General features: G+C 32.9%; 3 protein-coding genes across 3 annotated transcripts; 2 read left to right on the top strand and 1 right to left on the bottom strand.

Annotated features, from left to right (window-relative positions):
- Positions 1 to 17536: 17536 nt before the first annotated feature.
- Positions 17537 to 80641, top strand: LOC107844381 (glycine-rich cell wall structural protein 1-like). Its single transcript, XM_047397719.1, has 2 exons — positions 17537 to 17603; positions 80391 to 80641. Exons 1-2 carry the CDS (start codon positions 17537 to 17539, stop codon positions 80639 to 80641), a joined length of 318 nt encoding a protein of 105 aa, XP_047253675.1.
- Positions 80642 to 93430: 12789 nt separating this feature from the next.
- Positions 93431 to 94618, bottom strand: LOC107844380. The gene is made up of 2 exons (XM_047397718.1): positions 94327 to 94618; positions 93431 to 94218 (listed from the first exon to the last, which is right to left on the bottom strand). Exons 1-2 carry the CDS (start codon positions 94616 to 94618, stop codon positions 93431 to 93433), a joined length of 1080 nt encoding a protein of 359 aa, XP_047253674.1.
- Positions 94619 to 129437: 34819 nt separating this feature from the next.
- LOC107845888 lies at positions 129438 to 131206 on the top strand. The gene is made up of 2 exons (XM_016690383.2): positions 129438 to 129847; positions 130453 to 131206. Exons 1-2 carry the CDS (start codon positions 129683 to 129685, stop codon positions 130960 to 130962), a joined length of 675 nt encoding a protein of 224 aa, XP_016545869.1. The 5' UTR covers positions 129438 to 129682; the 3' UTR covers positions 130963 to 131206.
- Positions 131207 to 136721: the final 5515 nt, after the last annotated feature.

Here is a 136721-nt window from a genome sequence, read left to right as displayed (position 1 = left end):
AAGGTACCGTTCTTTCCTAAATCATGCACTTTTGATAAAAGTTACAGCAGTTCAGCTGTCATTTATTATGTGTTCAGCTGTAGTTTCTTAAATTTATGCATTTTATGTTGCATTCAGAGTGAGAAACGATGTGGTGATGAGTCTAACAAATGGTTTCAGCTGTATGCTCTATTCCCTATCTAATCTTGGCATGTCTAGCGTCATTCGAGGATGAATGTTTCCAAGGGGGATGATGTAATACCCCAGGAAATTTTTAGTTGAAATTTTGTGCGTAAACGTGTTGGGTTCTATCTTCTAGAATGAATTATAAATTTTTTTGTGCGGAATGTCTTAGATTATGACCCACCATTACGTAGAGTATCGAATAATATTTCCAACGATATGTGGATCATCTAAAACGGACACCCGAGTGACGAGTCATGAACAATCTGATCGAACCATGAATAGTAGTGAACAGTAAAACATGCGGGAAAAAGTACTGAGACCTGACGTATTTTTGCTCCAAATTTAAACGATCATAACTCCTTGTACATAATGATCTAGGTGATCTACTATATATCAATGAAAATCTCTGTGAGTCCTCTTTCCAATGAAATTGGTTTCATTCAATTTGTCTATCGGAGCAAAAAGTTATGGTTGATCTACTTCAGCCAATCAAAAGTGAATTTTTGGGTCAACTTCAAACTATCATAACTCCTCGTACACAATGATCTGGGTGAGATACTATATATCGACGGAAAGATATGAGAGTCCTCTTTCTAATGAAATTAGTTTCATCCAATTTTTATGTCGGAGTAAAATGTTATGATTGATCTACTTCAAACTATCAAAATAGTCCACCAAAAGACAGATTCGAGAATTATTTGATTTTTTGGAGCGTTTTGGTCATTCCCGCTCACCCAAAATCCGTCCAAACCCTATATTAAAGCCTATTAGAAGCATTATATGTTATATTTCATCAAATTCCCTAAAAAAGAAAACCCTAAGCTCCTACATCCAACTTCAAGAACCTCCAAAGTTCACCATTAATTCTGTAAATTTATTCAAGATTCCAAGTTCCTAGTTCAAGAACTTCAAGAACCTCCAAAGTTCACCATTAATTCTGCAAATTTATTCAAGATTCCAAGTTTCTAGTTCAAGAACTCCAAGAACCATCATTCAAAGGCACGATTAACATCTCAAAAACGGGTATCAATCTAAAGTTCATCATTCAAGGTATGTGAGGTTTTTCAACAAGAACTCTCTTTTGTTCTTGTGCCCAAAAGTACTTTTCTTTACAAAGGCATGATTTTTATTTGATTTTTACAAATTTGAAGCATGAACCCATATCTTATGATGATTATTATGAAATCTTGATGTTTATGATTTTGAAAAATGAATTTACATGTTTGGAGATATAAAGCATGAATCTTGAACGATATTTATCATGATTTTGATATTTGGGTCGTGAATCCCATTGAAAATTGTATTTTTTTAGAAAGTGTATGTTATAAGCACGTTGATGTTGAATATTTGAGATATTTTGAATGATTTGACCTTTTGGTCTTAATGAAGTTGTTTTGAACTCGAGTGTGAAAGAAATCCACAACATGGTTGATTTTGATAGATGGGAAGCACGATGGCTCCCGATGTATATTTATATATTACTGAAATTGTTTTATTGTGGATTATCTTTGAAATGATCTGAGCTAAGTCCGAGAGAAATCTTTAGACCGAGTGGGAGGTATAAAGCGACCTTACTTCCCTAGAACTACGTGCCCCCGTAGGAGTGAGCCTGCGGCTGATTTATATAGTAATCACTAGTTTGTGTGGATTTTATATCAATAGTCCTACTCCGATGGCAAAGATAAGATGGCTCTCCCCAACGTGGGTTGTACGTTGGACTCCATGTAGCTCACATGGTTTATGTCGGTTATAGGATGTCCTAGTGTGTGTGTGTTTCCTTGTGTCTATGGTGAATAGTGAAGTGATTTGAAAGTGGAATTGTGAAAGTTATTCTTTCGAAAGATTTAAATGATATTTACATTATGAGAATTGATATTCTTGATGAACTGAAAGTGATTGACAAATTAAATGATGACTCACATGTGTTATTGTACTTATTTCATCCTCTCATGATTATGATAATTTTCTTTAGGCTATGTGAGTCTTTCATACATCCGACATATTTTTTATAAATATTTATGATGATGATATTTATACAGCTGCATACACCCCCATATACTCGGTTCCTTTCCATGGTACTGATCCACATCTTCGGATGTGGAGTACATTTTCTTAGAATGTAGGTTCAGGTGCTCAGTTCCAGGTACGACAGTGATTCTTCGGGCACGCTGCTCTACATCCTCTGTTGTGGTGAGTCCTTATGTTCCGAGGATGTGATATCTGATGTTGGTTTCATGGAATTGTTTACATTTGATAACTTAGTATGAGTCAGTTGGTACATGTCTCAATGGCTCGCTGGTTTTATTGATTTTCTTAGAGGCTTGTCACACTAGTATAGATGTTGGGAGTTGACTAATAAGTCGTATTTTATTATCTTTTTGAAATTCTTTTATTCTTGGATGATGATTACTCTGTTGATATTTGAGGGTTATTTATGGAAACCCCGTTGATTTGTGTTGAACTGAATGAAAATGACTCAAAGGGTTAGCTTGGGGCTACTCGTAGCCTCAAGCACCGTGTGATGCTCCGGGACCCATTTTTTGGGGCGTTACATATACCCTAGGGGGTGAATGTGACTGTATATAAATTCAAATATGTTTTTAGTTTTGAAGATATCACAATCCACCTGCAAAAGAGGTAGAATAATTAAAAGATTAATTATCTCCAAGTTACTATAATAAGAAACATGAATGAAAAAATTTATTCAAGCATAATGAGATAACATGCTATAATAAACTAAGAGTTTATTGCTATTAATACAAAATTCATGTCGCAGTAAATAAAAAGTTTACTAAAGTTAAAGACACATGTCATACTAATATTGGAGGTTACTACTACAAATAAGTTCATAAGTTGACATGAACGATTATGACATTCCAAAGATGTGAAAATTAAGTATTAAACAATTATTGAAGAATTAGAAAATTCTTCATGAACTTTTAATGTTGCCTGTTCTCATGATAAGTTGATTGGACCAACTAATGTTAGGGTTGGATCCCCTAAATTCTGAAAAGTATAAAAGGTGAATATGGGCCTATTCATCTGTCATGTGATCTATTAAGATGCATCATAAAAGATGATCACTTGTACATTTATTGTCAACCTGCAGTTTGACATACATAAGTTGTTGCTCAATAAAATTAAGTTACGAGCATAATTTTCAGATTGTGTAATCAAGATAATTCATCTTGATAATGCCTGTTTGACATTGAATGCCTTCGATAAATAGATGAACCACTGCTAATGAGAACAAAAGCTTCATGTGTTGGTTTGAAATGTGATATATTACATACAAAATTACTTATATGCATCAAAACCAATAAATTCTGATTAATTCCCCCTCAAAGGTGGTTCTGAGTTAGGAACCACACGTTGTCCATATAATAGTTTTGATGTTCGGTATATGATTAATATATATACCATAATGCACAAAGATAGATTCCTCAAAAAAGATGAAGGATGTATGTTAGTTTTCCTGACATAAGGGGAGATTATAAGCAGCTATGAAATATGTTAGGAATTATCATCAGATCCTCATTCAAAAGATAGTTCAAGTTAACTGCTTAAAGCATCTCATATTTAAGCTGCAAGTGCTCCTATTTTATGTCCCTAATTGACAAAGTCTATGCATGCATGAAGCATGGTAGACCAATCGGTTCCAAAGAAAATAGTCCTTAAAAAGATAAGGAGCAAATAATCATAATAAGAAGGCAATGTGCTCTTGAAGATCCTACGATACAACACTTCATGAAACCTTATGAGAGGTTTAGGTACCTAAAAATAATGAAGTGATGAAATCTCAAAATGATATTTCGCATTGTGAACCAATACGAAAATGATATATTATAATATCTTTGATACAATATTGACGTAATACTATAAAAGATTATGAGGATCTCATTTCTACTTTTATTTAAGCATACTGTCGTAAAAACGTTTATCACATGACGTGAAAGGATGCATCTTGGTAAGCATAAAACTTATTTGATTTCAAGTCCAAATACTTGAAGATGTCACTCATAAAATGTTAAATATTGTCACTTGACAAAATTTATATGAAAATATTGTTAAGGATTTAAAATGTTTGAAGCATATAAAATTTTTTGAGAAATTTATTTATAATCCTTATACTGTATAAGATTATAGCTTGAAAATTATTGGAACTCTTGGAGAGTTTTCAAAAGCAATAGATTATGTGCAGAAATAAGAAATATACCAATTTGGATTGGTTATGAAGTACCATATCTTAGTGCAATTATTGCACTCATGTATCTTGAAAATACTATAAGGCCTAATATAGTTTTTTCGATTAATTTGTAAGCAAGGCATAGTTCACCTCCTACTAGGAGACACCGAAATGAGATCAAACACATATACGGTACCTAAAGAGACTACCGATATGATCTTATTTTTCTAAAGATTGAAATCTCTATTTTATTGGTGATGCTAATGTTGGGTACTTATCTGACCTGTTCATATGTGGTGGTACTGCCATATTTTGGAGATCTATAAAGTAGTCTATCGTAGCCACATAATCAAACCATGCTGAGATAATAGCTATTCATGAAGCACGCTGAGAATGTATGTGGTTGAGGTCCATGATACATCTCATTCGAGAAAAATGTGGTTTAAAATGTGACAAAATACCCATAATTTCACATGAAGATAATCCAGCATGCATAGAACAACTTAAGGGAGGATTCATAAAATGAGATAGAACAAAGCACATTTCGTCAAAACTTTTCTATGCACATGAACTACAAAAGAAGGGTGACATTAACGTGCAACAGATTCGTTTAAGTAACAATGTGGCTGATTTATTCACCAAGTCTCTTTCAACTACAACTTTCAAGAAGATGATGTACAAGATCAGGATGTAAAGGTTCAAAGATGCTCTCATTTGGGGAGTTAATACCTGTTGTGCTTTTTTTCTGTTATGAGGTTTTGTTCCACTGAGTTTTCCTTGTAAGATTTTTAGTGAGGCAGCCTACTACGTATTATTATAAATGTGTACTCTTTTTCTTCACTAGATTTTTTCCCACTCGATTTTTTCTAGTAAGATTTTAACTAGGCACATTATCTAACAATTAGACTAACTAACAATTAGACATTCAAGAGGGAGTGTTATAAATGTATTTATATTTTAGTGAATGTCTATAAAGAATATAGATAAGATCCATTTGATATCTATCAGGATATGAAATATCTATCTTTTAAAGAGAAACTAGGAGTAATTTTCTCCATAAATAAAAGGGTTTCATCATTGTAAAAGATACCAAGAGAATCTCTCAAGAGATAAGAATCACTTTCTCTTCTCTCTCTACCCTTGTTCTTCTCTACTTTATTTTTCATAACAAATAAGTTATTTTAACATTTAAAAATAAAAAAAGTAACTTATATTTTTAAACTGTTGTTCTTGATGTTACAAGCTTACAAAATTGCAAAATTGTTACAAGCTTACAATATTATACTACATTTATATAAAAATGTCCAAAATCTTTACTTCCTCCATTTAAATTTACTTGCTATTTTCTATTTGATTTTCACTTTTAGTTGTCATTTTTGACAAATCAAGAAAAGACAATTCTTTTTCATGTTTTATCCTTACCATTAATTATTTATTCTACAAATTATTTTTCAATACCTATTACTAAACGTCAATTAATAGGGTTAATATTGTAAATCACTGTACCAATTATTGTTTTTTTAAAAGTTGTGCCAAGTCAAAATGTGTCAAGTAAATTCAAACAGATGAGGTATATTTTTAATATTTAAAAATAAAAAGGTAACTTATATTGATAAATCTCCCTCACATAATCACTTTATGTTGAAAGTGCATTTAAATAGAAATTATTTTTTGATTATTCAAAATAAAAATTACATAATTCAACTTATTTATGGTGTTTAACAATCTTAATGACATTTAAGTCATTTTGACAACAAAAAAACACTTAATAGCATTTGTTAAATTTATAAGCACTTATCTGCTAAATTTATAAGCACTTATTTTCAGCTTTTAAGCTGAAAAATAATTTTTTTAATCCTATCCAAACAGACTCTTATTAGATACTAAACCTCCTTTGTTAATATCTTTATTCTTTTTCCTTTTGATGTTATATTTATTTACAAGATATTTTCACAAATTATATTATCATTAAGTGTTGTTAATTGGTTCAAATTTTCAATTAATTTCATAATTTAACATTAAATTAGTATGATTATCATGTGTCAATAAAGCTTTAACACTTGTTTTCTTATCTACAATTTTCATAGACTATTTTAACACTTTTGTCTTCTCAAAAGAAGTAACTATAAATTGAAATGAGAAAAGGGAATAAAGGAGGGACTCTGGAGCCTAAAGAGAAACAATTTTCATCAAAAATTTAAAAGGGCAAGGAAGAAACGATTTATTCAAAAACGGCAAAGTCGTACCCTCTTTCACAACTTATATAAAAGTATCATTGGAGGAGGGTGGAAAATGATATTTTTCATTGTCTTAAATTTTCTCTCAAGTTTATGGATCATTCTTGTGGCTGGTTACTTGGAACTTGATCTTTGCTATATGATCCCATAGACTCCATTTATTTTTAAGTGCTGTTTTTTTTAAGTGCGTCTTTTGGGATGGTCACGCCCTTTAACAAACTTCTTACTCCTAGAAAAATTAAAAGTAATTTTACAAACTTATCCCAAATTAGATACCTTTAAAAGAAAGATTTTCGTAAAAGATTTTGTAACTTGGAGACTTGAACTTTGCTACTCCCCCTGTCTTACAATAGTTGGCATATTTAGAAGATTAAGAGATAATTAACTACTTTTTTCAACTATATCCTTAGTAATTAATTCCCATATAAATTGAATAAGATTCATGTATCAACATTAAATAGATAATAGGGTCTTATTAGTCAATTTGCAACGCTTATTAACTTTTTCTTAAGAGTTGTGCAAAATCTATACATGCCAACTATTTTGAAACAAAGGAAGTAGCTTATTAATTCCAAAAACTTGTATGATTATATAGTAAATTGAGATTACTAATCCCATATGATTATTAATTTGGGATTATTAATCCCATATATGTCAAAACCCAAAATTCAGGCCCTGATGGCACTTATCGCGACTCACTCTTGATAAAAAAGACCTAATCCCAAGAGTTAATAAAATTCATAAACAACAATAAAAGAAATATCTAGAACAAAGCCAGTCCCTAAAGCATAAGACAAATCAGAAATCTAAAAGACATACACAATTCAAATACCAAATCATGTGTCATAAGTACAGAGTATCTAATAATACAAATGAGTTTGAAATGTGACATCATCCTCCGAAGTGACTAAAGACATAAATAAACATGGGATGAGGCCTAAAAATGTCTCTGGACGCCTAGAGTATGCCAATCCCTCAAGTCTTCAACTTCCTCAAGCATAAACTTATCCATCTCATGAAGTGCTCGTACTAGGATATACATCAAAAAAAGGCATGATAGTCATAAGTAAGGTCTACTCAGTAGTTACGATAGACCGACTGAGAAAAGCAGAAAATAAGATAAGGAAAATATACTATGAGTATGTCTCCTGCAAGCAGAAAATTCCCAAACATTAGCTCACACCGTCTCCACGAACAGTCCTAATATATATAAATACATAAAAATTGAAACACGCACGCACACACACATACACACACACATATATATATATCTATGAAAATACACTGAACTAAGCACAATTCAAGAAAAATAAGGAAAATCAAGCAAGATGCGTAGAAAAATGTAATGCAATGCAATATGGATGGAATGAATGATGAATGATGAAAGCCATCACATGACTTTCTGTGTATAGCCGCCGAACTTATAGCTATCGAGTAGGACCCATCGGCGATTTGCAATCCATATACTATATCTCAATTTCAACTCACTTCTTCAACTCATGTTCACAAAGAGGTTTTTCATAAAAGTATCTCATTTTCTTTCAAAAATAATGTTTCTTAGTGGTAACAGTATCTCATGAATGAATATGTATGAAATAAAGATGTAATGTTCACAATCAACTCAAATAATGATATCCAATCCATCCACCACCACCCCACATATATATGTATATATATTATAAGTACGTGATCCTATAAATCAACTCAATAAGTTACAATTCATGATCCAATTAGGCACCATCAGAATAAATATGCATATAAAACATTATTAATATCATATAAACCCTTAACTCGGGTAATTTTTATCATGATAAAAGAAACCAATTCTTAAATAAGATCTATACTAGCAAAATATCCCCTACACGGGCATCATATATAAAATAAAGGCATTTAAATACATAGATAAGGCTAATGATGTCAAATAAAGCCCCCATATGGCCAACACACAATATCAGATACTCCAAACCAACCACAAAAGAATATATGCCCACACAAGCATGAAACAGTAAAAATAACCTCTAAATCTAAGCCCCATAGTAATTCTTCCCAGCTCTATCTGAAAGAAGTTAAGCTGTAACCCGCCTCAAAATGGTGAAATCTCAGCCTAAAGTGCTTTAATTTGGAGTTTTCCTCTTATGAACGACCTCATAATCTACTACAATATTTAAAGATAACATATACACACTAAAAGAGAGGTAACGATACTCATATTACCCATATTTAGACTGGGTCCAAAATGAGTTCAAAAATAAAAGAAGTAAAATTGGAATTTTATTTTTTTAAAAATATTTCCTAGAGTTGTAAAAGTCTACAGGAGAAAGTCCACGTGAAGATGGGTTAAAAATGAGGTAAAAATCGAAGAATTTTTTTTTTTAAACTTTACCGGTAAAAAATCTAATTTCCTATATTGAAATCATGATTTAAAGTTTTCTTTATGACATAATCGATAAAAAATAATGGGAATAAGGTTTTGGAGCTTACCCAAACTCAAATGGTGAAGAAACCCTTAAAATTTACCCAAATTCAAAGCTCAAAGGTGTAAAAATAGAGGAAATTTTAAAATGAATTTTTATATCAACCTAGCTCTGGACACTTAAGCAGTCAAATAACCACTTAAGAAATGGGTGATGGCTTAAGAGGTTTGGCCTATATGGCTAGTCCGCTAAAGCGTTAGCCCTTCTGCTAAAGTGGTCTGTGCTCGCTTTAGCAGTAGGCGATTAACAAGCTGGATGATAAAATTATACTTTTCTACTTAAGAGGACACCACTAAAGTGGTAATTGGGCCGCTAAAAAGGTTGCCCAACAACTTTACTAAGTTGTAAAGTTGTTGTTCGAACCCTCTGAATTCGATTAGAATCTTGAGAAAGCAAACAAATAATGCTACTAGGATAATTTTGACTTTTCAGACTCAATGGCGACGTTGAATTTTTCAAAAACAAGTTCTTTTACCAAAATTTACCGTCGGGACTCCCTTTTCACTATTTTTTCAATAGAAGGGTTAAAATGAGATATAAAGGTCCTAAAATGTAGCCAATCCAACTACTAACTCAAATTTTTCATACTATATCTGTAGGAGCAATCTGTTTTGCCATCCGACATTCGAATCATGAAAAGTTAACCAAGTCAATTATATGGCTTCTCTAACCTCTAAAAACTACAAACTCACACAACTTGTTTCTGATAGCATTGGAAACGTGCCAACCATCCCCGAACTCCAAAATTAATATGTAGCAACCTCAAGGAGGGGAAAACTTATCAAAATATATAGAAATGGAAAACTAACAAATTCTGGTCATTACAGCATCCACCACTGAAACTCTGGTTTGTCCTCTAACTAAAAGGCAAAGAAATACATAATTCCATAAAAAGGTGAGGGTAACTACCATGAATGTTAGACTCGGCCTCCTAAATAACCTTTTCGATAGGACAGTGTCTTCACTAAACCTTAACTACAGAAATATCTATAGAACGCTACTGTTTGACATCCCTGGCTAAAATTGACATTGGCTCCTCAACAAAGGTCAATATCCCATCAAACTAAATTGAGTCCCAACAAAGCAAACTCATCTGGAATATAACGCCAAAGCATAGATATATGAAAATTGGATAAATAGTTGAAAAGTCTGGAGGTAAGTCCAACTTATAAGCAACTCCCTCAACTGTTCGAAGAATCTCAAAAGGTCTAATATACTTGGGGCTAAGCTTTCCCCTCTTCCCAAATCTCATCACTCCCTTTATGGGCGACACTCAAAGAAAGACTCAGACACCAATCTCAAACTTTAATTCATGAAGCCTACTGTTTACATAACTCTTTTGTCTTCTGTATGCTTCTCGAAGTGTATCCTGAATCATCTGAACCCTATCCAAAGACTTACAAAGCAAGTGATACCATAGGGTCTAACCTTTGAAGTCTCAAACCAACCAATAAGAAATTGACAACGCCTACCATACAACACCTTGAAAGGGTACAAATCAATACTCTAATGGTATCTATTATCATAAAAAGACTATGCCAAATCCAAAAACTGCTCCCACAGGTCTTCTCAGTCCATAATGCATGCATGGAGTATATCCTCTAAAACCTAAATAGTCTGCTTCAAATGACCATCATTCTAGGGGTGAAAAGTTATGCTAAGGTCAACTCGAGTACTCAACTCCTTCTAAAAAATTTGCCAAAAGAAGGAAGTGAACACTGAGCTTCTGTCTAAAATAATTGACATGGACATTCCATAAAGATAAACTATCTCACAAATATAGATATGGGTCAACCCCTCAGTACTAAAGAAAATTTAAATAAGGATAAAATAGGCTAATTTTACCTACCGATCCACGATGACCCAAATAATTTTAAAACCATGAGAAGTATGAGGTAACCCAGTAACAAAGTTCATAGTGATCCGCTCCCACTTCTACTCAAGAATGAGTAATCTATGAAGTAAACCGCCCAATGTATAATGATCGGCCTTCACCTGCTAACAACATTAGCAATAAGCTACAAAATTAGCCACATTCTTCTTTATTCAACCCCATCAGTAAAGCTACCTCAAATCATGATACATCTTGGACATGTTTGGATAGATAAAATATTTAGAATAATGTGCCTCCTCAAAAATTAGTCTCACCCATCCACCAACTTCTGATACATAGACTCGACCTTCAATCCTTAAAACTCCATCAGAATCAAGATATGTCTCCTTAGCCTCTCCACTCAGTACCTTATCTTGATTCACCTTTAAATTCTAATCATCAAACTAGTTATCTCAAATTTTCTCCATCAAAGAAGACCTAGCATCAATAAAGGAGGCTAAAATATATTTGGGTGTCAAAATATTAAGCCTTACCATTTGGTTAGATAAAGACTTAACCTCCAAGGCTAAAGGCCACTCTTGGGTTAAGAGATAAGTTAAACTCCCTATACTAGTTTACTTTTGAATCTAGGCATCTGCAACCATACTGGCCTTTCTTGGATGATACAAAATAGTGAGATCATAATCCTTAAGGAATTAAAGTCAGTGTTGTTGCCCCATATTAAGATCTTATTGTTTGAAGAAGTACTAAAAACTACAATATTCCAAGGAACTCGATACAAGTAATGATGCCGTAAATTCAGCACAAGCACTATGGCTGCTAACACCAAATCATGGATAGGGTAATTTTTGTTATGAGGCTTCAATTTGTGAGAATCATAAGCAATCACCTTACCCTTCTGCATCAATATTGCACCCAAACCAACACCTGAAACATTACAAAACACGATAAACCCATACACTCCTTGGGCAAAATTATTATAGGAGTCAAATTCAACAACTCTTTGAGCTATTAAAAGCTCTTCTCACATGCATCTGGCCATTGAAAAAACACTTTTGAGTCAAATTGGTCAAAAAAGCTGCAATAAATGAGAAATCCTCTACAAAATATCGATAATAACTAGCTTTAAACCAAGGAGAAATTGGATGCGTTGGAATGATAATCCAATATAGACCTAAATAGTTATAGCTATTTTACAAAAGCACTGTCAAACTATTAGATTTGACGACCCCAAACTACGATCAGGAACCCACGATCGTGGTTAGATTCCACGATTGTGGAATGGTCTCATATGATCAAATTCAAAGAGGTAAAAACTCCTAATAGAACCCACAATTAAATACCATAATTGTGGTTGGGTCTCACAGGCGTGGGAGGGCCCATTTGGCATCTAAAATCATATTTTTATGCAACTTTTTAGAGGAGTATTAAAGTTGTTTCCCATATTTTAACCTCCTAACATTTTTAAGGTATCCTAAGGCTGAATATAAAGCCTAAACTAATCCGAATCCCTCATACACTTCACAACACATGAAATTACTTAGAGAACATGCAATTTAAACTTCTCCTAAGCGAGAAATTAAGGTTATACATTTTCAAGCTCAAATCCTCCAAATTTTAGTTCAAGACTCAAAATTAATTAGGTATGTGGGTATTCAATGAGGATATATTTTCATCCTCACACTCAAATTATAGTTTTGTTTATAAATTTTATGATTTTATGAAGTAGGATTTTACGCAATTATGAACCCAAGCTTAAATTTAGTTCTCCATGATATATTTTTTATTCATGAGCATGTATTAATGACTATTCATGATTTCTTAGGATTATATTATATAATTCACATTCTTATTATGTCCATGCATGATTTACTTGATATTACATAAGATTTTAAGCATATGATCAAGCTACGTATGATGTATCAGTTTTTAATAATACTAAGCACTATTTATATGATTTGTTGGAATTCAGTATATATTAGTTTAGCATGACATGATTTCCCAAGAAATTTATTTGCTTTATAGACATGTCAGTTTATGGCTCCTCAGTACATTAATATTTAGTATTTTGGACTTATGCCATGAAATTCTCCTATTTCCTTACGACTATTGAATTATCATTATTTGTTGTATTCTTCAAAGATGGCGAGTTATGAATACCTAATGACCTATGGTTTCATGCATGTATTTAGGAATACTTATTTCTTTGATTTTCTTGATTTAGAATGCTTTCAGATAAATCATTTATACTTCAATGTCAGAACTTTAGTATTATTAAGCTATTCAGTATATCAACTTATATCCAGTTGTGAGTAGTACTTATCACTAAGCGGATACAAGAATAAAGGCTCGCCTACCAGTTAGGCTGAGAGATTTAGTAAAAGTACCTAAGTTCTAAAACTATGGCGCCAGCGTAGGTTCTAAAGGGTCACCCGTTAGACCAGGCTTGACACCTTAGTCCTTTGGGAAATTAATTTAGTGATACCTTATCAGATCATCCTTTCTATCATGGCAAGGTATATTGGGCCCTTTTCCACGTAGATTATACATCAAACTCCATGTTTAGCTCACATGGTTATATATCGACTAATAGTGTCTCATACAGTTCAAATTAGTTATTCCATGACCTTATAATCAATTTACTCAGTACAATATTGATCAGTTACATATTTATTTACTTGGTCCTCACATCAGTTTACATCCTACATTATAGATTCAGTATTCGTACATGGTCTTAGTTTAGTTTTACTTGCTTTTAAACTATAACTTTTTCAAATTATCATCGCATATTTGTATATGTGTAATTCATATAGGGTCATTATACTCAAGATAATTTCTTTATTTTTAGTTAACATTCAGTATGACTTTGCAATATGGTTTAGTTTAAATTATATCAAACATATACGCTTCTATATCTTTTTAATTTAGAAAAATATTCCATCTCATGATTTAGATATTTCACCATGCCTCTCAGCTCTTGAACTAAGGTGGATTTATGCACTTCAATGTTGTTATCCTAGCTTGTTTTGCCTTGTTTTAAGGATAACTCAAGTACTTAATGTGTTAATTATGATATAATTAAGAATAAAATTATTTAAGTATTGTATTATAAGTTTCATGGTGTATTTCAAATAAGTTTTTACTTAAATTGGTCACTTACAGTTCAATCGAGAAGACTAGTGTTACTAGCTTAAGCTAGGTGTTTGTTTGGTTGGTTCCGATGGATTCTACAGTGGTTAATGAGTTCCAAATAGTACTAATGTGAAATTGAGTTTGGAAAAACTTATTTATAATGATAAAGTATCAATTGAATCAATACAAGAGTCAAAACAATAAGTTAAAAAGCAATGTGGGCAAGCCTAGTCTTAGCTCGAGTTTCTAGTTCAGCGTTCTTGATATTGTGTTGTTTTGAGCTCTAATCCATGGTATATGAGATGTAGGATTCTTTGTGAGTTTACCATAGTGATATATTAATGTTTAAGAGAATGGAAATCATGTTGAAACACACCACAAAAGATAATTGCACAAGATAAAAGTGGACATTAAATTGTAATTTCCAGTGAGCCATTGTGTTGGAGCAGCGTCACGAACCCTATTTAACTTAAGAAACCAGTGAAGAATTACCCATTCTTGACTTTATCAGCCAACGCGATGCGACACATGCTCAACTTGACCACCCAAGACAGCGCGACCCTATTCCACACGACCAAACTTCATTTACTATAAATAGGACTTATAGTGTACATTGTGATCACTTTTGGATGTATTTGGCTTTGGAGGGTGGCTAATCAACACTTCTTTTAAAGTTTATTTCACTTTAATTTAGCTTTTTAGACTTGGATTACGGGTTTGTCCATTAGTGGCTAAACACCTCCTTTCCGGGGTTAAGGCCAAGAACATGTTTACTTTATCTATGAATTGAGTTTGTTTGGATTACTTATCATATTTGATTGTTTTTTCATCCTTTTTTTAAAACTATTTTGAGGATTCACGACCCTTAGAATACAAATATTGTCGACTTTGTCATCTCAGGGAGGGGGGAATAGAAACATATAACGTGAGATGAATAGAGTAAGGTTCTTATTCTTTTATGAAATAAGAAATTTAAATTACCATCTAGGATATGGATATAACTAGAAGCCTTGCTTGGTTCACATGTAGGATTATAGCTTCAATTATATAATTGGATTATTACATTCTCGCTCAATGATGTAGTTGTAATGTCCAAGTTAGGTAGACGATTAGCTGTTGGGAACCATGATCATGAAATAAACCCTATCAATTAACAACCAATATCATCAATCTAACGAATAAAGTTCAATAGCATAGTATGATCGTTTGTAGTGCCTTAACACTTGGATTACATCCATTGATTGTCTAAAGTCTTCACTTTTCTGCATTACTTTACTTTACCTATAGTTATAAATTTCAAACACTTTTGGTTACGCTCGCACTGATTAATCTCAGTAGTGAAACTAGGATTGGATAGTTTTTAGAATAAGTCTCTGAGGGATCGATATTCGACATTGAAAAAGGCTACTATATTACTTGGTAAGACCATGTACACTTGCGTGTGTGCTTGGGCACAACAAATTTTTGACGTCGTTGTTGAGGACCTGTAAATTGGAACCTATTATTGTTTTGGTTTTACTTTTTAGATTTTTGTGGTGCTTTACTCTTGTTCTTGGTGTTGAATTTGCAGGAAATAGGTTTACAGGCTAGTAAGATGGCAAGGGATAGGGAATTGGTTAAACCAAGCCCCAAATCTAAGACACGATTCCATTAATAAAGGAGAGAAGCAATACTTCTCCCCCATATCCTACAATTTCAAAAGGAATAAGATAATCTTTCTCTCATGGTTAAAGATCAACCAGCACACAGGAAAGTTAGAAAAGTGGCAATCCCACTTTCGATAAATTTGACCTCCCCTTTTCAGAAATTAGCTGCGGAAGGTAACTTTGAGATGAAAAAGAACATGGTGAAGATTTTTATCAGCAGTGGATAGTTTGCAAGGCTTTCACAAAAAGATCCACAAGTCCACCGATGAAACTTTTTAGAGATTAGTGACACATTCATCTCTACGGGTGTGTCAACTACTTATGCCAGGCTGATACTATTCCCTTTTTACTATTAGGGGAAACAAAGAAGTCGTTGAATGCTGAGCTGAAAAGTTCAATCACAACTTGGGATGACTTTGCCTGGAAATTCCTCATCCAATTCTTCTCCTATGGAAAGACTATGAGACTCCACAGTGAGATTTTGTGCTTCAAACAAAAGCCAGATGAGAATTTATATCATGATTGGGAGCGGTTCAAAGCCACTTCTTCAGGACTTTCCAAATCATCAACATTCCAATGAGGTACTAGCTCACACTTTTGGTGCGACACTTTATCATAACATAAAAAATTTTCTACATTCAGCTGCAGGTGGTCAAGCCTTGGAGTTAACGTATGATGAGCTTTATACTTTGTTGAATTGGATTGCTCAAGGGAATCCTGAGTGGCATTCAGACTTAAGAAATGCCACAAAGAAGGTTGTAGGTGTATTGTAGGTGGACCAGTTTACTGCCTTATCAGCTCAGCCTGTTGCTCTACAAAATTAGATAAGCAATATGAAGTTGGGGTTACACAACCTGTAGCCACAGTAATGCAATAGACTGTAGGTTGGTGTGAAGTTTGTGGCAATAGTGGGCATTTAATGGCTATATTGTGCTGCAAATCCTGAGTTCGTGATGTTTGTGGGAAATTTTCAAAGGCTAAATTATGGGAACGCCTACAACCTAAAGTGGAAGACTCAGACACCAAATCAAGAATGGAACATCCAACAACAATAATTTCAACAACCACAGGTTTAAGGGAACCAGGCCACAACTCAGACTAGCAATGTAGAAAAGATGTTAAAAAAACTTATAGCTGGTCAAGCAGAGTTGACAGAAGATGTGAAGAGTCAACAAGTAAAAACAAAAAGCCAGCAAGTGGCTGTAAGAAGCTTGGAGTTGTAGATAGGACATCTTGCAGCAGCACAGGACACTAGGCCTCAAGGTGGTTTGCCAAGTGATACTGAAAATCCTAAACAAGTAATGGTAATCACTTTAAGAAGTGGTAAGGATCTGAATGAAGAACCTCTAAAGAAAACTAAGGAGGCAGATGCATAGTTGATTGCCCCATAGGTATCCAAAAAAGTTGATAAAATTGAGGAAGTTTTAGTACTCGAAAACCAAAGTTGTTGAACAGGCGAAGCAGAGACTACCACTACCTTTCCCACAGAGGCTTAGAAAAGCAAAGGAGAATGCATGCTTCAAGAAGTTCTTTGACACATTCAGAGAGCTTTATATTAACCTTCCTCTTTTAGATGTTTTGCAGGGAATGTGCAAGTGCGCTAAGTACTTGAAGAATGTGGTCACTAACAAGTTCGAGCTACAGGATGTCGATACAGTAGCACTCACTAAAGAGTAAAACTTTGTGATAATATAGAATATGCCAAAAAGCTCAAAGACCCTGAGAAGTTTACTCTCATTATTTAAATTAGGAATAATTAGGTGGCCAACATACTTAGTGACTTAGGGGAAAGAATTAATTTGTTGCCACTTTGTTTGTTTAACACTTTGGGCTTGGGGAAACTGAGATCGAGCTTTGTGTTAATGCAACTGGCAAATGGGACTATAGCCTGCCCTGAAGGAGTCATAGAGGATATTCTCATCAAGGTTGGTAAGTTTATTATTCCACTGACTTTATTGTTTTAGATTTTCAGTCAGATAAAAAAGTACCAATCTTCTTGGGACGTCCATTCTTAGCGATAGGAGGAGCATTGATATATGTAAGAGAGGACACGCTCACAATGAGGATGGATGATGAAGAGGTGGTTTTTAAAGTGTACAAACCGCTCAACACACTATACCACTATAAATATTTATGCATGATTACTGTGATTAAAGGGGATAAGTGTGGGGTGGTGGAGTCTATTCCATAAATGACCTCTCCAGACTTCCTCACTAAGCTTCCTTAGCCTCCAATACCTAAGCTCAAAATGATTCAAATTGATGAGCTTGAAAAGGCTATTGTTGATAAAGTTGTTGACCTTGAGATTTCATACTCAAGAGGTCAGAAATAAATAAGAAAATGGCGTATGAGTGTAAGGAAGAGGATGAAAAAAATGAATAAGTTGTAGATTGGGTCGTGCCGCGACACTAAACTAGACACTGCTTGGGAGGCAGCCCAAGTTAAGGAAGATTTTATTTTCATTATATTTAGTTTTTACTTCACGTAGTTGGTGTTTTTGTTGAGTCAGGGGTTGATGGAAAGTATGAGTACCAAAAAACCTGAGCTAAGGAGCATGGAAAAGACTAAGTGTGGGGTCCATGGACCCCCTTGATGTGTAAAGATGCTACTAGCTGGGCCTAGAGGCCTCAGGAAGTATTTTTATATCTACTTTTTAAAGTATATTTTAGGGACAAAGTAGAATTTTAAGTGTGGGGTTGGGAAATTCCCATTATTAGGATAAATTTAAAATTTTTTGAGTTAGTAATAAGTAATATATTTTCTTTGGTGCTATATTTGACTACATTATGCAAGTGTTTTGGTTGAAAAAGTATGTTGATTATATGAATTACAACTTTTGAGACTCCTAGGCTCATGTTTATGACTCTTGTACTTGTTAGCTTAATGTTGAATTCATGATATTGTTTGGTTGAAGTCTATGATAATCCTACTTGAGTTGAACATATGCCATGTGTGTTTAAGGTTTTTGTATATTTCTTGTTATAAGTGATATCTAGAACTTTCCTGGCGTATGTGCAAAGCAAAATAAAGAGTGTGGGCTTAGGAGATGATATAGACATTTCTTTGATAGCCATGTTCACACCCTTCTTTTGACCTACCCTTACGTATAATCCTAGTTAACCCAATTGAGCCTTTATTTTTTTCTTTGGCAGCCTCATATGTAGCCTAATCCCCTTCTTTGATTGACCTTACTTTGATCCAAGCTCCTGAGCACTTTAGTGTAAACTTAATTAAGTTAAGGATTAGAAAATTCAAGTAGGACAAAAGGTGAAATTGAACCCCCAAAGTGATAGTTATTGCTGTGTAAAAATTTTTGTGTGGTGGTAGGGAGTTAGAGAAATTTATGTTAAATTCCCATTTTTAGCCCAGTCTTGTTACAATGAACCTTTTTTGGCCCTATTCCTCCTTGGACATTATGCACTTCAACTAAGAAAAATTGCTTAAGTTGAGGGTGACTATCATAGGGGTGTATAGTGTAAAGCGGGTGCAAAAAAGGGTAAAATTGAATGATGTACATAAAATCTCCCACCATAGTGTATGTGAATGAGCTTAATGAGATAGAGAAAAATAAAAGATATGTGTGAAGGTAGATGAGGGGAAGTGTGGTTATTAGGGGTGAATTAAATGAAAATATGTGATGTATTAATGCACTTAGGGAAGATAGTCACTATTACTAGATAGAATAGTTCCTACCCATCCCTTAGCCTACATCACAATCATTAAAGACCTATTTGATCCTAATCTTCATCATTCTAATATTAGTGGAGTACTACACTAAAGGCAAGCCTATGGTTCATTATGTGTAACTTGTGAATTCCTTGTGAGAGCGAGCGTAACTTGATTCTTGTACCCATTATGTTTTAAATACATTATTGTGAGTGATTATGGGTAACTCTCTTATTTTGAAGGCAAGTGTTTGATGAATTTTGGGTGATTTATATAATTTCTCATATTGAGAAATATGCATAAGTTTGCCAATTGGTGAGTCAATTCTTGATGTATTGGAGTAGTGTTCTTGAACTTTTAATTGTGTATAACATGCTTAATATAGAAACTCATATTTTGTGTAGTCTTTGTAGTACTAGCTTGAGTGTATTGCTTGTAGTAGAAGTTTGAAGTCACCTCAGATTATGATTCTTAGAGTAAATAGTTGTTCGTGGATGAACAAGGCTTTAAGTGTAGGGTGTTGATCTGAGGTGGATTTATGCACTTCAGTGTTGTTATCCTAGCTTGTTTTGCCTTATGTTCAGGATAAATCAAGTGCTTAACAATTTAATTATGATATAAGTAAGCATATAAGTGTTTAAATATTGTATTATAAGGTTCATGGTGTATTTCAAATGAGTTTGTACTTAAATTGGTCACTTAGAGTTCAATCGAGAAAACTAGTGTTACTAGGTTGAGATAGGTATTTGTCTAGTTGGTATCGATGGATTCTATAGTGTTTAATGAGTTACTAATGGTATTATTGTGCAATTTTGTTTGTAAAAACCTGTTTATAATGAACAAGGGTCAATTGAATCAAGCCGAGAGTCAAAATAATAAGATAAAGAGCAACATGGGCAAGCCTAGTCTTAGCTCGAGTTTCTATCATCATTCTTGATATTGTGTTGTTTTGAGATATAATCCATGGTATATGATGATTTAGGATGCTTTATGAGTTGTCCATCATGATATATGTATGTTTAAAATGCTGTAAATCAAGTGAAAACACACCACAAAGGCTTGGGATGAAAGATAATTGCATAAGACAAAGGTGGAAATTAATTGCAATTTCCAGTGAGCCATCACGTTGGAGACGCGTCGCGACCCCTATTTGACTTAAGAAACCAGTGCGTCACAAAACATGCTTGACTTTAGCAACCAAATTGACGTGAAACATGCTCAACTTGACCACCCAACGTGGCACAACCCTATTCCACACACGGCCAAATTTCATCTACTATAAATCTCAAAAACTTTTGGTTACGCTCGTGCTGATTAATCTCAATAGTGGAACTAGGATTGGATTGTTGTTAGAACAAGTATTCTAGGGATCGATATTTGTCTTTGTAAAAGGCCACTGTATTACTTGGTGAGACCACGTACACTTGCGTGTGCGCAACAACTTTTACATACAAACATGTTTTAGATGAATATTTCAACAAATAGCTTATGTACTCAGTTTAAAAGCATGTTTTAAGTTTTTTCATGACTAGTTCATATCTCACATACTTAGTATATTCCAAAGTACTAATCATATACCTCTTCTACCTACATTTTCAAAAGATGTAGATTCAGGTGTTTACTATAAGAATCATAATCAGGCAAATCACAACATCTAGCTAGTAGGCGATGAGTTCTCTTACATCGGGAACTCAAGTTAGTTGTAGTTCTAATATTTCATTTTCATATTTGTATTTATTGATTAGGGATAGTTGGGGGTCATGTCCCAACTACCTATAATTAGTATAAGTAGAATCAACCAATGTAATACATACATATATATATATATATACCATGCCGGGATAGGGAACAAGATTAGCATGAACTTTGAAATCATTAACCTTGGTTGTGCAGCATAACTAATTCGTCGATAGTCAGCCAGAGTTAACGAAATCACTATCTTTTTTTGTTCATATTACTCATGCATTATGCTAGTACCATGGGTTAGCTTGGGATTACGTGTGGTTCTAAGCACCGTTTTATGAATAGGGGGTAGTCCCAAATCATGACGAAATGGTATTAGAGCCAATCCTATGTCAGCCTTGTCAATGTGGGTAGTGTTTAAACTGAGTTTAGGAAAATCCCAATAAGGTTAGGCAAACCTCAGTTCTGAGTCTAGGAAAATGTCATTCGATGGGGCAAACCGCAGCGAGGATGCTAAGCCCATAAAAGGGTGTGTATGTAACACCCTAACTTAGGATAGAGTTTCGTATCGGCAAAACACAAAAGGAAGTTGGGTATATAAGTAAATAGGCCTTTCACTCTACTGATGAATTTTAAAGTCGTGTGGGTATAGTCCCAAAACAAGTAATAGCACTAGCTGTATGGGCCATTACAAATGGTATCAGAGCACAAAGTTCAAGGTTCCTAGGGTATCTATAAATTTATGTCTAGTAGAGTCCTACGGAATGATATGGAGACATTTATACTTTTCTTCGATAGGATACAGGGTATTTAGAAAATATTTCCCTTTTTTCAAATCTCAAATTCTGCAGTAGAGATGTTCTCCAAGAAATTTATACAGATTCAACCATTGTTCCATTCCACTAACTATATCTCATCTTTGGGGTAATAGAAACAATCAAGCTCAAATTTCTACTAATAAAGTTTTCTCAAATTATCACGATCCAAAAACTAAAGGTCATGATGGCACTTGTCGCGGTAAGCCTTGACAAGTAAGCATATCACCCAAATTGATATGAAATGGTAAAACAACACCAAATCCCAAGGCAAGCTTCTAAACTGAATCCGAACCACACAATTACAATAATAGTAAAAAAATACATAACAACAATACCATATATCACCCCAAAATACAATGTCACAGTGTAAGAACCAACTAAGTATATCTCAAAGTCAAAATATACAACTAATAGTCCAAAAGAAATAAAATTTGTCTCTGAATATAAAAATAAGACATAAGATAAACAAGAGGAGGTAGTAGATCAACTCTCAAAGCATAGACCAACCGCTACCTCAAAAATACTCCAAACACCGCCCAAATTATCTATTGTACAGTACACTCGTACTTGAATCTGCATCTAAAGGGTGTAGTAGGGATGGGTACAGTCCACTTGTACTCAGTAGGTATCATAGACCGACTGAACAAAGTATAAAATAAAAAATATAAAATACATATTATGGGGACATCACCTGCAATCAAAAAACATCTCAAATGATAGCCTATACCGTCTCCACTAATAGTTCTAAAATATACGTGTATACCAAATACAAGTATAAGAAAGAAGCACAAATAGATAGATATTCAATCAAGAACAAAAATACAACATAGAATGTGGAAAATAAATGAAATACAATGGAGATGATGATGACGTGATGGACGAGGTTATCGCACAATCTTTATATGCACCTACCGAGTTGTGCTCCCGAGGTAAGATCCATAGGGGGTTTGTCAATCCATAGATAATCCAATATCCATTACCAATCCAATATCCAAAACTCCTTTTTGGCACATACATCAGTACAGGGTCTTAAGACATGCCACATTTTTTGTCAGAAAAAAGCTATTATTTTATGGTGGTACCAATGTTTCATAGACATATATGATATGAGGATGTAATGCACACAACTAGCCAGAATAAGAATTTCCAAATCCAACCAATATACCAACCATGCGAGCTAAAAATGCACTCAATATGTCAATCAACAATGAATCCAATATAGTCCATAAACCAATAAAGTAAGATATACAATAATATTCCATTTGATACCACATAAATTCCAGCTTAGACATTTTCCACTAAGAAGACAACTAAATTATATAACTACCAAGCCAATAACATCATATAAAATCCTAAATGGTCATACACAACAGATAATGTCTCGAAACCCACAAAATAACAACAAGATAGGCCCTACATGGGCACAAAATAGTAATAAAGCTAGTTTCATGATTAGTTCCCAGTCTGAAGAAAGTTAAGTCATAACCTTCCTCGAATAAAGAAAATCAGGTTCGAAAGCTTTCAACACATAACCTTAACCTCACGAGCAACGTCAAAATCTACTAAAATAAATAAATATAGAATCTATACATTAAAAAATGCCAACGATACCCATATTGCCACTTTTGAGTTAGGGTCAAAACGGTCCCTCGAAATGAGTTTTTAGAAGAAAAATTAAAATCATAATTTTATTTTAAAAACATGTTCCCATAAAAATAGCAGTCTATAACTAAAAACTCATGCAAAAATGAGTTAAAAACGAGGTTTAAATTAAAGAAAAATTATTTTCAAGCTTTAGCGATAAAAACCCCCCGAAATCTATTTTGAAATCAATAATTTGAAGATTTTGAAGATGAAATTAAGAGGAAATGATAATTATAATATTAGAAACTTACTCATGGAAGAAATCTTGAAAACCCCTTTGTAATTGTCCAAATTCGAGCTCCCAAGCCACCAAAATGGTGAAAATAGGGTTTTGTTCTCAAATTGGGTAGGAAAAATGAAAAATAAATTAAAAGTTCTTCGTAAATAGGAGAAATGGATTTATAAATTTGTAGACAATGATTACACGAGAAAAACGCATCAAAGATTATCAAAATTGAAGTTTCCTAGCTCCAAAAATGTCAAAAATATGAAATGTGTTCGATTTAGGTCTCAACCATCAGCAATGCCATTAAACAGTAATTTGGCTACTAAATCAGCCTGGTCAAATAGTCAAAGGCAGCTAAAGCGATCGACCAGCTGCTTTAGAACCTACACCAGTACCAGCAACCTTTGAAACTTATTTTTGACCCCAAAAACTCATTTGAAACCCTATGAATATAGCCAATAGTGAAATTTAATTGTAAAATATGTTTCAGATCTAATGAAATCATTAGATTTATAAAAAAAAAAAGGTCATTATCACAAAATGAACTCCCAAAATCCTATTTATACTATTTTTGAACCAAGGGTCAAAATGGGATCTAAAATCCACGAATCGAACCAACCCCACTACTAACTTGAATTTGACATTCTGTATTTTTTGGAACGATCTATTTTTCCATCTGATGTTGGATCCCAATCTGTTGACCAAATTCAACTATTAGCTCTTAAAGTCCCAAAATGGCTTCAATTTCCCTAAAACCTTCTCGAAGGCCTTAGGAACCATGCCAAACATCCTCATAGCCCATAAATAACACAAAGTAACCACAATGAGGGATGAGATGATAAAATAAAAAAATGAATAATTCACAAAAATCACCAAATATCAAGTCATTACACAAATAGTACCTATAGGTAGTTATGAGATTGTACATGGGCTTGAAAGGATTCCATTAGTGCCTTTTAAGATTAGAAGTTTGAAAGAGTTTACTATTGTAAATGAAAATCGTGGAGTGAGCTAAATTCAGATGTTTTCTCAGATCCTTTCTCAAAATCCTATGGAAAAATGACCCAGAGTTAGGAGCATAAGCCTAAAAGTATAGTACCAGTAGCGTAGGGATAGATTTTATCTGGATTTGGTAGATGGAGTTATGTATCTTTGATCTAGTAGGGTGTTGTTATAATTTATAATAGCACTTTGAGAGAGATTTACTAATTAAGGGGACTTAGATTATGTCCATAGTTTAGTAAGGATCAAGCCTATTTAGTGACCAGAAAGATGGCGAAGCTTGTTAAGGTAGAGTATGTTCATAAAATTTTGAGTGGACTAGTGTTTCATAATTCTTATCTTGTAGTAATAAGTTAGTATAATACATGAAAAGTTATGAGGATATCTACCTAAGAGATAGAATTTAAGGTTGGATTGTGGATCATCTAGCTAATAGAGATGAGAGTTTTGAATTCTCAAAAAAAAAGGAGAGCTTAGGGTATTATGATACCTCAGGAGATTCTATGTTAGTAAGTGTTTAATTTATAGTATCATGACTATTGAGGCTAGAGAAAGCTAAGAGTTGTATCTCAAAAAAAAGTACTAGCAATGGGTTTTACACTTTCATATATAGTTTTAGGGAGAGTTTTGTACATATGAGTATATTTATATCCCAGCCACTAGAGTAAAGTGATTTCAAGTAAGTTTAGGGTTTGTTGAAGAGGTCCATAAACTTGGAATAATGGCTTAATCTAAGGGGGTATTATTGAACAAAGACCAATTCAGGTCTTAGGATTCTAGTAGAGATGCTAGTGGGTTCTAAAATAGCACTAGGAGAGGCAAATACCCGACCTATTCTTATCTTAGTATGTATCTTGTGCTACAATCATTATGAAACTCTACTCATACAATGCCCATCATCTTCACGATCATAAATCATATTCATATAGCTAATACAGAATTATATTCATTATTAATTTCTAGTATAAGGAGTAATAGTTCACTCAGTAGTACAAATCACACACCATGAATCTATGAATTCCTGTTGTCACACCCTTTTTTATTGAAAAATATTAATTTTTAAGTTTGAAAAGGGTTTATATTATTAAAGTGACAAAAGAAGATGTGTTTTGAAAAATGATTTTGCAATTAAACTCAGAGTCGCCACTTGAAATTACTTGGTATGTCAAGTCATTTAAATTTCTTTTCAAAAAATAGTTGACTCTTAAAAATGATCCACAAACTAAGATTCTAATTAAGGAATTATGTTGATCAAAGGGAAGGTGTTAGGCACCACTCAATCCCGAGGTTCGACCATGATCGCTTCATTGAGTTATATTGGCTAATTTGACACTACGGGATAGATAAAATTTACACAAAAACACATAAGCAAACACGCACACAAACAAATACAAGGCTCCAAAATATAATGTCCAGTCCAATTAATATATTCTCAAAATAAAAAATTACTAAAATGTAAACTTATACTACCCTACCCTCTAAACTATGATCAACCTGATGCCTCAGGACTTGATCAACAACATCCTCCATGTACATAATACTTTTGGGGCATTCCCCGGTGAATAAGTATAATTCATCTTAGGGAATCTCCTAATAAAATGAATACATTTTCAATTTCATGTAGTAAAAATAAAAAAATCTCAAGAACAACAATTCAATCACTCAGCAACCATAGATTTTCATAATTTGTCAACCCAACATATGATTTACATATGAATTCTCGACCTAAACATGATACTATCGAATTTAACAAAATTGAATCCTACTTTGAATTTAAAACCCATCAATGAATTAAAAAAACAATATTCACTTTTATCAATCTTCAACCCCCACTCTAATTTTATTCTCCAATCACATGATTAATTAATTGTAAGATGCAATCAAACATCCAAGGACACAATAATTAAAATTACTTAAATGCACTATGAAAACATATCACCAACCATATAAAAATCATGTAACCATAACATGAACATGCCACATTAAGGAAAAAATAGGAAAAAGATAGAGTTTAAGAATTGGACCTCAATTTCATTTCAATCCATCGAAATACTTGATTGAAGTTCTGACCAAAGTATTTGAAACCAAACCTGATAAACAAATCCGACCCCAACTCTATTTTGCGATTGGACGGTATTGGTCCACCGGTAGCTCACCCGTGATGGAACTTTATGTTTGTGTTTTTTTAGAGGTTGTATTTTTGGTTATTAATGGAGAAATTGGGGAATTTAATTGGTGTACATGGATGGTTGTTGTTTTTTTCTGATGAGGTAGATCTGGTGATATTTTGGTCCATAAATGGAGCTGATGGAATTGATTCATCGATGGAGATAGCATTTTGGTCGGCCCCGGTGGTGGATTTACTATCGAAATAGTGGCTCACACTGGTTGTTTTCTTCATTCACTCTTTTCTCTCTTGCACATCTCTCCCCCCTTTCTGATCACTATCTCTCTCTCTCGATTCACCCTTTTTCTACCTCAATTCTCACTATTCTTCCCTCAATCTTTCACTATTTTCCTTTTCTTTTCTTGTTTTCTATGTGTTTCTTTCACTATGTACGTACATCTCTTTGTGTGTATACGTTTTTGGTGTTAATGGAGAAATTTATCCATTTTCTTACTATTTTCTCCTCTTTTCCCATCTCTTTTTTAATTTTTCTATCGTCTAATGGTTCTCCCTTTCTCTCTATGTAAGTTGTCTTTATTTTCTTCACATGGTCATGGATCTTCTTCTCAATTCTCCTCTTTTTTTAATTTTTTGTGTATGTATGTAAGTGTATATTCTCTGTGGGTGTGTTGTGTGTACGTATGTGTGTGTATATAGCTTAGTATGTGAGTGTATGTAATGTGGGAAAAAAATATAAAGGGTAAAAGAGGGTGCCTAAGGAGCACGTGGAGATGAGAGGGTGGTGAGGTAAGGGTGAATTGTCAGCATTTGATAGGGTGAGGTAGTTATTTTGTTGTGTTTTTTTTAATTTTTGGATAAGGGTAGGAAAAGGTATGGTAAGATTGTTGTTTTTTTATTTTCTTGTGGGAAAATTATCAAATAGGGTGGGGTCCATGGTAAAGTGTTGTAAATGGGTAAATTTGACTTTTGGGAGGGTCAAATTACGCGTCTACATCATACCCCTCTTCGTATTTAAATAAAAAGTATTTCCAGACAAAGAAGTAGACAATGAGACAAAATTTGACCCGACCATTATTTTAAAGGAAGAAACAAAAGGATAGAGTGCAACCGAGTCTTGATTTTGGGCATCCTACCTATCCCAGGTTATGTGGAAATTAATTCACATGTAGTTTTTGGGGTTGAAAAAAGGAGAGGGACTACATCGAGTTGGAGAGTTAAGTGAGGTCGTGTCGAGGTTCTGATCCGCGGCTCTGTAAGTACATCAAAAATTAAAATAACAATTTATGAAGATAAATGAAATTACAAAAATCCTATCTATGCAGCTTCTCTTGACTCTTGACTTGAGTCTTCAATGCTTTCTCAAGTGATAAAATATCTACTTTTTTAGGTTAAACTTGAAAGTGTATTCTTTCTCCATGCAATATCTTGTATTGGAGATGAACTTGAAAATTGACCATGTTGTTCAGGTGGGACTTCTGAATTTAAACTTGCACTTGAAAATATTTAAACAATTCTCCAGGAAGGCTCCTAACATACAATTTAAAATCTTCACCCATTCTTCAGGCGGGCTCTTAACTTACAATTTAAAATCTTCACCCTATTCTCCAAGTGGGCACCTAACTTGCCATTTCTTTATCCTATTCTCCAAACAGGCTCCTGACTTGCAATTTCTTCACCATATTCTTTAGGCGAGCTCTTGACTTGTAATTTATTTACCCTATTCTTAAGGCAGGCTCCTGACTTTTAATTTCTTCACTCTATTCTCCAGGCGGGCTCTTGACTTTCAATTTCTTCACCCTGTTCTCCAGGAGGGCTCCTAACTTGCAACTTCTTCACCCTGTTCTTTAGGCGAACTCCTGACTTATAATTTATTCACCATGTTCTTTAGGCGGGCTCCTGACTTGCAATTTCTTCACCCTGTTCTTTAGACGGGCTCCCTACTTTCAATTTCTTCACCCTGTTCTCCAGGCGGGCTCCTGAAATCAAAATCAAAACTAGAACAGACATTATTCCAAACAAAGGTTATGATATAGAGATATCTCATTTTTTCAAAAAATAAAGTCTCATTTTTCAAGAGGGTCCTAAAGTAAAGTTTCAAATAACATGAATGAAATTTTTTTGCCTAAGTTTATCATCAAAAAACTTTTGTGGGTGTCAAACTCAATCACAACTACTTGCAAAATGCATAATTCAAAAGTGAATTAAGACTTCAATCAATAAATGCATCTCTTGAGGATAAAATTGAATGACCAAGACAAACAAGTGGGTTTTTTAAGAGTAAAAGTGAGAGACTCTGACTAAAATGCATCTTTCAAGATTAAAGAATCAAATAAAGAAGTGCACCTCCTAGGGGTACAAGATGAGTTTTACCAAAATTGTGATTACCAAACCTGTGTAACAACATTGCCTCTAACATTTGCAGAAGTGATGAATTTTAGCCTTTGATATTTAGGCATTGAAGTCCTTGATTTGAAGGTAACATGTGTTCCTGTATCGTACAAAGAAACTTGTGAGTTTAAAAACATGGTGATTGGCTTATGGCTTTAGCTTTTGAGGTAATTGCTCTTGCACTTGTCATATTTAAACTTTCTTCCAACTAATAGCATATGTCATTGACTTGTTGCACCATTAATCCAAACTCATATTATTAAGAGTGACACTGAAACAAATACAATATCTCTGTTTTGGTATGTCTCTCAGATAAATCCTTTGAATCTTGGTATTTCCATGAATCCCCAAAATTTGTTTGTTGACAACTTTCTGCATGCCTTGGTTCGGCTTACAATCGTGTTTCTTTCATGTGATGGCCTTTGGTCTTGCTTTGTGCAATTAAAGAAGTAGGTAGCAAGTTTTGAAATCCTTTCTCACTTTTTGACATAGACTTGACTAAAAAATATGAGAAAAATGATAAGAATTTTCTCTTTAGATAAAAGAATCAAAAGCACAAAAATAGAAATATAAAGAACAAAGAAAAGACAAAGTATGCCCCCTTTTAAAAATAGAGAAAAGAAAATTTTATCGGAAAATGACAGTCAACTCTAATGATTATGACATGTATTTGGATTAAAGTTCCTGCTCTTTTCATCCTAACTTTCCCCAAATGTTGTTGAGTTAATGACCCTGAAACTGAGTTACTTCCTTAGGACAATTGCACTCATAGACCTCATTCGGTTGGTGACTCCTTGAAGGGTTTTTGCTAACAAACATCTCTCATTTTTCTTTCTCTCAGCTCACCATTGCCCTAAAGTGTCCGTGAGGATTTTCACCAGTGAAACTCTATCATTTTCATTTCTCTCAACTTAGTGCCTGTGGGGATTTTTACCAATGAGACTCTCTCATTTTCATTTCTCTCAAATCAACATCGCCTTATAGTGCCCACAAGGGTTTTCACCAATAAAACTCTCTCATTTTTATTTCCCTCATCTCATTATCGCCTTACAGTGCCCATGAGTGTTTTCAACAGTAATACTATTATTTTTATTTCTCTCCCGATTCCAACCCAAAAGACAACGTCATATATTCATCGCGTGTTTAGCCTTAACATTCACAAAGATTAATCTAAATGTCTTTCTTTGGTTGTAACGTGGCTTTTGGATAAGGTTATAAAAAAGGATGGCATAAGGCTCAAATGGCACTTGGAATGGATGGGATTTACAATATTTGGAATCGACTCAAACAATGAAAATTAACTCTTTCCCCAGTTTCTTTGACTGGGTAATCCTAAATTATTTATTTGATTGGACCGAATCAAGAGTAGGGTTACCTATGTATCTTGTTATTGCAAGAATCAAGTCAATTGTAGTTCCGGCCACTTGTTCTTTTTCTTGATTTTGATCTCTTTTCTCATTCTTTATTTTCTTTGGGACCTTTCTGACTCAATTTTTTGTGACACTCTTATCTTTTTTTTTTTACTCGCTCTATTTATTTTTTAACTTTTCCTTATTCTGTTCTTTTGCTCGACATTTTTATTTTTAAACTTTCGTTGACGCTAATTTTATTTCAAAAGATAGGTGCAAAATAAAAGATAGAACTAAAGCTCAAACAGGTTAAACAAAAGATGAAACAATGTTTGGATAGCAGAATGAAATGTCTTTGTCATATCAATCGTTGACTCTGATTTTATTCCAAAAGAGTGGTGCGAAATAAAGGATAGAACTAAATCTCAAATAGGGTAAAACAGATGAAACAATGTTTGGATAGCATAATGAAATGTCGTTGTCATATCAATCCTTAAAAATGTAAGTACAAAATATGCAATATGAAAGTGGAAGATGAAGATCACTTATACCATCTTTTCCATAACAGAAACTTTAACTGAGCATGTGTGTTACTTTTTCTTCTAGGCTTGTCAAACATACAAATCAATTTTTTTGTACACATCTCATATTGGATGAACCATACTTTAGTAGAGAAAATTTTCCTTTTGTTTCTCTTGACAGAAGATCGTGTATCTACTGTTTGATCTAATTCAAAATGATTGAGATGTATCTTCAACTGATAACCAAGTTATTCCTGTGATTCTTGAAATGATTGTCTTAATTTATTCAAGTAAGACTTTAACTCGATCACCAAATGTCTTAAAACTCTATCTACTCTCTTATATGCCCTTTTCCTAACTTTAACATTTTGATTCAATTCATTATTATTAAACTGGATTTTAAGATCTGCCTAAAAATTCCACAAGCATGTTATATCACTAGAACCAATCATAAAATGAACAAATAAAGAAGACAAACAAACAACATAAAATAAAACAAAACAAAAAGGGACGCTATGTTTCATTGAAAAAAAATATAGAAGGATTTGAACAAATACAATAGAAAAAGAAAACAAGATAGATTCCAAACTACAACCCTAAAATAATTCAAAAAGAAAAAAGGAAAAAAGACAAACTACCAATAATCCCTTATAGTAAGGATAGGAGTGACTTCCTAATTGCTGAGCTTGACATCGTAGAAGTTGGTTTGCACATCAGCATGACTAGAGCTTCCACCACTGCCAAACACATGCCTCTTAACAAAATTCTAGATACCCATGTTTAACTTCTTTCTTCCTATGTATTGTGCGTTACCGTATGTTGATGAAGGATTCTGTATGATGCTTATAGTGTCAATGTCTTGCACTACAATTAATTTTTCTCGGATCATCCTTTCTAATTCTTTTTTTAAAGTATGACAATCTCAGTATTGTGACCCTGAACATTAGAATGATATACACATTGTACATTAGGATCAATTTCTTAAATAAGGATCAGGGGTATATCCAAAGAGAGGAGTAATCATGCCCTACTGTCTTAATTTCTGGAACAAACTGGTATAAGGTGCCCTAATTAGTGAAAAATGATCCTTTGACTTCTTTATCTTTGAAAACTCTGTCTTGGATTAAAACTTGGGCTTAGGAGTACCTTGGTAAATATGTGAGGGTCGAAGATGATTTTGAGGGATCGGTGCATTCCATTAAGGATAAAAGATGGATGGGTATATAGTTGTGCATGGTTTAGAGGATACTGAGAAAGAGGAATGGAATATTTTGGATTTTAGAGAAAGGAACCTAGTTGTAGGTGAGTATATAGATCTGATGTATAGGCTCGGGATTGAGGTTGACAGTATTGGTGAGGAGCTAGGGAATAAGTGGTGGAAGTATTGGAATGTTGCTTGCGTAGAGTAAATTTTGATACATGTTGTAGTGCATCAACAATAGTAGGAAACCGGGCTTGTGAGATTGGTAAAAAACTAAAGATCTTTGTAGGTTCAATTATGGGAAATGGTGAAGAAGGCAACCTTCTGACCCAATCTTAGTACATTTTTGTCATTTATTATCTTAGTCTCAAAATTTCTTGCTTTAAACTCTCATTTTTATGACTCTTATTCTGATCCATTATGTCACTCTTAATATCCTTGTTGGACATAACTAACTCCTCCTTGGACTTGGTGCAATATGGAGGACTAGCCAAAATGCCACAAACAAACAACCTTAAATAAACTGAACCATAGAGATAACAAATGTATTAGAGTTCAACACCTTTTCAAAGCTTCTCTTTTACTTTTTCTTTTTTTGAAAAGATCATCGAACCCTAGAAGGGCGTCTACGTATCTCACCTCTGAGAGATGAGAATCAGATGTGTGTAGTTTGGAAAGTTTTAACACAAAATAAAAAGTTTTCACAAGAAGTTATTGAAAGTCTTTTTGAATCTTTCAACTTTGAATCCTTATTAAAAATGACACCTATGATTACAAAAGGAATTTTTTTTGTATTTTCATATACATAGCTTAACTAATCTATTACCAAATGATTTTTTTGTATTTTCATATAAAAAAAATACGTGAAACAACTAATCCAAAAAGAATATTAAAGATTTTTCTTCTTTTCAAAAGATATTTACACAATCTTTCTAGTTTTTTAATTCTGAATTTCAAACAAAAATGAAACCTAAGATTATCAAAGGAATTTTTTTTGATATATTTCATATAAATCAACACGTGATAACAACTAATCTAAAATGAAGAACAAAGAATTTTTTTTATTCGTTTATCAATATTTTCAAAAGATATTGATAAAAATCTTTTTGAAATTTCGATTTTGAATTTCATACACAAACGAAACCTAAAACTATTAAAGGAAAATCTTTTTGTATTTTTTTAAAGACTTATATGAAACATCAGCTCTAAAATGAAGAGTGAATTTTTTTGGGGGGGATTTTTTAAATAAGATAATTCAATCCTAGAAGGGTTACCTATGTATCTCACCCCAAGAGAAGAGAATCAAGTGTGCGGAGTTTATCCAGATCAGACAATTAAATATTAACTAATAGATTGGACTCCCAACTTGAGACATGATAACAAACAAACAGTGAAACACACAAATAAAAATCTTTTTTGAGTTTTAGATTTGAAACTTCATATAAAATAAAATCAAAAGTACGAAAGAAAATTTTTTGTATTTTCATATGAAATTGTTCAAAATAAAGCACCGACATAAAAATATTTTTGAGATTTTAGTTGTAAAAAATATGAAGACACTAAAAGAAAAATCTTTTTGGCATTTGCATTATATAAAATGTACAACACTTTAAAAAAATCTTTTTGAAATTTTCAAGTTATGAATGCATGCTAAAGGAAACAAAAGAAAATTCTTTTTGATTTTTTCATTTTTTAAGAAAAACATGCAAAAGGTAAAAATCTTTTTTTATTAGGAAAACAAAAACCATGGAGAACTTCTGAAACTATGAAACTCTTTACATTCTTTCTTCTTTTCTCTTTTTTCTCTTTTTTATGAACTTTTCTTTGCCTACTCTTTCCCTTAATTCTAGCATATGTTTTCCTAAATCAGTTCATTAAATGACCTTATTATCCTCAAAGATGAAATAATTAGAACGTAGAGATGCTTAGGGGTAAGTCACCTACAAAGAATCAAATGGATCCCACTAGGTTTCAACAAGATGCAAATGAAAAATGACCTAAAGTTTGACCTAGGCTGGGGTTCAAATAATAAGGTTGTTCGGGGGAGCATATGATAGATAGTGACTGCGGTAGATTTCTACCCACTCCATACACCCAACGACTCCCCCTCTTAAAATACAGGTGAATCAACAAAGGTTTATGTACACATGTGTACTATGAGACTTGTTTCGAAAGAAATTACTCAGGATAATGCATATGAAGACAGATATAAAGTGGTAACACAAAAGGAAAAACTATAAACAAATAGCACGTTAGCACCCAACAATTATAAAGGATAACACAAAGCTCAACACGAAGCTCGAATTCTAAAATTCCTCAACAGAGTTGTCACACCCCCTTTTTACCAAAGAAAGATTAATTTTTAAGTTCAAAAAGGGTTTATATTATTAAAGTGACAAAAGAAAATGTGTTTCGTAAAAGGATTTTGTAATTAAACTCAGAGTCGCCACTTGGCATTATTTGGTGTACCAAGTCACCTTTTTTAGATTTCTTTTAAAAAATAATTGACTATTAAAATTGATCCACGAATAGAGATTCTGGTTAAGGAATTCTGTTGTCTAAGGGAAAGGTGTTAGGCACCCCTCGATCCCATGGTTCGGCCACGGACGCTTTGTTGAGTTATATTAGTCGAATTGACACTATGGAGTAGATAAACTTCACACGAGCACATAAGCAAACAAGCACACAAAAAAATAAAAAGCTCCAAAATATAACGTCTAGTCCAATTAATATAGTCCCAAAATGAAAAAAAAACTGAAATGTAAACCTATACTACCATACACTAATACTAAACTACGCTCTACCCGATGTCTCGGGTCTTGATCACGAACATCCTCTGCATACATAATACTTCAGGAAATTCCTCAATGAATAAGTACAGTTTATCTCGGGGCTTCCCCTGATAAAATGATTACATTTTTAATTTTATGTGGTAAAAATAAAAATAATATCAAGTACAATAATTCAATCACTCAACAATCATTGATTTCTAAAATTTGCCTACCCAACCTAAGATTTGCCTATCAATTCTCCACCTAAACATAATACTATCGAGTTTAACAAAATTGACATCTATTCTAAACTAAACAATGATCAATGAATCAAAACAAACTAATATTCACTTTTGTCAATCTTCAACCCCTACTCCAATTTCATTCTCAATCACATGATTAATCAATTTTAAGATGAAACCAAACATCCAAGGCCACGATAATTAAAATTGCTCAAAATTACTATCAAAACATATCACCAACCACATAAGAATCACATAGCCATACCTAGGGCTAGACATAAAATACCAAAAACTAAATTACCGAACTGAATAGAAAAATTTGATAATTGGTATTCGGTAATTTGGTATTTGATATGGAATTTAGGAGTAAAATTTTAATATTTTCATATTCGGGATTGGATTTGATACAAGATATTAATACCGTTTAGTATTCGATATTTATCGTATAGCAAATTATTTAATATATATACATATATATATATATGTATGTATGTATAATACGATATGTCTAACTAACCCAATAGACAATAATATTAGTCATTCCAAAGAATCTCTTGGACCTTGGTAATATATTCTTAAAAAGCACAAAAAAAAATATTAAATAGGGTTTTTATTAAATATACTTTTGAAGTTTAAACGTAATTTGCAAACCTCCAACTGTAATATGGTATTACCAAATACCGTACCAAATCGAATCTTAATTTATCGATTACCGAATTACTGAACCGATGTTTTAAAGTATGGTATGTGGTATCTACTCTCAAATACCGATTATCAAATTACCAAACCCGAACTTCAAAAATACCAAATCAAATATCGAACGCCGACCCTTAGCCATAACATTAATATACCATATTAAGGTAAAAATAGGATAAGATAGAGTTGAAGATTGGATCTTAATTTTATTTCAATATATCAAAATACTTGATTGGAGCTCCAACTAAAGTACCTCTAACCAAACCTGACTCTAACTTTGATTTGCAGCTGGATGGTGTTGGTTCAGTATCTCACTAATGATGGGACTTTGTGCGTGTGTTGTTTTAGAGGTTGGATTTTTGGTTGTTAATGGAGAAATTGGGGAATTTAATGGGTTTACATGGCTGCTTGTTGTTGTTTTTCGGCAGAGTGGATCTAGTAGTGTTTTCATCGGCAATCGAAGCTGGTGGGATTGATTCACCGATGGAGATGGCATTTTGGTCAACCCCAGAAGTGGATTTACCATTGAAATAGTGACGCATGCAGATTGTTTTCTCCGTTCACTCTTTTCTCTCCCTCGTGTCTCTCTTCCTCTTTCCAATCACTATCTCTCTCTATTCTCTTTTTTTCCCTTAATTCTCACTTTTTTCGCTCGATCTCTCACTATTTTCCCCTCTCCTTTCCCATTTGTTGTGTGTTTATTTCACTGTGTATGTATATCTCTCTATGTGTATATTTTTTTGGTGTTAATGGAGAAATTTTTCCATTGTTCTTAATATTTTCTCCTCTTTTCCCCTCTCTAGTTTTTTCTATTTTTCTCCCCTCTAATGGTTCTCCCATTCTCTCTATGTGAACTCTCTCTATTTTTCATATGGTCATGGAGATCCTTCTCAATTCTCTTTCTTTTTTTATATCTATGTAGGTGTGTGAGTGTATATGCTTCATGGGTGTGTTGTGTATACGTCTGAGTGTGTAAATAGATTGGTATGTGTGAGTGCGTGTAGGTGTGGTAAAAAGCGTGAAGGGTAAAAGGGGGAAGGTGCTACGGAAACGTGGGGATGGGAGGGTGGTGAGGTAAGGGTGAGTTGTCAACATTTGATAGGTTGAAGTTGTTATTTTGTTGTGGTTTTTTATTTTTGAATAAGAGTGGAAAACGGTGTGGTGGGATTATTGTTTTATTATTTTCTATTGGGGAAATTATCAAACAGGGTGAGGTGCATAGTTAAGTGATGTAAATGGGTAAATTTGACTTTAAGAGGGTCAAATTTATGTGTCTACACAGGTCTCACGTCATATAGCTCATGATTCTTGCACTCATATTTTACAGCATGCTCAGTTCCAGGTACTCATGATAAGACTTTCATGACTAGTGAGATCACACTACGTCATATATTCTTTCAAATCAAATCTCTTGAACAAGTTTCTTCCCATTATATTTTACTCCTCGGACCTTATTTGAGTATCAAATGTATGAAAATTTGTAAGTCAAGATTTCTCAATATTCCTCTTATTCTAGATACTCGTATTCTAGTTCTTCAGTGACGCTTCTCATGTTTTGATGGTGATGGTGATGGCAGTTAACAAATATTTTTAGAAAATATTTTTCTATTTGTGTAGTGAACACAAGAAAATAAGTAAGAAATAATTTGTTTTCCTATAATTTTTTTATATTTTATTTGGAACACATCCTTAGCATACACAAAAGATGCATTTACACTTTGTACTTGACATTGGTGGTCACGTTTCAAAACACCAAAACGAAATGAAATTTGTTACTATAAAAAATGAATTTGTTTACATTTATTTTGATCTACTCGTGTATTGATTTTCTTAAAATTTACATGAATTTAACAACTTAATATATTTATATGACATAATTTGTGAAAGATTAGCAGAAAAAAATTATTTTACTAACAATTATTGATAAATTTAATATTTATAATAATTAAAGCCATTTCGTAAACTTACCAATTACGATACACTACCACATCGTCAAACCAAACAATAAAATTGTTCTTAAACAACAGTGAATAATACAGTCAATCCAAACATTGTGTGTTACTATATTGTACAGTATAATAACAAATCATACAGTGACGTATATTATGAAACCATGACAAACCACCATCCAAACAAAGTGTAACAAAAAATCTTAGAAATTATCCTAAAAGTATCAATAATTCGATGCCAATTTTTTGGATCATTTGCATTACCCCAATTTACTTTAGGGCCTCCGAGGGTAACTAATAGGATTGATTCACTCTCCCCCCCCCCCCCCCCACCTTACCAAATGGAAAAAGGATCATATATGCATTGAATTTTGAGAAAAGGTTCATCTATGTTATCCGTTTAAAGTTTGGCTCATTCGTGCCATTGTTGTTACAAAAAAAGTTCATTCATGTCATTTTTTTAAATTGTTTGGTTTGTTGGTTTTTTGCAAAACCGTTTTGTACATGTTGCCAACAGTGATTCGTCCATGTCATTAATTAAATCAACCAAAGAAGAATTCAAAAAAATTAAACTTTATTCTAAAAGGTGAAATTGAAATTATGTTTTCCATAACTCACAAATTTCTGATACATCTGATTCTTCAGGTCATTAGAATCTTTAAATTTTGGTTTTAATTTGATTTTGCTTAAATATTCTTTGTTTCTTCTCTTCAATTTCACGGATTATAGAATTCTTCTGATTTTTACTTTAAGTACAATTTGCAAAATTGCTTCAAGTACACTTTTTAAAAAAATTGTATTTCTATAACTAATTGATTCTTTGTTGGAAATAGTTGATATCTGTTTGTTTGAATTGGACTTGGGATTTTCATAATTGTGTTCGACGATTTTGAAGGATTGAAAATCAATGAACTCTTTATAGTGCCTATAAAGGAGTTAGAAGCTCACCTAAACTTTGATTTAATACTCAGTGAATGTTAATTGACATCAAACATTCTTTATCTCATACTCTAGAAAGATCGATTATCTCTTACATGAACAATCTTTTCTACAAATGCATAGAAAGTTCAATGCAGTTGTATTCTAGCTGGAGAAATTGATATTTTCTTATTAGAATTTTTTTAAAAAAAATTGATTGATTTAATTGATGACGTGGACGAATCATTGTTGTCCACGTGTACAAAATGGTTTTCCAAAAAACAATAAACTAGACTATTAAAAAAATTACATGAATGAGTCTTTTTTGTAATGACAATGGCATGAATGAGCCAAACTTTAAACGGATGTCATAGATGAGCTTTTTCTCAAAGTTCGATGGAATATTTGAGCCTTTTTCCTTACCAAATTAAGAGAAGTTCAGATTGAATAAATTCATTCATATATTGGCCCCAAAAAATCATAGATACATGGAAAGCGTTCTTTTTTAAAAAAATTACACAGAATAGCCTTACTTTTAGCACCTCTAGCTATAGCCTAAGTTTAGAAAATTGCCATTCCTATCCAATGTATCAATTGTATGCAACGAGTTGTATCTAATCGCATACACCATAAATACATATTATTTGTGTTGTTAGTTGGGCAGCCATTGTATCAACGTATTTATATCAACGAATACAGGCATATCAGTGAATACAATTTTCTCTCTCTCACGCTCTCTTCTTCTTCTTCTTCTTCTTTTTTTGTATTTCATATTTTCACTCCTTTTTTTCTCTTCTATGTATTTGATATTTTCGCCTCTCTTTCTCAAATGTATCAAACTTATCATTTGTATTTGTATATTAACACTTATATGAATCATTTGAATTTAGATGGTTCAATTTGTGTCAACGAATACAATTTATATCAAACCATATAAAATATAATACATATTGAAACAGAATACAAAATACCAAATACGTATTGATTAGATACGTTTAAACTAAAACATGTAATACATATTGAAATAGAATACAAAATATCTAATACATACTAACTAGATACAATGAAACAAAAAATACAAATTCCTGAAAATAGAATGCAAAATATCTAACTCATATTGACCAGATACATTAAAATGAAAAAATGTATCTCAAATAAATGAGTGTTATGCGTTATATTATATATATTAATATGTATAACATTATTTCAGTTATATATGTACTAATAATAATTATGAATACATGTAATTTCAGCTATATCTGCCAGGGGAGGATCTACGTTGAAGTGAGGGGGTTCACTCGAACCCCTTCAACCGAAAAATTACATTATATATACATAAGTCCAATTTTGAATTATACAGCTATAATAGCTTTAATGAACCCCCTCAACATAACTATACGGCATAGCTCAATGGCTAAGGGGGTTCACTTTAATGCTAAAGTCGCAGGTTCGGTTTCCCCTTGGAGTTGTTGTTTTAATTTTGTGAGAGTTTTTCCCCCTCATCACACCTAGCTTGGGCTCTTTTCACTCTAATTGACAATTGGGCCTGATTAACACAAATTAGTTAGCCCATTTAATTCATTTGTGTGTATGTAATATTTTAAAACTTATTTATTTTCTTTTTTAAAGGAAAAATATTGGGTCTAAAATATTTTTTTATGCTCTTAGTACTAGTTTAAAATTATAGCTAGATTTATATAATTTTCAATTCCCCCCTCCAAAAATAAAAAACATACTATGCATATCTCTTTTTATACATTTTATGCCACATTTGTTTAAAATAATTTCATTTATTTGACTAGTTTTATATAGTATATAAAAAAAATTGGATTTCTCAACTTTTTCAAATTGTTTTATCGAATTACATAGTTCGTTTTTTTGAATTATAATTTACATTCAACATGTTAATATTGAAGTTGTTCAATAATTTTTATTTTTATTTTGAAGTACTAAATATATATTATAATATAATAATTCAATGCTTACACATTTTTAAGAACCTTATTTTTTTTTTGTAGAGGTTTAATTTGAAAAAGAAAAATTAAAAATAAAATAAAACTGCAAAATGAAAGTAAGAAAAAGGTATAATATTTTGTAAGAAGGGCTCGCAAAGCAAAGTTGAGAAGAAATGATAAAAGGGCATGATAAGGAAGGTTAAAGTTTAGCGGATATCTACTTTGTTTTTATAATGTAATTTTTTATACGCTTACTTCTTTATATATCGAACCCTGAATAAAAATCCTAGATCCGCCACTGATACCTGTAATACTATGCATATGATTCTTCTATAAGTAAACTAGGAGGAAAGCACGTATTTAAAAATTCACTTGTGTTCATCTTTCAAGAATTTCTTTGAGTTAAGCTAATGGTATTGCAGAGGATGATACGGCATGCATGAAATAAATTTGGGACTGCAAAGGATGATAAGTTACTGCTAGCAATTCGATGTCTTAACAACAACGACAGCACAACCAGTGAATCTTACAAGTGAGGTTAGGGAAATATAAAGTGTACGCAGATCTTATCGCTACCTTGGAAAAGTAGAGAGACTGTTTCCGAAAGATGCTCGGCTCAAGTGTAGCAAATCCAAATTCGGAGACAATGAGATTGATACTACAATATCATGCCAAATTCGGAGGACAGCTGTAAAAACCATTTGTAAACTTCGACTACGTACTACAAGACAGAACCACAGAAGATAACTTGAGTACTAAAAATGTAAGCAACCACAACACGAAAAAGTATAAGTTATTCCTCATTTGCACAAAAACAAGAAAGCAGCCTGTAAGTTTTTAGTTCTTTATTCTGTTCTCTAAGGAGATCCTCTTTTGCCCATGCTGCTTCACTGTCCAGTCTAATTGCATGGAGTTCCCTTTAATTCTTTTCTAACTTCCCTCCAATGCTTATAGTTCTTCTGGTCCCTTTTATGTATTTGATCCTGAAACTTAACAATGGCAGCAACATGTTCTTTTATCTGAGCACCTACACTATTCCGTATTTCCATAATCTCCAATCTTGCGATGATTTGAGCTCGTAACTCAACCTCTGTTGGCTGCAACTCTTCTATTTGTTTTACCACACTAGCTAGTCTCTGTTGAAAAATATCATTAAGATAGAACTCTATAATATTTGGTTATCCTATTGAACACTATGCTAGGATTCTTGCGCTGATTTTCTTACCAAATTTAAATTTTATTTTTCTTAGAATGAAAATAAAAGTAATACCATAAAATAAAAGTAATTATGGTATTGCTTTTACTTTCCTGAAAGGAAAATATAAAACTTTTTCATATTTGGCTGACCTCTTTCTTGGAGTAAAGGTTTTGGGACTTTATAAATAGAAGACCCCTCTTCTCATATCATAACACAATAACATCCACAATGTAGTCTTTAAAGAGTCTTTGTTTAGGGGGATTTTCTCTCTCATTAGTTTTTATGTTTTTAATATTAGGTTGTATATGTAGGTCAATTGGTCAAATAATATAATAATATTAAGCTTTTAAGTATTGTTTTATGTGTCTTCTGAATTGTCACCACAATGGTTTGCAACTAATAGCTTCCGAATGACGCCCTCTCGATTTCAAACCCAACACATTAACTTGTGGCTAGAGTATAATTAGAGATTTGAGGGTCAGGGGAGGTGTGAAGTGGGGCTCTTTAGTTAGCACGAGGCGGGGCGGGGCTAAGCCTCGAGATGATGAGACATGTCGGGCAATTTAGCTAAAAGTGACAAAAGAGTTTCAAAATGAGGTGTAGGTAACTCAACTTTTAATAATTGAGTGTACATGACAATTAATTAATTATGGATTAAGAAAGTTGGGGAAGTTTGAGAATAACCCACAAGTTTTTAAATTTATACTTTGACCCAAATGTTAACCTACTATAACAGAAAACGGAGGGAAAAAAAGACGTGTTTCTCTCTCTTCTCATTCATTGTTGTTTTCTCTCTCTTTGCGATTTTTGTTGTTCATTATTGCTGCTACTTTATTCATCATCTTTGGTTTCATTATCATTATTTTCTTCTTCATTATCTTCATCTTTTTCTTTTTGACCATTGTTGTTGTTTTTACTGCTACTGCTGCTACTTGACCAATTTTTTAGGTCAAATTTTGTTTCATACATCACTTCGGCATTACTTCATAGGTGACTTTGGTAAGTAAAATTATGATTTTTAGTTGAATTTGTCATCTGGATACACTACTACAGTAATACCCCGCACAATCCTAAGTCCGAAATTCAGCTCATTTGGCTTTACAAGCCTCAAGACTTAGAAAATTTTGATAAGTGTTCAACACTTAGTCTCATTTTAGACCTCCAAACTTCGAGAATTTATTTGATGACCTTCCCGGCCTTCGTTTTTGGATTTTCAAGTTGCGCTGCGATTGGGCAAGGTCGTAGTTCATCCCGGGTAAGTTTTAGAATTTTTCAGATAGAATAAGGGCGTGTTTAGGTTTCCAAAAAAGTATATTCGGGCAATAGGCCCGCGTCGACCCAGCTAGAGAACTGCTCTAAGGCAAGCGTCGCCTGGCCTATAGTGGCGGACTTGCTGGGCGCCGCCTGGCAACTCCGGTGGGTGCCCAGTTTTTCCACATTCCACCTTCATGTTTTTAAGGGTATTTTGATCCTTTTCCACCCATATATAAGTTTCATAACACGGGATTGAGGCTCCAAAACACCAAAATACACTATTTTTGTTGAAATTCTCTCAAGAAACATCAAGAACAAGTCTGGGGTTCAATTGGGAGTTCCAAGATTCAAGCCAAATTCACTACTAACTTCACGAATTCTTAATCTAAGGTATGTGTAGTGTTCATCTATGGATTCATTTCCTTCATAGAGCTCAAGAACCATGTTTCAAATATTATTTAGTGATTGTCTTGTTGTGATATGAACACGTATATGTTGATGACTGTTGTTAAGTTTCAAGATGATATCTAAAGGTATTTTCATGAAGTATAGGTGTTTGTTAGTTGAAACTCATGAATTTTGGGTGGTTTAATATGGTGAGATTCATGAACACACCTAAGCTAAACGAATGCATGCAAAGTGTTTGATAAAATGCCTAGGATAATAAGATTTATGTCCCATGATTTAATAGTGCTTAAATGATAAGTCCATGCTCTATGCTTTATGATTTCCACATGAATTCCACGTGATTGATATGCGTTGTTGTTGTGATATGGATTGAGCATGATATTGAAGCTATGCAAGTATATACATGTTGTATGAATTTCCCTTCTATTTATAAGATGTTGAGAACTATGCTTAGTATGAAATCCCCTACTTATGATATTGTAAATTGTGGACTTTACTCTTATGATCAAGTCAATCATGTGTGTCAGTTCCCTTCCATCGAGTCCTGGGGGTACTTGTACCCAAAAAATATAGTTGTATGCCTAGAGCCGAGTCATGTTTTCACGATATCCGCAGTCAAGCCATGATCCATAGAACTCAGTCAGTCATGTGACTCAGGAAACCTCAGTAACTCAGTAATCTCAGTAATATTCCATCAGCCAGCAGAACCCAGTTAAATTAGTTTAATTCAGTCTAGTTTAACCATGTTCAGTGTCCATTCAGATGAGAGTAGTAATTAGCATCGAGCGAACCCAAGGATGGGAACTCACTTGTCAGATTAAGGAGTGATTCTTAGCAGTCATCCTTGTGTTTCAAAACTATGTAGCCAGCGTAGGTTGAGACATCTTAACCTGTCAGATTAGGGTTGATGAGGTGGATTAACCTGTCAGTTTAGGGTTCCCACCATTCTCATTTTGAGTACCTTCTAGATAAGAGTCACTCACAGTTTGTCCTTACCAATGGCGCGGTATTGATACCCCTCCAGTCGGGGCAGAGATTGAACCCCAACTTAGCTATGTGCATTATTGGGGTATGTCGGTTATATGGCTACCTCCCATAATTTCATCCTCAGTCTCAGTAAAAGAACTCAGATAGTTCTTTAAATTTTAGTATTTCAGGACTGTCAGATACAGTCAATTCAATTACAGAGCGGAATACAGATAGTTTCATCAAATTCAGGACTGTCAAACACAATCATCCATGTTATCAGAATTTCAGTAATTGTCATAAGAATTATCAGTAAACTATGTATTAGTGTTCAGATTTAGATATCATGTATTCACGATATTAGTTACTATGTATGCATGTTTGCACTCTCACGTTCATATCAATCAGTCAGTTAACATCGTTCATGTGTGTAAACCCTTGCATTTAGCCTACCCCACTCGTATACTCAGTACTCTCAGTTGTACTAATGCATTTTCACTATGGTGTTTTCTTTTTATGTTACACCATAGGTTCACAGAAACGAGTTCCAGATCAGCGGTAGAAGTAGCATTCCAGTATGTAGAGTTGCAGTGAGTCTTCATCCATTTGAGGATGATATTATTTTATTTCATTCATTATTTCAGTTCAGTTTTGCTAGACGGATTTAGTTGGAGACATGTTCCTTCAACTCCTTATTCAGATAGTATTTAGAGGCTTTCAGATTTGATTCAAACTTCAGTTGTTTTGGGTATTCATTACCCCCATATGGATGTTATGGTTTGTTAGATATTTCATTTAGTTGAACTTTATGGCCTATTGTTCATGTTTTCCACATTATTACGTCATATATTGCAGTTTACAAGTATAGATATCATTCATGGGTTAGCTTGTGGTCCCTCGGGATCATGGGCACCGTGTAGCGATTCGGTTCAGAAAATCGGGGCATTACAAACTTGGTATCAGAGCCTAAGATTTAATAGAGTCCTAGCAAGTCTGAAAGCCACATCTAGTAGAGTCTTGTACATGGGTGTGCAAGAGGCTATGAGATATTTTAGGAACAGTTTCCCTTCTTTCAGTATTCATATCGTGCTAGTGAGCATAATTTCAAGTTAAATTCCTAGTTTAATCCGTTCTTCTCTTATTTCAAAATATGCCTCCAAAGAGAAGAAACCAGCCAGCTCCTCAGCCTGAAGATCCTTTAGGCGAACATGTTTCTCATGCAGAGTTTAGGGTCGCATTCACCACACTTACTCAGTCTGTGGCTGCCCAAAATAAATGGCCACCAGTTATTCTGGCCAATTCAGTATCCAACTCAGCCGCAGCAAGGATTTAGGACTTTACCCGAATGAACCCTCCATCTTTCTTCGGGTCTAAGTCTGATGAAGACCCTCAGGAATTCATTGACCAGGTCTAGAAAGTCATAGAGATCATGGGAGTTACTTCTATTAAGAGTTCTTAGTTTGCCGCATACCAGTTGCAAGATGTGGCTCATACTTGGTACAAGCAGTGGAAGTCTAAAAGGGTAGATGGTGCAGGTCCTATAGAGTGGGAGAAATTTGTCACAGCTTTCTTAGACAAATTCTTTCCCCAAGAGCTGAGGAAGGCAAAAGTTCTTGAGTTCATCAACCTTAGATAGGGAAATATGATGTTTAAAGAGTATTCTCTCAAATTTACTCAGTTAGCTAGATATGCCCCTCATGTGGTTGCAGACAACAGGGCTAAGATGAGCAAGTTCGTGTCAGGGGTGAATGATAACATGATAAATGAGTGTAGGTATGCGATGCTGAATAGTGATATGACTTTAGCCAGGCTCATGACCCATGCCCAGCAAATAGAGGAGCAGAAGATTAGGACTAGGGAGAGGCAAAACAAGAGAGCAAGGTCAGGCAGTTTCAGTTTTGCTCAACCCAAATCAGAGGGAGGAAATTATTCGTAGTTTCGTCCTACGTGCTAAGTCATCAACTCCAATTTATTCTTTAGACAGTGCTCCAGCTCTTAAGTTCAGAGATAGAGTCCCAGGTTCTCAGTCTCAGGGCAATGTTGGTAGTGCCCACACCAATCCCCTTTGCTAGACCTTGGTAAGAACCACAAGGTATTTGCAGATCTGGTAGTGATGTCTATTTTGGTTATGGCAAGCCAGGCCATAGAATTAGAGAGTGCCCGCAGTCAGGTATACAGGGTCAACAGAATTATTCCACCGCCCAGTTCGGTCATCTAAATCAGCAGGGTGCCACTTCCAGTGCTACTAGTAGGCAATACCCAAACAGACTCCATGCTCTTCAAACCCAACAAGATCAGGAAAATTCTCCTAATGTCGTTACTGGTACATTACAAATTTTCTATATTTATGTTTACGCTTTGCTAGATCCAGGTGCATCCTTGTCTTTTGTTACTCCCTTTATAGCAGGCGATTTCAAAATCAGCCCCAAAATTCTAGCAGAGCCCTTTTCAGTCTCTACCCCAGTGGGTAAAACCATCATAGATCGATGGGCATATAGGAACTGCCCGGTTATGATATTTCAGAAAACCACCTCAGCAAATTTAGTCAAGTTAGAGATGATTAATTTCGATGTCATTCTCGGCATGGATTGCTTCATTCCTGCTATGCCACAGTCGACTGCAGAAACAGGATAGTTCAATTTTAGTTCCTAAATGAGCCCGTCCTAGAGTGAAAGGGTAGTACTTCATCTTTCAGGGGTCAACTTATTTCCTACCTTCGGGCAAAGAAAATGATTTCTAAGGGGTGTGTGTATTATCTTGTGCATGTTAAAGATTCCAGTTCCGAATCTCCTAGCTTTGAATCAGTCCCAGTGGTTAACGAATATTCAGATGTCTTTCTCAAAGATCTTCTAGGCATTCCTCCCGAAAGGGAAATAGACTTCGGCATTAATCTGTTTCCAGATACTCAACCTATTTCCATTCCGCCATACAGAATGGCACCAGCAGAACTCAAGAAACTGAAAGATCACTTGAAAGATCTCTAAGATAAGGGATTCATCAGGATCAGTGTATCCCCATGGGGTGCACCAATCTTATTCATGTGAAACAAAGGCGATTCTCTCAGGATGTGTATCGATTATCGTCAGCTCAACAAAGTTATGGTCAAGAACAGGTATTCACTTCCTAGAATAGATGACTTATTTGACCAACTTCAGGGCGCTAGTTATTTTGCCAAGATAGACCTCAGATCAGGCTATCATCAGCTTAGAGTTAGAGAATGTGACATTTCTAAGACAGCTTTTCATACTCGGTATGGTCACTTTGAGTTTTTAGTCATGTCCTTTGGTCTTACCAATACCCCTGTAGCTTTCATGGACTTGATGAACCGGGTGTTCAAGAAGTACTTGGACATGTTCACCATTGTCTTCATAAATGATATTCTGGTTTATTCTCGAACTGAGCGTGATCATTCAGACCATCTCAGAATTGTCCTTCAGACTCTCAAAAATCATCAGTTGTTCACCAAGTTCAGTAAGTGCAAATTTTTTGTAAGATCAGTAGCATTTCTTGGACATGTTGTTTCCGATGATGGCATTAGAGTAGATCCTCAGAAGATCGAAGCGGTAAGAAACTAGTCTTGCCCCGTATCTCTCTCAGATATCAGGAGTTTCTTAGGTTTGGCTGGCTATTATAGACGGTTTGTGGAGGGATTTTCTTCTATTAAATATCCTATGTCCAGATTGAATCAGAATAAGGACAAGTTTTAGTAGTCAGATCCTTACGATAAGAGTTTTCAGAAGTTGAAGACTCAACTCACCTCAGCTCCAATTCTAGCTCTTTCAGATGGTTCAGATGGGTTCATGGTATATTGTGATGCATCCAGATTGGGTTTAGTTTGTGTCTTCATACAGCATAGTAAGGTCATAGCCTACGCCTCTAGACAGTTAAAGCCCCATGAGAAGAATTATCCTACACATGATCTTGAGTTAGCAGCCATAGTATTTGCCTTAAATATTTGGAGGTATTATCTATACGGAGTTTATGTAGATGTCTTCACAAATCATAAGAGTCTCCAGTATGTCTTTTCTCATAAAGATTCTTAATCTTCATCAAAGAAGGTGGTTAGAGCTCTTGAAAGATTGACATGAGTGTCCTTTAAAGCAAAAATGACCATTCAGACTCTTGAAGATATGCTAAGGGCGTGTGCAATTGATTTCAAGGGAAGTTGGGATGACCACTTGCCTTTGATTGAGTTTGCATACAACAATAGCTATCATTCCAGTATTAAAATGTCTCCATTCAAAGCTCTCTATGGTAGGAGGAGTAGATCTCTAATTGGTTGGTTTGAAGTTAGTGAGGCCTCAATCATAGGTCCTAACTTGGTAATCGACGCCTTAGAAAAAGTTTAGTTGATCAGGGAGAGACTCCGGGCTACTCAGAGCCGACAGAAGTCTTATACCAATGTTTACAAAATGGATCTCGAGTTCAAGGTCGATGACTATGTCTATCTCAAGATCTCTCCCATGAAGAGAGTGAAGAGGTTTGGCAAGAAAGAGAAACTCAGTCCCCGCTATGTCAGTCCCTTCAGGATTCCTAGTCACTTTGGAAAGGTAGCTTATGAACTTGAATTGCCTTCAGATTTAGCCTCAGTTCATCCAGTCTTCCATGTATCCTTGCTCAAGAAGTACATTGGTGACCCAGTAGTCGTAGTCCCTATTTAGAGCATTGATGTTCAGAATAGTCTCGCTTATGAAGAGATTCCCATCGAAATCCTGGACTATCAGACTCGTCGATTGAGGAACAAAGAGGTCTCTCTCGTCAAAGTTCTTGGGCAAAATCAGTCCGTCGAGGGAGCTACTTAGAAGGCAGAAGTAGATATGCATACCAAGTATCCTCAACTCTTTGTTGCCTATTCATATCAAGCTCAAGGTGATAGTTCTCCTTAAGATTATTCAATTTCATATTCATGTCCCCATCCTAAACTTGGTATTTACTACCATTGCGTACTCAGTCATGCATTCATGTATCAGTTCAGTTATAAAATTATGCATCAGCTATGCATTCTCATCTTGAGAAACTCAGTTTATCATAACACTCAGTCATGCATTCATGTATCAGTTATCTATGCATCAGATATGCATGAGTTCAGTATATTTAGCATGTCAGTCATAAACTCATGTCTCAGTCATTCATGTTCAGTTCATATTCAGCTTGTTTTTTATCCCCTCTCAGTTAATTCTTATTCAAGGATGAATGTTTCCAAGGGGGAGATATTGTAATACCCCGCACAATCCTAAGTCTGAAATTCAGCTCATTTGGCTTTACAAGCCTCAAGACTTAGAAAATTTTGATAAGTGTTAAACACTTAGTCTCATTTTATACCTCCAAACTTCGGGGATTTATTTGATGACCTTACCGACCTTCGTTTTTGGATTTTCAAGTTGCGTTGTGATGGGGCAAAGTCGTAGTACATCTCGGGTATGTTTTGGAATTTTTTAGATAGCGTAAGGCCGTGTTTGGGTTTCCAAAATAGTAGCTCTGGGTGATAGGTTCACGTCGCCCCAGCTAGAGCACTGCTCTAAGGCAGGCGTCTCCTGGCAACTCCGGTGGGTGCCCAGTTTTTCAGCATTCCACCTCCGTATTTTTAAGGGCATTTTGGTTCTTTTTCACCCATATATAAGCTTCATAACACGGGATTGAGGCTCCAAAACACCAAAATACACTACTTTTGCTGAAATTCTCTCAAGAACCATCAAGAACAAGTCTAGGGTTCAATTGGGGGTTCCAAGATTCAAGCCAAATTCACTACTAACTTCACGAATTCTTAATCTAAGGTATGCATAGTGTTCATCTATGGATCCATTTCATTCATAGAGCTCAAGAACCATGTTTCAAATATTATTTTGTGATTGTCTTGTTGTGATATGAACACGTACATGTTGATGATTGTTGTTTTAGTTTCAAGATGATATCTACAGGTGTTTTCATGAAGTATAGGTGTTTATTGGTTGAAACTCATGAATTTTGGGTGGTTTAATATGGTGAGATTCATGAACACACCTGAGCTAAAATAATGCATGCAAAGTGTTTGATAAAATGCCAAGGATGATAGGATTTATGTCCCATGATTTAATAGTGCTTAAATGACAAATCCAGAGCAGAACACAGATAGTTTTATCAGATTCAGGAATGTCAAACATAGTCATCCATGTATCAAAATTCTAGTAATTGTCATGATAATTATCAGTAAACCATGTATTAGTGTTTAGATATAGATATCACATATTCACGATCTCAGTTACTATGTATGCATGTTTGCACTCTCACGTTCATATCAGTCAGTCAGTTAACATCATTCATGCATGTAAACCCTTGTATTTAGCCTACCCCACTCATATACTCAATACTCTCAGTTGTACTAATGCATTTGCACTATGGTGCTTTCTTTTTATGTTACTGCATAGGTTCACAGACACGAGTTCCAGATCAGCGGTAGCAGAGTTGCAGTGAATCCTCATCCATTCGAAGATGATATTATTTTATTTCATTCATTATTTACGTTCAGTTTTGCTAGACGGAGTTAGTTGGAGACATGTTACTTCAACTCCTTTTTCAAACAGTATTTAGAGGCTTTCAGATTTGATTCAGACTTTAGTTGTTTTGGGTATTCGTTACCCTATATGGATTTTACGGTTAGTCAGATATTTCATTTAGTTGAACCTTATGGCCTATTGTTCATGTTTTCTACATTATTAAGTCATATATTATAGTTTACATGTATAGATATCAGTCATGGATTAGCTTGTGGTCCCTCAAAAACATGGGCACCGTGTAGCGATCCGATTCAAAAAACCAAGGTATTACAACTACTTTTCTTTTTCAACAATGGATAAAACCCGAACATAAATCTGAAGTTGCAACAGGGGAGTCATCTGTTGAACTAAATTACTCACTTATTACAACAGAACCTGAAGTTGATTCCAAAAGATGTGTCATCTATTGCAACAGGTAAGTCATCTATTACAATAGGTTAGTTATCTGTTGCAACATATCACTAATCTATTGGAATTAGCTTCAAAGGTTCTTTAGTACTGTAACATCTATCCTACACAAATAGGTCATCTGTTGCAACAGATGAGTCATCTGTTGCAACAGAGGAGTCATCTGTTGCAATAGATGATTTATCTGTTGCAACAGACGAGTTATCTGTTGCAATAGATGAGTTATTTGCTACAACTAAGGAGACATCTATTGAACTAGATTAGTCACCTATTGCAACAGATAGGTAATCTATTTGGAATAATAAAATACAGTTTCTGCCATAAACCCAACAGATAACCAACCTCAGAACTCTTGCTATTGCTACTGGATTCAAAATTATTTCTTACGTCCAACCGTCGACATGTTTATTGCGAAGAAGAAATAGACGGAATGAAAATTAAATAACAATTAAAAAGTCAAACTCGACCAAACATAAATTTTTTATTAACCAAAAACAAAATACATTATGTAGGTAGATTCGATATAGAAAAATAAAAATACATACGCTAAAAAAAATGCCACCTAATTATTATTATTATTATTTTTCTCAGCCGGCCAATCGTCAACCGGCAGCAGCAGGGCACTCCTTATCTTGCGAATCTCTCGTAGCATCCTTACTCTCACGGTGGCTAACTCCCGCTGGAGTTCATTAACCTGCCTCTTAAGTTTTTGCACGGTGTCGCCTAGAAGAGCAATGCTTCAAATAGGACCAATCATATCTAGAACACACATGAATTAGCCAAAAATGTAAACACAAAAGAAAAGAAAGGAGTCTGAATGTAATACAATATATACTACTAACTGGTAGATTTACACACAAAAAAAACTTAACTCAATTAGAAAGGAATATGCTCTTTGAAGAGAAGTGGTTGAAGATGTAATATGATAGACAAGATGCAAGAAATAAATAAAGTGGAGTACAATGAAGAGTAATGAGGGACCTATTTATAGAGGATTGAATTTGAATGTCATATGAAAAAAGGCACGACTGTTCATCTCCATTTTATTAATTTTATTAGAACTGCTAAATTTTATTTTCTGTGAAAAGAAATCACTTAATCAAATCAAGCTGGTGACCTTTTTATTATTGTGACAAGTCATGACTTTTCAGCTTCTTAATATTAATTAGTTCTTAAAATTAAATAACCGTTTTTCTCAATTAAATAATGGAAGACCTTTCACCTTTTTAATAACCGTTTTTTTAATAATAACCGTTTTATTTACCTGTTGCAACAGAGGATTCATCTGTTGTAACAGATGATTCATCTGTTGCAACAAATAACTCATTTGTCGTACCAAATTTACCATCTGTTACAACATATGAAATATTTGATACGACAGATGGACCATCTGTTGAAGAAGCTTTTTTGATTTCTTCTAACAACTGATTCATCAGTCGCAACAGATGTGGAATTTGATTTATCAGTTGTTTTGAATGTGTTAGACAAAAAGTCACGACTGTTCACTTCTTTTTTAATAATCATCATATACCTTAATTAATTCAAATTCGTGACTTTTTTATTATATAAATTAAAAAAATATTTAAAAACAAAAATGGTGAAAATTCACGACTTGTCTCCTATTTAATATTAACATCAATTATTAAAATTAAATAACTGATTTTTACTGTTATAAATTGTGTTTATTATTTATTTATGAATCATTTTTCATATTAAATAATAGAAAAGTCATTACTTTTCATCCTTTCAATAACAATAACCATATTTTTTTATTAATAACTGTCTTTTACAATATATGATCCATCTTTTGCAACAGATTAACCATCCGTTGCCACAAACGCTCAATCCCTACCTCCAACCGTCGACATATTAAGAATAAGGAACAGACAAAATGAAAATTTAATAAGAATTAGAAAGCCAAAGCCGACCAAAAATAAATAGATTTTTGAATCCATTATATACAAATATATAATAAAAAAAACAAAACATACATTAGGTTCCTCCCTTAGGTAGATCCGATATAATAAAAGAAAATGCATATGCAAAAAGAAAAAAAACATATCCTCATTATTATTATTATTATTATTATTATTATTATATTATTATTATTATTATTATTATTATTATTATTATAATTATTGTTATTATTAATATTAATAGCATCATTATTATTATCATCATTAAATAAGCTGCCAATTGTCAACCGACTGCAGCAGGGCACTCCTCAACCTTGCTCTTATGGAGCCAAACTCCCACTGGAGTTCATGAATCTGTCTTTCAAGTTCCCGCAAGAATTCGCACAGAATCACCTTATATAAATCTGGATCAGTCATATCTAGAAGTAGAGTAGACTGATGGAGTAAGGATATACCTACTTATAGAAGATTGAATTTGCATGGGCTAGTAAAAAAGGTACGACTGTTCACCTATTTTTTAATAATTATATCTCTTAATTAAATAAAACTAGTGACTTTTCGATTATGTGAATTAAAAAATAGATTTAAATACAATATTTTATCTTTATTTATTTTAGAAAGAAAATTGCTTTAAAATAAATCCAATAGAAGGATAATCTGTTGCAAAATATTTTCTATCTGTTTTATAATTTACAACATATTGGCATTCTGTTGCAACATGTGTATATATATCTATTTGATTATTTCAAACAGGTAAGTCATCTGTTGCAATATATTTATCATCTATTGTAACAGATGTCTATAATTGTGTGATATTTTAACAGATGTGTTAGCTGTTGCAACAGGTTAATCATCTATTTATTCAAATTAAGCCATAGATGGTCTAGAAAGAATAAGGTGTGTGCAGATGGATGGATCCACTTTCATGTGTGAGAGCTATGTATTATTAATAAGATCATCATGACAACACACAGAAAGTACAATAAATTTGTGAATGCAGTTTTTAATTGATTTGGCATTGATCATTCAAACAAGATCCTGCATTGTACAGTTAAGTTTGATATGTTCAAATTGTTAAGACCGAGGGACCATAAAGATGGTTCTGATACCCTATTACTATTTAATGATGGTTGGTGCTCATGTTTATGCGTGTCAAGTTTTGAGAAAGGGTCAATATTTGGTGTCATTGTAGAGATCCAGTAGTTATTGGACTGACTTTAAGGGTGCATTGGACTCTGAGAAGGCCTTCGAAGCCTCCTACTGCAGCAAACAAGAACGGAAAACCAATAGATATTCCCCTGGCCCAAATTTATATGGATGGGTTGTTCAAGAAGATGATTATATGCCAGAATGAGCCGTAGGAGAATACCTGCGAGGGAAAGGGGAGTTAATGAAAGACTATATCATCTGAGACCTAATTGAAGAGAAAACACAAGGTAGCAAGAAAGGAACTTCTAGGAAATATGGCCGATGAAATTGACTTAAAACTTGAGAAAATCTGAATCAAGCGCAAATATAAAAGTGTATTCAGAAATAAAAATCCGTCGATCATCTCTTTCAAGGAAAAATACTGTAGCTAGACACTTTTCTATGGAACTACGACTAGTTAGCGTGGTTAGAATGATCACCTACAGAGAAAATAATAGAACACCAAGAAAGTAGCTTTGCGGGCACCGGGGGTTGAAATGATGAACAGTAAAGAATGAAAACTTGCTCTAAGAACTTGTGAAGTTAAAAATAAGGAATCAAGCCAAGGCGGCAATTTCTAAATTTTAAATTGCATCTCATGCCTTCTGTTTGTGGTTTTGATCAGGTCAATAGCAGTGGAAACAAAAAGGTATGAAGTTGGCAAAAAAATCCCAAGCCTTTTTGTTTTTACTATGACTAACGTGAACAGAACCACAAACTGAAGGCCTAGGATGCAAGTGTAACTTCTAAAATTGTCGGCTTGGCTTGATTCCTTATTTCAACTTCAAAAGTCCTTAGTGAAAGTTTCATTCTTGACTGTACATCATTTCAACCCTCGATGTCTGCAAAGCTACTTCCTTGGTGTTCTGTTATTTTTTCTGAAGGTGATCATTCCGACTATGCTAACTAGTTGCAGTTACCTAGCAAAGTGGCCAGTTGCACTATTTTTTTTAGAGAGACGAATTTTTATTTTTTGATTCACTTCCATATTTGCATTTGATTCAGATTTCTAATGTTTTAAGTCAATTTCATTGGCCAGATTCGTTACATGTTCCTTGGTACCCTGTATTTCCTCTTTAATAAGGTCTAAGATAATATAATCTTCATCAACTCCCCTTTCCCTCGCAGGTATTCTCCTACTTCACCTTATGTTGTATAATCATCACCCCGAGCTACCCAACCATATAAATTTGGGCTAGGATAATAACTATATTGATTTCCATTCTTGGTTGCAGCAGGTGTGATGCTTCGGAGGCCTTTCAAAAGTCCATTAAACCCTAAAAATCAGTCCAATAACTATTGAATCTTTTTAAAATTCTACCAAAACTTGATCCGTTCACCAAACTTTACACATAAAAATTTACAAAACCATCATTAAACTATAACAGCATATCAACACCGCCTACAAGTTCTGTCAGCCTTATCAGTTCAGAACCATCAAATGTAATTATAAAATTGAAGATATCTTCTTTGAATGATCATTGCCTAATCGGTAAAAAACAACATTCACAAAATCAGTCAACTCTATACGTGTTTTCACGATAACATGATCAATAATGCATACCTTCCACATATGAAGTGGTTCCACCTACAAGCATCTTATTCCTCCGAACCCATCATTACTCTAGCCTTTTGTATTAGTCGGGCCAAAGCTGATCAACTTTCACTTTCTTATATCTAAAAACAAGATAAAAAGAATTGTTGTCAAATAAGAGAAGAACAAAAAGAGCATTACAATTGATGTTTTCATAATTTTAATAAAGGGTAGCACAAAATTGAATAAATACAACACATAACAACAAGCGATCCAACAGACTACCCATCCGTTGCAACAAATTCTCAATTCTATTCAATAGATGAGCAATCTGTTGTAACAAGCTACGTATATGTTGCAATAGATGGATGATATGTTGCAACATATGGGTCATTTGTTTGAATAAATCAAACCAACCTTGCTAGTGGTTTGATTTGTTCCAAAAGTTGATCCGTCTGTTGTAATAGATGGGTCATCTGTTGGAAGATCTGTTAGATTTATTCTAACAGCTGATTCATCAGTTACAATAGTTGGAAAATCTGTATCAACACCACTAACAACAACAACAACATCAACAACGACAAGAAAACAATACCATATGTTCCAACACCATCAACAACACCAACACCACACGTTCCAACAACACCAACCCCACCATCAATATCAATAACTGCATCAAGAACAGAGAAACAAATAAAAGAGATACAAAAAAATGATAATGTCAACAAGGCTTTTTATGTTCTCCCAACAGATGACTTTTTTTGCATATATTAATAAAAATAATGGTTCGTTCATTCAAGACTTAAAAGTCACCTTTTCTTCAATTTACTCAATAAATAGAATATGGGTAATGGGTAAATAAATAAAAACAACAGATGTAAATAACAAATTTAAATAACATGCAAAGAAGAAGATGAGAAGAAAGAGCAATAGTGAACCACACTTGCAATGTCAAAATCAAGGGATCAAAACACCAATTTCAATTGATAAAAGATATAGATCAGTTGAGATCCAAAATGATCCCCATACGAAAGAGTAGACAAAAGAGAGAAAAAAAACGATTGTGATTACCCTAAAGAGAAGAGAGAAAGAAAAAGAAGAGAGATTAATTAATTTATAGCTGAAGGAGAGATAATTTTAAAGATGGGTTTAAATATTCATTAATAATTTTGTGATAGGACATGACCCGGGGACTTGTCGTAATGGGTGTCCCAAGTTCGACCGGGACCGGAGACCACCCCCGCTACCCAACCCAACCTCCAGCCACCTGCCCTGAGTTAGCTGAATTTATAGTGTATAACAAGATAGCATAACAGCTCACATGAAGACTCTGGATAGGATCACAACCATGACCGACCCAACCGATTCCAACCATCCCATACCATCCATCCGGTAACCAAAACCAACCAAACCATAATCCAACCATAATAAAATAAGTTTCATTAATAATTAAATAATCCTAAAAAATTCAACCATAATCAAATAATTTCCATTAATAATTAAATAATCCCAAAATGAAATACGATGGAACAAACAACAATATCGTCAATCGGTATCAGCCCCTACCAATGCTAAGGCTGACACCAATATTGATCTCACCTATACCAACTCAGAGTAGTTCCACAAAAGCCTTTAACTAAAAGAATATAGATATCCGGTTGGGACATGCCCCAAACCATAGCCAAAACCAATATCCATAAATAATCCAAAGTATGAAATAACATTCATGAAATAAAACCTTTTGAAAAATGAAAGCTCACCACTTCAATCCAAAGCTAACCCCCGAATGTACGAATGCTAAGCAGGAGGAGTAGAGTGGCCGGTTCCTGCATCACGTGGGATACAGTCACCTGAAGATGGGTTAGCGGGTGAATGCTAGCATGAACTCAGGATAAGGATAGAATAATGCCAATTATAAAACTAAGTAAAATCACTCATATGCACACAAACCATACATATATATATAACCATGCCGAAAAGGGAATCGGTTTAGCATGCCACTAAAACATTTACCTAGGTTGTGTACCTTTGCCTTCCTAAAACTACCCACGGGCTATATGTGGTAGCTCCTCTTGCTAAAAGAGCCCCAGTACATGAAGCCACACGACCAGAGAAATGAACCCGAGATGACTAGTACATCCCCCAAAATATAAAGTGTGACATCATGCACAAAGTCAGTAGGACCAAACCTCACATCGGCAAATATGATTTTCCAGTTTGGATTCCCCCGGGACCTCTACCTTCCACGGCTTTTCTACACACCCCCTTTTATGCCCAATTAAAACCATTACCAAACAACCAAACCATTATCAATTTATTATTAACCAAGACTATTAGTAATGGTATCGTCATACCGATTATAACTTGCAAGTATTAACTTAAGCCAAATATTTTTGAGATCAAGGAATTCCCATATACCCATGAATCATAGTATCCAATTAACTTGGGGGACTTCTATGTACCCCACAAGTATTTTTATTAAGCCAAACCATTCCAAAACTATTTAAACCATTCATATCATTTAGGGTTCCATTACCAAGTTTAAACCATGTATAAGTTCCATTAAAAAACCAATATTATAGTGAAAGCATTGTTATTGGCGTTTTATCAAACACATTAGGGGCATAGTCTTTCCAAAACCAAATTCTATTACCAAATAACCATTCCCATTCAACCAATTATCCAAAGCCACCATTAAAGCATAATTAAAGAATGAGAAAACCATAATCAAGTATTTATAACCAAAACCCCCAAATTATATTTGAAAACCCAAAATCATACAACAGTCAAATCATGAAAACATTGTATATAACTATGCCTTTAGTTGGAACTAACAATGAGGGAAGAGAACATGCCTTAAACCAAGATGATAATGGAGAGAAATCACCAAGACAAGCCCACTCTTTTAGATGAAACTCTAGCTTCCTTTGCCCAAAATTCTAACGAGGATTTAAGAGTGCTTTCTAAGTGTTTAAGAATAGTATAATAGGAAAAATAACATCCCAACAGGAATACAAGTCGTGGCGCCTTATTAGGATAAGTGGGAAAATGTCTAGATTAACCTCACTTAAAGTGCATTTAATTCCTGTCATTAGGCACGACTGACCCTTACGAGTCGTACCCATTCTATATGAGTGGTACCCACCTTCCGTACCCTAAGTTTTCCCTCTTGGACCCAACACTATCCAAGGTATGACACATCCAAACCCAAGTCGTATCTAAGTGTACAACTAGTACCCATAAATCGTACCCCTGGCAGAATAAAATCTCAGAAAGTTTGAATATTGACCACTATATGAGTCCATGGTATGATTCGTACCCTGGCTTATGGCTCATGGTGAGAAACTCATACTTAGATCCTACTTAAGTTACCAAGTCTAAGATTAAGTGAAGTAACCAAAAAACCCGTACCCAACTATACAACTCGTACCACCCAAATCGTACCCATTCCACTAACTATATCCATCCTACCAACCAACACTGTTCAGCATACGACTAGACCATACCACCCTTACCCAAGGGGATTTCAGTCTCCCCTACTAGAAATATTCAACCCCGAATGACGGGCAGGGAAGGGGTAACCACGCGCCTTAGTCATTTATATTATCAAATACATTCCTAATCTTTAACAAAGTTTGAAAACAAAGATGCAAAGATATTAATCTTTCCTTTAACAAACTCAGAAAATAAGCATATGTTGAAGAACACATACATGCATCCCAGGAGAAGAAAATAAGTGTGGATACTTGGACTTTATGTCCTCCTCCGCTTCCCATGTAGCTTCTTCCACCTTATAGTTCCGCCAAAGAACCTTAATCGAAGCCACATCTTTGGTTTGCAATCAACAAACATGCCCTATCCAAGATCTCAACCGGGACCTCTTCATAAGACAGAGAGTCTAAGATATCCAACTCCAAAGAAACAATCGAAGAAGGATCACCAATGCACTTCTTCAACATGGAAACATGAAATACCAGATGAATGAAGCTCAAACCAGAGAGAAATTCCAATTCATAATCCACATTACCAACCATTCGCAGAACCACATACTGACCAACATACCGAAGGCTAAGCTTCCCCTTATTACCCAACCGCATTACACTCTTTATGGGAGATACCTTTAGGAATACCCTATCCTTAACCTCAAACTCCAAGTCTCTACGTCTTACATCAGCATAGGAATCTTAGAGACTTTGGGCAGCCTTAAGCCTATCCCGAATCACCTTTACCTTTTCCATAATTTGATAGACCAAATTCGGACCGAACATATCTACCTCACCAAGCTTGAACCGAGATATAAACCTCCTACCATACAAAGCCTCAAAGGGGGCCATACTAATACTAGAATGGTAGATATTATTTTAAGCAAACTTTAAGGTAGATGCTCAACCCAACGGCCATCATAATCAATTACACATGCCCAAAGCATATCCTCTAATGTTAGAATAGTTCTTGCTGCTTACCCATCTGTCTGAGGATGAAAAGTAGTACTGAGACTCACCTTAGTACCCAATCCCTTCAAAAAGACTACCAAAAATAGGATGAAAATTGTGTACCACGGTCAGATTAAATCAAAATAGGTACCCCATGCAGCTTTACAATCTCCTGAAGATATAACTTTGCATAATCCTCTTCCAAAAAGGTAGTCCTCACTGGGAAGAAGTGAGTAGACTTTGTCATCCTATCCACGATAACCTAAATCAAATCAAATTGGACCGCGGACGAGGAAGACCAGTAATAAAATCCATATTGATTACCTCCCATTTCCATTTGGGAAAACCAATTTCTTGATACAACCCACCGGTTTTATGTGCTCAAGTTTTAATTGTTGACACACTATACATTTGGCCACAAAATCAGCCACGTCTCTTTTTATACCATTGTACCAATATATCTTCTTGAGATCATGATACATCTTCATCGAGATGGGATGTATAACGTAGCATAATTCATGTGCCTCAATCAAGATCCTTTGCTGCAAACCATTGACATCAGGAATAGATAACCTCTTTTGATACCATAAACTACCATCACCATAGATCTCGAACACCATTACCTTCTACATACCCACATTACTCTTGATTTTCATCAATATAGGATCTAGAACTTACTTCTCCTTAATATCTGCACCAAGAGATGATCGAGCCACTTAATGTACTACCATCCTTGGCGTTCAAAGACGAACTCCAAGATTAGCCAAGGGGTGGATATATTTCACCAATTCCCTCTTTTCTTTGTCCACATGAGCCAAACTCCCTATGGATAACCTGCTAAGAGCATTAGCAACCATGTTAGCTTTACATTAGGTGATAGAGAAGACTCATGACATATTCTTTGAGAAGCTCCAACTATCTCCTTTACCTAAGCTTTAGATTTTTCTGAGTGAACATATACTGTATACTCTTATGATCAGAAAAGATATCGACATATACTCCATACAAATAATGCTGCCAAATTTTTACAGAAAAAAACAACGCTAACAACTCCAAATAATGAGTAGGATAATTCCTCTCGTGCACCTTTAATTGCCTAGAAGCATAGGCAATCACCTTCCCATATTGCATCAAGACACAATCGAGCCCTACTCGAGATGCATTACATTAAACCACAAACCCCTTATAGCCATCAAAAATATCAAAATCAGAGCCAAAGTTAGCTTATCCTTAAAACTCTCAAAACTCCTTTCACAAGCATCTGACCAAGAAAACTTTGCCTTTTTCTAAGTCAACTTAGTCAAAGGAGAAGCTATCGTTGAAAAGCTTTCCATAAATCGCCGATAAAACCCAGCCAAACCTAAGAAGCTCTCAATGTCCGTTGGAATCATGGGTCTAGGCCACAATTTAACCATAGCCACCTTTTGTTGATCTACCATGATCCCCTCTCTAGAAATAACATAACCAAGGAAAGTTATAATATTCAACCAAACTCACACTTAGAGAACTTGGCATACAACTATTGTTCCTTCAAGATATGCAATACCATATGGAGGTGATTAGCATAATCCACCTTACTCTTAGAATAAACCAAAATGTCATAAATAAACACAATGACAAAGAGATTAAAGAACTGCCTGAAAAACCTGCTCATCAACTCCATAAATGTCCCCGGGTATTAGTCAAACCAAATGACATCACCAAGAATTCAAAGTGCCTATATCGAGTATGAAAATCCATTTTAATGATATCCTCCACCATAATCTTAAGTTGATGATACCCAAACCGAGGATCTATCTTAAAAAAGAACTTGGCACCTTATAACTGATCAAACAAGTCATCTATCTTTTGAAGGGGATATTTGTTATTAACCATCACCTTATTAAACTGTTGATAGTCAATGCACATCCAAAGGGAACCATCCTTCTTGCACATGAACAACACCGGTGCACCCCACGAGGATATACTAGGATGAATAAATCCCTTATCCAAAAGATTATTAAATTTCTCCTTAAGTTTCTTCAACTCAGTCGGAGCCATTCTATAAAGAGGAATATATATTGGACGAGTGTTCAAAACCAAATCAATACCAAACTCTATTTCCCTATCAGGAGGAACATCGGGAAGGTAATCCAAAAAGACCTTAGAAAACCCATTTACTACTGGAATCGAATGAAAAAAAACCCTTCGAATTAGAATCTTTAACCCAAACCATGTGATAAAGACAACCCTTAGAGATTAGCCTCCGATCTCTAAGATAAGAAATAAACCTCCCAGTAGGAGATAGGGATCCACCCTCCCACTCTATCACTGGTTCACCAGGGAATATAAACATAACCATATGGGTCCGACAAAGCAAAGGAGCGTAACAAGAGTGTAACCAATCCATCCCTAGAATGACATCAAAGTCTACCATATCCAGTTCAAGCAAATCCATCAAATTTTGCCAACCACCATCAGATACCACACACCCCATATAGAATCTTTTAGTAATAACCGAGTTAAAAAAAAGATCTAAAACAATCTTAGGATCAAAACTAATACATACAGCCATGAATAGGGTCACTTAAAAAAGAGTAGATCTTGGATCAAGCAGACAGTACACATCACAAGAAAAGAGTTGTAAGGTACTAGTAACGGCATCAGGTGATGCCTCAAAATCCTATCGATATACAAGAGCATATACCCTATCCAGACTGTGCTGGTACCAGAAGAAGGTGTAAACATCGATGTCATACCACTAGGCGCAGGAGCAGAAGATAAAACAATCAGAGCTTTGACCACTCCCGAAGCTTCCTTACAAACTAGATAATTCTTGAGCATATGGTCTGGCTGGCCACATTTAAAATAATTATCCATGCCTTCGTCAATTTAGCCCCAATGAAGATGACCACAGAATTGGCAAAGAGGGCATAAAGAAGCCAACCGACCCCTACTCGCCTGATTTTGGGTGCCCAAAAATTATCACCACCTTACGGACGCCTGTCACCCAACTTCCTTGGGCAAGGAAAGCTAGCAGTAGAGAAGGAACCAAAACTCCCCTACTTCTTCTTCAGCCATTTACCTCCATACCGACCACCGTAATGCTAAACACCACTCTACTCAGAGAACCTGCTCCTCTCACCTTGCCTTTCCCCAAACTCTACTTATTTTCTATTTTCATTCTCCACCTGCTGTATAAGGACAACCAACCTCAAAATATCCATATCCTTGATCAACAAAACAGTCTTGCTTTCAAGGATCAAATCCTGAGATAGCCCAGAAGTAAACTTTCTCATTCTCACCCTCATGTCAGCCATTAAATTAGGAGCATACCTTAACAGCTGATGAAATTTCAAGGAATATTCCTTGACAGACATCTTACCTTGCTAGAGATTTACTTCTCCATATTTACTTCCCTCAGCTCTTGAGAAAAAAAATGATCCAGAAAAGTATTTGAAAAAGAATCCCATAAGGACAACTCCTCCACATCACCTCTATCCCTATCCCATTCTCCGTACCATTGGTACGCAATATCCTTGAGTTGATTAGCTGTAAATTTTACACCTTCCATATTAGTAGCCTAAATTACCTTGAATACCTTCTCCATTTTATCCAAGAAACCCTGAGGAACCTCCTCCACCTTCACACCAGTAAAATTAGAAGCATTCACCTTTATAAATTGGTCAACCCTTATGTCCTCAGCAAATAACCCACCAGACGCATCTCACTCAGCCTTAGCAAGAACTAGATGAGCAATAGTATGAATAGATTGGTGAAATTCTGCATTAGTCACCTCATATTGAGGAGGACTGGTAACAACTGGGAGAACACCAGAATAATTAGGGATAAGAGCCTGATAATAAGTGTGAACTGATGCTCTAGGACATACCTTATAAACATTATCCCCAGATAGGATAGAAGAATTTTTTTGTGATCCAAATCATCGAGGCAAGATCTAAAAAGTGAACAACCAAGGATTAGAGAAGAATTCCAAGACTTAGACTCCAAGCTTGAAAACAAAATACTAAGAAAGTGAAACATTCCTAAATGCCCTGTAGCCTCTCTCTTATGAGCATGGCGCACTACACACCCATAAAAGAGACTCTACTAGACACGGCTTTGTAGACTCCCAATTAACCATGAACCTAAAGCTCTAATACCAACTTAACATGACTTGACCCGAGGCCTTATCATAATAAATGTCCCAAGTCCGACCGAGACCAGAGACCACCCCCACTACCCAACCAACCTCCAGCTGCTTATCCTGAGTTGGCTAAATTTTTAGCCTATAACAAGATAGAGTAACATCTCACATGAATACTCTAGGATAGGATCACAACTGTGACCCATCCAATCGAGTTCAATCATCCCATACCAATCATCTGATTACCAAAACCAACCAAACCATAGTCCAACCATAATCAAATAAGTTCCATAAATAATTAAATTATCCCAAAATTAAATACAATGGAACAACCAACAATATCATCATCCGATATTAGCCAAAATGCCAATACCAATGTTAAGGCTAACACCAATACTGATCCCGCCCATACCAACCTATAATAGTTCCACAAAAGCCTCTAATAAAAAAATAAAAATATCCAGTTGGGACATGCCCCCAACCATAGCAAAAACTAATATCCATAAATAATCCAAAGACTAAAATAATATCTATGAAATAAAGCCTTTCAAAAAATAAAAGGTCACCACTTCAATCCAAAGCTAACCACCAAATACTATGTAGAAGGAGTAGAGTGGTCGGTTCCTGCATCGCGTAGGGATACATAAGCCTAAAGATAGGTTAGCGGGTGAATGCTAGCATAAACTTAGGATAAGGATAAAATAATGCCAATTATAAAACCAAGTAAAAGCATCTATATGCACACAAACCATCTATATGAACTGCTAAGGGTGCTCGAGAGCTCGTGTGTCTAAACCTATGATATAAGACATCATAGCACAAAAGAAAAGCATGTGTCAGTACTTTGAATGTACTGGTATGCTCAGTGAGGTAGGCTAAAATGAATGGGTTCATAATCATGAACAATACTAACTGAATATCATAAGTATGACTGATTGAGAGTACATGCATGAATATGTAAATTGTACTGAGGTTGTAATAACACTGAATACTGGATTACTAGTAATTGAATGACTGTGTCTGATAGTCTTGATGCTGTGGAACTATACTAAGTCTCGTACTAACTAAGTGAGTTTGTTTGGCAGTCCTGAATCTGCGAAACTGAACTGAGTTCCATACTGAGACTGAATCTGAAACTGTGACTGTGGGAAGTAATCATCTAACTGATATCTCCCTTCTCTAACAGGATGGGGTCCTACCTATAAGCTCAGTTAGAAGGGTGTAAATACCGTGCCATGGGTAACGATAAGTGTTGAGTGACCCTCTTCTGGTAGGTACTCTGAACGAGAATGGTAATACCCTTAACTAGCAGGTAGATCACCCCATCAACCTTCAACTAATAGGTTGATGGCTCAACCTATGCTGGCTATGTAGTTCTGGAATGCAAGGACTGCTTCTAAGGATTTCACCCTCTACTGGCAGGTGATTCCTCATCCTTCGGTTCACTCGATGCTGAATTCTACTCCCAACTAAATAGAAACTGGACTAAATTATAAACCGTACTAGGCTAGACTAAACTGTTATTGATTGTACTATATAACTGAACTAAACTGATTTTACTGAACTGAGCTGGACTGATTCTGAGTTCACTGAGTTTTCCAACGTTCTGTAACTGACTAAATTATACTGATCGAGATATGACTGATTCTACTCTGTGACTGACCATGACTCTAGACAACAAGCTAAATTATCGAGTATTAAATACCCCCAGGACTCGATAGCATAAACTTAAAAGACATGGCATAATCTTGATACATGGTAATTAACTACTTAGTCATCATTCATTTATTTGGGCATTCAAGCAAACCCTTGCATACAAGCTAACATGATATAATTTCACTATTAAACACATACGGACAATTCATCAAACACTTGTGGGGCACAATATATGCACATAATACTAACGCAACATGTAGGCATCATGATTCAATTCCAATTACACAATTCCAAGAGTTTTCAACATGAATTCACATGATAAAGCACACATATCAATTAATTCTACATGAATCTTACAATAATGAATATACTGTAATTCAAATCATAGAAATCATGAAATCACTCTACATGAACTTTAAAGGAGTTTCTTGGACTCCAAGGGTGGAAGAAACCCTTGGATAAACACTTCACAAATCTTAGTTGGTGAATTTTGGAAAATTAATGGTGGAATCGTGATCCTTGAATTTGAATTTAATTCACCAAGGGTTTTTTTTTTCTTGAGAAATTTATGAAAAAATGATTATAACTTGCTAAAAAAGGGATAAATTTCATGTTATGTCGGCAGAAGGGCATGGGAAAAAGACTTAATTAACCCTGAGGACACGGATTTTTAAGTACAGAAAAATTGAATTATCAACGCATAGACCGATGTACCACATTATTGGCATTGACGTGATAGCCAATGCATCACGTCAAGTTCGAGTTTATTCATTGGAAATATGAACTGTGCTGAGGAAAAAAATTATCTGTTGACGCGATAAATGATATGACGCATCAAGATCACGTCGACTCACTATTTTGGTCATTCAAACATAATCTAAACGAGGTCCAAAAAATTCAAAACTTTTCCAGAAACACCTATTGATATTCCTGAACATGAATTAACTCAAATATCAACATTTAATAGATGTAAAGGTCACAAAATAAGATTACCAACTTTTGAAGGCTAAAATAACACTAAGTCTGAATACTTAGCTAGAATTTTTCTAAGTCTGGGATCCCTTAGCAAGCTTAAAGGACTGAATTAAGCTAAGAATTTTATGGGGTCTTACAATATCTCCCCCTTGGGAACATTCGGCCTTGAATGAGACTGACTAAGCTGAGAGGACTGGTAGACTGAACTTACTTCCTGAACATAAATATCTGAAACATGATTATCTGACTAGCATTACTGATATACTAAATTTCATACTGAATATGCATATCTGGTACATCAATACATGGCTAATCTGACTTATGAACATATGACTGAATATACAATGGTAACTGATACCAAGTTTGTAATGGAAAATCTGATCATAAAACTGAATAAGCTTAAGGAAGACTATTACCTTGAGCTAAATTTGAGTTTATAGAGAAGAGGTGGGGATACTTGGTCTGTATATCTACTTCTGCTTCCCAAGTAGCTCCTTCAACGGACTGATTCTGCCAAAGAACTCTGACTAGAGGTACTTCTTTGGTCTTCAGTGTGCGAATCTGATAATCAAGGATTTCGACTGGAATCTCTTCATAAGAGAGATTGTTCTGAACATCTATGCCCTCTATGGGGACTATAGCTGATAGGACACCTATGCATTTCTTTAGCAAGGAGACATGAAACACTGGATGGAATGAAGATAGATCTGAAGGCAACTCAAGCTCATAAGTTACCTTTTCGAAACAGCTGAGAATTCGGAAGGACCAACATATCGGGGACTGAGTTTCCCTTTCTTGCCAAAATGCTTCCCCCTTTCATTGGATAGATTTTCAAGTACACGTAGTCTCCAATCTCAAACTCGAGATCCTTTTTGCGTACATCTGCGTATGATTTATGTCGGCTCTAAGTTGTCTTAAGCCTTTTCCTGATCAGCTAAACTTTCTCTAAGGTATCAAATACCAAGTCAGGCCATAAGACTGTGGCCTCACCCACTTTAAACCAACCAATAGGATATCTATACCTCCTCCCATAAAGTGCCTCAAACGGAGCCATCTGAATACTAGAACGGTAGCTATTGTTGTATGCTAACTCAATCAAAGGCAAGTGGTCATCCCAACTACCTTTAAAATCTATCGCACATGCTCACAGCATATCTTCTAAAGTCTGAATGGTCCTTTCTAATTGACCATCTGTCTAAGGATGAAAAGTTGTACTGGCATGAACTTAAGTAATAAGACCTTTTTGAAATGCTTTCCAAAAATGAGAGGTGAATTGGGTTCCTCTATCTGAGATGATGGATAATGGAACGCCATGCAATCTGACCAACTCCCTGATATAGAGTTTGGGGTAATCCTCAGCTGAGTAAGAGGTATGGTGTAATACCCTAAATCTGGTACCCGAAATGCTACATGGTGTTCATGACCCTAAAAGACCACAAGCTAGCCCATGAATGATATCTCCACCTGTATACTGTATAATATATTGCATAATACAAAACATGAACTGAAATACCATAAGGTTCAAAACTGAGACATAGTATCTGATAAAATAGAACATCTAGATGGGATATGAAATACCCAAAACAAAACTGAAAATAGACTATCTGAACATACAGTAGTTTGGAAAGCCTCTAAAACATAACTGTTTGACTAAGGAGTTGATGGTACATGTCCCCAACTAACTCCAACTAATAAATTAATTAATGACATAATAAAGTAATGATCATGTACTCAAAAGATGAGGACTCACTTCCAACTTTTACTGCTGATACTGGAATCTACTGATGCTCTGGATCTCGTGTCTCTGAACCTATGGTATAAGACACCATAGTGCAAATGTGTCAGTATGACTAAATGTACTGGTATGCATGTGAGGTAGGCTAAATTCATGGGGTTCATATGTATGAACAATAATAATAACAGACTGACTATCATAAATGTGAGAATATATGTATGAGACATAATAACTGACACTGATGCCATGATAATATAGTTACTGAATCTGAACACTGATAACATGACAAACTAATAACTGATATAACTGATAACACGAGTGGTTGTATCTTACAGTCCTAAATTTGATGGAACTAGCTGAGTTCCATATTGTATCTGGGCTGACTATATCTAATAGTCCTGAATTCTAAAGAACTATCTGAGTTCTTTTATGAATACTGATACTGAAACTGTGGGAAGTAGTTATCTAATTGACATGCCACAAATAACGTATTATAGCTGAAGTGGGGTCCAATCTGTGCCCTAATTGGGAGGGTGTCAATACTGTACCACTGGTAAGGACAATATGTGAGTGACCCTCAATTAGCAGGTTACTCTAATAATAATGGTGGAAACCCTCAACTAGCAGGTTAAGCCACCTCATCTAGCCATAACTAGCAGGTATGATGTCTCAACCTACGCTGGTTACGTAGTTCTGGAATGCAAAGATTGCTTCTAATAATCACACCCTCTACTAGCAGGTGAGTTCTCATCCTTGGGTTCACACGATGCTAATTTTTACTCCCATATGAATAGACACTGAACATAATTAACTGAACTGAACTGGACTGAGTTACTAAATCCCGTTGACTGATGAAATACTACTGATACCTGACAACTGAATGAGTTCATGAGATTATTGAGATTTCCTGAGTCATAAGACTGTCTGATGTCTAAGGATCATGGCTTGATTGAGAGTATCATGAAAACATGACATGGATCTAGGCACACAACAAATATTTCGGGTACAAGTACCCTCAGGACTCGATAGAAGGAAACTGACAAAGCATGACTAACATCATAATTCATAATTCATTTATTGAAGCATTTCATCAAATGTGTGATATGCATAAACTTGTACATAAATGGGGATTTCAAAATGTCATACTAGTTTGGCACTTTTCCTTCACATAGGCATCTAATCAAACACATGGTAGGCATAGAATATATAGATAACATTATACAATAAACAAACATCATGATTGATCTCTAATTTAATCATCCAAGGGTTTTATTCATATGTTTACATGAACCTATACCTACACTAATCAATTCCACATGAAATTTATCATCAAACATGGATTAGAACTCAATTAGTCATTATCAACATGAACAACAACAACCCAATATGAAATTCATAAAGAAAATCTATAACTTAAACTTAGAAAAGAGATTCTTGGGCTTCATGGACGAAAGGAGTCCATGAATGAACACTGTACATACCTTAGTTCTTGGTTTAGCTAAGATTGACGAAGAGACGTTCTTGTAATTAAATCCCCAATTGAAACCCTAGTTTGTTCTTGAGAGAAAATAAAGAGAAACTAGTATATTTTGGGTTCTAAATAGATGAATCTCATGTTAAAATGCTTAAATAGGGGTGCAGAATTAACCCTTTTAACCTTGGATGCATTTTTAAATTGGTGAAAATTTTTTGAATTAAATATCTGGGGCGACGCAGCCCTATTATGTCGTGTCACTAGAATTTAACGACTAGAAATTTAGGGGATGGCATGACATGGAGCCATCGCATTTCCACTTCATTTACGACCTAGAAGTTTGGCACAATGTGGGGAATATTGTGCTGAGACACTGGAAAAGGACAATTGCCATTTTAGTTTGTGGCGCGGCAGGCCACTGGCCAATATGGCACTGTTTTATGATGGGACTTGAAATAGTCATAAATTCATACCCGATTATTGGATTTAAGCGAGTCTTATATCGATGGAAAGCTTATTGAATTTCATACGTGACAAAACTAAAAATCTTAAAAATAACACATGTACAAAAGTGAATTCATATTTCAAAGAAAGCTTTAAACATTTTTTAGATGATTTCAAGCTAGGAAAGAGTACGGGGTATTACATGTGGAATGGTAGGAAATGAGATGATTCGATCATCCTATCTACAATAACCCAAACCAAATCATGCTGACGATGAGCATGAGGCTAACCCATCACAAATTCTATGTTCACTTCTTCTCATTTCCAGGTGGGAATGCTGAACTCCTACATGGACCCAATAGGCTTCTGATGCTCAATATTAATCTGTTGTCATGTGGACCACTTAGCCACAAACTCTGCAATATCCTTTTTTTTCCCACTCCACCATTAGATCTCTTGCAAATCATGGTATATCTTAGAGGCCTCTGGACAAATAGAGTAGCGCGCACTGTGTGCTTCTGCAAGAATTCACTGCCTCAAGTCATCTATGCCTAGCACATATAGTCGACCCTGACAACGTAAAACACCATCTCCCCATTGGGAGAAAACCTCTACCTTTTGATCTCTGACTGATTCTTTCAACTTGACCAGACTAGGATCTCTATCCTGTTTTTCCTTCACTTCAAAAACTAGGGATGATTCTGAACTACTCTGCACCCATACACTACCTTCAGGTGAATCGACTAAGTAGACACCTAGTTGGTCTAGCTGATGAACTTTTTGAGCTAACTTTTTCTTACTGTCCTCGACATGAGTAATACTACCCATAGACATTCTACTGAGAGCATCAGCCACTACATTGGACTTGCCCGGATGATACAGGACACTCATGTTGTAGTTTTTTAACAACTCCAACCACCTTCTTTGATGGTGGTTTAGGTCTTTCTGAGAGAATATATACCATAGGCACTTGTGGTTAGTGAACAATCCACATGCACACCATACAAATAGTTCCTCCAAATCCTTACGGCAAACACTATTGGTGCTAACTCTAGATCATGAGTAAGGTAATTCTTCTCATGGGGTTTAAGTTGCCTTGAGGCATAGACTGTGACCTTACCTCTCTACAATTGAACACACCATAAGCCAACTCTAGAGGCATCACAATATATTACAAAGTCATCTGAACCATCTAGTAAGGTCAAAACAGGAGCCGTAGTAAGTCGATTCTTCAACTCCTAAAAACTTTTCTCATAAGAATCTGACCACTCAAATTTGACTTTCTGTTGATTCAAACTAGACATAGGGGATGCAATTGACAAAAATCCTTCAATGAACCATCGGTAATAGCCAGCCAAACCCAAGAAACTGCTAATATCTGATGAAGAGATAGGCCTGGGTTAGTTTCTCACTGCTTTGGTCTTTTGAGGATTAATTCTATTGCCATCACAGAGAAACTATATGGTTGAGGAAAGATACTAAACTTAGCCAAAATTCACACTTAATGAATTTGGCGAATAACTGATGATTTTTTAGAATCTGTAATACTATTTTGAGATGGTTTGCATGATCATGTTCACTGCAGAAGTAGACGAGAATGTCATCTATGAAGACTATGACAAATATATCCAAGTACTGCTTGAACACACGGTTCATCAAGTCTATGAAGGCTACTGGATAATTGGTAAGACCAAAGGACATGACTAAGAATTCGAAGTGACCATACAGAGTTTTGAAAGCTATTTTCGGGATGTCTCACTCCCGGACTCTGAGTTGATGATAGCCTGATCTGAGGTCTATCTTAGAGAAGTAACTAGCACCCTGAAGTTGGTCAAACAAGTCATCAATTCTTAGAAATGGATACTTGTTCTTGACCGTGATTTTATTTAACTGACGATACTCAATACACATTCTGAGGGAATCATCTTTCTTACACATGAATAAAACTGAAGCGCCCTACGGAGACACACTGGGTATAATGAATCCCTTATCTAAGAGATCCTTTAATTTCTCTTTCAATTCTCTAAGTTCTGCTGGAGCCATTCTGTATGGCAGAATAGATATGGGTTGAGTATCTAGAAAAACATTAATTCTAAAATCAATTTCCCTTTCGGAAGGAACTCCGGGAAGATCTTCGAGAAATACATCTGGGAATTCACATACTACTGACACTGAATCAAGAGTATGGGTTTCTGAACTAGAGTCCTGGACTGAGACGAGATGGTAGACACATCCCTTAGATATCATTTTTCTAGCCCAAAGGTAAGAAATAAATAGACCCCTAAGTGTTGAAGTACTACCCCTCCACTCTAGGATAGGTTCATTCGAAAACTGAAATCGGAAATTCTGTTTCTGAAGTCGACTGAGGTATAGTAGGAATAAAGCCAATCCATGTCGAGAATGACATTAAAATTAGTCATTTTTAATTCGACAAAGTCTGCTGAAGTGATTTTTGGAGATATCATAATGGGGCAGTTCGTATAAACCCATGTAGATATGATGAATTTACCCACTGGGGTGGAGACTGATAAAGGCTCTGCTAGAATTTTAGGAGTGACTCTGAAATCAACTGCTATATATGAAGTAACAAAGGACAAAGAAGCTCCTGGATCTAGCAAAGCATAAACAAGCAAATACAAAACTTGTAACGTACCAGTGAGAACATCAGGAGAACTCTCCTGATCCTGTCGAGACTGAAGAGTATAGACTCTATTTGGGATCTACCCACTGGTGGCACTGGAAGCGGTACCCTGCTAATTGGGCGACCAGACTAAGCTGGGGGATGGTTATTCTGACCCTGAGAACCTGACTGGGGACAATCTCTGACTCTGTGTTCTGGCTTACCATGCCTAAAACATACATCACTACACGCTCTACAGATACCCTAGTGGTTTCTACCATACTTCTAACAAAGGATATTGGTTCAGGAACTGTTAACACTGCCCTGGGGTTTAGGGCTTGGTGCCTTATCCTTATTGTCGTCTCTGAATTTTGTCACAGGAGCACTGGCTGAGGATAGAGCTAAGACTGAGGATTTTGGGAGAAACTGAGAAAGATTCCCACCCTCTAACTTAGGTTGAGAGAAGTTGAAACTACCTATTATTGCTCTCTTTATCTCCCTCTTCTTATCTTTATTCTTAGCCTCCTCTAACTACTGATCAGAGACCATGATCCTGGATATGTCTATCTTTTTAATAAGCATTGCGGTCCTACACTTCTTGACCATGCTGCTAGACACCCCTGACATAAACTTATTCATTCAGAATATATTGTCTGCCACCATATGAGGAACATATCTAGCTAATTGAGTAAACTTTAGAGAATATTCTTTCACTATCATATTGCCCTACTTCAGATTAATAAATTCCAAGACCTTCACTTTTCTTAACTCCAGTAGAAAGAAGCTATCCAGAAAAGTAGTGGCAAACTCTTCTCACTCTATGGGCCCTACATCTACTACCCTCGCTGCCTTCCACTATTTAAACCATGAGTGAGCCACATTCTGTAACTGATATTCGACCAACTCAGTGCTCTTAACAGCAGTCACCCCCATAATATCAGTAACCTTCTGCACCTGATCAAGAAATTTCCTGAGGGTCCTCATCTGACTTTGACTTGGTAAATGATGAAGAGTTCATTCGGGTGAAATCCCAAATCCTAGTAGCAGCAGTATTGGCCATTGGGTTAGCCAGAATGGCAGATGGGCATTCATTCTGAGCTGCCAAAGAATAAGCTAGGGTGGTGAAGGCTTCTCTGAACTCAGCGTGGAAAACGTATTTGTCTAGTGGATCTGGATAGACGGGATGAGGTTCTAGCTGATCTCTTGTTCCTTTTTTCTTAGTCCTCTTTGGAGGCATATTTTTGTAAGTAGAAGAGAAAAGATTAGACTGAGAGTTTAACTGGAGATCATGCTCAGTCGCACTACATGAATATTGAAAGATTGGAAACTTTTCCTAAAACATCTCATTGCCCCCTGTCCATAAGTGTGGCACGCAACACACCCATACACAAGACTCTACTAGATGTGTCTTTCAGACTTCCTAGGACTCTGTTGAACCTTAGGCTCTGATACCACATTTGTAACACCCCGAGTTTGTACCCCGGATGCTACACGGTGCTCATAATGTCGAAAGACCACAAGATAACCCATGACTGGTACATGCTGTAGTAACTAAAAAATAATAATACTAAAATATATAGAAATTAGGCAGAAAATTAGCCATGAGGTTTAATACTGTAAATAATACTGAATATGGTATCCAAATACCAAAACTGAACATCAATACTGAAACTGAACAACGGTCTGAAAATACTCTAGTCCTAAAAGCCTCTAAACTATTTGAATTGTGGAGTTAATGGGACAAGTCCCCAACTAAATCCGACTTCTGAAAATAAACTAAAATGCTAAAATAAATAATCACGTTCTCAAACTATGAGGACTCACCACTAACTCTGTATGCTGAGAGTCTGAACTGCTAAGGGTGATCGGGAGCCCGTGCGTCTAAATCTATGATATAAGACATCATAGCGCAAAATAAAAGCATACATCAGTGCTTTGAATGTACTGGTATGCTCAATGAGGTAGGCTAAAATGCATGGGTTCATATGCATGAACAATACTAACTAAATATCATGAGTATAACTGAATGCGAGTACATGCATGAATACGTAAACAGTACTGAGGTCGTAATAACACTGAATACTGGATTACTGGTAACTAAATGACTATTTCTGACAGTCTTGATTCTGTGGAACTATATTGAGTCTCATACTAAACTAAATCATTATGTCTGACAGTCCTGAATCTGTGAAACTGAACTGAGTTCCATACTGAGACTAAATCTAAAACTTAGACTGTGGAAAGTAACCATCTAAAAGATATACCTCTTCTCTAACTAATTTGGGGTCTAACCTGTAACCCTAATTGGAAGGGTATCAATACCATGCCACGAGTAAGGACAAGTAACCTGTAACCCCAGTTGGAAAGGTATTAATAACCTGTAACCCTAGTTGGAATGGTATTAATACTGGCAGGTTGATGTCTCAACCTACGCTATCTAAGTAGTTCTGGAATACAAGGACTGCTTCTAAGGATTTCACCCTCTACTGACAGGTGAGTCCCCATCCTTGGGTTCACTCGGTGTTGAATACTACTCCCAACTGAATAGATACTGGACTGAATTCTAAATCGTACTAGGCTAGACTGAACTGTTACTGATTGTACTATATAACTTAATTGAATTGATTTTACTAAACTGAGCTGGACTAATTCTAAGTTCACTGAATTCTACTGATCGAGACATGACTGATTTTACTCTATGATTGACCATGGCTCTAGACAAGTAACTAAATTATCAGGTATTAAATACCCTCAGGACTAAATAGCATAAACTCAAAAGACATGGAATAATCTTGAGACATGGTAATTAACTACTTAGTCATCATTCATTCATTTGGGCATTCAGGCAAACACTTGCATACATGCTAACATGACATAATTTCACTGTTTAACTTACATGGGCAATTCATCAAAAACTTGTGGGGTACAATATATGCACATACTACTAACACAACATATAGGCATCATGATTCAATTCCAATTACACAATTCCAAGAGTTTTCAACATGAATTCACATGATAAAGCACACATATCAATTAACTCTACATGAATCTTGCCATAAATCAGGAATACACTGTAATTTAAATCATAGAAATCATGGAATCACTCTACATGAACTTTAAAAGAGTTTCCTAGACTCCAAGGGTAGAAGGAACCCTTGGATGAACACTTCACATACCTTAGTTGGTGAATTCTTGAAAATTAAGGATGGAATCTTGAGCCTTGAATTTCAATTTAATTCACCTAGGGTTTTTGTTCTTGAGAAATTTGTGAAACAATGATTATAACTTGCTAAAAGAGGGTTAAATTTTGTCTTATGGGGGCTGAATGGTATGGGAAAAAGGCTTAATTAACTCTGAGGACGTGGCTTTTTAATTACGAAAAAATTAAATCATCAACGCACAAGCCGACGTGCCGCGTCATTGGCATCGATACGATAGACAACGCACCGCTTCAAGTTCGCATCGATTCACTGGAAATTGCACTGAGCTGAGAAAAAAATTATCTATCGACGCATCAAAATTGCGTCGACTCACTGTTTTGGTCATTCGAACATGATCTAAATGAGGTCCAAAAATTCTAAAACTTGTCCGAAAACACCTATTGACATTCCTGATCATAAATTAACTCAAATATCAATATTTAATAAACGTAAAGGTCACGAAATAAGATTGCCAACTTTTAAAGGATAAAATAACACTAAGTTTGAATACTTAGCTAGAATTTTTCTAAGTTTGGGACCCCTTAGCAAGCTTAAAGGACTAAATTAAGCTAAGAATTTTTTGGGGTCTTACAGGGACTCCCATGTACACCATAAGTATGTTTATTAATCTAAACAATTCCAAAATTATTTAAATCATTCATATCATTTATGGTTTCATTACCAAGTTTAAACCATGCATAAGTTCCATTGAAAAAACAATATTATAGTAAAAGTATTGTTATAGGCATGTTATCTAATACAATTGGGGCATAGTATTTCCAAAATCTAAGTCCATTACCAAATAACCATTTCCATGCAACCAATTATACAAAACCATAATTAAAGCATAATTAAAGCATTAAAATCATAATCAAGCATTTATAACCAAAACCCCCAAATTATATTTGAAAATCCAAAATCATACAACATTCAAATCATGGAAACATTGAATAAAACCATGTATTTAATTGGAACTACCAATGAGGAAAGAGAACATGCCTTAAACAAAGATAATAATGGAGAGAAATCACCAAGACAAGCCCTACTCTACTCTATTATATGAAACCCTAGCTTCCTTTGCCCAAAACTCTTAAAAGGATTTAAGAGTATTTTCTAAGTGTTTAAGAATAGAATAATAAGGAAACTAACCTCCCAATAGGAATATAAGTCATGGGGCCTTATTAGTATAAGTGGGAAAATATACAGATTTCCCTTACGTAAACTGTATTTAATTCCCATCATAGGGTACGACTGACCCTTACGAGTCGTACCCATCCTATATAAGCAGTACCCATATCTCGTACCCTAGGTTTTCCCTCTTACACCCAATACTGCCTAAGGTATGACACACCTAAACCTAAGTCGTATCCAAGTGTGCAACTAGTAAATCGTACCCTTGGCATAATAGAATCTCAAAAGTTTGAACATTGACCACCAGAAAAGTCTGTGGTATGACTTAGACCCTGGCTTATGACTCATGGTGAGCCACTCGTACTCATATCTAACTTAAGTTACCAAGTGTAAGATTAAGTGAAGTGACCAAACAACCTGTACCCAACTATACGACTCATACCACCCAAATCGTATCCATTCCAGTAACTACATCCACCCCACCAACAAATACCGGTCAGCATATGACTGGACGATACCACCCATATCCAAGTGTATGACTCGTTCTCCTAAGTCGTATCTTTCCCAGAAACCAAGGAAATTTTCTAAGGTCCAAAAACCAAGGTGTTTCACTTTGAGGGGCACGAGGAACGAGTGATATTGAAAAGACAAGATATGACAACTCAAGGAGAAGATCTTTGAGTTATCCAAGAAATATTTTATACCACCTTAGTATTTTATCTTTTTTATTTCAGACAGAAAATTACTTTAAAATTAAAAAAGACCTTAAAACAAATATCATCTGTTGCAATAGATGTAAATATATATTTGAAAATTTCCAACAGCTATTCATCTATCGCAACAGATGAAAATATCTATATGATAATTCACAACAGATAAGAAATTTGTTGTAATAGATTTCTTTATCTGTTTGAAAATTTTCACAGATAAGTCATTTGTTGCAATGGGTTTTTTATCTATTTGATATTGTACAACAGATAAGTCATATATTGTAATAGGTTGAAATTCTATTTTAATATAATTTTAATTGAGTTCATAGGTTCAACTTCATACCTAAATTGATTTTGTTAGAACTAGGAATGAGTTCATAAGGTCAACTACAATTTCAATTGAGTCATTGTAATTACATGATATGCCTGAGTCGTCAATTGATCAATCTTAGTTGAAAGGATTTATATCAAGCAAGTTTTTGAAATACTTAAATTGTTTTTTCTAGAACTAGGGATGAGTTCATAGGGTCAACTATAATTTTAATTGAGTCATTGTAATTGCATGATGTGCCTGAGTCGTCAATCGATCAATCTTAGTTAAAAGAATTCATATCAAGACATTGTTTGAAATACCTAAATTGATTTTTCTAGAACTCGAGATGATTTCATAGGGTCAACTACTATTTTAATTGAGTCATTGCAATTGAATGATGTGCCTGAGTCGTTAATCGATTAATCTTAGTTGAAAGGATTCATATTAATCCATTGTTTGAAATACCTAATTTGATTTTGCTAAAACTAGGGATAAGTTAATAGGGTCAACTACAATTTCAGTTGAGTCATTATAATTGTATGATGTGCCTGAGTCATCAATCGATCAGTCTTAGCTGAAAGGATTCATATCAAGCCATTGCTTGAAATACCTAAATTGATTTTGTTAGAACTAAGGATGAGTTCATAGGGTCACCTACAATTTCAACTGAGTTGTTGTAATTGTATGATATGCCTGAGTCATCAATCGATCAATCTTAGTTGAAACAATTCATATCAAGACATTATTTTAGCTAATATTAAATTCATCAGTATTCCAATTGAACTTAATACAATTTATTATGATGAAACGATTAAAATTTATATCTTTTAAAAAATAAATTAAGATTAATCCAGACCAAATTAATATTTTCCAAACCTGTCATTCTTTTCCAAAATATAAATCAACCCATACAAATCATCCATTAGCGAAAAAAACTTTTCATTATTTCAAATCTTGAGTTCTTGCTCTTTTCATTCTCTCTCAATAATATAAACAACAGTTACTCAATATTTTGCTCAAACCTTCATAATAGATCAATTTTCTTCCCATTTCACACCACGTAGTTGTTATTTTTGACTTTATTCTTTCTTGTATTCACCATTTTCTCTGTATTCACAGGTAACAGAGTTTGAGAAGAGTTCTACATTTGTTCTTTCTTATTAAAATATGGGCTTTTTAGATAATGATGAAAAATAACACTTTTAATCAAATAATCTTTGAGAATGGATTAATAATTCAGAGTTTTGATGCTAAAAATATAGGAAGAACCCAAGAAAATCCTAGTTTTTATCACATTATTTCATTGACTATCGTGGTATTGTTGGTTGGTATAGGTGGTGATATTGGTTGTCTTGTTGGTGTTGGTAGTAGTGTTAGTGGTGTTGGTGTTCTTATTGGTGGTGGTGGTGGTGGTAGTGGTGGTGGTGGTAGTGGTGGTCGTGGTGGTCGTGGTGGTATAAGCGTTGCTGTTGGTATTGGTGGTCTTGGTGGTTGTGTTGGTGGTCTTGGTGATGGTAATGGTGCTGGTGCTGGTATTAGTGATATTGGTGGTCTTGGTAGTGGTGTTGGTGCTCTTGGTGGTTAGTTGGTGGTCTTGGTTTTGGTGGTGTTGGTGGTGGTAGTGGTGGTGGCACTAGTGTTGGTGGTTTATCTGTTGCAATAGGTGAAACATCTGTTGGGAGATATTAACATAGGTCTTCAAACATATTCCCTATCTGTTGCAACAAATGTTACAGTTGTTGGCATAAGAAAAACCAGTAGCAAGACTATTTTGATCTTATCCATCAGATTGTTTATCTGTTGTAACAGGTTATGTATTTGTCGTAACAGATGATTCATCTGTTCCAACTAAATAGGTTATCAGTTGGAATTTTTTTTGTAATGTGGTGTATAAAAATTTATTGAAATTTGTCTTAAATTTTTTTAAAAAAATATGCAGACATCAATTGTAATGTATTTTCTATTTTTCTGTTATTTGTAGTTAAAAGTTGTCTCCCAAAAGGAAAAAAAATTGAAAGTGGATCAACTTCTGACCACCTAACAAAAAAGGCTAGAGTACAGATGGGTTTGGAGAAACTTCCTGAACAATCTCAATCAGGGAAAAGTAAAGCTGAGAAAAGTTTTGAAAACGATGTTGAAAGAGGTGGAGAAGGGTATGTAGAGGTTGGTGAGAAAAATAAAAGTGGGGAGGAAGAAAAAAGAAGATAAACAAGAAGAAGAGGAAGTAGAAAGTGAGAAATATGATGATGATCAACATGATGATAATGCATCACCAATAGGGTGTGAATTAAGATCAAAATCCCAGCATGATCATGTCAAAACTATTAGTATTGACAAGTTTCAATTTGAGATGCCGATAGATAACCCTGCAGATTTAACTGGTGATTTTGTACTTAACTCTCAATTGGGGAAATATTTTGATGATTTTAGGAAAACAATGAAGGAGTAAAAAATAGACGAACTTTTTAAGAAGAGCTGCTTTGGACACTTTCTTGAGCTGCCTGAGGAAAACAATGTCTATTTCTAAATGAGCATGGTATATGGTCTTCTCATGCGTAGGATCAAGCACATGGGGGATGATAAAGATTCAAAGAAGGGGGACAAAAGATGGATGAAATCTGGATCAACTACTGTGGCATGCCGATTTGTTTTGGCATGAAAGAGTTTTTCATAGTGACAGGCTTGAGATGCGATCATCCAAAAGAACCTCTTATCAAGGAAATACCCTGGAAAAAGTCCAAGGCAAGCAGGACAGTCAAACCACTACCATCAAATAAAGGCAAGGCATTATCCAAGCGACCACCCACCAAAACAAACAAATACAAGGACAAAATAGAAAGGTTGTTAGACATTGATGGACGTGGCTGCAGAGCCACGATGTTGTTAAAACATCTCAAGGATAAAGTCATCCCAAAGAAGTACTAGGATCAATTATGCTTGGTTAGGTTTTCCCATTCCGTTATATTGGAAAGAGATGCTAACAAAGTCATAGAAGATGATATGTTGTAGCTTGCTGAGGATCTTTAGAAATTTAACAATTATCCCTGGGGATATGACAGCTACAAGTTGATTGTCAAATATATATTGACAAAGTTATCCTCAAGGATGATCACCTTGTACGGCTTTCCTTGAGCTTTCATGGTAAATTTAATCACTATTTGTATACTCTTACATTAGTTTATATTGAATAATTATTATGACTTATTTTGGTTTTCTTCCTGATTACATTTATTAGGCTTGGGAAACTGAGGTCATTCCTCTCCTCCGAAAGAAGGTCAAGGATTACCTGGATAAGGTTTCTCATACAATGATCCTTAGGTAGTTTTCTGCAAAGAGCAACACAATAACTAGGGAATTTGATGTTTTTAACCCTCTGAATGATGCAGTGTCTTCTTCTAAGTAAACTAATTTGACTCAAAAAAAGATATTGAAATAGATGATTCATACATTACAACAGATTGGTAATATATTATAATTTATCTGAACAGATTACCTGCCTAGTGCAAAAAATTTATAATCTATTGTAATAGAAGAGTCATTTTTCGCAACAGATTACCTATCTGTTGCTTTTCTTCTCTGAACCTGACTTAACATATTACCCATCTGCTATAACTGATGCAACAGAAAGCTAATCTGTTGCCACATATTAATCATTTGTTGCACTATAAAGATCATCTGTTGCATAAGTTATCTGTGTTAACACATTGCCCAACTGACTATAAATTATTTGATTTAAATATATCTACCTTTTCTTTTAGGTTGTGCAACTATGGATCGTGCCTACTGAGAAGGAGTTGGGAATGACTTTTTTTATTAATCTAGGTATTGTTAATACAATAGTAGACCCAATAGTGGAGTTAATAAAAAAATTAATTGGCTGGAAAAACAGCCATAAGAAGAGCAGTTAGGCAAGGTTAGCTGAATATTGAAGCTCTTCATAACCAACCTGCTGCAACAGATCCAAGTATTGCTTCTGGGGGTATTGCTGGTGGAGTTGTTAATGTTGGTGGTAGCCATGTTGGTGCTGATGTTGCTACCAGTCAGGATGATGAGCATGTGGATGCTCAAGAAAAAATAAATATATTTGAAATCACCCCTTACACGGGTCCCTTTCACCTTTAGATTGGTCCCTTTAACCCTTACAGTGGTCCCTCTTCACTCTCATGTTCTCATTGAAAATGCAACAACTGCATAGACAGACAGGATAACTCCTTGAAAAGGTAGAGGCTATCAATAAAGCTCTCGAGGAATTAAAATCCAAGAGGGGCATTATACCATCCAAGAAGGTGAGTGCGCACATATTCCAACAATGGCAGTTAGGAAGAAAAAAAGAGAAATTTTACATATACTCTCAATTATGAAACCAAAGAAAATTGTAACTCCTTCCTCTGCAAAAAATATTGAAGTTAAGGGACCATTGAAGAGGGTGGACATATACACGGAATTTGATGCCAAACAGAAGGCTTCTTTGCGAAAGACCATGAATTCCAAGCAATGTGCAAAAGAATTGATCATGCATACCTTTCCCCCAAGACTTTAAGAATATGAAAGATATGCATCAGTGGTACATAGACAAAGTAAGTTTACTTTTCCTAACCTGGCCTTCTAATCTACTCTATAAAGAAGATGGCAGATATGGATCATCTGTTGCAACAGCTTGGTCATCTGGTGTAACTGGCGGTGGTTTTGTTGCAACAGATTACCCATCTATTGCATAAATTGAATTAGATGGGTAATCTATTAACAAATTCATAGAACCCTATGCAATAAATGGATCATCCGTTGAGTCTTTCCATTTTATTTTTATTTTTCAAACTTACTAACCTATTTAAAAATCATCTTCTTATATCATAGTATGTTGATAAAATTCACGCCCTCATAAGGGGCAGGCAATTAGCGTACCCAAAAGCTTATGATGTTTCTGATAGGATAATGGACCTCAACTTCTATAATAATTTGAAGGAGAGGTGCATTGACCTCATTAAGCTAGTGTTAACTGTCGATAGCCTATAATTTAATTAGTTGGCCTCTGGGTTAGAATGGGATGAAGATATGATTAATTATGTCAGAGGGAAGATTCTATATCCACACATCAAGGACTGGACCAAAGCAAAGAAGATCCTTGCAGTCATGAACGTGGCTAAAAAACACTTTCTGGCTGTTGAGAAACTGCTCGAGAAGGGAATGATGAAGGTTTATGACTGTAACTTGCCTGCCTTCAACAAGGTAGATTTTTTTACTAAGATGCGGCTACTGTTGGCATTGTTCCCTAACTTGTTAAGGCAGAGTGGGTTGATGAATCATTTGCCAATAAAACTATTGAAGCAAACATGGAATTTCAAAGGTCGAAACAAGGACAAGGACCTTACAAAAAATAAAACCAGTGTCGCATGCAGGTCGTATGCGCTTGCACACATCGGGTGTTTACTGATAAACAATGAAATAGCTGAGCCAAAAACCTTTTTGTGTGACAACTTTGTGGAAAAGATGCAAGAGGTTTGGGCTAATAGGGTACTAACTAAATGCTTGGAGACTATGTATACAAAAGAAGATGTAGAAACACAAACACCATGACAATTTTTATTTCATGATTTTATATTTAATGAAAATTAAATTTTTTATAATGCAGCAAATAGTCTATCTGTCCTGACAAATAATCTATCTGTTGATAGTTTATCTGTTGTAATAAGTTGTTCATATGTTGCATTATGCAGGTGTTTATATCTAAGTCTATCTGCTGAGGTCATACATTGGAGCAAATCAAAATAGTAGAAAGACCTGTTTGATAATTTTCAACTGATGACCTACATGTTGCAACATATGTCTAAATCTGTTTGATAATTTCCAATAGATATGTCGTCTGTTGCAACAGATACATTATCTTTTGTAATAGTTAAATCTATTATTCTATTTCCATTAGTAAGTTCGGATCTAAGAATAACATAGACAAAATAAAATAAATCAAAGCCTTCAGAAATTACATGAAATAAATCTTCAAATAAATAAAATATAAAAAAAAATATTATGGGTACAGATGATCTACACCTCAACAAATAAATCAACAACTTAAGTTTTGGTGCCAACAATTCCTATGGAGAGGTTATTACTTTGAAAAACTCACGTTGTAAAGATCTACTCAATATGGACAAGTTGTTCTTCATCTAGTGCTATGGAATTTAAATTTGGTCATCGTGGATCTTTAATGTCACTTCCGTATGGTTTCGAAGCTTTCACTTTTCTGAATTTCCATAAAAGAGTAGCATATCTTTTACGGAGTAATTCGGTATCAAGTCCATCGTTTGGTACTTGTAATCTATTTCTCAAATACTCTGCATAAACAACAACAAAAAGACTGGAATCCCTGAGTTTGTAGAATCAGATAATTCATATCTTGCAATTAATGTAAGCGTTGTGAAATTTATGAAATGAAACTAAATCATGATACTTGATAGATATTTACAGTCTATGAATGGGTTGTTGAGCAATTCTTTTAACATATTATACATCAAATGGATTGCCCATTTTATCCTGGTATGCTTCAATCTTCGACCAATCAATCAAATCTTTTGGTCCAAAAAGCCACTTACATCTAGGTAAGTAGGCAATATTTTGGACATCTTTTGTATCTCAGACGATGGCCGAAAACGTCTCATTCCCGATATCAAGTTGTAAACTCAGACGTCTCTTTTTTAGAATGACGACAGCCAACACCCAATGTACACTTCATCGATCAAATACCAAGGTAAGCCAGCTAGAATGCTAAAACCTTTGATAATATTGATTAAGCATTCCTCGTTTTGGGACACTTCTGGTTGTTGTTGTAAATACCTAGCGTAGGCATTATTAATGTACACTTTGTACAAATAATTGTCTGTCGTGTACTGTATTTTTCTTCTGGCCTTCTTTTGGAGGTAGTGAAATATGACATCGATGTGTTGTACATATTATCAAATCAAATATTTCTTATTACGTGATGGTAAAATTAACACTCAGATATAATTAAATAAAGTACTAATAGTAAGATGTATGGCATTTAAACCTCATCATTCCAGCAAGTTTAGGGTTGTGACATCGAATAGAACTAATTCTTCGCTTTGGGATGCGCAACAATGATAACGCTCAAATTACACTCTTGAATGGGTGTAAGCGATTGTTGTCAATATAATAACACAACTTAGGTTGGAGTCGAATCCACAAGGAGTGAAAGCATGGAATTCAAAACTCGAGAGTATTAATAGTATACTAACCCGTAGTGTGAATAAAGAGAGCATAAATGTTAAATGGGGGATGTAGTTTGAATGTGTTTATAGTAACAATTACTACAATTTTAGAGTACAATCTTGATATTTGAAAAATGCTAAGAGTGAATTCAATTGAGAATAAGCCTTGGGGTTATGCAATTATAGGTGTGGGATCATGCATGGGCATTTGGCCATTTATTCAACTTTTAGCTAAAATTCATGGGTAGGCTATATGTCAATGTATTGGTGTCAATCTTTCAATTACAACACCAAATTTCACAAATAGGTTCTTTCGAACACCTCACAAGTGTGACAATTTTCCACATCTATTACCTCAATTGACATACTTATGTCTAAGAGATATCATTAAATGAAATGAATCAAGTTATTGGTTGCATTTATTCCTCACCCATGTCCTCTCTTTCAAAAATGACATGGTTTCTAGGGTGGTTGGAGTTGCCAACCCCCAACTCTTAATTAATTCATGAAATAAATGCAACACCCATCACAACTAACTAATTAGAAAAATAATAAGCTAAAACCCATGCACTACTACTACTTAAGCAAGCATAACCCCGAGATTGGAAAGTAGCAACTCATAGATAAAAGGGATAAGAATATACCAAAGTTCTCATTAACTTCATCCATGAGAAATAAAGACAATGTAGTTCCACACTTGGGGTTTCAATAATTCTTCAGTGGAAAATCACTAACATGTATTTTTTTCATTCAAGCTTAGTACAAAATTCTCAAAATATGAAAAGATAGATGCTAAAATAGAAGAGAGAAGCTAAAAATCTAAAGGAGAGGCTATCTTCCAAAAATGAAAACTAGGTCTTGAAAAAGGAGCTAAAATGCTCCTTTTAAACTCCACTCTACATTTGATGGAAATTACAAAACTATCACCTTATTCTTGATCTTCTTGAGTGGATCCAAAGTATATGAAGAGCAGACAGAGAGCAGGTGGCTAGCAGCTCCAAAGCAAATGTGAAGTGTATGCAAAGCAGGTGCGAAGTGGATGACTCATTTCCTTCATATTTGGCCTCTTGATGACTTGAATTACTTGCCCAATCTTCTCTTTTAACTTTTGCCTACATAAATGGGCATTACGTAAAAGAGTACCATTAAATCAATGGAAAAGCATGATAATTTAGGCTTAAAAGGTGCTAGTAAGTCGTCAAATTGATGACTTATCACCCCTCCCAAACTTAAACTATTGCTTGTCCTCAAGCAACCAAGAGTAATTAAATGAGATAGGGTATTTAACTCAAATCCACCTAGAAGAAAGCTATACTAAAGGAATAAGCTACCAAACTCTACAAACACTTTCCACACATGTCATGACAACAAGTAAACCAAAACTTTTCAATAAACACATATTTATGAAGCAAGGATGTAAGTTTGTATCAAATAAATTTTTCAAATCACAAAACATCTTAAGATAAGACATAAAATCATCACAGCTTGTCTCAATCTTCACAATGCATACCCAAACAGATAGTAAAACATCACCCTCTACCCAAAAGTACCGATATCGCTCGCATGCAAGAGTTAGCTCCACACACCAAACATATTTCAATTCTTAAAGGAGCTCAAATAAAGAAAGAATTCAAACTCACTCTCACAAACAAATTCAAGTACATCGGATAGAACCATAGGCTTGCCCTTTGTGTTTTTCGCCACTAATGTAGACTTACTTAGTTTGGAATCACTAAGGTCTTGTGGATCAAGACGAAGGTTTAAGGAGCGGGAAGGAATACATATGGATCAAGTGACTAAAGGACCTCCTTCAATGCAATCGCTTAGTCCTTTCTACCCCCAAAATTTTTAGATCACCCACCTTATTCTTTTTCAAATCATTTCCCATATTTTCCTAACTATTTGTTTAGCATTTACCAAACCATTCAAAACCACTATTTTCTTTATTTCACGTCTTTGACATTTTTAAGAGATTTTCTACCTATAAGCATTTCTTAGCCCCTCACTCGTAATTTTTTTTTCAAGTTCTATGGGCTAGGCTATTCAATTTTATCATCAAGCACATCTCTTGTCTTTTAAGAACATGTATTGACAACCTTACATACACCTTTCTTATCTTTTCTTTGATCATCTTCTCCCAAATACACAACCCTCCAAACTTAAGATTTTGCCTATAATCTATTATCTAGAATCATGCAATGCATCAAAGGGGGTTAGGAGCCACAAGAGAGGTTCTCAAAAGAGTTTAGGTGTTTTAGCATGGTTATCATTACAATAAGAAAGAACGAAGGGCAAAAAGGTTCAAATGGGTTAACTAGGGAACAATGTTAAGGTGGGAATTTGGCTATGTGACTGGTCAAAAAGGGCCTCAGGTCATCCTCCAAACCAAGCTTGTTTAGAATTTCACTTTGAATACACTCGAGGTAAGTTCTAGACTACATAAATGCATAAGAATTTTCAAAAGTATCACCACTCATGGCATTGTACTCATAGAGAAAAAAGTTAGTCTCCCAACCAATTTGAGCTTTATAAGTTACTCCGAGTCAATGACTCATCCTTGTAAAAAGAGAGCCAAAAATTGAGTTTAATGGTCTCACTAAAAAGAAAACTCAAGACATCCATGATCTTACAACTATATTTTTGGTTTTTTTCTCCAAAACATTTTATTCCTTGCCAATGACATTTTGGAAGTATTTTCGAATTTTGCTTCTTCCTAGTTAACTAAAATGACTAGATACTTCACCTAAGGATGTCGCCTCGTCATCCCTCATTGGTGAATTATCACTCGGTTCGACAAAGAAATTAAACTAAAATAAAAATAAAGATCAAAAGAAAGATAAAATAATAGTTTTCTCCTTAGGAAAGAACCGAGTTTCGAAGAAACCCCTTGGAGTTTATTAGGCATGTATATACAAAAGGCGACAAGAGTAATGCGCACAATCGGATACCACATTTAAATTAAGCGTATGACACAAAGTCCAAAACCAAATGACAATATTTGACATCATTATCAAAATGTCCAACAAGGGCCCATCCAAAGCAATGCCAATAAAAAAAACACGCGCCACAAGGGCTAAAGTAACAAACATCAAAGTAATAAAATAGAATATGTCTCCACAATTTATCAAACCATATGCCATAAAATGAGACAGTAGGTACCAACCATAAAATAAATCATAACGATACCCCACCCCCACTAAAAATATTGCATTGTCCCCAATGTAGAAATAAAAGAGAGTAAAGAGGGGTAAAGACTCCCTATGGCGCACTAGGTGCTCGGGTCCATATCGATGAATGATCATACTATCTCAATAGGATCCTCATCATGGTGGGCTCCTCTCATCAATTCTACTATGAAGGGTGACTCATCATCCCTGGATAATTTCTCATAGCAAGTTTTTCCTTGGAGACATACCTATGAGAAAGAGACAAAAACAACAAAACAAAAGACAAAAGGTAAAACTTGTTTTTGGAATTTTGTAAGTTAAGAAAGAAAATAAAAATAAAGATAAGAAAAGAAACTAGGATGCAAGGTAACTCATCACTAGATTCCATGGGTTTCATTTATTATAACATTTAATCATTTAGGCACGACATTGTCTCACATTTTTCACATTTCTCAAAACTAGATCATAGGGCATCCATAACCTCCAATGGAAACAAGAATGACCAATACACTTAAGAATGATGTCGTCCAATCTATCATAGGGTAAGGCAAACATTCATGTTTCCCGGTTAGGCTTAGTTACTAACAAGAACCATGGATGTCGTATTTCTCAACAATCTCCATCAACCAATGACTACTAACTATTTCATTATTAGGTTCAATTGGACTCAAAACAATGCATAAAAAATGACCACACCATGCCCTAAGGAAAGTTATATTGGCCATTACAAGCATACAACACATTTCTCTCTTATTGTCATTTCAACACACACATAGTGGGAATGCTAACCAAGACTTGGAGAAAGAAAATGAGAGCACAAGAGAGAAAGATCATGTCACCAAATCATCTCCAAACCCATTCAAGGTGCTCATACTATCGTACCTAAGCCACCCACCACACAAATAAGAAAGAAAGGTTTAATGGACATTTTGTCAAACACATGGTGCACTAGCTTCATTTATGAGAGTATCATGAGTTAAACTAGTGAAACAAGGCACCAATGACAATTTAATTATTCCAACAAGCATTAATCATCCCAATAAGGTCACAAAAACTTAATTCAAGTGACAAATCATCATAAGCTATGAAGCACTATGTCCATCTTTGAGAGAATTCAAAAGTGAAGTCAAAAGAGAGAACACCTTTCTTGATGTAAGAGAAGGGAAATTTTGAAAAATAAGTCCAAAAAAATTATTACACTTCTTGCTAGCTCAATTATTGATAAAGAAAGAGATAAAATTTAGTGTGATAGAAAGGAGTCGTTTGAATGGAGTTGTAGTGGGAAAGTTTAAGTGTGTACTGCTTTGGTGCTCTTTTACGTGTTTAAAGAAAGATTTTGGGCTGCCCGGGTCGGGTCAACCCCATAAACTCCAACCCATTTTAAAGACAGCCAACATGTTTAAAACGATATGCGTGCCAAATGCATTGAAACCATGACTGGACTACTTAAGCAGTTCTAGTGCACCTCGGAGCAATAAGTATCAGGTTTTTTGCGTCCAACATGCCACTGACCTGCGTCTGGATTGCTGCAGCATGTCCAGCGCAGGTCTAAGTAGTAACCTTCAATGAAAACAGCCCCTCATGCGTCCCTTTCATGCCACCTCTTCATCTTCTCTTTGTACAACACGGAGTTCATATATGCTTTGAGTTGAAACTCTTCCAACTCATGAAGTTAATTCACTCTCGATTTTGAAGCGTCTTCCTAATCCATATTCAACTTATTCAAAGCCCATAAAGCCCTATGTTCTAACTCGAGGGGTAAGTGATAAGCCTTCCCAAATACCAATTGGTAGGGGGACATACCGATAGAAGTTTTATAGGTCGTTCTATATGCCTAAAGAGCATCATTGAGTTGCCTTGCCCAATTTATACGACCAATATTCATGGTTTTCTCAAGGATGGACTTGATTTCACAATTCGAGACTTCAACTTGGCCACTAGTTTGAGGATGATAAGGAGTAGCAACCTTATGCTTCAACCCATACTTATCAAGCAAAGCACCAAAGACCCGATTACAAAAATGAGAGCTGCCATCACTAATAATTGCCCTTGGAGTCCCGAACTTTGTAAAGATGTACTTCTTTAAGAAAAAAGATTACACTCTTGCCTTCATTGTTCAGTAAAGCAATGGCTTCCACCCACTTTGAGACATAATCGATGGGTACCAAGATATATTTATTACCATATAAGCTCATAAAGGGACCCATGAAGTCGATCCCCCACACATCAAATAGTTCAACCTCGAGATTGGGATTAAGGGAAATATCATACTTCCTCAAAACACCACCTGGCATTTGACATTGAGGACATGTTTTGAACAACTCATAAGCATCACTATGAAGGGTAGGCCAATAGTATCCACTTTGAAAAACCTTAGCGGTCGTTTGGATCCCACCAAGATGACCACCGAACGAAGAGGAGCAACACAACTCAGGAATATCTGTCATTTCCGCCTCCATAACACACCTACGGATCACACCATCTGCACACTCCCTAAAAAAGAATGGTTCATCCCAAAAATACGTTTTCATATAAAATAGGAACCGCTTCTTTGATAATGATTTAGCTTATTGGGAAGCACACCGCTCACAACATAGTTTGCATAATCCGCATACCAAGGTGTAATGCTCCCCGAAAGTAACATGAATAGCTCATCGGGGAAGATGTCATAAATATCAATCTCACCCAACTTCTCATGATTGGATTCAAGGTGGGAAAGGTGGTCGGCCACTTGATTCTCACACCCCTTTCGATCCTTCACTTCAAAATTGAACTCTTGCAAGAGCAATATCCATCTAATCAATTGAGGTTTTGACTCTTTCTTTGCTATGAGATATCGAAAAGCGGCATGGTCCATGTGCACAACCACTTTCATGCCCAAAAAATAGGCTCAAAACTTTTTGAAATCATATACCACTGCTAATAACTCTTGTTCTGTTATGGTATAGTTGCGCTGAGCACCATTCAACGTCTTACTTATATAGTAAATTGGATGGAACAACTTTTCTTTTCTTTAACCCAAAATCGCACCTAGAGCAACACCGTTTACATCACACATTAATTCAAAGGGTGATGACCAATCTGGGGCTACTATGATAGGAGCCGACACAAAGAGTTCCTTGAGACAATTGAAAGCTTTTACATAATCACCATCAAACCCAAATTTTGCCTCCTTTTCAAGAAGCTTGCACAAAGGGTGATCAACCTTTGAAAAAATTTTAATGAAGCGCCGATGGTAACCGGCATGACCAAGAAAACTTCTAATGCCCTTCACGAAGATCTGTGGAGATAACTTAGCGATCACCTCAACTTTTACTTGATACACTTGGATGCCCTTTCTTGAAATTTTATGTCCTAGAACAATGCCTTCCTTGACCATGAAATGACATTTTTCCCAATTCAAAATAAGATTAGTCTCCACACATCGTTCAAGGACTTTACTTAAGTGAGCAAGACAAAAATCAAATGAATCCCCAACCACAGAGAATTTATCCATAAAAACCTCTAGTGTATCCTCTACCATATCGGCAAATATGGACAGCATGCATCATTGGAACGTGTCTGGTGCGTTGCACAACCCAAAGGGCATGCACTTGAAAGAAAATATGCCATAGGGATAACTGAAAGTGGTCTTTTCTTGGTCTTTTGGGGCGATACAAATTTGATTGTACCCCGAGTAACCATCAAGAAAGCAATACCAACCTCGACCAGCTAGCCTATCCAATATTTGATCCATGAATGGCATAGAAAAGTGGTTTTTCTTGGTCTACGAGTTTAATTTGCGATAATACATACACACTCTCCAACTCGTGACCGGGTGCATAGGTGCAAGATCATTATTCTCATTTGGGACCACAGTCATGCCACCCTTCTTAGGAACATATTAAATTGGACACACCCATGTGCTATTAAAATTGGGTAGACAACTCCCGCATCAAGCCGCTTAATAATTTCCTTCTTGACCATCTCTTGCATCGAATGATTTAGTCACCTTTGGTGTTCCACACTAGGAACACGATCAACATTTATCTTGATTTTATGAGAACAAATTCTGGGAAGAATGCCTATAATTTTCGTGATAGTCCGTCCGATAGCACGAATGAACTTTTTCACAATTGATTTAAAGGTATCCACTTGATAAGGTTCAAGATCACTTGCTATAATGATTGGCAATGTATTATCTTTACCCAAGAAAACATATTGGAGATGGGATGGTAATGGCTTAATTTTGAGTTGAGGTGGTTCAATAATAGACGGCTTGGCGGGTGGACTATCACAGTTTTTCAAATCAAGATCTAATTTGACTGGGTTCTTGGTGTAGGATCCAAGACCCGTCAATGAAGCTACCACCTCATCATATTCTTCAACCACCTCACTTCCAAAGTTCCACAATACACCCACCAAGGGGTCATTCACAAGATCCATTTTAGCGGTGTTATCTACCTCATCATCAACCACATCAATCACCGAAATAACTTGCAAGTCCATGGGTTGCTTCATGGACTTACACACATTGAAGGATACTTCTTCATCGTTCACCCAAAATTTCATCTCCCCATATTCCACATACACTAAGGCCCTTCTGGTAGCTAAGAATGTTCTACCAAGAATGATTGGGATCTCATGATCAACCTCAGAATCGAGAATCATGAAGTCGGCCGAAAAGATAAACTGGTCAAATTTCACCAAAACATCATACAACATACCAACGAGATTTTTGATTAAATGATTGGCCATTAGAAGCCTTATAGTAGTAGGCTTAGGAGAACCCAAGCCTAACTTTTGAAACACAGCGAATGGCATCAAATTAATACTTGCCCCAAGATCACTCAAAAAAATTTCAAATTCGTAGACCCCGATAGTGCAAGGAATAGTGAATGCACTCGGGTCTTCTTTCTTCACCACCATTGTTCTAGACAATATAGCACTACAATTATGGGTTACGTTAATTGTTTCAAAATCCATGACTCGCTTCTTTGTAACCAAGTCCTTCATAAATTTAGCATAACCGGTCATTTCTTGTAAGGCTTCTAGCAAAGGAATATTCACCGACAAATTGCTAAACTTCGCAATAAACTTCTTAAACTTGGTATCATTATCCTTATTCTTGAGTCTTTGTGGCAATGGGGGAGGAATTTTGATTTGTGGCAATGGAACAATTGGAGTTTCATCCATTTTTGGAATATCATCATCAATCACCTTCAGAGTTTTCTCACTTTCAACATTTTCTTCAACTATCGTTGGACGTTCAATACTTGTCTCATTAGGCTTTGAGTCATTATCAATTTATTCTTCTAGCCATTTTCTCTTTGCATTGGCTTGTTCTTTATTTGACTTTTCATTGGGGTCTTCAATAAGATCATAATATCTTTACCAAGAGTTCAACCACTCCTAGTGACAATAGCCATGATGTGAGCATCATTTTTAGGATTGACAATCGTGTCACTAGGTAATCCACCCGTTGGTCTTGCATTAAGTTGTGCTGAGATTTGGCCCAATTAAGCTTCAAGTTGCTTGATAGAGGTCGAGTAAGATGTCACGGTTAGACTTAGTTGTGAGAAGTTACCTTTTATTTATCTCACCATCTTATTGGTCCTCTTAACACTCATTAGAATTTAAGCAAGGGTGCCTTCATTATTGAGCTTATCCGGGTCAATGGAACTTGACTCTTTACCTTTTGCCAATTATGTGGAGGTACATATTGATCATAATATCTTTTCTTATCTCTCTAATCCTAATCTTTATCATGATCTCTATCACGATCTCTTTCCTTCCAACCTTGATTCCCACCTTGCCTTTGATAGATAGGGCGGGAACCCCCTGATTGGTTCGACAAGAACCGAATTTCTTCATCGAGGGACTCTGTTTTCTCATCATCATAAACTTTAGCACTCTTAAAAGAAATGGTGTTAACCGCCTTAGGAGGAGCTCCCATCACATGCTTAGTGAGAAGATCAAGTTGTGTCATCACTTTAGCCATATTTGCATCTCTTTGTTCATCTTTTTTCTTTTGCTCTTGACTCACAAAAGATGCGATAGGAGCCCCCACGGCCACCTCAGTATCTCTTTTGTGCCATCCTCTACTTTGCTTGGCCACTTGATCTAATAAAGTTGATGCAATACCATATGATAATTTAACAAAAGAACCCCCAGCCACATTATCGGCTACCATCTTATTTAATTGATCCAATGCTCTATAGAAAATTTAAAGGAGCATTTTATCCAGAACCTCATAATTCATATATTGCATTAACTTATTATTAAATCATTGCCAAGCTTCATATAACAGTTCGCCATTAAGTTGGCAAAAGTTAATGATTTCATCCTTTAGTTCCAACATTCGAGAAGGGGGAAAGTATCTTTCCAAGAATGCAACTAGATCGACTCTTGAGATATGTGGGGCATGTCAAATGAAGAACACACCTCAATAAAATTCATCAAGTATAGATTAGCATCCTCATGTGCTTGACCTCTAAATAACCCTTTAATTTAAAGCAAGTGGATCAACATGCTAGTAACGTGAAATACTCCATTTTCTTCCGTTGGTGGAATATGAAGAGCACTAGCTCGACCCACATTACTAAGGTGATCCTCATCCTCATGATACCTATCAATTGACCCGGTATGACTACTGTGTTGACTCATAGTATCGTGTATACTATAACGCACACCTGAGAAAGACAAAAACACAAAACAATATAAAATAAAACACTACAGCTAACCCAAAGTAACTAAATATACTACAAGAGTCAAAACTATGTTTCACTCCCTGGCAATGGCGCCATTTCTTGTAACACTCAAATTACACTCTTGAATGGGTGTAAGCGATTGTTGTCAATATAATAACCTAACTTAGGTTGAGGTCGAATCCACAAGAAATGAAATCATGGAATTCAAAACTCAAGAGTATTAATAGTCTACTAAAAGATGACCCATAGTGTGAAAAAAGTAAGCATAACTGTAAAATGGGGTATTTAGTTTGAATGTGTCTATAGTGGAAATTACTACAATTTTAGAGTACAATCTTGATATTTGAAAAATGCTAAGAGTGAATTCAATTGAGAATAAGCCTTGGGGTTATGCAATTATAGGTGTGGGATCATGCATGGGTATTTGGCCATTTATTCAACTTTTAGATAAAATTCATGGGTAGGCTATATGTCAATGTATTGGTGTCAATCTTTCAATTACAACACCAAATTTCACAAATGGGTTTTTTCGAACACCTCACAAGTGTGACAATTTTTCACATCTATTGCCTTAATTGACATCTTTAAGTCTAAGAGATATCATCAAATAAAATGAATCAAGTTATTGGTTGCATTTATTCCTTACTCATGTCCTCTCTTTCAAGAATGACATGGGTTCTAGGGTGGTTGGAGTTGCCAACCCCCAACCCTCAATTAATTCATGAAATAAATGCAACACCAATCACAACTAACTAATTAGAAAAATAATTAGCTAAAACTCATGCACTACCACTACCTAAGCAAGCATAACCCCAAGATTAGAAATTAGCTACTCATAGATAAAAGGGATAAGAATATACCAAAGTTATCATTAACTTCATCTATGAGAAATAGAGACAATGTAGTTTCACACTTGGGGTTTTAATAAGTCTTTAATGGAAAATCACTGACATATACTTTTTCATTCAAGCTTAGTACAAAATTCTCAAAAGATGAAAAGATAGATGCTAAAAGATAAGAGAGAAGCTAAAAATCTAAAAGAGAGGCTATCTTCCAAAAATGAAAACTAGGTCTTGAAAAAGGAGCTAAAACCCTCCTTTTAAACTCCACTCTACATTTGATGAAAATTATAAAACTTCCACCTTATTCTTGATCTGCTTGAGAGGATCCAAAGCGGATGAAGAGCAGACAGAGAGTAGATGGCTAGCAGCTCCAAAGCAGAGGTGAAGCGGATGCAAAGCAGGTCCGAAGCGGATGACTCATTTCCTTCACATTTGGCCTCTTGATGACTTGAATAACTTGACCAATCTTCTCTTTTTACTTTTACCAACATAAATGGGCATTACGTAAAAGAGTACCATCAAATCAATAGAAAGGAATGATAATTTAGGCTTAAAAGATGCTAGCAAGTCGTCAAATTGATGACTTATCAAACAACAAAGTCGAATATATCAGAACCAAGACCCGATTCGTTCACTTTGTAGAGTTTGTCATTTTATTTTCTGCATGATTTATATGTGTTAATTTCATATTTTTACAGCAAGAATTGTATCAATCAATATCTTTAAAAATGATTTATGTACCTACCGATATGAAGCTTTAACAGCCCATCGACAATCCATTCTAAAAATTCATCGATCAACTTTGTTAGTTTTTTTAGAGCCTCGTCCGAGATATTGAACCCTTCAAATGGGTAATTCTTTCGTTCTTCCAGACTGACAAGCTTCACTTTTTCTTTGTATTTGAAAGTAGTTGATGGATTATCAACTATGACATTATGTTGTTCGGCAGTAGCTTCTACTATGACATCCACCTTGATAGTCAAAATCGTCAATGCTAATCACATAGATACTAACTTATATGTTTTAGCAAATCAAATAGGTTTTCTCCTATTTTAATTTTGTCCAAATAGATGAGTCATATACTATAACAGATGGATCATTTGTTGGGACAAATCAAAATAGGAGGAAGACTTGTATGATAGTTTCCAACAGATAATCCATCTGTTGCAATATATGACTCATCTATTTGGACAAACTAAAATATTAGAAAGTCTGTCCCAATAGATGACCCATCTATTGCAGTAGATAGGTCATCTATTGGTAAAAATTATAATATTAGGAAGGCCTATTTGATTTGGTAAAATAGACGAGACATAAGTTGCAACAAATAATGCGTCTAATGCAACAGGTTAGTCAACTATTGCAACAAATGCATATATCTGTTTGATAATTTTTAGCAGATGTATCATCTGTTGTAACAGATATGTAGTCTATTTTTTTATTGGAATAGATGATATATATTCACCTTCTTTAGCCCATGCTGATCACCCGTGGCCCTTGTACATTCATTAAAAATTGAAGACAGAGACAGAGGAGTTTCAATTTGTCTTTTTTTGATACTTGATGACGCCTTGGAAATTTCTTTTCTCCGTCTCTTAGTCGCCTTAATGTCTAATGGAGTGTATGGATATGAAATCTTTTTTGATGAAATGACACCCTTCTTAGATTTAAATTTCTTTACAGAAGAATTTAATGAATTAATAGCTTTAATCACTCCATCACGTTTCACTTTGCAGCCTTGACATTTGCATGCAGAACATTTGCTAGGAGGGGCAAAATCTGTAAAAATAATATGATCATAAACATAATGATTTGTTGTTTCAAAAACTGCAAGAGGAGAATCATTAGCCCCAACATCAACACCACTACCACCACCAACAGCTTCATCACTACTAACACCATCAGTAACAATAAGCCCGCCCTTCAAAATTATTTTTCATGTGATGGTTATTGCTCCAAATAATTCCTTTTTTATTCTATCAATGACCTTAGGGTCCGATAAAGTTTTCACAGATTGTAAAGTAAGAAACATGGCATCTTCAACTCTTGATTGGTCGAAACAAGCCACAGATGCACAATCTAAAATAAATCAATACATATATTAGAATGATGATTAAATTATTTAAAAAATTAATAATTAAAATAAAAACTTAATTAGAATTAGAATTACTGCTTCCTTCGGGGGTTGAAGAGATCAATAAATTTTGTATTTTTATCAATTTTGGTCGACAACTATCTCAGGATTCTTGGACATGAAACTTATTTCTGGTGGTTCACTTGTTGTCCCAAATAAGGAATGGCTTCAAATGCCCAAGCCTATAAATAAGCCAATAAATCAAAAGCATTATTCAATCAAAAAAATCTTAATAAAAAAATATTTATCATGAAAGTTCATGCAAAGCCATATAAGTTGACTGTCTTTGACGTTAATAGAGTCAACAAATATTTGACAGTTATTTTGAAGCTTTCATAACACCAAGGATAGTTGTTAAATATCTCAAGATCCTCGGAGAGTTTTATTAAACTGAGTGGTATGTTGTTGTTCACGTCTATTGCCCAAAGAATATTATGTACAAACCAAACTAAGAACAATGATTGCTTGTGCTTCCTTAAAAGTCCTTTACCTTTCAATACTTCTATCAGATTTTTATTTTTGAAGCTTGGACCAACAAGGGATACCAAGTCATCACCATTACTTAACTTGTCTCTGCCCTTTTTGGGTGTGCGAAGTGCTTTTTTAGGGTTATAATAGGTATGGGATGAGAATAAGGGTAACATTTTAGTTCAGTAACTATGACAAACTCCTTCCAACCAAAACAAACAGGCATGCCATAATAATTTATCCAAACCTCATTCATCTTATCTTTATTTCCATTCATAAACCTACACTTGAGAAGACCATATACTATTTTTATTTGAAAGCGAGCATTGTTGTCCTTCGGCAAATTAAGGTATTGCCCAAAACAGCTGTCCCTGAAATAAGCATCCAATTTTTGGTCCGGGAGTATTTTTCTAAAGGCGTCAAAAAATTTTCTCATAGCTGACTTAACCACAAAATCACCAGTTAAATCTATGAAACCATCGCACTGCATTCTCATAGGATAACTTTTAATGTTGAAGGTTTTGACCAACTCTTCAGTGGAAGGGCTATTAGCACTTGGATCATCTCCTTTGAAACATTTCTCATCCCTATGTTCATTGTTTTCCGTTACTGATTAAGATAACGCTTGTAAAGCAAGCTCATAGAGTGGTGGATGTAGCCTAGCTGCTTCACTTATTCCCTTACTTGGACTTGATTCGGTTTCTTTTCTTTTGGGAGCCATAATCTAAAAATAACAGGAAAAAATAAAAATGATTATAATTGATTAAAGCATCATAAAAAAATAATAGTAAATCTAACATGTACAACACTGTAAAATAACAGTTTCAATAGATCACACATATGTTGCAACAGGTGTGTTATTTGTTTCAACATATAACTAACCTGTTGTAACAGATAAGTAATTTGTTGTAAACAATAAAAATAGTTTTTACACTATTGTGATTTGATCAAACAAATCACTCATTTGTTGAAACAGATTTCTTATCTGTGCAACAGATCAACTGTCCATATTATTTAGATTTCTTTTAACAGAAGCATCATTTATCGCAACAGATGAATTATCTGTTAGGATAAATCAAAGTCTTGGATATGTCATCCTGTTAGAATAGTTAATAAGATTTCAAACAACAGATCATTCAGTTGTTGCATCAGATGATTCAGTTGTTGCATCAAATGGTTCAGCTGTTGAATCAGATGGTTCATCTGTTGCATCAGATGGTTCATCTGTTGCATCAGATGGTTCATTTGTCGTATCAGATGGTTCAGTTGTTGAATCAAATAGTTTATTTACTGCACGAAAAAAAATAGTAGCAAGATTTTGTTCAATAGAACAGCAACAATATCACCATTTAATATCAAATACACCATTTTTACCAAGAACAACAACAAATCAATCGAACAACACCAACACAACACAGACACCAAGAATATCAACAGCGACCAAAAATACTAAAATTATTGTTTTGTTTGTACAAATACAAAGAACAAAAATCAAACTTCAATAAACTCAACAGATACCAACAAATTGAATCAACAGTTCTATAACAAGAACTACAATAACAAAAAAATTATATTTCACTCCGGAAGGAGAAAAAATACCAGAAATTAGGTTTTTCTTCAGTTCTAATTTCAAATTTAAGCAACAAATATTAAAATTGTTAACAAATACTAGAAGAGAAGTTGGCTCAAGTTCCTCTTTTTCTTAATAACTAAAAGCCCTAATTTTTCACCTGTGAAAAAAGAAAAGGGAAGATGAAGAACTCAAATCTGTTTTCACCGGAGAGCAATGTTGTCACATCGATTGATTTTTGAAAGTTGAAAAGGAACTCGAAGCCCAACTATTTATAGCTGGGAAGTTGAAGTCACCGGGGATTGAAGGGGGGAATTTGCAGAACTGTTGGTTGGAAGAAGCTTGAGAGAAACAGTCGAGATAGAGAGAAGGGAGAGAGGAGAGAGACATTTGATTTGGAGAGAAAAGGGGTGTGGGTTGATTTGTATTTTTAAAAAGATTAGATAGTTTTAAAAATATTAATCAAGTCCACAATTAACTTAATTAAGTTTTCTAATTATGTTTGACTTTTTAAGTTGGTCAATGTCACCAATCCTTCATTCAAGACTAAAATAACACCTTTCCTTCAATTTTCTCACATAAGTTCATGGATCTTTCAATTTTTAATTTATAATATGGTAAAATAGTGTTATAAAGAAAAAATTATAAATAATTAAAAACATGATTAAACAAATTTATGAAAGAAAAAACTTCTAACATAATTTTACAAATATAAATAAAAAATGTTATAATAGCTACTATGATATGCAATTCAACTCTAACATTTGTACTTTCAAGTTATAAAAGAATTACATTTTTGTAAATTATATTACTATCGTACTATGCAATTTAAATTCCTAAAAAAAAAAATAAACAATAAATTTTATTAGTACCCCATGATAATTTTGAGATAATAATACTTACTACTTGATTCGAAGTGGATACTACCTAGATTAGAATGAGCATTCAATATTTTGTGATACTATCATTTCAAATAGCGATTATTTTTATATGTATGACAAATGATAAAATATGATAATTTTGAGGTGTATGACAATAATATGAAGATCAATGATAAATGGAGATGTGAAATTCGGCTAATTAAGTATTTTAGTAAAAACTGTTAAATGATATTCATCCTCGTGATGTTTTCAAATAGAAAATATGCAATGCAATGACTTTCTATTTGAGTTATTCTCAATCTTCGTATTCATATAGATGAAAAAAAAAACTATGAATCATTATTTATTTATTATAGAATTATAGGGTCAACAATATTAATTAAGGAATTCAACCCATAATTTGCCTAAGATCTGTTAGGCGAGCCTCGAGAGTTGGGAGTTAGGCAGGCTTAGAGCGTGCAGTTGGGCACTTAAGGTGTAAGCCTCACGGGACTAAAGCCTTACTCCTATGCCTCGAGGCATTTTGCCAGTGACATTCCCCAAGTGAGCCTCAAAATTGTCTTTTAAAACTCTAGTATTTTTTTAGAGATACAAGTTATGAATTGTAATTAATTGAAACTTAGACTATATAGGATAACTGGGATATTATGTTCGCTAAGCCTTGTAGTTTTTTTTTCTTTTTTTAATTTCATATACACTGTTACGATCCATATATTCTAATTTTAGAGGCTCGCCTGCATTGTTCTAGATTGAAAGAATCTCAGTGAAGTCGTATTTTAATGATATAGGTAGCAAACAAGCAGGTTAAGTTGAATTTGAGTTAGTCAAAATGAGTTGAGTTAATAAATGGATGAGTTATTGATTTATCCAAAATTACTTGAACTGAAATAGATTAAGCTGAAATGAGCTAAAATGTGAGTCATAATCTCATCCGTTCAAATTTTACTAAGTTTTAATTATTTTACTTGTTTCTTTAATAATTGTATAGTACCTTATAAAATTATTATTTTTTGTTATTACGACTATATATAATACAACAGATACTTCCTTTATCCCAATTTATATGGTAACTTCTCCGTTTTATCGATCCCAATAAGAATGACACCTTTTCGTATTTGGAAAATATTTAATGACACTCAACATTTTACCCATATTGAATCCTACTTATTTAGGAAAAAATCCACAAAGGTTTACTCCATTTATTTTAAGTGTATTTCTAAAACATTGCAAAATTTTGTGCGCAATCAAATTATATCAAATAATTGAGACGAAGTGAGTAAAAAAAATATCTTTTTGAAACTATTTGAAAAAAATTCTCAAGAATCAATTTAGAGCTAAAACAAGTATCTTAAATTCATCTATCTAATCGTACTATATTTAAACAAGTATCCGCATCCCCCTACAATTGGTATCAGAGTCATGTTATTAAAAAAATATACAAGTAGATATGTGTTAATTATGAGAAATGTTAGAAACGTAATTTAATTGTAATTGTTAATTATAAGACTATTATTCATTACGTTATCTTTTTAACTATGTTGTTATTTATTTGTTAAATATGATAAGACCATTTAAAAATACACAAGCTTTTAAAGAAATTAAAAGAATTTTAACTAGTTACTACCGAGAATATAAGAAGTTAAATATAACAAAAGAAAACCTCCACAGATTAGCTTACTTAATTACCTTAATTCCTAGCAATGAGAAAAAATTAATAATTCATTTAAAATCTAGAAAAATGAGATACATACCACCTAATTATGATTAAATCAGATTTCGGTATCCACCAAATTATTATAAATATTATACAGATGAATAACATAACAAAATTACAAAAATATAAAGAACTAAAATAAATAATATTTGAAAAATGAAAAGAATTAAAAATAAGAAAAGAAAGACTACAATATAACATGATTGTTGGAGTATGCCAAAAATCAATAAAAACACAAAAAAAAAAAAGAAATATCACATTTAGAATCACAAATAGATAGTCTAGAATACATATATCAACATGATCTATATACTATCAAGTAGATAAAATGAACAAAGAAGAATTTATAACAGATTAAAAAACATATGAAAATCATAAAGGATTAAAGATAAGAATAGTATTTTCTAATCTGGGAAGACGATACAAGAAAATAGGTGAACATTTATACTTAATGCTAGAAAAAAAAGAACTAAAATTAGAAGATAAATTAACAGTCATGGTAAGAATAGCAAGGGAAAATGAAGAAATAGACAGGAAAAAAGAAATAGATAAAATAAAACAACAGACTACAGAAGAAATACGAAAAATAGAATAAACTAAAAATAATAGGATTGTTGAATTAGAAAAAGAACTGCAAATGCTAAAAAAGTTGTATGAAAAAAGACAGAAAGAAAAAGAAGAAAAAGATAAAGAACAAAAATTATTAATTGAGATAAATCAATTTAAAGAAAAATTAGAAAACAAAGAATTAGAAACTAATGAAATAGAAATAAATACAATAGATGCTGAAGAAAAAGATAATTATGATTCAGAAGATAGTGAAACATATACAGAAATCTTAACAAATAATGAAAAAAAAGAAATAATTAATAAAGAAAACTTAGAAAATACAAACACGAAAATAAGCACTCTTGATAAAAAGGATGATGAAAATATAATACCAAGTATATCAGAAATAAGAAAACCTAAATATTGTTATAAAGATAAGTTTAAAAAATATAACCTAAAAGATGAATATAACAAATGGACACCAAAACAAATAGTTAATAAAAATTATAACTTCTTAGACTTAGACTATGTAATAGATGTAGATAAAACGATACAATTATGAATAGAATATATAACAAAACAATTATTAGACAACGGTATAAATGCAATAGATACACCAGAATATATAGAAAAAACACTAATAGGAACAGCAAAATTATGGCTTTTAAATTTAACGGAAGAAAGTAAAAAGGTATTAAGGGCTGATAAAAAAATGAAAGGAACAACAGTAACTAAATTAACACATATAGACATATTTAAAAAATATGAAATAGCTATAAGAGATGAATTTAGCAGTATGGCAACAGAGGAAGAAGAAGAACAAAACAAAGAAAAAGATACAAATAGGAATTTAATGTTAAAAATAGCAATATGCAATATGTGTTATATAGATGAATATACGTGTGCATTTAAAGAATACTACTATAAGGGAGCATACGATACAGAAGAAAGTAAAGAAGTAAGAAGATTATATTTTAGTAAATTACCTGAACCATTTAGTTCAAAAATAATAAAGAGTTGGGATGAAGCAAACATAATAGATAACCTAGGAGCAAGAATAAAATTTCTACAACAATGGTATAGAAATCTATGTGAAAAATACAAAGAAGAAATAAAAATGGAAAAAACATTAATAAGAAATTTAGCATGTTGCAAGGATAAAATAGTACCTCAATTTGGATGTGAAGAAAAATATTATAAGAAAAAAAAAATACATAAGAAATATAAGAAATACAAAAAATCAAAATATATGTATAAGAAACCAAGAAAAAGATATTATGTAAAAAAAATTATAGAAATAAAAGACCGTATAGGAGAAAGAAACCTATTAAAGAATGTACTTGTTATAATTGTGGCAAACTAGGATATTTAGCTAGAGATTGTAAAATGCCTGAAGACCCAAAAAAGAAAAAAATATCAGAAATAAAAATAGAAAATGCAGAATATATGCAAATAGATTATATAGATTACGAATTAAAAAGTGACGATAGTATATATGAAATTTCAGAAAATGAAACAGATAATGAAATAGATAGTAAATCAGATGAATCAAATGGCTGAAGAAGATATAAAAATAATAACAAAGGATGAATATTTAAATGAAGAAGGAACATATCAGAAAATAATATTTGATAATAATATATTTGACGAGATAAAAGAAAAAGAATTAGATTTAAGTGTAGAAAAAATATTTAAAATACCAACAATAAAAAACATATTTAGTAGATGAAAAGAAGAATACTACGTAGTAAGTCAAAAAGAACATGTAATAGGTTGTAGATAAGCAAAAGGTAGAGCTAGTATACCACTAGTAACAAAAAAAATAATTAATAAAGAAATAAATGATATAAAAAGTAAAGACCCAATAAAATACGTACACCTTAGAAGAACGGAAATATTAATAAAAGCATGTTTTAGAGAAGGAATAGATACACCAATAGAATTATATTTAGCAGATGGTAGAATTATAAAACCTATAGAAAAAAGTATAATAACTGCTATAAGAGGAAATTTAATATACCAAAAATTTAAATTTATAATAAGTATGAATTATTCAATAGCAATAACAGATAAAAACATAGATAAATTATTACTATTATATTGGAAAATATCAGAAATAGAACTAACCCCAGGAAGTAAAATATTTACAGCAAGATGTAAAAATCTATATGTATTAACAACAAAACATAAAATAACGGGGGAAAAGAAAATTAATAAAATACAAATAGAAAATTCTTTCGAACAATTTATAAAAATAATTGATAATAATGACTATAGTTACAACGACATAGATATAGAAGAAGATTTAGAAATAATAAATGATAGAATAAGTACAACAAAAAGAATAGCTTTTGAAAACCCAGAATCATCAGGATCATCGAAAAGAACAAATTATGAAATAACTTCAATAGTTAATTTAACTCAATATTATATAACAGGAACAATAAATGAAAAAGAATATTTAATACTCCTAAATACAGGACAGGAAGAAAACCATGTAGCAAAATACCTAGTGAAAAATGAAAAAATAAAATCTAATAGTAATATATATCCAGATCTACCAAGAAGTTTAATAACTATTAAAGATACAACTGAAAAAAAAATAATAGGAGTTAGAAAAATAAAAATAGAATTTGAAATAAAGGAAGATATGCAAAAAGCAGACATAATATTAGGAATAAAATTGTTAGAACAAGTAAAACCCTACAATATAGAACATACACAATTAACCATAACCTACAATAAGGAAAAATTATTAATAAAAAGAGCTTTAACATGAAAATATATGTACTTATGAAAATAATAGTAGAAGGATATTATAATAGATATTATACACCTATGATAGATACAGGAGCAGAAGCCAACTTATGTACATATAATTGTTTACCAAAAGACAAATGGGATAAGCTAAAAATACCAATAGTAGTCAAACGATTTAATAATGAAGGAAGCTTAATTACCTATAAAGCCAGAAATATAAAAATACAAGTATAGGATAAGATATTAACAATAGAAGAGATCTATAATTATGAACTAACATCAAAAGATATGCTTTTAAAAATGCCATTTTTAGATAAACTATACCACATTTAATAACTAAAACACACTGGCGGTTTACAACACTATGTAAACAAAGGGTAAGAGCAAAAAGTGTTACTAATAAAATAAGAAAGAAAACTGATTGGATAAAAAGAAGTGAAAAAATCACACAAAATTAGAAAATATAAAAAATACTGAAGACACAATAGAACTAGTTATATTTTCAATAAATAAAGAAGAAATAACTATATTTTCAATAGATAAGGTAGAAATAATAAAGAAAAAATTAAGACAACTATACAGTGAAGATCCATTAAAAGAATGGAAAAACATAAGACTATTGTTAGAATTGAGCTAATAGATAAAATAGTATAATAACCCAAAAACCATTAACATATAACTTTGATGATTTAAAAGAATTTAAAGTCCATATAGATGAATTATTAGAAAAATAATACATACAAAAAAAGTAATAGTAAACATAATAGCCCAGCATTTATAGTAAATAAACACAGTGAACAAAAAAGAGGAAAAAGTAGAATGGTCATTGATTATAGAAACCTAAATGCAAAAACTATGACATATAATTATTCAATACCAAATAAAATATTAAAAATAAGACAAATACAAGGATATAATTACTTTAGTAAATTTGATTGTAAATCAGGATTTTACCATTTAAAGTTAGAAGAAGAATCTAAAAAATTAGCTGCGTTTATAGTACCACAAGAATTTTATGAATAGAATGTGTTACCATTTGGATATAAAAATGCACCAGGTAGATACCAACATTTTATGGATAGTTATTTCAAATAATTACCTAATTGTATAGTATACATAGATGATATACTACTATATACAAAAACTAAAGAGGAACATTTAAAATTACTAGAACAATTTACAGGTATAATAGAAAATTCAGGAATAAATTTAAGTGAAAAAAAAGTCAAAATTATGAAAATTCAGATAGAGTTTTTAGGAATATAAATAGACAAAAGTAGAGTAAAAATACAACAACATATAGTACAAAAATAATAAATTTAAAAGAAGAATTAGATACAAAAAAAATTACAATCATTTTTAGGATTAGTAAACCAAGTAAGAGAATATATACCAAAATTAGCAGAAAACCTAACACCATCACAGAAAAAAATTAAAAAGGATGTAGAATATAATTACAACGAAGAAGATAAAAAACAAGTACAGAAAATAAAAATACTTTGTAAAGAGTTACCAAAATTACAATTTTCTGACGAAAATAAAAAATTTACATATATAGTAGAAGCAGATGCAAGTGAATATAATTATGGAGGAGTACTTAAATATAGATATGAAGAAGAAAAATTAGAACATCATTGTAGATACTACTCAGGAACGTTTAATGAAACAGAAATAAAATGGGAAATAAATAGAAAAGAATTATGCTCATTATATAAATGTTTATTAGCATTTGAGCCATTTATTGTATATAAAAAGTTTATTGTACGAACAGATAATACACAAGTACGATGGTGGTTAACAAGAAAAATACAAAATTCAGTTACTACGAAGGAAATTCGGAGATTAGTATTGAATATATTAAATTTTACATTTACAATTGAAGTAATCAAGACTAACAAGAATGTTATTGCAAATTACATATCAAGACAAAGCTACCCAAACTGATATTACAGAAGACGATGCTCTAGAAAAGATACTCAAAACCCTAACTACGCTTTCACTGAAAGTGGATAGTATGGGAGATGAGATAGAAAAGCTAAAGACTAATCAAGTTAAACTGAAGTCTGAAGCTATGCCTCAGATAACTCAGCAGTATGCAGAGAAATATCGATCGAAAGACAGCAAAATTCCAGAGATAAAAGGAAATGTTGGGACACTCCAAAAAAACCATAACGTTTATTAATCTACTTCTGCAGGTACAAGCAAAGGAGTTAAAAGAAATCCAAATATGAACATGAACAAAATATTTGACAAACCATTTATACCAAAAACACCAAAAGACCTTTTGTTCATACCCCCACAAACTACCACATATCTAGAAAGCCTAAACCAAGACAAGAAAGCTTATAACCATATAACCAGAGCATATATTGAAAACATCCACCAGATACAAACCTACTTAAACCTTAGACCCAGAGCTATAAATATCCAATAACCAAATACAGATTATATAACCCAGAAACTACAAGGCTATAATAAGTTAATTTCATAACCAAAAATTAACCCAAATCTAGTTAGAACATGTTTCAGCTATAGATTACTCAACACCGTATATACCCAAGACCGAAGTGAGTTAGCAGTTATACCAGAGATATATAAAGCAATTACCACTTACAAAAAGATAACCAAAGGCAACTTATTTTTTATAAAATTTTATACAGCACAAGCAGAGATCTTGTATGATGAAATTAAACTAGTTATACAAGTTGTGAAGATAGAAATGACCCGAGATATGATCATACCCGAAGATATTGAACAGTAAGTTGAAATACCCAAAATAGATATACCAAATTTGTATGTGAATAAAAAAATTATTGGAATATCCATAATTATTCAGGAATTAGCAAATAACTATCTAAATGGAAATCCAATATGGAGTTATTATTCAAGAGATCAGCTAATGATTTATTCAAATTCAAGAGAGTTAAGACAAGCAGATATGGAAGAAGTTAAACAATAGATTATAAGGTTGCTCAATCCAGAAAAATGACCAACTAGCAGAGAAATTAAGAAAAATTTTATTTCAGACGAGTTATTAACCAGATACTATAAAATAATAGGACATAAATATCCAGACTATCTATGTTCAAAATATAATCGAGAAAATAATGTGATTCCAGAAGTTCAGCTAGAATGAAAGAAGATAAGAACAAAAGAGACCAGCTGGGAGATAAACGACAAAAGATATAAAGCAGCACAGACCGATAAAGATATAATAAAGCAAGGAGACAAAGCATTAAAGTATGAAAATGACATATGAAGAATAAGATAACTTTGTGGCATGTGAAATATTAGGTGATACGTAAATTATGTAAGCATTTATTAGCATTCTTTTTTGATTTATTATGTAACCTATACTAGCCTTTTTGACTTTTTGACCACTTTTTTGATCAAAAAGTCATTATTAGTCTTTTTTTTGTAGAGATATTTTTCTACTTTTTGTAAGATTAGTACAAGTATAAAGTAGGAATAGTATAGAAATAGTATAAAGTAGAAATAGTATAAAATAATTTAGGTGTTTTTGTACATTATAAAAAGGCAAGGTATTTGCCAAGATAAGACAAGTCTTTCTATGGAGAGCAAGCCTTCTTGTATACAAATATTAGCTCAAATTTTGATGAACTAATATGAGATAAGTTAGATAAATGAATGAGTCAATAAACAAAACTTGAATTGATTGGGTAGATTATTAATTTCATTAGCTAATTTTATCACATCTATATACCCTAATGAGTGAATTACAGAGACTACTCTTAATCATATTTTTCACGTTTGACTTTTGAATATGAGTTTTTTGTTTGAGAGCACTTCTTTAGGTGAGAGAGAGTTTGGATTAATATATAAATTTTTTGTTTGAGAGCACTTCTTTAGGTGAGACAGAGTTTGGATTAATATATAGAATCGTTAACGTAAATATCAAATATCGGATGAAAAATTATAAAAAGACAATAAAAAGGGAAAATTGCTCCTTTAATTTGAAGCACACGTTTAGAGAGCGGGACAAGGTGGTAGATGAATTGGACCTTTTGCTTTATCTTCATTTAGAAATTGTATCTTATACTACTTCAAAACAAGTTGTGTACACTTAAACTTTCCTGGTAGAAATAAATGAATTGTCGTTCTGACAAAAAAAAAAACCTTTATTTTGCCACCTTTTTTGTTTGTTGGCCTCATTGATGGAGCCTTTTACCCTCCACTTTCCACTTAGGGCAAAAAACTTGTCATTTTATCATGCTATTTCTCTAATCTATACTAACAGAATTGGTCTTCTCCATGAAGTTAGATATACGCTCTTCTCTTACTAGCTAGCTTCCAATTTTGGAGCTAAAGTTGTTACATACCACCTAACAAAAAGGAGGCTATGTAGTATTCCTCCTCTCTCTCTTTGAATTTAAGTTTTGTGCTGAATACTATCAACTAAATTTAAATTTGATATTGGAGGTTATTTAATTTTTTTAATTTTCATATAGTAAAAAATTAAATAACCTGCAATAGCAGATCAAATATACCTGATGATGTAGAATATTTAGTACACTGACAGTTCACAAAACTTAAGTGAAAGAAGTCTTTTTTCTCGATAGATTGACGGGTCGAATATTATTGAAGGCTAACTGAGAACACAATTAAATTTCTTTTGGAGTGGGGAAAATGGTCTTTTTTTTGTCAAAAAAAAAATGAATTTTAAAAAAGTATCAATGATCCAATGCCATAATTCTTGCATTACCCTAGTCTGCTGTACCTTATTAAGGTATTACTTTAAGAATTGACTACTTCTTTATCCCAAATTTGGTTATAGATAGCAAATCAAGAAAAAGGTATAGGATGCGTCATATGGCCATCTAGCTTTTACGTGTCATTTTACGTGCCAATTTAGAAGTTCATACTTTCTTTTATTATGATGACTGTGTAGAAAAAATTTAATATGCATGAAATATGTTATGTCATACTTGTACGAGGGTCTCATTAATTGACAAGACAAGTATTTTTGTGGGTCCCATGTCCTCCCATTTCTCCTTTCACCACTCCTTCCATTACCTCTCACCCTCAACATAAAATATAAATTCACCAAAAATCCTTACTACCTTCATTTATTTCTTAACATTAACATATGTTTTAGTTTGTTAAAATTTAAATGACACAGTAAAAAAAATAAAATAAAAAATAATCAATTGAAGTCAGTTAAGACAAAAAAGGATAATGATGAAAATAGTACGTTAAATTTTTTAACTTTTAGCCGCATCATAGAATAAATTTTTAAATGGATAAAATAGTCATATAATTATTAAAAAAAAAAATCTACCTAAGTTACATAATTATGCTTTATAATGAAAAATCATAAAAATTTCACTCTATTTATAAAATCTTAAAATAATTAAATCATTTTGTGACTGATAATTTTTAAGGATATTGTGTTTGCAAAAATAATTTTTGCACTGATATTATATTTGTATCAAGAAATATAGTAAATATATATGAATTATGAGTTGAAAAATCATAAAAAAAAATTATGTTGATCTAGTGCGAAAAAAGAAATTTATTAATCTTTATGACCTCTTGAAGGACTCGAAATACTTTGGTCGTGACATATGTTTTATTTTAAATCTTTTATTTTTTTAATTATAGTGGATGAAAATCTACAAAAAAATTTAAATTTTGAAAGAAAAATAAGAAAAACAAATATAAATTGTACCTCACTAGTTTAAATTTATGAAGTGAATATTAGGAGAGATTTCTAAAATCATCTCAAATGTAATTAATTAATTTTGATGCGTCATATACTCTTTATCTATAATCTATATCTATATCTATAATCAATAATGTGTTAAAAGTTTGAAGGGTCTTAGAAATATTGTTTGAATTTTTTACCTTTCATTAAAAGACTTCGCTTTAGCCAAAATTGTCTTTTTACTATTTTTCTCTAATATTTAAGAGTTAAAAATTAATTAAATATATTTAAAACCCTTTCTTATTAGAAGTCATCAAAATTTCACTATTTTTTTAATTTAAGAGTTGAAAATTAATTAAATATATTTATGGTAAAACCTTTCCTTATTAGAAGTCATTTTAATGACAACTAAGTTTTTTTTATTAGTTTAAGAATTCTAAATCAACTAAATTTTATTGTAAGAAGATTTGAAAAATCTAGAAATAAATATAAAACCGCTAGAATAAGAAAAATTTATGAAGTACCAAATTTTTAAAATTTTAAGTACGTAATAAGAATGTAATCAATGATTTCGTAAAAATTTGACTTTAAAAAATAAGGAACCATTTTAAATATAAAAAAGAAAAATAATCATAAAATAAATATGGTTCAAATTGATGCGTCTTTCTTAGCGTATAGCAACAAGGGAAAGAGGTACTATATGTCAAACGCAAAAGTGATAATTCATCAACCACTTGAAACTTCTGGTGGTAAATATAGATGTGTATATATTTATATTTACATTATTATATTAAAATGTTAAAGATTTTTGAAAAGTGATTGAAACTTTTACATTTTATTAAAAATATTCGTAATAGATAAATTATTTGATTTTAAATAATCAAATGTTAAACGTGCGAGACACATGCGGTTAAACTAGTGTACAAAAAATCATAATTTATATAAAATTTACTTTTAATTAATTTAGTTATTGTTAAATGCCTATTATACGACAATTATTTTTAAAAAAAAAGAATTTTCTATTATAAATTTTAAAGTTGAGCTCGAGGAATGAAAAAAGTAAGTTAAGGAAGAAGCAAATTTATTTGAGTAAACAAACTCAAATAAATCAAACAATTATTTAAATCAACAAGTAAATAAATTGAAAAGAACCTTAGACTAAAAAAAATATAAGAAAGGAAAGAAATGAGGAGAGAGAAATAGAGAATAGTAGAGACAACAAGTACTAGAAAGTGGGATCTAGATTCCATTTGGCAAAATATGATAGACATTTCGTATAAGTTTTGTCTGTCACATCATACTTGAGTCTCACACAAAATAAAACTTTTTAACTGTGTATATAAATTGCTTTATGATAATCTTTTGGCAAGGAAAAAGGGGGAAAGAAAAAGAGAGAAGTAGAACAGTGTCTCCACATTATGCTTAATTCTTATTTACATAGTAATATATTGTATTGCATGGAGAAAAGACATAAATATCTGAATTTATTTCAAATTTTTAAAAAGATATTTAAAATTTATGGATATTTTAATTTTTAAAAATTAGGTGTCAAACACGCACCAATTATTGATTGACACATATCAATATATATATAAATATTTTTTTTATTTTTCTCTCTTACTATTTTGACTTTTTTCTCTCTCGTTCTTACCCAATCCCCTCACTCACATTTGCCAATATCCCCACCCACAAAATCACACACACATTCTTGTTTTTCTTTTCTTCAAATTTAACTAAATCTCCTTCTCCTTTTTCCTATTCAAAACTTCCATAATCAATCTTTAAACTTGAAAATAATAATGACTTCATCCTTTTTGTGCTGTTATAATTGTAGTGGATTTAAAAAATTAAAAGTGGACATAATATTTTGAATTTATTTGATTAGTTATTTTTTATCCTCTAATTTTATACGAAAATCAATGATTTTTATAATTACTTATGATTTCGTTTACTAAAATTTCGTTAATTTCTTAGCTCACTTTAACATTGATTTCTTCCACCATTATAATTCAACAATCCAATGAAATTTCATTACTTTTTTGATCAATGAAAAATACCTTTTGACCGAAAAAAATGACGGCTAACATACCATTTTCTTTTTATTGGCCATTTTTTAAATTCTTTATCAACCACGATAAAATTCACCATCACTCCATTAATGGAGAAGAAGAGAAAGGGGAAAAGAAGACACCATTAACAGAGAAGAAAGAAGAAACAAAAGAAAAAAAAAAGAAAAGGAAGAGAGTAAAATACAAAAAGGGAAAAAATGGAAATTTTTACACACATGACATTTTTTTAATTGGTTGGTTCAGTAATTTTCTCCCCTGGTGCGTGTCTCTTGCGTGATAAAATATCTAGACTGGAAATTCAGTCAAAATAATTCATTTGTAATGATTTTTATAACTTTTGTGGGGTAATAAGTTCCCCACAAAATTAAAATGTCTTTTTAAAAATTTCAAACAAGTTCAGTGATAATTTTATGTCTTTTCTCTGTTTTATACTATTTTAACGAGTATAATGTTTAAATAAATCATACAATTTTATATCAATTCATAGTGCCACACATTAGTTATCTAAACAACAAACTTATAATATTACCAAAAAAAACAAATGATACAAGCTTGATAAAATTATTATCAAAAAATTAGAATAAAGAATAAAACAGAATTATTAAGTATTAATAAGTAGGGGAAGATGAGAAAAATAATGCAATGACACAATTACATTAAATCTATTACATAAAATGACATAACAATAAATTTAAAAATATGATACAATAAAATTTAATTCAACATTCAAACAAAGATTATATTTAAAGTAATAATAAGATAAGAATAGTATAACACATAACAACCATTCAAACAAACTGTTAAATGGTACATTATGTGAACCACAATATCTGAATGTTTAACTAATGATAGGTAAGACACATTTTATTAACCTGATATATATGTTTCAATACTTTCCTTTAATTCACATTGTATTCCTTTTCATCGGTTAATGAAGCATGTGCGTGCCACTCCCTTTGAAAGGGCAATGGAGTTCATCCATTTAACTAGAAAGAATTTTGTCCCGAAAAATTGAATTGATCATCTTGGGAAACCTTCCAAACAAGGTTTTAAACTTAACATTGATAGTTTTTTCGACCAGTCGTCTAAGACTGAAGGGGCGGGAGGAGTTATTCATAATAACACTGGCGATTGGGTAATGAATTTTAGCGCAAAGGTTATTGTAAATACGTTTTTTGGTGCTAATTAACTTCTTTGTATTATGAGCTTCACTTAGCTAAACAAATCGCAGATTACCCAATTGAAAATTGCTACGGATTCTTTAGAGGTACTAAACATATTGCAAAGTTCTGAAAACAATATTAATTTAGCCTTAACTTGCAGGATCTTCTCCAAAATTGGGCATATTTTAGTTTAAATTGAAAAAAATTAAAAAATCGAAGTGAAATTTAATTTTGATTTGGTTTTTCATTTTTTTGGATTGATTTCGGTTTCAAATTTTAGAAATTCGGTTAAACGATTTGATTTTCGGATTGGTATCAGAGCCCAGTTATTTAAAAAAAAAATATAGAAGTAGCATATATGTTTGAATTTAGATTGGATTTATTTGAGATTAATTTATATTGATTAATTATGAGAAGACCATTTAAAAACAGAGAAACTTTTAGAAAAATTAAAGATTCTTTAATTTTTAATTATTCAGAATATATAAGTCTAAATAAAACAAAAGAAAACCCACAAAGATTAGTCTACCTAATTACCTTAATATCTAGTATTGAAGCAAAATTAATAATCCATTTAAAATCTAGAAGAATGAGACACATACCACCTAATTATGATAAAATCGAATTTAGATACCCACCAAAATATTATAAATATGGTTTAAATGAATAAAGTACAAAAACACAAAGAATTAAAACAAATTATTTCTAAAAACCGTAAAAACTTAAAAATAAGAATTGAAAGACTACATTATAATATATTTGCCGGGGTTAGTAAAAACTCAATAAATGCATAAAAAGATGAAATATCAAATTTAGAATCACAATTATATATGTATATATATATATATATATATATATATATATATATATATATATCAACATGAACTATTTACAATAAAATGAACAAAGAAGAATTTATAATAGATGAAAAAATATATAAAAATCACGAAGAATTAAAAATAAAAATAGTAATTTCTAATCTAGGAAGATGATATAAGAAAATAGGTGAACATTTATATTTAATCCTAGAAAAAAGAAGAATTAAAATTAAAAGATAAATTGACAGCTATGATAAGAATAGAAAAAGAAAACGAACAAATAGATAGAAAAAAGGAAATAGAAAAAATAAAACAACAAACTACAAAAGAAATACGAAAAATAGAAGAAACTAAAAATAGTAGGATTGCTGAATTCGAAAAAGAACTACAAATGTTAAAAGATCTTTATGGAAAAAAGACAGAAAGAAAAAGAAGAAAAAGATAAAGAACAAAAATTATTAAATGAGATAAATCAATTTAAAGAAAAATTAGAAATAGAAACCAAGGAATTAGAAATTAATACAATAGATGTTGAAGAAACAGATAATTATGATTCGAAAGATAGTGAAACATATACAGAAATCTTAACAAATACAAAAAATTTAGGAATCAATGAAAAACAAGAAGTAATTAATGAAGAAAACTTAGAAAATATAAACACGGAAATAAACACTCATGATAAAAAAGAAGATGAAAATATAGTACCTAGAATGTCAGAAATAAGAAAACCTACATATTATAAGAATAAGTTTAAAAGATATAATCTAAAGAATGAATATGACAAATGGACACCAAAACACATAGTTAATAAAAATTATAACTTTTTAGACTTAGATTGTGTAATAGATACAAAAAAAATAATACAATTATGGATAGGATATATGACAAAATAATTATTAGATAGTATTATAAATGTAATAAATGCACCAGAATATATAGAAAGAACACCAATAGAAACAGTGAAATTATAATTTTTAAATCTAACTGAAAATAGTAAAAGAGTATTAAGAACTGACAAACCCACAGAAGGAACATCATCAACAGCCACAACTAAACTAACACCTATAGAATTATTAAAAAAATATGAAACAACTATAAAAGACGAATTTAGTAGCATGACAACAATAGAAGAAGAACAAAATGAAGAGAAAGATACAAATAGGAATTTAATGTTAAAATTAGCAATATGTAATATGTGCTACATAGATGAATATACTTGCGCATTTAAAGAATATTATTATAAAGGAGAAAACAATACAGAAGAAAGTAAAGAAATAAGAAAATTATATTTTAGTAAATTACCTAAGTCATTTAGTTCAAAAATAATAAAAAGTTGGGATGAAACAAAAATAGTAGATACTCTAGGAGCAAGAATAAAATTTTTACAACAATGGTATAGAAACCTATGTGAAAAATATAGAGAAGAAATAATAATGAAAAAAACATTAATAAGAAATTTAGCATGTTGCAAAGATAAAATAACACCTTAATTTGGATGCGAAGAAAGATATTATAAGAAAAGAAAAATGCATAAGAAATATAAGAAATACAAAAAATCAAAATATAAGTATAAGAAACCAAGAAAAAGATATTATGTAAAAAATTATAAACATAAAAGACCATATAGGAAAAAGAAATCTATAAAGGAATGTACTTGTTATAATTGCGGAAAATTAGGACATTTAGCTAGAGATTGTAAATTACCTAAAAACCTAAAAAATAAACAAATATCAGAAATTAAAAAAGAAAATACAGAATATATGCAGATAGATTATATAGATTACGAATTAGAAAGTGAAGACAGTATCTATGAAATTTCAGAGAATGAAATAGATAATGAAATAGAAGATGATGAAATAGATAGTGAATTAGACGAATTAAATGACTGAAGAAGATATACAAATAAACCAAATGACTGAAGAAGATATAAAAATAATAACAAAAGAAGAATATTTAAATGACGAAGGAACAGATCAAAAAATAATATTTGATAACAATGTATTTGATGAAATAAAAGGAAAAGAGTTAGACTTAAGTGTAGAAAAATATTTAAAATACCAACAATAAAAAATATATTTACTAGAAAAAGGAAGAATATTACGTAGTAAGCCAAAAGGAACATGTAATAGACTGCAGATATGCAAAAGAAAAAGTTAGTATACCACTAGTAATAAAAAGGTTAATTAATAAAGAAAATAAACGATATAAAAAGTAGAGGAGACCCAATAAAATATGTACACCTTGGAGGTACAGAAATATTAATAAAAGCATGTTTTAGAGAAGGAATAGATACACCAATAGAATTATATTTAGCAGATGATAGGATTATAAGACCTATAGAAAAAAGCATAATAACAACGATTAAAGGAAATTTAATATACCAAAAATTTAAATTTATAATAAGTGCAAATTATTCAGTAGCAATAAAAGATAAAAATATAGATAAATCATTAGTATTATATTAGAAAATATCAAGAATAGAACTAACCTCAGGAAGTAAAATATTTACAGCAAGATGTAAAAATCTATATGTATTAACAACAAAACATAAAATAACGAGAAAAAATAAAATTAATAAAATACAAATAGAAAGTTCTTTTGAACAATTCGTAAAAACAATTGATAATAATGATTATAGTTACAGAAATATAGACATAGAAGAAGATCTAGAAATAATAAATGATAGAATAAATACAACAAAAAGAATAGTTTATGAAAAACCAGAATCATCAAGCTCATCAAAAAGAACAAGTTATGAAACAAGTTCAACGGATAATTTAAACCAATATTACATAACAGGAAAGGTAAATGGGAAAGAATATTTAATACTCTTAAATACAGGACAAGAAGAAAATTATATAGCAAAATATCTAGTAAAAAATGAGGAAATAAAAATTGATAATAATATATGCCTAGATCTACCAAGAAGTTTAATAAATACAAAAAATATAGCAGAAAAAAAAAATAATAGGAATTAGAAAAATAAAAATAGAATTTGAAGTAAAAGAAGAAATGCAAAAAACAGACATAATATTAGGAATAAAATGGCTAGAACAAGTAAAACCATATAATATAGAACATACACAATTAACCATAACATATAACAGAAAGAATTATTCTTAAGAAGAACTTTAACATGAAATGAAAATATATGTATTAATGAAGATAGTAGTAGAAGGATATTACAGTAGATATTATACGTCTATGATAGATATAGGAGCAGAAGCTAATTTATGTAGATATAATTGTTTACCAGAAAGTAAATGGGATAAATTAAAAACACCAATAATAGTTAAAGGATTTAATAACGAAGGAAGCTTAATTACTTATAAAGCTAAGAATATAAAAACACAAGTATAGGATAAAATATTAACAATAGAAGAAATCTATAATTATGAGCTAACATCAAAAGATATACTTTTAGGAATGTCGTTTTTAGATAAATTATACCCACATATAATAACTAGAACAGATTGGTGGTTTACAACACTATGTAAACAGAAAGTAAGAGCAAAAAGAGTTATTAATAAAATAAGCAAGAAAACTGATTGGATAAAAGAAAGTGAAAAATTACACAAAAATTAGAAAATATAAAAAATACCGAAGATACAATAGAACTGGTCGTATTTTCGATAAATAAAAAGGAAATAACTATATTTTCAATAATAAGATAGGAATAATTAAGAAAAAATTAGAACAATTATATAGTGAAGATCCATTAAAAGGATGGGAAAAACATAAAGCCACTATAAAAATTGAATAAATAGATAAAAATAGCATAATAACCCAGAAACCATTAACATATAATTTTGATGATTTAAAAGAATTTAAAATGCATATAGAAGAATTATTAGAAAAACAATATATACAAAAAAGTAATAGTAAACATAATATCCCAACATTTATAGTAAATAAACATAGTGAACAAAAAAGAGGAAAAAGTAGGATGGTTATTGATTATAGAAATTTAAATGCAAAAACAATGACTTATAATTACCCAATACTAAATAAGATATTAAAAATAAGACAAATACAAGGATATAATTATTTTAGTAAATTTGATTGTAAATTAGGATTTTACCATTTAAAGTTAGAAGAAGAATCTAAGGAATTAACCGCATTTATGGTACCACAAGGATTTTATGAATGGAATGTACTATCATTTGGATATAAAAATGCACCAGGTAGATATCAACATTTTATGGATAGTTATTTTAAACAACTACCTAATTGTATATTATACATAGACGATATACTATTATATACAAAGACCAAAGAATAACATTTAAAATTATTAGAATAATTTACGGATATAATAGAAAAATCGGGAATAAGTTTAAGTGAAAAGAAAAGCTGAAATTATGAAAAATTAGATAGAAATTTTAGGAATACAAATAGATAAAAGTGAAGTAAAAATGCAATAACATATAGTACAAAAAATAATAAATTCAAAAGAAGAATTAGATACAAAAAAGAAATTACAATCAGTTTTAGGATTAGTAAACCAATTAAGAGAGTATATACCAAAATTAGCAGAAAATCTAAAGCCCTTACAGAAAAAAATTTAAAAAGGATGTAGAATATAATTATAACGAAGAAGATAAAAAACAAGTTCAGAAAATAAAAATACTTTGTAAAGAATTACCAAAATTACAATTTCCAGATGAAAATAGAAAATTTATATATATAGTAGAAGCAGATACTAGTGAATGTAGATATGGAGGAGTACTTAAATATTGATATGAAGAAGAAAAATTAGAACGCCATTGTAGATACTACTCAGGTACATTTAATGAAACAGAAATAAAATGGGAAATAAATAGAAAAGAATTATGCTCATTATATAAATGTTTATTAGCATTTGAGCCATATATTGTATATAACAAGTTTATTGTATGAACAGATAATACACAGGTACGTTGGTGGCTAACAAAGAAAATACAAAATTCAGTTACAACAAAAGAAATTCGGAGACTAGTCTTGAATATATTAAATTTTACATTTACAATTGAAGTAATTGGTACTAACAAAAATGTTATTGCAGATTACATATCAAGACAAAGCTACACAGACTGATATAATAGAAGACAATGCTTTAGAAAAGATACTCAAAACCCTAACTACGCTTTCAATGAAAGTGGACAGTATGGGTAATGAAATAGAAAAGTTAAAGACTAATGAAGTTAAACTGAAGTCTAAAGCTGCAAATCAGCTAACTCAGCAGTGTGCAGAGCTATGTCGATCGGAAGACATTAAAATTCCAGATCTAGAAGGAGGCGTTGGGACACTCCATAAAACCCATAACGTTTATCAATCTACAATTGCAGGTACAAGCAGAGGAGTTAGTAGACAAAGATATCAGAACATGAATATGAATAAGATATTTGAGAAACCATTTATACCAAAAACACAAAAAGACCCCTTGTTCATACCCCCACAAATTACCACATACCGAGATAGTCTGAACCAAGATAAAAAAGTTTACAACTATACAGCCCAAAAATAGATAGAAAATATCTACAGAGTACAAACTTTCCTAAACCTTAACCCCAGAGCTACAGATATCAATGAACCAAATACAAACTATATAACCCAAAAATTACAAGGTTGCAACAAGCTAATTGCACTACCCAAAACCAACCCAAACTTAATAAAAACTTGTTTTGACTATGGATTATTAAATGCCATACATACCCAAGACGGAGAAGAACTAACAGCTATGGAAGAATTGCATAAAATATTCACCACCTATAAAAGAATAACCAAAGAAAATCTATTTTATATAAAGTGTTATACTGCACCAGCAGAGATATTATATGACGAAATAAAACCAGTTATACAAGTTGTAAAAATAGGATTAACCAGAGATATGATTATACCGGAAGATATTGTGCAGAAGCCAGAGATACTCAGAATTGAGATACCTAATTTCTACGCAAATAAATGACTCATTAGACTAGCTACAATTATTCAAGAATTAGCAAATAATTATACCAATGAAAACCCAATATGGAGCTATTATTCAAGAGACCATTAGATGATTTATTCAAATTCAAAAGAACGACGACAAACAGATATGGAAGATGTTAGACAATGGATAATGACATTATTTAACCCAGAAAACAATCTACTGCAAGAGCAATTAAGAGAGAATTTATTTCAGACGAATTATTGACAAGATATTGCAAGATAATTGGACACAAATATCCAGACCATCAATGTTCGAGATGTAATGGAGAAGATAATATTATCCCAGAAGTACGCCTAGAATAAAAGAATCAAGAAGATAAGCATGTCAGCTGGAAAGAAGATAAAAAAAACAACAGATACGACAAAAAGATAAAAAGAAGACGAAGCAAAAATAGAAAAAGACAAAGCATTAAAGGAAGAAAGCGACATATGGAGAAAAGAAAAATCTAACTTTGAAGTATAAGATACGTGAATTATGTAAATAGCTTTACTATAGCCTTTTTGACTTTTTCTTGTTTCATTTATTAGCTTTTACCATTATTGGCTTTTTTAGGATAAATGTATAGAGGAAACGTGTAAAGACATATTAGGATAGCCTTTTTTTCTTTTGTAACATTAGAACCATGTAAATTATTCATTCTCTCAGTATAAATAGAGGCATAGAAGGCAGTAGAGAAAGCAAGCCTTCATGTGTTGAAGCAAAAACTCTCTCTTGTCCACAAATATTTTGCTTAGTTATTAAAAAACAGGTATATTTCAATGGAAAAATCTATAGAGGAACAAAGCTTAGAAATATCAAACCTACCTAAATAGGTATATTTATTTATGATTATGAATAGCTAAATTCATAATTCCCAACAACCATGGTATGATAAAATAAATTCATGTTAGTTACTTTATAGTAGAATTATTCGAAGAATAATATGTTAAGAAGTTTATTAGCAAAGTGGAAAAGGAGAAAAATTCCTAAGAACTATGCCATCCTAAAGGTGAAACCAATAAGGCAAGAAGCCGTGGTGGGGAGTAACCAGAGTAGAGGCGCTGTTTAAGGGAAAAATATCCAGATTACCATGCTAATAGTGACCGAAGAACATGTTATTTAAGAATAATCTAGTATATAGTAATCTAAGATGACCATATTTTGTCATGTACATGATTGAAGGGAATATTTTGAAAATAACAATTTTATGAAAATGAATAATTATTTATCTGATGTAATGGTAGATAAATTTAAAATACTTATTTTGTATGTGATTAAGGATATAGGAATAATAGATATAAAGAAAATCATATTAGAAAAAATATTCGGTAAAGATTATATAGCTAGAATAAATTATAAACCACACTTACCTAATTACTCTTATAAATACTTACGTACACATCAACTATGATAAATCACATATATCTAGAATTTTGGAAAAAAGATATGAAAAATATGCAATTAGTAGAAAAACAAATGAAAACAAATTTAGACAAATACATGGAAACTAAAGATATAAAATATATAGAATTACTTAATGAAAATATGTAAGAACTACTTAGACTAAAATAAACAACTAGAAAATATTGTGAAAAAGCATTTAATCGAACTTAAATGATAGATGATAAAATGCTTGTTTTATATATATACTTAGAGATATAGAAATAATAGACATAAAGAAAATAATATGGGAAAATTACAAGATTATGAAGAGGAAGAATTATTAAACAGTATAGAAAACTTACACATATATTATGAACATCAATATTACTTAGATTCAGATGGATATAATTTAGAATAAATAAATGTTAGAATATATAAAAAAAATTAGAGAAAGGCAAAAATGGATATATGAAAAAGTTAATTACAGAAATCAACTTGAAATAGAAAAAAGACAACTAGAAGAAAACTTACTTAAAATAAAATTAACCTTAGAAAAAGAAGATACAGATAATAATTTATTTAATACATACGAAAAATTATTTAATACAAATGAAAAATTACTATACATGAACAACAAATACTAGTTAATCAGATAAAGAACATAAACCTACGCATTGAATATAGCAAAGTTAGAATAAAATACTACACAGAAATTGCTAAAATTTCAATAGGATAAAATAATAAACTACACAAATTAATGAATACATCTTACGAAAAGAATAAATCATTAAAAGATATCGAAACTAAACTATATAGTTTATACTTAGAATACAAAAGATTACATAGTACTAACGAAGATCCTAAAACATTAGATAATTTAATTACGATAATATCTAATTTAGAATATGAATTAATAAAACATCTTAAGTCAAGAGGATTAAAATAAAAATTAAACCAACCAATAATATACACGAAATAATTTACTTAAAAATAAATACTTGTTACTTAATAAGTATTTATCATCTAGTAAAGTTACTATGCCTAATCCGCACCCCCCTACAAAAATCTCTGCTTGGTTTGCTACCACATTAAATAGCATGATCATCTCATATATAAGGTTTAATTGTTTCCGTGTACAAGTTTTTTTTTTTTTTTTCATTAATCAAATTAGGTCGCCCGTGGATGATGCCAAAAGATAAAATTCATAGGGCGTGTTTGGTGCTAAAGAAATATTTTTCATGTTTGGTCAGTGAAAATGCTCTAGAAAAAGTTTCTCCAAGAAATATATTACTTAAAAATTAGAAAAATTATTTTCTTCACGAAAATAGGAAAAAAAAGTTTCATAAGTGACATTTCGCCAATGATACTTTGATCCCAACCGCTCTCACACTTGTCTCACCACCTCGATCCCTTCTTTCATCCAGTGACAGAGTCAGGATTTTCATTGAGGGGGAGTCAAAAGCATATATACGAACCAGTCGAAGGGAGTTCAACATCTACTATATATGCATCAAAAATTTTTTAACAATGTAAAAATAATATAAAAATAGTATAATTTCGTCGAAGGAGGTTCGAATGACCCCCTAGAGCACCCCCCACCCTCGTCCTCAACCCCACCAGACTTCGACTATTACCCTATCACAATAATATTTGTGTAGATTATATAAATGCACTCTTAGAATAATATTTTCGGAACACTTATCAACCACCAAAAAATAAGTAAGAGAATCACGTATTTGTGGGAAATGATTTTCCGTCACACCAACACATCCTTAATTGCATTGATACACTTCCATGACATTCCTTAGAAAGCTTCTAAACCAACCAGAGGAGTATGGTCCGTGTCAGCAGGGGCCCAACATTAAGATATTTTGACTATGTATAATAAATTAGTTTAATGTCAATTCGAATTACGAATTATAAAACATGAATATATAAAACATATTAACTACTTGATAGTATATTTCAAGGAGCCAAATTATCTCACAAGATACTTATGTATAACTTACTCATATAAATAACAAAATTCGATGCATTTTGAAGTTTAGATCTTTAATCATATGAGTAAGATTTGCTACATTAAGTATAAAATATGAGATTAAAATTAATACATAAGACTTGACATCTGTTGTATAAAATTGAGAATAATTATTGAAAAATATAAAGAGTTATCTAGTCATTATTGCATAATATATCACATGTGATTGCAATTAATAACCCAAAATTGCACTGTATTTCCCTACTAAGTCGACATTAACACCATTTGCTTTTATTTCTCCTTCTCTTTTATTTGTCAACTTGTTCTTCGAAGTTAAATTAAATAAATATTTAAATTTAAATTTTAAGTGTTTCAAAAATTATATAGAAAAGAAAACAATAAGTTACTATCTGTCATATTAATTTAGGTTACTTGACTTTGAGAACACGATAAATATACTTCTATAGATGTTTTATCGAACATTACTTTTGTATATGGTTCTTCTATTGAAACGTAGGAGTCGTTTGTTAGAATGTATAACAATAATTTTGAATAGAATGTATTAGTAATGATTGGATTAATAATGCTTGTATTAGTAATACTGGTATTATTTATGCTAACATTGTTTCTTATACACTGTTTGGCGTGCTGTATTAGAACTTGTCTTTTCAATTTTGATATATTTAAACAAAAATGTTTTTAAAGAAACAGATTGCATATACAGTCTAAGATTCATCCGGGATCTAGTACGGGTTCAATATATGTTATTTTTGTCTCAATTTATGTGACACAAATAGAATTTAGATAATCAATCATACCTTTAATAAGTATTTAGGTAATTTAAGTTGTTAACTGTTCTAATTTATAATATTTTTTATGTAATTTTCAAATAATATACGCTACTTTTCTTGTCCAAACTTTTGAGGCATTGATAGTCAATTATATTTCAAAAATAATTTAAGTTTTTAATTATTGTGATTTATAACACTTTTCTTCTATTTCAATTTAAGTGACACAAATATAATTTCGAGTGTCAACCAAATATTTTATATCTTTTAAATTTTTTAAGTTATTAAATATTGTGATTTATAATATTTTTTACGTATTTTTTTTTGAAGTATATAACATATTAAATTAGTTTTAGATATTTTAAGTTATTAACTATTGTAATTTATAACACTTTTTATGTAATTTTTGAATAATATATGCTACTATCCTTGTCCAGAGTTTTGTGTCGTTGATAGTCAATTATATTTTTTAAATAATTTAAAATTTTAATCATTGTGATTTATAATATTTTTCTATTTAAATTTAAGTGACACAATGCTTAGATGACCATAATAATTAATTAGGTATAATATAGTAAAATCACGATTGAAGCAGCGAAGCATAAATGTCTTAAATGACTTATAACAACTAATTAAAAGTGACATAGCAAAATTACTATGAAAAAAATTTAAGTGGACCTCATAAAAGACGTCAAGTTAATTTAAAACATTAAGAGTTAATTTATCATTTTTATATCTAGTTTACCTTTTTTTATTAAATATTATTAATTTTTTAATACTTAAATGACTTATAATAATTAAGTAAGGGTGATATCTAGTAAAATTATTATTGAAGCAGTTGAAGCAGACATGTCATAAATGTCTATTTTACCTTTTTTTAATTAAATATTATTAATTTTTTAATACATATATGACTTATAATAATTAATTAGGTATGATATGGTCAAATCACGATTGAAGTAGCTGAAACAGACATGTCATAAATATTTATTTAATCTTTTTCTATTGAAATATCATTTATTATTTAATACATAAATAACTTATAATAATTAATTATGGGTTATATATTAAAATTATGAATTTGATATTAGTAATTTTTCAATACATAAATAACTTATAATAATTAATGAGGGATGATATAGTAAAATTACGGTTGAAGCAGCTGAAGTAAACCTGTCATAAATGTCTATTTTATTATTTTAATTAAATATTATTAATTTGTTAATATATAAATAACTTATAATAATTAATTTAGAGTGATTTAATAAAATCACAGAACAAACATCCTGCTGAAGTCGAAACCCTCTATTCTATATAATAGAAAATAAAAACGAATAGAAAAGGAAAAAAAAGAAAAAGAAAAGAAATATCTATGGCAAAGATGGGTCCCAAAATAACGTTAATCAAACTCCATTTGTTAAGGGCTTAGGTCATTGACAGAACTTCAAATTCGTTCCAAAAATTCAGTTAGACCCCTTAACTAAGAATTGTACCTATTAAACACTCATACTGTATAGAAAATTATTCCTATTAGGCACATTTTGTTAATTAGCAACAAATGTGAAGTGTGTATTACACTTGCCGTGACACGGCAAAAACGACCAATTAAATGATGACATGTGCCATTGAGGGCCCAAATAATTATTAAAAACAATTATAATTTTTTTTAAAATAAAATAAAAAAACTGTCATACCCCTCACCCCCCACTCTCCCCGCCCCCTCTTTATCTTCTTCCTTATTTTCTTCTTCATTTTTTGCCTTTGTTATTCTTTTCTCCTAACTGCACAGCTCAATTTTTTTCAAATTAATTTCAAATATAATCTTTTATGACACACTTTCTTTCTTTGAATTTTTCAATAATTTTAAAGAAAGTAATTTCAAATTCATACTAAGCTTATCGAAAAACATGGAGTTTCGTCAAGAAATTATTTTTACCCATTTTTTTGTTTTGCAGCATTTTCTGTTTCCCCCTCACTCCCATGGCTGCTATAAGTTCTCCATTTCACCCTCACTTTCATTTTAGATTCATTTTTCATTTTGTTTTCAAATTTTTAAACCAAATATGTGTTCCAATAAGCAATTTTCTTCCAACTTCAATGACTTTGTCATAGCTTTGGAGATAATTTCCACGATCATTTTCATTTTCTCGACTTTGGGATGGGGGGTGGGGGTGCTTGGTGAAGATAACGGCTTGGGGGTGGGGTGGTGGGGATGCTTGGGGAAGACAATTGCTTGGGGGTGGGGTGGTGGGAGTGTGGTGGGGGTGTTTTTCTTTTTCTTTTTTTAAAAAATTATTATTATTATAAAATTATATTAATAAAATAATTAAAGCATAGATTTTTTAATTAAAAAAAAAGTAAAATAATTTTTTCTCTTATATTCTCGCGCCTAAAGGAAAGTGTGTTAATTTTTGCTCTTTCCTTGCCAAATCAGTAATTTATGTCTGATAAATATCAATTTTAGCAGTTGAGGGATTTAATAGCTACAAGCCTTAATTAAAGAGTATAAGTGAATTTTTGAGATAAGTTTAAGGGTCTGACGATCTTTGTTATTTTATTATCCTCCCCATCATAATTATATATGTCGTCCGTCGTGTGTATTTTCCACCATAGGCACCCCCACCGAAATAATGACGAAAGAGTGCATGCATACTTGTCCACATCTTTTTTGCTAGTTGCTATTGACGTATAACTCCACTTCTCCCAACACACCCCATCCATCTTTCTATAAGCAAAGATAAATCACCTTGAGAGCAATCTCATATAATCAAAAAAATAAACACCGAACAAAACTCTTCTGTATAGAGAAATTGAAATCATGGGTGCCATTAGTTTCTTGGACACCATATTAGTCCCTTTGAGTCTCTTTATCACAATTGGTTACCATGCCTATCTTTGGCATCACTTGAAGCATAAGCCTTCTCACACCACCATTGGTATGAACATGCTCAAGAGGAGATCTTGGCTGCGTGAGCTCAATCAAGCAAGTCTTCCATTTCATTCTTTATTTATAAAGTTCTACGAATTAAAAATATTATCAAGATTTTAATAACGGTTAGAGTTAGGATTTTTAGCTTATTATGAGGTTCTTGATCACATTTATCTCTTTTGCTTACGGAGTTCTGTATAGATTATTCGTACATATTAACTAAGTTTTTAACATAAATATAAAATTTGAATCAAAGTTACTGGGTCTAAGCTCGTAAGTAACACTAATATGGCTCCACCCCTGATTCTAATAGTTAGTCAGAGTCATGATATCTTGTTTATTAGTTCTTGAACACAATTTCTTTTGTTTGTCGGGTTCTAAATAGATTATTTGAACATATAAATGAATTTTTAACATAAATATAGAACGTGAACCAAACTTACTGAATTTCCCAAACCGTAATTACCACTATGGTTCGGCCTCTGATCTAATGAGCTAACGTGGATCTAGGGGTTACTGTGGGTTCAATTCCACTTTCAACTCTATGTACACATATATGAAACTTTCTTTTTTAATTATTATACATTCTAAACTCATCGACTCTAGGACTAGAATTTGTTGTTTGGATGATTAATTTTTTTTTTCCCCGTGTGTGGCAGGGAAGCGAAAAGAAAGGCACGTTGGCTGTACAAAGTTTGAGAAATGCTTTAATGGAGACAATGCTCACAGCTACAGTCACAATTCTCATCATTTTAGCAATGGCAGCATTGACGAATAATACTTTAAAAGTGAGCAACCTCTTTACTAGTGCTTTCTTTGGGACACAGACAGGGAAGACAATTGTACTAAAATATGGATCAGCATCAATTTTCTTGGTGGCTAGCTTCTTGTGTAGCTCTATGGCACTTGGTTTCTTAATAGATGCTAATTTCATGGTGAATGCATTGGGGGAATTCTCTATAAATCCAAGGCATACAGAGACCATATTTGAAAGAGGATTTACATTGGCTTTTGTTGGGGACAGGGTGCTCTGTATGACATTTCCTCTTTTGTTCTGGATGTTGGGCCCTGTTCCTGCCGTTGTGTCTTCGCTTGCTTTGGTTTGGGGTCTGCGCGAGCGTGATTTTGCTGGAAATTTGTCAAGAACTATGAGTAAGAGTTGCACTTGAAGGAAAGAAAAAATATGCTAGTTGTTACTAATATTAGCGTATGTCGATCTTCATGATCAATATTGATTTGCTGAAATATAATTAAAAATTACTTTATATTGTTGTCTCTGTTGGCTTTAGTTTGGAGTGTGTGCGGACATAATTTTACTGAAAATTTGTTAATATCTATGAATAAGAGTTGTACCTGGAGGAGAAAAAACTATAGCAGTTGTTACTAATATTAGCATATATTGATCTTCATGATTCAACGTTGATTTGTTGAAACATAATTTGAAATATTATATATTGTCTTCGGTGACTTTGGTTTGGGTTGTGTGTGAGCGCTATTCTACTAGAAGTTTGTCAGGAACTATGAATAAGAGTTGTAACTAATAACGCAACAATCATAAAAATTGTCATTATGTTATAAAACATGGGCGGCCATTAGAGGCAAATAGTGGCTGACTATGTGTTTAATTATATATGGAGCATGATCCATCCCTTTATCTAGCCCAATCAAAATCTGTCACTTCTTGGACTGAATAGTATTAAGTTTGGCTATAAATAGCCCTTCATTTATATAGAAATCATAAAAAGAGAAATAAGATTACAAAATCCTCTCTAGTTTTCATTTCTTCCTTTTATATAATTCCTGTCTTCTATATAATTTCATAATTTCATAACACGTTATCAGCACGAGACTCTATCATTCCAAGCAAATATAGGTAATAAAGGTTGGTATTTTATTTTCTTAAATAATGGTTAATATTTTCAGACGCGAATTTAGTGCCCTAGATATATCTGGTAAATCTTATATGTCTTGGACACTAGATGCAGAAATTCATTTAAATGTTATGGGTCTGGCAGACACCATTAAAAATAATAATAAGGCATCAGAACAAGATAAAGCCAAGGCCATGATATTTCTTCGTCATCATCTTGATGAAGGGTTAAAAATGGAATACCTTACGATCAAAGACCCGCTTACATTGCGAAATAATTTAAAAGAAAGATATGACCACCTAAAGATGGTCATTCTTCCATAAGAGCGTAATGAATGGACCTATTTGAGGTTCCAGGATTTTAAAAATGTAACTAAATATAATTCTGCGATGTTTAGAATTAAATCGCAGTATGACTTATGCGGGGAAAAGATCACAGATCACGATATGATAAAAAAAACACTGTCTACTTTTCACTCCTCGAGTATGGTCCTGCAACAGTAGTACCGAGAAATAGGTTTCAATAAATATTCTTAATTAATTGGTCATCTTCTTGTTGTTGAACAACATAATGATCTTTTTAATAAAAAATAATGAAACTCGGCCTCCTGGTACTGCTCCATTCCCAGAAGTGAATACTATAAATTTTCACCCAACTTAGCGTGAAAAAAATCCTGACCCCAGTCGTGGTCGAGGACATGGTCGTGGTCGTGGCAGGCATCTCAATCAGGATAATCGTCTTGCAATAAACAATAACCCTCAACACCAACAATGCAAAAAGAGGGGCTCCTGAAGTAGCACCAAGGATGACTTCTGAAAATATATGTTATCGATGTGGAGGAAAGGGACATTGGGCGCGTACCTGTCGTACGCCTAAGCATCTGGTAAAACTATATCAGGCGTCCCTTAAAAAGCCAGAAAATGATGTTGAAACAAACTTCCTCCTAGAATTGAGCCCATGGACTTGGACGTCTCTGATTTCTATTCAGTTCTTGAAGAACATGTAAATCACCTTGTAGGTGATAATAATGATATAATTCGATTATGTTAATTTTCTGTTAAAGTTATATTACTTTTCTGTCGTTTACTAATCTTGCATATAAATATTGGTTGTATAAATATGTTATGTGCTAGTAAGATTATTATATTTATTTTGTTTATATATTTTTTTAAGAATATGGATACTCCTCAAAATTTTATTTGGATCAATAATTGATCGTGATGATATTTGTGTAATTGATAGCGGGACAACACATGCAATATTGAAAGATGAAAAATACTTTTCCCACTTACTTAGGAAAAGAGCATGTGTTACAACAATCTCTAGTAATGCAAAATTAATTGAAGGCTCCAGAAGAGCTACTATATTTTTGCCTAAGGGGATAAAATTCATTATAGAAGATGCATTGTTCTCTTCTAAATCCCCAAGAAATTATTGAGTTTTAAAGATATCTGCCGAAATGGATATCATGTTGAGACATTACCATGAATGCCGAGTATCTTGGCATTACCAAGAATGTCTCAGGGCAAAAATAAATGTTGGAGAAATTACCAGCTTTGTCTTCAGGCTTATACTATGCCAAAATTAGTATAGCTGAAGTACACTCTATAGTAAACCAGAAGTTTACTAAATTACATTCTATCTAAACCAGAAATTTACTGATATAAATACATTTATGCTCTGGCATGATCGAATTGACCATCCTGGCTCAATAATAATGAGACGAATCATTGAAAATTCAAAAGGGCATCCGTTAAAGAACCTGAAGATTCTTACACCGGATGAATTTTCATGTGCTGCTTGTTATCAAGAAAAACTGATAACTAGGCCATCTCCACTAAAAGTTAGTATCGAATCCCCTCAGTTTCTAGAACATATACATGGGGATATATGTGGACCTATTCACTCACCTAGTGGGACGTTTAGATACTTTATGGTCCTAATAGACACATCTTTAAAATGATCGCATGTGTGCCTATTATCATCTCGCAACCTGGCATTTGCGAAATTATTGGCACAAATAATAAGATTAAGGGCGCAATTCCCAGATTATCTTATTAAGGCTATTCACCTCAATAATGCTGGAGAATTTACATCCCAAGCTTTTGATGATTATTGTATGTCAGTTGGGATAAAAGTTCAACATCCTGTTGCTCATGTTCATACTCAAAATGGCCTTACTGAGTCATTTATTAAGCGCCTACAATTGATAGCAAGACCACTGCTTATGAAAATAAAATTGCCTACAACTGTTTGGGGTCATGCTATCTTACATGTAGCATCACTTGTTCGTCTCAGGCCAACTCATTATAATAAATACTCTCCGATTCAATTGGTTCTGGGTCATGAGCTAAATATTTCCCATCTACGAATTTTTGGATGCGCTGTATATGTGTCAGTCGCACCACCTCACCGCACTAAGATGGCTCCCCAGAGAAGGTTAGGAATATATCTGGGGTTTGAGTCACCCTCTATAATTCGCTACCTTGAACCAAAGGTTTTTAATGAGACAACACTTAAATGCCTATTCAGTAAATTTTTCTTCACATAGGCATCCAAGGGGGAGTGTTAGAAAACATGGGCAACACATGCAGTCCTATACCCAATTGATACTCTGTTATACCACATTAATACACTTTTATACTACTTTGATACACTTGCAGTGTCCATATAATCAATTGGTACTCTCTTCTACAAGATTGATACATTTTTAGAATGCATGTAGAAATTACATAGAGTTGTATAAAATATGTATCTAAATAATAATTATAGTTAAAAATTGTATAAAATATGTATAAAAGTGCTATATTATTATGTAGAATATGTATATGTATACAAACTGTATCATTATTATATATAAATATATATATATCTTTACCAATTATATTATATTAAAAGTATATGATATTGTATTTTATTGTATAAATAAATAAAACTAAACAAAACAAATAATATGTTATTTAATATACCCGTGTATTAAAGTACACTTTTTGTATGTTATACCCGTAACATGAAAATTAGACAAGCCATACAAATGTGTGAGAGCATATTAGGTACATTAAATAAATATTAATTGATCTGTATTATGTTGCATCGAGCTTTAAAACCAGTCTGTTCTAGATCGTGTCTTTAATTTGTGTCTCTTAGGAGTGATAATAATATTTGAATTAATAACAAGAATAAAACAATATTTTAATTATAATTAACAAGAATATGTTTGGGATCCTCTGACTTGAGTAGTTACGCTTGGTCAAAATTCAAGAAATCTATCATGAATTATGAGAATATGATTATTATTTTTTGCACCTTAATGTGTATCTTCTTTTGTAATTTACACTCTTATCTTATAATAATAATGATTTGCACCTTTTTAATATGTTGTTACAAGTTAATTCATTTTTAGAAAATCTTTCAGGAGGGAAAAGAAGAAAAATAAAGAAATAGTGTCAAATGGAAAATGAGCACACGTCTTCCTCTCCTTCGGTTGCTATCTTTGTCCTCAAACACTCACATAAAAATTATATTAAAAAAATATGTACAACTCAAACCTGATTTAAATTGGACAATGTTATAATCACGCGGCACAAAACGGAAAGGGGCAATTGTGATGCTTAATGACTATTTACTAGATTTTTAAATTTAAGTGTTGATTTTGTGAAATTATTTTAGTTTTAGGTGTTATTTTTGTCCTTTTTCCTTTCTTTAATGGGTTAGTTGTTGGGTAGAATTTGGATTTACGGATTTTAGGGGTTGTTTAAAAGTAATCCTAATTAGATTAGGATTTAGCCTATTCTATTTAAATTTTGACCAAATTGAACATTAGTTGACCAATTATATTGTAATTGTGGTCAATTTAATTTTAATTATGATCAAAATTTAATAGATTGACTAAATTGAATTAAAATTCGGTACAAATTAATACCTCCTTTAATCTCGAACTTTTTGATTTAATAAAATCAAACAAGTATTTCTTCAAATAAATTATTTTTTGAGAATAAATTATATTTACATCAAAATTGAGAATAAATTATATTTACATCAAAATTTTAACCATTTGAATCAGTCTTCAAGATAACTCTTGATTAAAATTTGATTTTCTGTAAATCACTATTTAAGTAACAAAATTATACTAATACAAAAATGTATAATCTCTACTTAACATGACAAAATTACCTAGATCAATTCTTTGAAACGTTTTTATCCAGATAAAATAGATAAAACTTGAAATTAAACTTCGTCGTGGAGGGCAAAAATTAGGTGTCAATGGATATTTCAACAACTCTAACAAAAATTATCGAATATTTTTAAAAAATTTAAAAGTAGATGATACAAGTGGAAATAATCTTTTTGAAGTTACTTTAGATGAAATAAAATGTATTGAACTTGATATTGATAACTTAAGAGAATAAGGATATAATAATGGATCTACTATGAAGAGAAAACACCAAGAAGTGCAAAAAAAATTTCTTGATATAAATTCTAGATCATTTTATACACCACGTGGTTGTCATAATCTAAATTTGATAATATGTGATATGGCTAATTCTTGTACAAAAGTTACATCATTCTTTGGAATGATACAACACATATATTTACTATTTTCTTTTTTCACTATGCGGTGAATATTTTAAAAAGATAGTGCATCCGGTTTAATTCTTAAATCATTATCACAAAGACGTTGATAAAGTCGTAGTGAAAGTATTAAAATAATAAGATTTCAAATTCTACAGATAAGAGGTGTTTTATTGAAACACTACAAGAAACAAGACTTATTGTAGCAACTTTTAGTGGCGACCCTATTTGTTGCTACATAAGATTCATATTCAATGGCGATATATGCTGTCGCCGCAAAATATAAACTTTTAGCGGCAAGTTTTCTTGACTTGCCACTAAAGTGCGTTACTAATTCTGAAATTATCAATTTCCGCAAATATCAAAATTTTGGCTCCATAATTTTAGTGGCAACTTATAAATAATCGCCCTTGAATGTCATTTTGGGGCGACCTAGTCGCTGTTATATTAATCCAATTAATTTATTTACTTTAAAATAAAATGAA

This window comes from Capsicum annuum, chromosome 10 (genome assembly GCF_002878395.1).
Source record: "Capsicum annuum cultivar UCD-10X-F1 chromosome 10, UCD10Xv1.1, whole genome shotgun sequence".
Classification (NCBI taxonomy): Eukaryota; Viridiplantae; Streptophyta; class Magnoliopsida; order Solanales; family Solanaceae; genus Capsicum; species Capsicum annuum.
Note: the sequence above shows the minus strand (reverse complement) of the source record. Positions and strands in the feature narration are given on the sequence as shown.

Excerpts from the sequence above, each read along its gene's own strand:
- LOC107844381 (XM_047397719.1), top strand. The coding sequence starts at position 17,537 with ATGCAACTGGCAAATGGGACTATAGCCTGCCCTGAAGGAGTCATAGAG. Across the intron at positions 17,604-80,390 it reads GGATATTCTCATCAAGGTTG|GTGGTGATATTGGTTGTCTT; the intron begins GTAAGTTTATTA and ends TGGTTGGTATAG.
- LOC107844380 (XM_047397718.1), bottom strand. The coding sequence starts at position 94,618 with ATGGATGAAACTCCAATTGTTCCATTGCCACAAATCAAAATTCCTCCC. Across the intron at positions 94,219-94,326 it reads GGTGAAGAAAGAAGACCCGA|GCTTGGGTTCTCCTAAGCCT; the intron begins GTGCATTCACTA and ends TTCAAAAGTTAG.
- LOC107845888 (XM_016690383.2), top strand. The coding sequence starts at position 129,683 with ATGGGTGCCATTAGTTTCTTGGACACCATATTAGTCCCTTTGAGTCTC. Across the intron at positions 129,848-130,452 it reads GGCTGCGTGAGCTCAATCAA|GGAAGCGAAAAGAAAGGCAC; the intron begins GCAAGTCTTCCA and ends CGTGTGTGGCAG.